Source organism: Falco punctatus (assembly GCF_963210335.1).
Source record: "Falco punctatus genome assembly, chromosome: 3".
NCBI classification, from domain to species: Eukaryota; Metazoa; Chordata; class Aves; order Falconiformes; family Falconidae; genus Falco; species Falco punctatus.
This window is the reverse complement of record NC_137582.1, coordinates 37,615,586-37,741,988: the sequence shown is the minus strand read 5'-3', so window position 1 is coordinate 37,741,988 and position 126,403 is coordinate 37,615,586. Positions and strand designations below refer to the sequence as shown.

General features: G+C 44.1%; 2 protein-coding genes and 1 long non-coding RNA gene across 4 annotated transcripts; 1 reads left to right on the top strand and 2 right to left on the bottom strand.

Annotated features, from left to right (window-relative positions):
* Positions 1-6,053: 6,053 nt before the first annotated feature.
* LOC308060352 lies at positions 6,054-7,516 on the bottom strand. Its single transcript, XR_013926685.1, has 3 exons — positions 7,442-7,516; positions 6,876-7,040; positions 6,054-6,177 (listed from the first exon to the last, which is right to left on the bottom strand). It is a non-coding gene; the product is annotated as an uncharacterized lncRNA (long non-coding RNA).
* A 3,169-nt stretch (positions 7,517-10,685) lies between these two features.
* On the bottom strand, positions 10,686-61,136 carry LOC308060351 (CUB and sushi domain-containing protein 2-like). Of its 2 annotated transcripts, XM_080378949.1 has the most exons (4): positions 59,704-61,136; positions 52,442-52,554; positions 19,430-19,637; positions 10,686-17,915 (listed from the first exon to the last, which is right to left on the bottom strand). In XM_080378949.1, exons 1-4 carry the CDS (start codon positions 59,841-59,843, stop codon positions 17,834-17,836), a joined length of 543 nt encoding a protein of 180 aa, XP_080235075.1. In that variant the 5' UTR covers positions 59,844-61,136; the 3' UTR covers positions 10,686-17,833. The 2 variants fall into 2 exon arrangements, with proteins under 2 accessions (XP_080235075.1, XP_080235076.1); XM_080378950.1 differs by lacking the exon at positions 52,442-52,554.
* A 955-nt stretch (positions 61,137-62,091) lies between these two features.
* LOC308060260 (uncharacterized protein) lies at positions 62,092-73,642 on the top strand (the record flags this gene model as incomplete). The annotated part of the gene is made up of 5 exons (XM_080378727.1): positions 62,092-62,169; positions 63,604-64,052; positions 64,152-64,337; positions 65,065-68,323; positions 69,023-73,642. 4 exons carry the CDS (start codon positions 62,092-62,094, stop codon positions 65,369-65,371), a joined length of 1,020 nt encoding a protein of 339 aa, XP_080234853.1. The 3' UTR covers positions 65,372-68,323; positions 69,023-73,642.
* Positions 73,643-126,403: the final 52,761 nt, after the last annotated feature.

The window sequence follows — 126,403 nt, the reverse complement described above, 5'->3', positions numbered from 1 at the left end:
AAAATATATATAGACTGCTTCCTGCTGTTCGCCTCCTCAGCAGGATACTTCCTTCATCCCAGGAGACAAAATCTGCTCTCAGAGGTGAGAGAGGAGTGCGTGTTCAATAAGACGCTTCATTCCTGATGAGCTCTGCTTTTGCAGAAGCATCTGTGAAAGATTAACAGGGCCATGTTTCTAAGAGGTGAGTATGAAGAGGAGATTAAATTCACATGCCAGCACACTGGATTTGTTCCTAAGTATGTTTCTCCTAACCTTGGGCTGTGCCTAACCATAGCGTTCTGCCAGATGGATTTACCTGGTGAATAGCATAGACATCCCCCATGCAATTGCTGTTAAATTGAGAAATACAGGCTTCGTGTAGTCTGCTCCCTACTAAGAGATCCTACTAGTACAATGTACTTATCAATGTCTGTCTTTGCAAGACAGTGTTTTTGAGCATAGTATATAAAGCACAGCTGAGAGACTGAAGGAATGTCACGTGGAAACTGGCTTCTGGCTCATCAACATAAATGAGCCATCTCCAACACGTAAGCCTTACTGCTTGTGGCATTCTTAAGGATACGGGTTCAGAATTTCACGTTTATTTGTTACGTGCTAGACATGCCACATGTTAAATCGCAGCACAATATCTCTTGGTAGCGTTCTTGAGTCTTGTTCCCAGAGGAAAGAAATTCAGTTCATCAGCAGTATTTGGGCATTTTCTGTGGAAGCTTTCCATCCAGATAACGCGCATCAATTGGCAGCTTGCAAAAGCTGGGATGGGTGTGCTTATGCTGAATCACAGGGAAGTCTTGGCGATTGAGAGGAAGTAGGACGGTGGGAGAATAATAAAAAATGAGGTAGTGTTGGATTCTGGTGGGCCTGGGGCTATGCAGAGGGATGCTTCTTGACCTGTTAATTAAGAGGTAGAAACAGTTGAAGAGGCTAAGCAGAAGAAGGCTGTCCCTGCTGAAAGGGTGAATAGTGAGCAGCGATGTTCTTCGTGTAAGGTTTCACACGAGTTGTCTGGCCTTGGAGGTGCTAGTAATGCATCTCCTAGTTCTTGGGATGGGCTGCATCTTGGTGCAGGGCAGGGGTTTCTGGCCAAGTTCCCCCCTCCTCTAGACACCGCTGCTGACCTGTGACCTGCTGCTGCAGTCCATAAGCAGCCTGGTACTCTGCTGCTTTAGTAGCATCTGCTAGACTTGGGTGCTGCGGTGAGCCCAGGCTGTGAGGGTGGTGGTGGAGCGCTGACAAGGTGTGCTAGCCAGAGAGCTTTCTCCCTCAAAGACGGGCCTGCCTGTATGAGACATCTGGGTTTTTGATATTCTTTCTTAGCTAATTCATGTGAGCTTTTAAGCTTAGAGACGGTTTCTTATCTTGGAATTATCCCCCCTCCTCTCCTGTAGGCTCTGAACTACGGTAATCTCACGCATTAGCAAAAGAATAAACTTTTTAGCCTAGAATAATTGTATTCTCTATCAGTGACAGAATCTATTTTGGTTTTTTCTCCTTTTAAACAGAAATTTTATATTTTATATTTAAACAGAAATTTATATTTTTAAAGGACGTCAGGTAAGCTTAGACTATTTGAAAACACTTTTGAGGAGACTGATGCTAAAGAAAGAGAAGGAGGGCAAACAGCATGCTCAGCTAGGCCCTGGGTTTCTGACTCGTATAGGCATGATCAGCCTTGAAACTATCTTTCTTAGGGCAGCATTTGCCTGTATATGTCAGTTCTTTGAAAAGCTGTATGAAGCTTGTGTTGGGACTTGGTTCAAAAGCAGTAAGGCTGGCTTAGGACACGGGAGCAGCTCCTGATAATAAGCCAGGTAGGAGTTTGGTATGGTGGTGGCAGATCCATGCTCGCCGTACTTTCAGGTCTGGTAAAGCTCTGAAGGTCTGCCTGGACCAGAGGTGCGGCTAGGCGGACTCCACCATCACCATGCTGGGCCTGGAGTTTCCATCCTCGCTGTGTTGCAACGTGAGGCTTTCAAAGGTAAAACAGCATAACAGATTATTTTTGACATTTATAACTAGTTTTCGTTGATTAATTGCCTGAGAAAGGTCCAGTTGAGTATAGGCCACAACAGGGCTTCTGCATCTATTCTGCTCTGAGATTTATTAAAGCACTGTGTAAATCTGCTGTCTACAACTTTTGTGGATATGTGGAAGAATAGGACCACTAAGAATGTGTCTTGGACTAAATCTGTAAATGGTGAAGAGTCAACGAGAATAAAATTGAACTGACCCTTTTGAAGAGGGGTTGCTCGTCTGAGCCTTGTGTTAAACACATGCAAGAAAGGCACCGTAGGTTCATAGCAATGCCGTGTTATGGATGACCTTTACTCCCAACGAGCTCTCTCTGTGGCACTGAATGTTACCTGGAGTAATCTTCCTCTAAGTGCCGTGTTACGAGACTTGAAGGATCTTGGAACAAACCCCTTGAGCCAAGGCAGTGCAGACGGTTTGTCTGGATTTTGGTTACTCAGCAAGTGAGCTGAATGCAGAAAGGGAGGCACGTTTTCTGTCAGGAGCCAATATGGCTTGTTTAGGGCAAAGGACTAACACTGATCCTTCTGCTCTCTCTTCCCAGACTTGCTGCTGAGAGCACAGACTCTGCAAGTCAGAAGAACCTTTATATTTGAGATTCCTGGTTGGCGGGGCTGGGAGCAGCGATGCTCCTCCACTAGGGTATAGTAGTGCTGCTTCAGCCTTGTGCATGGAAGCTGGGGGCAGAAAATGCAGCCCCGCTCCCATCATCATCGTCACGGACCATTTGATATGTTGGAGTGAGGTAGATATTCAGGTCCCCTGATGATACTCTGGCTGCTGAAGCATCTCATGGTCTGTCACACCCTTAGCCTCATCATCCTTTTCCTGGGAAAAGAGCTATTGCAACCACTATAATGAGGGAGAAATGGGGCTACCGTAGGCACAATCTTACTTCGGTCGTGCTACAACTGCGTCTAAGACAAGGGTCTTGAAATCGGCTTAGCATGCTGGTATCTGAAACGTTCCTAACTTCCCCTTTTCTCAGTCCTTCTCCTTGCTCATATTGACTGTTTGAGCTATAGAGGGCTCTAGAAAATAACCAGCTTTTTCGTGAAGTGGATTTGGTCTGTCCTTCAAGCTGACAGGCGATTTTTATTATGTGCTATTACTTAATGAACTCTTTTGTGGCAAATGTAATTCAATGCAGATTCTGATTCCCGGTTTGTCATTAGTCCTTTTATAAAGGAAGAAAAACGGAAAAGGACTTGATTCCTTTATCTTGTTATGCTAATTGCATTAGGAATATGGGAGAAAAACAGCCAGTGGATTTAACTGTAGGAAAATCTCAGCTTCTATTTTACTTAAGAAAAAGGGAATTTACTGGGGCAGAACATACCTGACTTTAGCCAAAGCAAATTCTGATCCAAGTTTAGGGTTTGAAAAACCTAAGTCAATAATTATATTGTTCTGTAAAATTCCTTTTGAAAGGAAGCCTGTAACAGCTATGGTAGAAGGTATGTAGTGTTGCGACAGGAACTCGGGACGAACTCAGGACTAAGTTGTGGAAGAAATAAGGGTTTGGCTGGAAAGTTGCATATGACATCAAGTAGTAGCGGTATGTCCTGGAAAGGTGTTGCAAAAAGGGTCAAGCTAGAGGGAAAGTATACGTGAATTTTGTACCCTCTAGATTCTGGTTTGTGTTCCTGAGTATCTGTTTGACTGCCTGTAGCTAGTGTCCTTAAACTGCATGGATGAAATCTTTGAGCTCTTACTTCCCAGAATTCAGCTTTTTTGTTTGTAAAATGGGGATAATTTCCTTTCCTATCTCTTACAGAGGTTTGGGAGAAGTGTGCTGTGAAAGGCCGGAACAGTGGATTTCCAAGTAGGAGCAAAAAGCTCTTGAAAACTGGAATACTTCTGCAGCTATACATGGGGCCCACACCCACATCTTGCATAATGAGGAAGAAATAAAAATATTGACAAGCATCTTCATTGAACATCTTTGACTCTGTGCTGAAAACAAGCATTTTGGGTAGAAAAACGATGCAGTCTGCCTTACTGTGCTAGCGTTACTGACAGAGGGATGCAGCTGTGGTTTACACCGCTTGTGCCTTGATGATCTTACAGCCCCCATTCCTGACGGGACTCTGGAGGTAGCTCATTTTTGCATCTTGGCTAATCTTCAGTTCCCTGATTTCTAGACTGAACTGTGGTACAGTAGTGGTATGCCTGGCTCAGATTGCTTATCTCCAACAAATCGAGTGTTGGTGGAAAGATATAGGTGGTCTCTGTACTAGTGTCCCCTTTTCTTCGGGTATGAGATGCATTGGACTGTAAGATCGTTGTTGCTGCTAGTGCTGGGAGTTCGTAAGCAATACACGGGCTTTGGCTTTGATTTCTTCTGTCTGCCTTGGTATTACTTTAACAGTCTTTCAGACTGTGTCATGTTGTCAGCCTGTCACCTTACCCACAAGGCAAGGAGAGTGAAGAACGTTGATGCTTTGTGGAAACACTAGAGGTTCCTAATTGCTTGTCTGGCTTTTCTTAGTTGAAATTTTGGCCTACAGCAGTACGTAGAGAAAACAGGGCTAGTTGGCACATCTTGCCAAAGTATGAATTTCTTATTATAAATTATCCTAGATCACCTCGGCCACCTGGGTAACCCAAAATAGATGTTGATGTAGTGTGGAAAGAGGAACACTGAGGAGCAGACTAGTTATAATGTGCAAAGTGTCACCTGAAGGATCGCTGTAAAATTGCTTATCAGCCTTATAGGGAGTAAACATACCCTGTGAATTCTTTACTAGCTACAGCTAAGTCTATACAACTAGGTTGTATTATTTACATTAAATACAATTAAAGGGAAGGAGGAGCTAATTTTTTAAAAGTGACAGGATTATTGTTATTTACCAGGAGAGAAAAATAAGCTGGTATTTATGTATCTGGGGCCAAGTCTAAAGCTCGGTGAATGGAAGTGTGCTCCATTTTTTGCTTGTATTGTGAGCTGCTATTCAAGCCTGTCCTCTTAGAAAGTGCTTTGCCCACAGAGGTTAAGCGTATTTGGTCCTTTCGGCTCCTCCAGGAATGCGTGGTGCTTTAGATTTCTTAGGACCTATAACTATTTGTGAAATACCCAGGCTTTTGTTGAGCGGTGTAAAGAGTTAGTTTCAAATCTTGACTTGTATGGGTGCAATAGCCTTCTTTAGCAAAGTGTAAATACGTCTCCTTGAACGTAAAAGCAGACTGACTCGCATACTGCTGGGTGTAGGGCTGGATGATTGCAAACTGTCAGATCTTTGTGGCTGACACCTTATTCACTAGTTTTAAGGCTGGGAGAGACTTTTGTGATAATTTGTTCTGACGTGTATCACGCAGGCTGTAGAATCCTATCTAATCACTCTTCTACTTCCAAACCAGCAGTGTGGCTGAAATGGAGCAGACAGATCGCCACAGCCATTCTCTAGAGCCTCCTTGCTGCTCTCCCTTCCCAGGAAGGGTGCAGGCTCCAGACAAAGCAGAAGCTATTTTGCAGGGGCAAAGGCTCCTTCTCAAAAGTTAGAGCCTTGAAATTCCTGAGTTAACTAACCAAGGGAATATAGTTAAGCAGGATTCTCCATACAAGCTATATGGCTTGATCTTCTTTACTATTAAGAGTCAAATTAGCATCTGGATTAGCGTTAAGAGTTTGAGGTAATAAGACAGGAACATGTCATGCATGGAGCTGCACCACTCAGCTGTTGAATGTATTTGTGTTAATCTCACTTTGAATATACAACTGAAGTTAGTATCTCTGAAATTTGTGGCCCAGACTCTTCTATCAACCATCTTTACTGCACCAACGCTCAATTCAAAGCAGCTCAGGCATTTGTCGTATATAAACATTTTTTATTATTTGTCTCAGTCTTCCAAAACAAAGAAAGCCCCTTCTTATTCTGTCATCCTAAAAAAAAAATATTTCAGTTGAATTGTCATGCAGCTGTTTCTTACCCTATAAATCATAGGGGATTATACTAGATGGGAATGTTCACATTGGGCAAAACATGAAATCTGTATAGGACCATAGAACCTATAATAAACAGACAGTAGGTCTTCCTCTGAACGCTAGGCTAGGAAAACTCTGTTCACTTAAAATTTTACATAGCACTTGCTGGAAGGTAGTTGAGGTTAGTTGTCGCAGATCCTCCAGGTACAGAACTAAACCTAGAACAGAAAATGTAAGGTAGTCAAGCTTTAGGAGATTACATCTAACTTCAAATTAATTGTTCTTCCTAATAATGGAGCTCTTGGAAGCATTTATATGCTGGGCGTTTTTTTTGTTTGTTTGTTGTTTTTTTTAATGTGTAATCTGGTTTCTGGCAAGGTGATCTAGGGGGGAAGTATGTGCTATTCCTGTCTATCCCATAAGCATTGAACAGAAGATGATATATAGAACTTGAATCTCCAGAGATCATTTTACCAGATTTTGCCATTGTTTTAGCAACCTCGGAATATGTTGATTTGAACTACAGTTTTCATAAGAAGGTATCAAAATGAATCCTTTCGTTTCATTCTGACAGCGTGAAAATATTTTGGTTTCTAGCCTGTTGAAGCTTTTCCTTTTTAAGTTAAGGGTGTTTATACTTTTGATCCATAATATTGATTGGAAGTTGTAGGTGGCATCTCGTATAGCACAGTGTTTCAGCTTCATTCACCCAAAACTAATTACCTTGGGTTTGTACCAAAATTTTAGAATTTAGACCTTACAGTAAAATCTTGTATTTTGTTCAGATTTGGAATTTGGTGAGAATGTAACTGGGAAACCCACTGCTGAGTAAGTCTTTAGCTCCACGCAGGTTCACTGTCCTTAACTCTCCTTAAAGTACTGAAAAAAACCAGAAAGCAAATCTGCATCGCCATACCCATAGGAAAGAGAAAATGGATTCTGGATCCCATTGCCTGCCACTGGTGGTAGATCCTGGATGTTGCTGGTAAGGTCATCTGCTGGTATGGATAACCAGGTGGATGTAGTTCAACATTGGAGTGTAAGGTGGCTGGAAAACGTGCTGTGGGCTGTATAGAGCTACCTGGGGAGGAAAAAGAAATAACATAGATTAAAAAAAACAAAAACAAAAAAGGTGGGATGGGAATACTGACAAGGTCGTAGCCCCATAAATGGAAACCGGAGTTGTTGAAAATATTTTTTTCAGACACACACAGTGGTCTCTGCCAATTTTGTACAAAACTGGAGTGTAAGCAATAAATGTTTTCAGTTAGAGGCTCAAGGCCATCTCCTGAGCTCTTGGGAGTGCACGGTGCTCCAGCACGCTGTATGAACTTTATACCGGTTCAGCATCTTGTCCCCAAATCTATTTTTGCAGTGGCACCAATGTCAATCTGGGCACTTGACAAACTGCTCTGACTAATCTGTTGTGCTTAGCATCTGTGTTCTGCAAATTAAAGCATATTCATAACCATTTAAACACACCTGTCTTGAATACCATCCAAGGAAAGGGTGCGGAGCTTGCTGATATGGCATCCTTGTGCTCTGGTGATGTGGACCCTGTTAAGCATACCTAAAGCATGATTTTTTTTAAAACAGTCTCAATTGGTCCATTAATTACTTTTGTATAAGCTTTTTAGGGGTATGTTATGCTCAAAGAAACCAGGCTGAGATAAGTATTTCTTAGCTTTGGGCGAACTTCTCTTTGTCTCCTTAATCTGAGACCTCTGCAATAGGAATCTGCTTTCCACTCTGTAGCTCTGTTCTGCCTGGGGAAAAATTCATGTGTTTTTGCTATGCTAAGTAAGTATCTGTTGTGCTGACTAATCATTGACATAATGGAAAAAGGGAAAATTCTTGGGCTGTAAACTTCCATGGGAGCTCAGCCCAGCAAAACACCTGTGCTCTGGGTTGTGTGTCTCCACCCTCTTTCTTTTTTTATAGCAGGCTGCTGACAACTTTTGACAGCCTGTAGGATGAACTGAGTCCTGCTATGGAACCATAGCTTTGTTTCTGGTACAATTTTGTGGATTGCTTTTTTTAGTGGACGCAAAGGAAACTAGGGGAGCATAGCCCATAGAAAACCATGGCTACATGGCTTTCCCAGTATTCATTCTTTTATTTCTTTCAACTTGAGTATTGGGCTTCTTCCTAATCTTGGTTGGCTTTTTTACTTTGCTGCGCGGTCCTGATTCACCAGACTAAGAAAGCAGTATCCCAGTCTGTAAACAGGGAGTGACATTAAGCATTTGTCGTAAGTTATTTTGTCAAAATATTTGTAAATACAAGGTAAAATATTTGTAAGTACAAGATAAAAATGGAAACTAATGAAGCCTGAGAGAGATCAGCATTCAGTATCTGTGTCAATAATACACCATCCTTTGATATCATCACAACCATCTCCGAGGACTACACTACGTGTCCTGTTAAAGCTTTGTTTGTGACCCCAAAGCCACTTAGTGTAACTTACTGTAGTAGAATAGCAATCTGGTTTCTTGCTCTACCCTACAAATCAGAAAGCAGCTGTCAAAATAGGAGCAGGTGGTGCCCTGTGTCTGTCAATATAGACCTGGGGGTGTTCTACTATCTTCTCACAAAATGAGGGTCCATTTTATGTTACCTGAAACTGTGGAAAAAAGTTTGAGTGGTTGGTAAAGATGGAAAATGGAGGGAAGCTCAGGCTCTGCTGCGCCGGCTGATGGGATGCTGAAACACAGGCTTCAGTCTGACATTAAACAGACTATGACAGCAGAAAGGCAGCAGATATTAAGAGTCCACTTTCTATTGGGGAAAAAAAAAATAATAATCCACCTTGGCTCAGCCATTAACATGGGGCCGACACTGCTCTGTACCTTCGTCAGCGATCCGGATGATGGGATGGAGCACAGGATCAGCAAGCCCACGGCCAACACAAAACTTGGGGGGCAGCTGCCACACCAGATAGGTGCCCAGCCATCCCGAGGGACCTCAGCAGGCTGGAGAAATATGGAGACAGGAATGTTAGGGTTCCCAGGGAAGTGCAGAGCACTGCCCCGAGGTGGGGGGGGGGGGGGGGGGGGGGGGGGCAGCCCCACACACCAGCAGAGGCTGCAGGTAAGCAACAACCTGGGCTGCAGCCAGCCCTTTATTTTGTGAAATCCCACTGATTTAGGAAATGAGCCACGACAGCTGAAGGACTGACCCACTAAGTGGTACAAAGACACCTTGCAGCTTGACCACCCAAAGCAGCAACGTATGTTAACGGGTTCATTAGCATGGCTGCTTGTAAGTCAAAGCTCGGTGCAGCAATTACAGCTACACAGCACTCAAACTCGCAAGGAAATTACCAGAACTATCCACAGCTTAGATGAACTTTCTACCCTTTCAATCAATACAGTGCCATTAAGAACCCATTCCAAGCCCTACATTGTTTATAGCGTTAGAGGCATGGCAGAGCCTGCAGCCTGTTAAAGATATTCTCGCTTGAACATATTAAACTTCAGTTCAATAGGACTTTGCTGGGGAAAGCCTGACAAACCACTAACTCTGCAAACTCCTGCAAGCCAAAGGGCATTTCAAAGCTCTGCTGAGGTCGGGTTCTGGTCTTAGATTTATTACGGCAACCACATACTCAGAAATAGCTTCCATTACTTTTATTGCTACCTATAAAAATGCTTAAGAAAAGAATCCCGGGGAAAACAATGTTTAGGAAAGGAACAAACATGAAGTTCACAATTCCAAATGTTTCAGACTGGTTTATGTCTCGGTTAATGAAACAACAGCACTTTGGGGTGGATGTCAGGATACAGCCTCCAGTCCACCCCAGACTTCTACACGTCCAGATGCAAGTTGTCTTAATGGAATGTTCAGAAGGAAAATTTAAAAAAATCTGATTTGAAATCTCCTGAACTTCACAGCCATAAATGCTGTGGAGTCAGCGGAGGTAAGCAAGCATCAAGTCCTTACCAAAAACTCCTTGCAGTCTTTCAGAGATTTCAAAACATGGATTCTTGATAATCCATGGCATAAAAAGCTTTGGCATAAAAAGCAAAACACTTACTTTTTTGGCAACTTATTACAATCAGAACTTGTATAAAGAAAGAGGAAAAGCACTAAAGCAAAGCAAGAGCTAACATCCACAGCAAATGCAGAACCTATTATTTCATCTCTTTGGACTCAATTAGTCCAAATTTTACAAAGAACGGCACCGTTACAGATGTTAAACATTAACAAAACTTCCACTAACTTGCTTCAAAATTAATTTTAATTGCAAGCTCTGCTTTATACACATTGCAGCGTTGCGAAATTTAACGAGCATGTTATTCTTCCCACAAAAAATCCAATATATTAATTTCATGCTAAAAATCTATAGTTCCTTAAGAGGTCTAAGATTAAAAGAAATAACAAATCAGTGACAACATGGTTTGGATGATGGGTACTTGAGGTCCCTTCTACTTTTAAAAGTTTCTTGGTGGGCAGTGGGGGCAGGGCAGATAGATATTGAGCAGCAATATACAGACCCTCCTGCTTAAACAGAAACATTTTTAAAACAGTCTATTTTTAGAGATGTGACAATACAGATGCTGACAAGCTTTCTCTTTTCTAAACTGGAGGCGAAGCCGAAATCACAGTGTGCATTACCTGTGTTTAAAAAGACCAGAAGTTTTTTTACCGTGAGCTTTCCTCCACCTGCAGTGACCGTCCTCACGTTGAGCAACGCAGACAGAACTGCCCAAAAATGCACCTGCACCGAAAATGACACGAACCATTTTCTGAACACACACAAAACCCCAAAAAAACGCCATGGGAAGGCAAAGACACCTCCTAGAAGGACCTTGAAGTCAAGTCCGTCGTCTTTCCCACCAACATCTATTTGTCCAAATCCTTGCCTCTCCTGGGGAAGCTCAGTGTCCCACTCTAACAGTGGAAGAGGAGACACGGTGTTTCAAAGAGGACCCCAGGTGTCTAACTTTTTACAACCTGTGACATCATTTGCACTTACGTACAGTCTCCTTCCCCTGCCAAATAGAAGTATTATTCACCATTTTACAATCTAAATGGTCACTTAGATTTTTGGGTTACATCCAGAAGGTACCCTTGAGATTACCAATATTTTTTTCAGCTTTCAACCCATTGTGTTATACTAATTTTCACGAGGTCTGTCTTTCAAAAAAATTCCTTAGCTTGCGGGTATTGAGTGTTCTTGCAAACAAGCCTGTCTTTTTTACTTCCAATACATGCTTGCATCCAGGACAGAAATAGCTAAATATTACTTTCTTCATTTAGTAACCCTCAAGGATTTTTCGCACACCCCACAGGTCTTCCTGCACCTCATCCCTTGAGGAGCAGGAGCCTCCACATCGGGTTCTCTCTGCCTCAGAGGTGACCGGCAACAAAGAAGAACAAATTGGGATAAAAAGGACAATTAAAACATGATCAGGGTAATTTTCAGCCTGAAAGCATCTTCTTCCTTGGCTTAAAAAGCTAGCCTGAATATTCATGAAAAGCTCTCTACTATCTAGCAAACAGAATTAATCATATTAATGCATGGGAAAAATAAGATTAGCAAGGAAGTGGTATACGAAATCTAATCATGTTTTATTGAATGAAACGTGAGTGGGAGAGGTTGTGAGACCCTTTCGGTGTAATTTGTCACCGAAGCCTCCCTCCCTGGCAGACTGCTGGCAGCAGCACAGCTCAGGCTTTCGGAAGCACCCAGCTCACGCCTCGCAGGAACAGGATGGACAGCTGGAGCAAGGGAAGGGGAGTTCTGCTGCCAAGTGACCTTGGGAAGGTCTTGCACGCGCTGTCACAGCTACATCCTGAGCTGATGAGAGCTAATGTAATCTGCACATTCTTCTTCTCAGCCGGGGTACAGTCAAGATCTTCCCTTCCCTACCAGAAACACACATACAAACCACAGAGCATCTTTTAACATCTTGCCCTGATCAGCCCTTTCTTCCAGAATTTCCCAGTTATTTCTGCGGTACAACTGGCCAAGGAGCTCTAGGACAATGTGCAATACTATATATTGTATATTATATAATAATATATTATAGAAACCACAAAGCATCACCAATCCTTTTAACTTCAAACCAGCCATCAATACACGCCCAGATCATTCGCATCCAGGAGGGAAGCAATCAGCTCTCCCTCTCAGCCACCACCAGGAACCGAGGGCTCCCAATGACTATTTCCCACCAAAGCAGTATTTTGCAGCTTAAAGCCTTTGTAGAATATTTTTCCAATTAAAAGCACTATAATGCTTAGGAAGAAAGAAAAAACCCAACCGTACCAGTCACTACAGAAGGCTATTCCCAGATCCCAACGAAGATGTAACAGAAATTTAAGTAAGTATTTCAAAACCCACTTCATACACATCTTTTATTCATTCCCAGTCCTATGGAAAATATTACCATGGAAGAAAAACATCTAAGTATTACAGATAGATTATCTGTAGTTAACTAGCTCTTACAATAAGGAAGCTTAATTAATCACACAGGAAAAGAAAAGTTTCACACTTGCATTATCTAGGCTTTAACTAGTGATGGAATAAGTTATTTCAAGACACAATAATCTTCAAGCCTTCAGCCTCACACATGCACCAGGGCAGGATAATGCTTATCAACTTGCAAATAAAAGCAATTACTGACTGGAAAGAATTCAAGAAGTGGCAAGTGTGAGCTGAAAATCGTTTTAAAGCAGTCACCAGGCAACCTGTTCTACAGAACTGCTGCAAAGAACCAGGCAGCTGCAGGGGAACAGGGGGGAGGACCCCTTCTAGGCTCCCACGCAGGTCATGGGGCATTGGAGTTTCACCCCAGCTGGCACCCACAGACCACGCAGCCAGCACTAACCTGGAGTGGGAGCAGCATCGGTGTAAGCGGCAGCAACATCAGCGGGAGACCCAGGGCTCCCGAGCTGCAATACAGCCAGAACACATGGCAGCGAGTGCCAACAATGCCAAAGCCTGACTCGGCAGCCCTCTGCAGCCAAAGCCTGCCCATTGACTTCAGCAGGCGTCGACTGAAGTCTGAGATGAAAATACAGGCTGAAAGCTCCGCAACAACTACCCAAGGATTAGAAGCTGCTTTGATATAAAGAAAATAGGTTGGTTCATTAGAAGCACATACAGGGAAGAGTTTTTCACCACCAACATTATCATTGTCTGAACCAGCCACCTTCAAGGACGCCGGTACTCTCATCTCTTAAGGGTAGAGCAGAAGATGTGCGAACAGATTAGCCTGGCCGGTGGCACAAAATAACTGGCATCAAGAGGGAAGCACAAAGCCGATCTCACATAGGAGAACTTTAACAAGTATTAGAAACCACTCAGCAGATGGCCAAGGCTAGTGAGGAGGGAAGGGTCAACTGCAGATAATGACAAGGAAAGAAATGAAGTCAGTTAAGAGGAGCTGCTGAAACAGGCGATTCTCATAACCATCCTTCCCTCTGACTCAACTCCCCGCAGAAACGCAGCAAGAGAAAACTTGGGAAATCCTTTTCCAGAAAGAGTTGATGCCCAAAAGGGGTCTCCCCTGGGCTCAGCTCCAGAAAAGAAGATATTACAGAATTAACCAGAGGAACCTTGAACTCAGAGGTCCTCAGTTCTCCTTCCAGGAGAGCTGAAGCAGAGCAAGATGCCTGCGTTGCCTTCACATCAGGCACAGTTGTGCTAGAAAAGTAATGCCAAATAGCACACACATACACGTTAAGGCATGCTCCCCCACTTCTAGGAAATCAAGAGACAAAGCTAAACCCAAATTCTACCAAAATTCAGTGCAAAAACAGCCCTAAGGAGGAGAAGGAAAACATTTGTGCAAGACAGACATGCAAAACATAGCTCCAAGGCTGAAAAGGCAAAATGAAGATGAGACACTGAAGAGGAGGAACCAGGTTCAGACAGAAATAAACTCCACCGATTTGGCAGTTACTTGCAGCCTTGCTTCTCCCACTGCATTTGCTTCGCACGGGATTATTAACAGGAAGGGGGGAAAAGTTTCACAGGGGAAAGGACTGGGGAAGGCTCAAAGAGTGGGAGGGCAGCAGAGGGGCAACTTGACAGATGATGCAACCCCCCCTGCTAAAATAAGACTTCTGTTCCAGAACATGGAATAATTAAGTCAAGAGGAGGATCATCGGGAAGAAAAATACCAACGACCCAAGACTCTGCATTAATACAGCAATTCAGTATGTGCTCATGTCCTCTTGGAACAAAATATAGAATTAAGGAAGTTGAGGAGAAAGCAGTTTCTAAAGGTCCATGAACCAGATTTAAAAATAATAATAAATAAATAAGGGAGTGAGTGGCAGCTTCATTTCTTTTGAAGATAAGCATGTGAATTTTAAAAAATGTAGCCACATTCAGTAAATAAAGAATAAAGAAACCTAATTAAGTTCAAGAGGAAATGCACCATTACTGGTTTGTCATTCAGAAGGGTGGACACAGCCTGGATTGCTCCAAGGAAATCGATAAGCAGCTGTAGCACTTTCCATTCCCAAGTTAGGGTGGGATTTTATAGGTCAGGCTAAACAGGCTCAACATTTGGACAGAAACCCAAGGATCCAGTGGCAAACGAAGGAATACAAAAGCAAACCATATTCCCAGGTCACCATACAACTTCTCAGTGCAGGACTATGAGGTGCTTTGCCAGGTAACATTCTGTTGCAGCCCGGTTCAAGCAAAAAGATTATGTGAAATGAGGTTATGGAGGGCAAGAGGTTAATTGCTACACTAGAACCTAATACAAGGCTAAAGAACAACTCAAAAAGGTTCTGAACCTTCACATACTGAAGTATTTTTTGATCTGAAAAAAACCACCATATGACTATGTAACAGCAACAGGAGCACCTTTCCCAACTAAAATCCCAGTCTCTCTGACCAATTTGGATTCTGATAATCTACCATACGCAGCTGCAAAACGCAACATAGCTATGAAGGATTTGAAAAGCTTCATTATTAAAGAAGTCATCTGCACCTCAAAGTAAACGTCCCATTGGAAAATTAGAAACATCTAATGAACTTCAAAACATACCAGACAGGCTGTCACAGACAAACGAGATACTTGTTAAGATTTATCTCGTAGAATTAATTCATCTGGCAGGAGCAGATGTTTCTAGTTTCATCAGTGGAATGAACAGCCATGGAGCCCCACACATCATCTGAGGGGAAAGGCTATCGCTAGCCACTGACCTGGCCAGCAGATGGGCTGAAGCTTACAGCATCTCCACTTTCTCCCGGTCTTCCAAATCAACAGCATAAAATAAGCTTTTTATATGGCAAATATTAGACTGTCTTCCTACGTTTCCACAACTTTGAAGATCCCTGCTCTAGAGGAACTTTGTTGCAGGCGGCTCTGCATAGCCTGTGAACAAGGCTTTGATCTTTTACCTATTCTGCCCGCTTCAGCTGTATTGGAATGGCTGCAAAAACCTTTTCTAAATATCTGCATCATACCCAGCAAAAAGCACATTTGATCTTAGTCAATCCCTGTAAACACAAACAAATAAATTGGATTATTAGTCATCTCCTCCATCACCACCTTCTCTGACAATGGCACCATAATGCTTTAATAATTGTAATCCAAGCCATTACACCTAATATTAGATACAGGTCCCAGACCAGCTAGGTGGGATCTAAACAGATGACAGAAGTGCAAGAGACAGACAACCCCATTTTCATTGTCTGCATGTAAACTGCAGCAGCCAGGCACAAACACGGGAAATCCAGACCTCTTCCACCACAGGCAAAGTAAAAAGTTACCCCCTCTGAAGTGTGCTCAGAGTGCAGCCACGCAATTGCTGCTCCGCACACTGCTCCTTCCTCTAAACCTTCGGGGGGTGGGGTGGGGGGCGGGGCAGGCATGGAGGTATGACAGGAGGGTACGGCCACCAGTCCCGAGCTGTGGTACCCAGGCTCCCACCACCCCTGCTGGAGTCCCCATCCTGTCACCCCAGGCATCCCCCAAGCAACTTTTCTAAGGACTCACGGAAGAACAGGCAGGGGATCAAAGACAGTATTTTACACCAAGTCGAGCCCTACCCAAAGCTTCAGAGCAACCCCCGAGCTGTTAAAGGGAAGCTGAGGCTGGGAGGCATCTGCCCCAGAGCAGGTTCAGTGCCAGCCAGGACCACCTTGGAGGTTTCCTTATCATCACAGTCTTGGGATGGTTTAGATGCTCAGCTTGAAACGCTTTGGTATTTTCAGCATAGCTGAGCACCCACGGGGATGCTTGCCACCAAATAAAGCTTTAAAGTGGGTACCACGACAGCCATAATCAATAGATATTCCTGAGAAGTGTTAGCCAAGGGATTTAGTCTGCTCCGAGCAGACACTGACACAAAGCACATGATCAGCAGAGCTCAGTCACCTTAAGGGCTGCAGCCCAAGCTGTTTGCAGGGGTTTTCTTTTTTTACATGTAATTATAGAGAAAAATTTAATTAGTTCTTTCAGATCCCTCAGAGCTAGTAGAAAATAAGGGGGGAAAGAACCCCAAGTCTTGAAGGCAAGAAAAAGTCTGGGGATAACGATGCAAGAGACCACATCACTGCGTATCCTGCTCCAGTTCCAGTGCATTCTTGTAAAGAAGGGATGTGATACGGATGTGATAAGGATGGCCACTCCAGCTAACCTCCAAGGAGAACAGAGCAGCTACTGCCATCCTTCCCATTTTTCTTTTTAGCCTGGAGACCCCCCCCATTGTCATTTCCAATCTGACAGGCTCTTTTTCACACTGCTACTTTTTTTCCCCTTCCTCTTCTCCGCTCAGTGGAGTTTTATTTCTCACCTGTCAAGGAAATCTAGGCCCAAGCTCTCCTGAGAGAAACCACGATAGCAGTTAGAAAAGCTGTAAATGTGTTATTTTATTAGTATGTCTCAAATAGCTACTCAGCTCTATTGCTCGGCTTGACGTATGGATGCTTAGACCTGCGATGCCCTTTCCCTTTCAAGACTTTACTGCAGGATTTGCATCCAGCAGGTCAAGGACCAAACGCAACCCGTCGGGGGATTCCCCAGGGAGCAGTTGTGCGCACCAAGATCAGCGTGCAGTGCGACTGATCCAGCCGGGGCGACCGCCCAAGGCAGGAGGGTTAAGGGAACCTGGCTCGTAAAAAAGCAAAGCAGCATCTATTTTTAAAGAGGGGAGGGTAAATGATAACACAGTAGATTTTTAGTAAGCCTGCTTGCTGCGCCGAGCTGTACTGCTGCTGTGGTCTCATAAACACCATCGTTAGATAACATTCCACAGCTTGAAAACACGTACGAATTACACTCCAGATGAAATTTAGTTTTGGTTGTTTTTTTTTTTTTTTTGGAGTACATCTCTGGACAAGATTAAAACTATTTATAGTGCTTAGGAAATGAAATATTTAGCTGCAAGATACTTCAATAGAATGGTTTATTTGGTCACTAGTCTCTCTGCCACATTACAAATAATTAAAACTAGGTTTTCATGGGGGGGGGAAGGTTTTTAGCTATATTTTCAAGCTGAATCATATCAACGTGTTTAAAGAGGAGATAGGAGCTCCAGTTTTTTCCCCCTCTGGGCAAAAATTATTAAAAAATGGGAAAAATGAGTCATCTGAATTTAATTACCAAGCTTTGAGTTGTAAAGGCTGGCTTTGAAAAATGCAATTCAAAACAAGACTCTTTGTAATTCTGCTTACGGGACTGAAACCTTCTCAAGAATACTAAATGAGATCCCTTTGAATTGACTGCAATGTTTATCTCAACCATGTGTATTTCACGGGACTATAAAAATACAGGATGAACCTCGAAATGCAGGAACAGCTTCTTCTGGCTGCAACGTGTGTTTGTGTGACCTGTTTCACTCATTAACACAGCGCAGCTCGCCTGGGCTGCTCCATTAGCTGATTCAAACGGGAGTCCACTGCTGCTACAGCTTGCAGAGTTCATCCAACTCCCAGTGAGAATCCATTTGAAAGAAAGGCATCATTAAAGATGCAGCACATGGGCACCTGGGGGGCAAGGGGGAAGGAGGAAAGCAAATACATCATTATTCCCTCTGACAAGGCCCCCAAACCCATGTCTGTAACTTCAAAACTCCATAGCTACTAAATCTCCTTTTTTAAAAAGAATCCATGTACATGTACGTGTGCTACTGAAAGTCAAAGAGCTTAATTTTCTAAGACACATTTGCCATTTTTAAAGGTCTACCATGCCGTATTTATGGGGAGTTTACTAATTTATTTTTTTTCCCCCCAGCAGTTCACTCTGACAGGCATTGTTTTCTTTTTAATATGACAAGGCACAGCACTGCTGTGGCAACAACTCCAGGCTGAATAATGTTTCTTAACTAGCGACATTCGTCTTTACCACACACCACAGATGACTGATCCTCACTGCAGTATGTAATGGCTAAAATCTAACAGTGCCCTAAAATATTAATGCATGCTAATAAACAGGGTTTTTTTCCACGGAACAGCAACATCTAATTTTCAAAGGGGTCCTGGGCACAGTAAACAACTGGTACATGGTAAATGGCAAGTTCTCTCACATCAATACATTCTAGACATTCAGATCCTATTCCCCCATTATTGCCAGGCAAGTATAAATCACTTGAATGTTATTTGTGGCTGTGACAGAATCCTCATAAATAATTGTAATTTAACTTCCTGCTGATAATCCCAGGCAACACCTAATTATTTCAAACGCTTAATTCTTCCCTTCTGGAGGGATGTTGGGTTTAAGACTACTCCCTTCCATTTGCTGCTAGTTAGGACTTTTAACCATTTGTTGAGTGCAACCACAGTGCAGAAGATCACAGTGTCTAGATTGACTAGAGGCAGAGGTGTCCTTTGCTGTAAAAGCAACATAAGCAATACATCACATTCCTTCTGGAAGCTCTCACTTCAGACTACACAGCACTGATCATTTGGGTAGCTCTTTTATATCTGGGGGAAAAAAATATCAGTGTGGCATTTATTATACATAAAAGCAATATTTCTGAAAGCAGTGCTCTAACGATGGGATGAGAGAGGTATTGAAATTCTATACGCAGTCTTCTGTCTAAAGGACAGACTGTCTCTAGAAACATTTGCCAAAAGTTCATTAACAGTAAAGTCAACCTGTCAGCAACATATTTAGCAATAATCAGAAAACAATTCAGGAAAAACAAGGTTTGAGCAGGTTTTCCTGGGTTTTGAAGTATTGAGTCTTCCGTGGTGAGGTTTTTTTTAATTCTTTATTTCTTCTAACCAACTAAACTATGAAATCTTATTGCAGAGAATATGATTTAAAGTAGATTAAAACAGCCACTGCAAAGTTTACCAAGCAAATAAAAAGCATCCCAGGGAGTTTCATTAGAAGGCAGCAACAACCTGTGCCTGGGGATAACCAGGAACTACCCTCATTCCGGCACAAACCCTCTTCACTCCCAACACCCTGTGAAGTCTGGATCTGCGCACACAAACACCAGCAGGTACGACACGACTGTACAGATAATAATGAAGTATGGCCAGCAGCAACCTACCAGGGTGAAGATCCCTCCGTTCCAGCAACTTCTAAAACATCGTATCCACCTCCCAGCTGAAAATCCATGAAAACTAGAGCAATAGTGTCTCCAGGTTCAGCAAGGATAGTCCACATGCAGTCCGCGTTACTGCTGTACTCCAAAGGAAAATGAGGGCTTGAGATAATTCCACTCTGTCCCAGCAAAGTCCCTCCACAAGCATCATCAGCTGGAAAGAGAACACAAGTTACCAGATTTTGTTGGAATGTGCAAAGCAGTACATCAAAAAAAGAATGAGCCCGAATTCAAAGCAAAGCTTTAAAACACCCATTGCTTTTGTCAGGATGTGTTTTACTACATACTATTATTAAGAGACAAATACATTGTGGGATGCAAAATCCTATTAGGTCAGCCAGTGTCCCCTGGCAAGTGCCAGCTTATTCCCCACTGTACACTTACTTGTGATTTGTTTAGTCTCACTCTAAACACCCCAAGTGACAGTTTCCACCACCTCCCTGGGGAGGCAGCTATCGGCGTAATGCCTCTCGCTATCAAGACACACTTTCCTCACATGCTCTTGGCCAAGTTTTCTGTTTCACCCCTTTATTCCTGAGCAGGATCCTCCCCAGTGTTTCCCACAAGTTTCCTCACATCCGCGCAGCCAGCCAAGCTGGAGGAAAACCAGCAGGAAGGCAGCGACTGAGAGGGTTTTGCAAACCTCACGTCACAGCGGGGAGAGGCTGGTCTCCACCTCACATAGATCTCAGCACCTTCATCAGCCACAGAAACATCCCCAACATCCCAGGACAACAGGACTTAAGAGTACAAACACTGTATTTAATAGAAAAGGAGTGGAGTTCCCACACATCTGCCTCATGGGTCTTTGTTGACTCTGCTTTCTTAAGGAAGTATGCGGTTACCAGAACCATAGTGGTAAAAATTTAACGCTTTGTTCAAAAACCTAGCAGGGACGTTTCCTGGGCATTTGCCTGGTCATACACTGGATTTCAACTTTGCTGCAGGTTCCTTCATTTTTACAACCTGACTTTTAGCAGCAGGAGCAGTTAGAGCAATTAAAGGAGGAGGATCTAAAGAAAACATGGGCAGGAAGATAAAGGAAACCAAGAATTAATGTAACCAGCATTGGGGCAGCTCACTGCTCTTGTACATGCAGCATCAGCTCAGCATTTATTTGGAAAGCTGCTAAGAAAAGCCAGTTAACTTTACAACATGTATTACTGAGCATTTCAGATGCTTTAGTCAAGGAGCTTGGGGCTTTACATCACGAACACTTATTTTCATTACAAATATTTTTTTAAAAAAAACCCTTCCAAACTGACATTTAACACAGGTGAGAGCAGGAGTTAAGTGCAATGGGTCGTTGGCACCTAAGGAAAGGGCAGGATGGTGCTGCAGGCCTGCTCGGGAGGACCCTTCAGCTTTTAGACCCGTTCAGGACTTGGGATCTTGTGCTGTCAGGTTTTCTCAGCAGAGCTGAAACCTGCAGTCTCTAACTCATGAAACTTGAAAGACAAAGTCAGACAAATACACATGCCAGCTCTTCTCTCCCCCGGCCATCTGCTGTCCCAGCACAGCCAGCCACCCGAGCAAGCACAAGGCACGGGCAGGCACAAGCTTCCCAGTGACAGATGGCAAGCGATGGTGATAGGAACACCCCAGGCTAGAACATCTTGTTTGTGTGGCATTAACACACCGCACAGGTTGCACCGGCACCTCTGAGCCTCAGCGGAGACCACGGCCCTTCGCAACCGCTGCTGTGCTTAGTTGGGGATGGCACATCGCTCGTTATGGCGGAGCTCCCAGCAAGACAGAAAAAAATAGGATAAAAATCCCCAGACCTGTAGGCACACATGCAACTGCTTCTGGACCATTCCAGCAGCCAAAACTAGGACTGAAAAAGGCCGCTGAAATCCCAGCACAATGCTCTATTCCTGTATTCTCTTACGACAAAGTTGTGTTATCTGCTGCAGTTATAATGTCAGTGAATTGCAGTTTTTCAGGCACTGAAGTACAGTTAGAATCCTCAATAAATTTAGGCTGAAAGATCTCTCATCTAGTCCAAGCACCAGAAAACCCTTCAAACTTCAAGGCATCATCCACAAGATTCACAGTGGAACCTCCAAAGGAGGTCCACGAAAAAAAGTAAAAGGGCTACTTCAACACTTCAACACCGCCCCCCCCCCCATCGAGCAGAATGCAAATGCTTTTCAGAGGATGAATGGATCCTAGCCAGAGAGGATAAGCTCAATTCACCAGTTTAGTGGTATGTTCAAATGTGACTTCTCATGAGTAAGTGCCCTTGCAGATGCTAGAGAGAAACGGATGCAAATAAGATTCTGGGGCAGCGAACTCAGACCACACGCCCAGCAGCAAGACAGAGCAAGAGCAAGGTCATCAGCTGCTTCAGCAACACACAGGGATCTGAAGAGGCAATTTATCCTTACGACAGACTTAACTCCAGAGGGGCAGCTATCTCCTGCATGACGTGTTAAAACATTGTTTGCTGCTGCTGCTGGCCCTGGGCAACCATTCCAAGCATCTTTGCAAATAAGGTCCCGCACCGCTACCACGAGACATCCTCAAGCAACCCAGCCACTGGATGCGAACCCCGCGGGGTCAAAGGGCACAGGGGCTCTTGGCCAAACACTTGCTCCTAACTACAACCATGCATTCCTGCAGCTCAGGTCTACACAGACCCCCTAAACACACACCCCCAACAGCAAACACAACAACGTTTTCAAAGAAGCAACTCCTAATGCCAAGTTCTCAGCCACGTTCACCATCAGAGCCTGATCTGGTCCATGAAAGCTGCTGTCGTACTAGAAAGAATGCAGGAGGGGACAGCGAATACGCTCAAGAATTTTGACTCGGTGCTATAATTAGATTTCTTAACGGGACTATATATAATTTTTTTTTTTTTTTACAGGACTAACCTAATTTTAAAGGAGAAATTTACACAGATGTGGGTACTACTAGGCTTGCTTTAATCACAACTCAGAGTTGGGCCACTCATGTCTGCGTAGATTTTTCCTTGAACACTAACTTAGAGTAGCTGAAGATCTAGCCAAAGGTATGGTGATTTTGGCTTTTTTTTTTTTTAATTGAAGTTTTTAATTCCTTGAAAATTTTTCATTGCAAAAGGCATTTAATGGAAAATGTATTCTTCCGATCCATCTCTAAATACACACTTCCTAAGTTTGTAGAGGTTGTTACTGTGTAAATATATCCTACAATCTTCTAAAATCTTCTTGAACAGCCCTTCAATTATTTTGGGCACAGTGCAGTCTAAGCAGCTGTGTGAGTTAGGAAGACAGACCACTTTTAATGAGATTATGCATATTTGATATGCTTAAAACATAGCTTCACAAATTTTCTCAACTTCTCAGCTGGCTTACTAAATTTTTACTCAACTGCCTACCAGAATCATAAACCTATCAGTTCTACTTAAATTCAGCAAACAACCTGGGCAAGACTTCTCTCTGCATGCATGAAAGAGCTTTACAGAACAGATTCAGATGTTTCCAGATATTGTTTTGGTGCTTCAAATGCACCATTTTGCTTTATTTGAAATTAAATGACCCAAGCAAGGGTTGTTCCTTCTGTGGCTACAGCATAACAGAAGACAGCATTCTGAGTCCACAGGGGTTTTTGCCTCCAGCGCACCAACTGCCAAGATAAAAACCCAGCTAGACTGGCAGGACTGGGCTTAAGGCCCCATTTAGATCAAGATAAAGGTCTTGGTTTGTTCTGTGAATACAGAACAATTGTGCAGAAAGCGCTTCCAAAAAACCAAGATGCAACGAGGAAACCATCCCAGATATTTCTGACACACATTATTATAGCTGGGATAAATGTCAGCTTAGCCCAGGTTTTACAGCCTGACCCAGACTCGCTGAGGACTCTCAGTCCTCCAGGTGAATTTCCAAGTTACACATGGTCCACCAGGCCCAGCCCAGCTCCTCTGCTGGGCAGCCACAGCTGCCACCCAGTTCTGCGCGCTCCTGCTTCACCGATCAGCATAGAGATGTCACTTCTGCTGCTTTGGTGCTCCCTGAATGAGATCACTGCAATTTTAATCCTTCCTGCCACGTAAGCAAGAAACATAACTCACCAGAGCAGAGTCTGTGCAGACTGAATTTATAGTCTCTTTTAGCTCAGAGTCCAAGAATCAATTTTGATATAACTGTGCTTTCAAAACCACTGGTGAGCCACAGCACTAGCTACTTTCACCGGCTCTGCAGAGACACATTTCTCCAAGCCATTCCTTCTGCATCTGGAATACCTTCCTCCTTTCCTTTCTTAGTGAGATTACACTTAACCTCAAAAAAACCCAAAACCAAACAAACAAAAAAAAAAAAAACCCAGTGCCCTGTACTTCTAAACTGAGAGTTGGGTAAAGGTAGCACAGACAAGTCCTATGAAGATAAAGCTGCTACGCCGCAGCACTCCTTTCCTTCAAAGCCTTGTGGTCCCAGCACATCCTTGCAAACACCTTTGTTTCTTGTTTTTTTCTACCATGCATTTCTTTGCATCTTCAATTATTTCTCTACACGAACACTGGAATAGAGACAAGGCTACCAATACATCGAAAAGGATATTACAAAGCAGATGACCAGCACAAATAACAGAGCATAAAGAAACCAAAAGGGAATATCGATCAGCATGGCAGAAACTCACACTGTTCTCAATACTTGTCTCACACCTCTGTCACTGTGCTGGAGAGGAGGGGAAGAAGGAAAGGGCAGAGTCCCCAAACCAAACACTGCCCTTCACAGTGACATTAGATAAGGCTATTCCCAAGATCGCTGCTCCTGAGATTTTAACGGCAGCTCAGCTAGAAGGCACTTTTCATCTTTATTTGTTTGGATCTGACACAGCAGCATGACCCACCTCCAACTCATTTTGGAAAATAACACATACAAACACATTGAATAAACTTTCAGGTGACAACTACCAGTAAGCCAATACTATTTAATTATAAGCTATGTACGCCACACAGATCTTTTATCTCTCAGGGAAACAGATATTCTTCAGGCAAGAGTTCTGAAAACACTATTTTCACTACAAATGAAGGCGTAAACCTGTTTGTCAGTATGCAGATCATTTCACCCCTTGCAAGAACTCAAGTCTGTATCACCAGTTTATCAACCAAGCACAAATTACTGATTACCAAAAGCCTCCTTATAGTAGGAGTGCAGCTGGGTTTCAAATTCCACAAGTCAATTTGCAGGCTGACTGTGCTACTTCCTAGTTTCCTGGAATAAGAGATAAATGTTACATGAGAATATTTCTGGTTCCTGTCTCCAAAAAATATTTTGGCTTTATTCAAGGTAAAGTCTTGAAGGATCAGGGCCCCAGTCCATTAAAACGGAGCAGCTCCCTCCAGGAACCTGCAGGCACACTGCTAAGCTAGTGCACCTGAATAAGCACATTATTTTGCTGCCAGAGCAATTCATACAACACTGGTGCAAGCACCACAGGATTTTTTATTCCTCCATTCTGAAGTGTATCAGATGCCACCATCATCATTGCTGGACTCAAGATTGAAACGGTAGTGTTAAAATTAAAAGTGGGTTTGACAGTTCAAGACAAAAATGCAAAAAGGGTGTTTTCTCTGCAGCAAAGATCACAAATTGCAACTTCAACATTTGTTGGGGTCAAAAGTTAATCCCTCCCTTGTTGTGGTCTAGTACACAAATGTCCGAGTAATAGCAGAGCAAGGAGATAGCAGCCTTCCTTTGGGCAAAGGCAGTATCAGAGAGGTCCTGTCAGACTGGAAGAAACACTGGTCCACTGATGCAAATAATTTCCTTCCCTTCTAAGAAGGGTATCGCATCGCATACACTCAAGGTTGAATTGCAGCGAATTGTTTTTCCTGCACACATTTCCAGTGAAATACAAAAGAAAAATTCTTAAAAAAATGACAAGAGTCCCAATCTGAAGAAAAAGCAAAGGACCATAATGAATCAAACTAAAATGGCAATGACAGCGGTCCCTTCTCCAGGGTCAGTTTGTCTGTATGACCCCCTCCTTCAGCAGTATAAAGCCCTTGGCCCCAAAACAATAGGTAAGCGTACAAAGAAATACCCCAAGCAGCACATATTACTGCTGCGTAACTGAATCAAGCAAGCATTAAAAACACACCAAGCAAACAAAATTTGCTCACTTTAAATGCAAGATTTATGCTACAGCTTAGAACTGCTGATTGATTGCACTAGCAGAGTCAATAAAAAGAATCAATATAAGATGCTCTGCTGAAGTACACAAGGAATTGAGGGGAAAAGACTTCAAAGTAACAGCAACTGTTTTGGTGTAACACCACAGACACTTGTATATTTACAGACTCTCGAGTCCCTTGTGGTCCCAGGGAATTAGCAAGAAGCTCTCTGTACTGATAAAGGAATCTCTCCCTGCCCCAAAAGGGCTTGCAGGAAAGCTGGCCAGCCTTCTCAGACAAAGGCTAGATTTTACCTCCCATCCAGCATTCCCTGTCTGAGGCTGCCAGCCCCACTGGCACAGCCCACACCAGCATCACCATGGAACATGCCATGGGGGAAGCCAGCTTGACATTGCAGAACACAGGAAATCCAGTCTCATTTTCCAGTGTTTGATCTCAAAAACAGGCATGATCTTGGGTAGATGCCCTATCTTATGGATAACACCCCTGCTTTTTTTTTTTTTTTTTTTTTTTCCCCCCCTCCTCCCTGCCACTTTAGACAAAGAAATTGAAGTTAAAGTAGCTGGGTAGCATTTGGAATACTTGGAGCACTTCATAACCTTCCTATTATTCACCCAAACCCTGGCAGTTTTAAGGAATCCAATACAAAGGAACCTCAATATTAACTACATCATGTTTAGCTTTCACCTCTTTTAAATCAAGCTTACAGCCCGTGACGTTATTCCCAACCCCAAACAGTTCATTAAATTCTGTTGCATTGTGGCTTGTTCCAGAGGAAAGAGGACACTTTACCGCTGCAGAAGGGGAGAGGAAAATCCCAGGAAGCACTGTTTTCTGAGTTGGCATGGCATGTGAGCAACGCATGGCCTTCCAAAAAGAAACCCAGATTACAGCTGTATCTCACTTTGTCCGTGATGCTGAAGGTCGTCCCTTGCTGAACCCCATTCTGCAGCCTTCCCGGATTTCCGCACGTATGACTCTGTAGAACTGCCAAAGAAAGGTGCTTCTGGTTAGGGACAGGGCATCATAACAGAGCAGTCAGGTGAAGAATCCAGAGGGAGGACTCGTCTCAAAGCAAATGCATCACTTAAAATGGAAAGAGCAAATAACCCCAGAATTTACCCCACCAGAACATACCAAGGCCAGTTAGGGTTTGCATTTAATTACTGTTTGTACCAAGTAGATACAACAAGGAAGCAAAAATCACTCCCCCCAAGCTACTGAGTCAGAAACAAGATCCTCTCTTCCCTGACCAAAGCATCCCTCTTTCCCATGCCCACCACCACCACCACCCCCCGCCATGCAGTTCCTTAACGCAATTGCAGTCGATTAGAATCCAAAGATTACACCCCTCTTTGAAATAACATTTCTCCAACAGACCTTCCTTGGGCACCTTGAAGGCCCCTGCAACATAAGCAGAGTTGCATTATACTTTAGAACCACACAGAAGATGGCAAACCCTGTAATTAGCAACTATCACCTAAACAAAATGAGCAACATTTTGACCCACCAGGATTTACACTTCATTGCGCTGTGTTTAATCTGGATTTCACACATATTCATCAAACCGAACTCTGAACAATGCAGTGGGACCCAGCTCCACCGAAGGCAACAGTCCAACAAAAGTTTACATCAAAAAGAATATGGGATACTTGAATAGAAGATGGAAAAGTTGCAGAGAGAATGCTAGCAAATTCTTAACCAGTGCCTTTGTGCAGCAGTTTCAGAGAATTTAAATAAAACTCCAAGGATTCCCATCAGCCACTCCAAAATGATCCACTCAAATGACGGGTTTAGAACCCAGTGTAAAACCCGATGTAGACAACCCAGGCCGACAAATGACTTAATCACATGTGAATCAGGCCTTTGTGCAGCATCTTGTATTATAGTAGTTTTTCATTAAGGCTGAAACATAAAGGAAGAAAACAAGGTCATTCAAAGCTGAGTGACGGTTTATCATTGGAAACAATTTTGTCAGGGGCATGAACAAAACCAGATGAATTTCTATGAGCAAAGGGAGGTTTCGTCTGCAGCTCTGCCAAGGAAAAGAGGAAGATGAAAAGGAAAATTATATGCTAGCGTACATGGCACACAGCACAATAAAATACAACCAAAATTGTGCGTAAGCATTTGAAATGAAACATAAATCCCTAACAGCGATGCACAGACACTGCCTGTCTGTCCTGCAGGTCGGGATTTGGGATGGCCTTGCTCTGCCTGCGGAGCGCAGCTCGGTACCCTAAGCGGGCTCTCTGCAGTAGATAGCAGGCAGCATCCCTCACAGCAAGGGAAATTAAAGACTAACCTGTAATGAATACAGGATAAGGCTCCCTGCATCCACACAGACCACCTTGTTGTCTAGTTAACACGCTTCGAGATTAAATGCAACCTTACCACCTTGAATTTGATTAATCTTAATAGCACATACATTTCAATTCCTGCGTTGCTTCAGTTTGGGGTGGGGGTGGGGGCGGGGGGATGTCTGCTGTGATCGCAAGCTCTGGGCACACCTCTGTGCACAGGGGAGCTGTGGTACCCAGAGCCCCAGCAGAGCAGAGCCAGCATCCCAGGGATGCAGCCCTGGGCTCCGCTCCCCCGTGCAGCCGTTGACTGCGCAGCAATGGGGGGCAGGTACAAGCTCTGACAGACAAGGTTGCTTCCCCTTGCTCCCTCCTCCAAAATACCATTTACAGCCTTCCCAGATGCCAGGAAGTTCAGCAGCAACTTCCACATAGAAATATTAATGACCATACAGGTTTTGTAAGCAGAGGGATGCTATCAAATACGTAAGATGAGTTGAAAAGCAGTGTAGAACTAATGTTTCATTTTCTGTAATGATACTCTAAGCCCCAATTTAATTAAATTACCAGTGTCACTTTTTTAAAAAATGAACCCATTCCTGCTTTTATGCTTCCATCCTTTAAAATTAATGACTAGAACTTTGCTATAAACAAAAATCTATCATTTTTAAAAGTCAATCTCTAAAACTAGCTGCTCCCTGCTTAATGAACTGTGAAGAATCAGACAACCCTGACCTGCATCTTATCTTAAAATCATACTTGAAAAACAGGATCTCATTTAAAAATTCTGCTTCATTTGGCTGCCTTAACTAGTATCTTGTTGCAGAACAGACAATGCACACATGCTTTCGGGGGGAGGCAGCATTAACTCTTTGCATTGGATTCAGTGGGGTTGCTGCAGGAAGCAATGAGGATGGAGTATGATTTTTTTTCACTTTTTAAAAATACCACCGAGCACATCTGCAGAAGACCAACACTTCTTCAGATTGCTGCTTCGTGGACAGAAGGAACTGCTTCCAGAGAGGCCAGAGCTACAGCCAGAGCTGGTGCAGTGCAAGCAGCCTACACAAGGATCTGCTGTCAGCCACGCCCTTGAGGCACTTGTACAGGAGGTGAGCTTGGTCAGACCCTACCAGGAGGTGAAGAAATACACCGTCCCCTACAGAGGGAGCAAAAGGAGTCATGGGACACAGCATGGATGCTTCCTGAGAAAGCACAGCTTCCCCAAGCCCCGCTGGCTGGCTGCAAGGTGCGCCCAGGCTGCTGGGGTGCAGGGCCTGGAGACGTCCCCGCAAAATCCCAGCTGGAAGCCTGTGCCCATTTCACTGCCAAGTGTGACTCCCTGAGCTGGTGCAGCAACCACTTTCACAGCGATGGATTTGTGATTCTACTCCAACATTCTTGAGAAGAGATAATATTATTGCTCATACTTGGCTGCCCCTAACAACCAGACTCTCTGATTGCTTGAGAGATTAATAGAACTGTATTATTTACATCAGATGTCGCACAGAATAATATTATTAAAGCTTTGTCTTACCCATTTACCAATTCCACTGTAGATTAGTAGCATGGATTTTTTTTTTTCCTCCCCATAAAAGCTTTGTTCTCGGCAATCAACATAATATTTTCCAGTGATTGTATGGAAATGAATACAGCCACAGACCAGATTTGTACAGATGAATAGAAGGTCCTGTTAGTCATTTTGTAGTTAAGTCTGTTTCTTTCCATGATGAATTTAGAGCAATTTATTTTATTTGTCTTGATTTGAACAGCTGCCAAACCGTTACCTTATTTTATGACAGAGGAAAGGAAATAGGATTATTTTATTGTAGTTGCACCTGGAGAGCTCGTCAACATACCTCAACCATCATTGTCCCAAGCGCCATTCAGATACACTGCCCCGGAGAGCTCACTCCCCAAGACGACGCAGTAGAGGAATCATAATTGTGGTGTTAATTGCCAGCACAGACACAAACAGAATCAGGCCAGAACCTCTGGGGAGGAATTAGGTGAGAACTACAACTGTCTTAAGAGGCAACGTGGGATAGGATGATCTGAGAGCAAGGCAGAAATGGCATCTTTTCAGCAAGAAACTAGGAAGTGTCAGGACATGGAAAACAGTCAGGAATAAACCCACCAAATCCTAGAACTCTCCCACTTTCTGCAGTTTGCAATCTATCCTTCAAATCCACTTATTCAGCAAAAAGAAACCCGTAGGGCACAAGACCAGCCTCTGCCCAACTTAACTCCCATCTTTCTCTGCTTTTTGTTTTTCTCTTGCTTTTCAGTTTGGGCCCCTTTTGCCCCATCTTTTGGAACCCACAAATGCTCCACCAATTCCTCTCTTTACCCTGGAAGCATCACCCAAGATCGTGTGTGCCGCACAGGTGTTGCAGAGTAACGAAGATACGTTCCCTTCACGGTGCTAGATCTATCAGTGCAAGACCCGAGGTGCCTCAGATTTCATAGTGTGCTGCTTGAAAGCGAACTGAACACAAATTTGAAATAGAAACAACAGATTTGAGAAGCTTCCACCATCCATTCCTCCTGTAAGCTGCTAAAGAGTAGCCAGAGAGCTACCAGAATTGTTGGTCTGCATCAGAAGCTTCATACCATTCACTGACTTCTTTACCCCCGTTTCTTTCTGCTCTTTTCAACAGGCTCACCAGGCTGTTCCCAACTTTGCTTGTCCCCTTGCCCATGATCACTATGTTGGAAGCTTTCAAAATCAGCAGCTTTCAAAGCCTAGCACTTGTCAAGCCATGTCTCCTTATTCCAGTTCATTCCAAATTAATTAGTAGTTTTTAAGTCATTAGGTGTGACGCAGTGCATCCTTGGACAGCATCCCACCATCAAAATGCATTCAGCCTAATGACATCAGCCTTTCCTAAAACCCCATAGGTCTTTTTGTCAGCAGAAAGAAAGAAAAAAAAAAAAAAAAAAGCACAGGAGATTTTTCCTCTTCTTGCTCATCACATTTGAGCTACCTCACCAATTCAGGTACTTTCAAAGAGAACCAGCTCAAACCCATCCCTAGCTTGCTCACCATGCTGAAGAAAAACCTTCCCTGTTTCCTATTCAAATTAATCTTCAGCTCCATTTTCTCTGTTTATATTGTTCGAATATAAAATAACCCCAACATTTAATACGTCCGGATACTGCATTCCGGTCTATTACCCTATTTACATAGCTAAAAGAAGCATTTTTATTGCTTGAATTATCTATGGTAGTTTATGAGCGATATTTCAATGCTATCATTGTTCTAACCTTGAAATCTTATCAAGGAGTGCAACTTTTACGATATGAGGCCATACATTATCTCCTCACTCCCAACTAATTTTCTTTCCTAATAAAAAAGAAAAGCAAGGAAGCCATGCCAGAGCAGGCACTTATAGCTCCTGAATACAGTTATTACAGCAGGAATAATATATAAATCCCAACAAAAGGATGCTACACAGACCAAGAAAAATAACAAAACCATTGACCTAAACTACTTGGCTCAGTCATCACCACACGCTCATTTCCAAATTAATCTCCACGATGCTTTGTTCATCTGTCTTCCCATTATCCTGCAGTTCCAGAATGCAGTGGTAGTTGATGTCTTGACTTCCAAGGGAATAAACAGAAAGGTCTCTGCTGCTAGAGTTCCAGGCTGGGCAGGGCGGTATTTCACTAAGACAATCTGCACTGTATTTGTTGCCTTCCTAGAAATTCAAGGCAAGAAACGGATTCTTTAAGAGGACACCTCCAAGACTGCCATCACAGCGTCAGAAGCAACCCCAACACCGGTGCATGACAGCACGCCTTTGGCCAGCACAAATGCCAACGCCAGCGGGACGGGGAGATCCATGCAGACCGGTGTCCTCTCCCCTCTTCATCTATAACTTTTAAGCCAAGTACACAGGGATACTCCATGACCCTCAAATATCTTTCACCAGTGTTTTAGTGCAATCTGTTTTCGTTCAGCAGTTTTAACCTTCAGAATAAGTGTCCAGTTTGTGCTACAGAAAAGGAAATAAATGGTGTCTTTTCCACTTCATTTTATCCTTTTTTATGTCATGATTCATTTCCAGCACAGCCAAAGATAAAGCTAAATGGAAATTATTTTTTCCCCTCTAATATTTCTTTGTTCACTAAAAAACAGCCAGATAGTTACTTTTGGATAAAAACAGACCAGAATGGTTCACCATCATCTTTGTGGTAGTAGTTCTCGGGCTTTTTTTGAAATTCATTTTCAGTTTTCAATTTACCTTCCTGGAAATGTGCTACAGCAACTTCAGTGAAACTTCCAAGAGTACCATGTGAGCTGAGAGAGGATTACATTAGATTTGATTTAGTAATCCCACTACAGAAATAGCAAAAGATTCAAAACATGAAAGCAGTAACATCACAGGAGATACAGCAACAAACAATCCCTCCTATCTTCAGAGATGCAGCGAGCAGGGATCCTTAACATTTGGGACTTTACACTGCTCATTATTTTTTTTTTTATACTTTCAAATAAATGTTGTTACTTGCTGAGCACAGTAGAGGAAGCCTGGCTAAAATGAAGATACAGATACTGAAGCCTGGCTACAGAAATCTTTTGCCAGGCCCTGAAGAACAACATCAGACTGGCAGATGCTCAGACACCAGTAGGTGCTCACTTTGCAGAACCAGTGGTCCTCACATCCCCTCCCAACCTGGGATGCTCTCCTGCATCAGCAGCCTGATCAGCGAGGTACTTGAGAACGTGCTTTATCTTTTATCTCTAGTCCTGCTGCTTTTCAGTGCCACAACAGCTTAATTTAAAGTATATGGTTAAGTGTTTTGCTTAGCAGGAATGGATTTAAGTGTATGTTTAAAGGCTTAATTGAACTGGCATTTAACAGCTGCAGAGTAACTTGGAAAAAAAAACCAACTTCCCCAGGGAGGAGGGTGGTTTTACATTTGTTTTCGCCATCTTCCTCCCTGAACTGAGGTTAACCATTCCAAGGGAAACAAAGACCTGCATCTTTTTGTAACATAAAAGACAAGCCAAGAAAAGCAATACTGCAGTGGTTATCAGCACCAGAAGACAACTGCAGGAACCAAATGAAAGCAGAATTAAAACTGCAGCCCCAGAGAGTTCGGGTGCTGTCCCAGATGAAGCAGCTTGCTCCACTGTGCACACCAAGACAGAAAGCCAAGGATCCGTGTGAAAAAAGGGTGTCAGACGTGCAAACCCTGATTCGAACCGATTCCATCTAGACACTGCATGCCAGCGTTGATCCACTCTGCATTTTGCTGGAGAGTGTCCCTGGCCAGGGAACGCTCTTTGTTCTTTAAAAAAAAACCCATGTCCAACTTTAGAGACCACATTGTTTATCCGCTTATTGATCTTCTCTAGCTATTGGCTGATTACCCAGAAACAGAAATCGTAGCCAACTACATCTGTTTTAATAAATATTTCTCAGCAGAAGAAAGGCATTCACCACAACACATCATGCCTAGGTTTTTTTCAGCCGCTTCTCTAGAAGCAGCAGGTAGCAAAGCACAGGGCAGCAGCCCAAGCTCGCGGGGATCCCTGCGCTGCTGGTGCTCCTCGTGTCTCACCTACAGCACTGCCTGATCTCTGTGCCCAGACACACGGACCTGCCAAGTCTTCCCACCAGCATCACAGGCAGCTTGATTTTCTTTCTCCTAGCGGCTTCCACACTTCTCCCCCACCCCTCACTCCTGGCTTTCAGAAGCCTTTGGAGGGGCTGCGGGGGATCACACCCCACGCTCCTGCTCCAAGCAGCAGCCCACCCATCTTCTCAAGCAAGACTGGCGGAGTTAGCGCCCAAAAGTACCGAGGTTAAACCATGAGTAACCCATTCTCTCAGAAGGAGGGCCAGAAACCATTAACTCACAGATTCCAGTTGCTTCAGCTTCCACTCAAACCACAGAAGTTCTGGCTCGCTCCCACAAAGATGCATGGACAAATGACTGTTTTCCTTTCTCATCTGCCTGCATAATATATTCCTTCTAATTTATTCCCTCTTACAGTTAGCTTTCTGTATCTCCTTTAGGAAGCTTGGTTACTTGATCCCACATCACGGCCAATACCGTAGGCATAACTGAGCGGGACATCACCCTTAGGGAGCAGCACATGAACTAATCCCTGATATCACACAGTTTGTGGGGAAGCGTCCTTGAGAACAGGCAAGGAGAAATGCTATATATACCATCGAATACAACGGCCAATAGTAAAAGCAACCAGGAATGCTGAGCTCGCAGCGTGGGCACCTCCTATCAATACCCAGAAAGCAAACACGTTTCAGCCACGGTACCACGGAAAGAGTCCACTGAGCTGCCGTAGCAATTAGGTAGTCTTCTGCTTCTGGCACTACAGATTCATTATTAATTTGAGGTCATAACGGATTAAAAAAAAAATAATCTAGAAGGTAATTTTATCCTCCTTGCAGAAAACAAAGCAAAAGTAATTTGATTATGTCACAAAAACATGCCTAGGGCTCAGTCCTGGTTCCTGAATTCACCGGTGCCTATCTTGCAAAATTATGCTTGTGGCAAGTTTTGCAAGCTATGCAATAACATGCACTCATCTCAGCAAACAAGTTTTTAGCCCCACATGGAATCCCCCCAATGCCTGAATATATTCTGAAGCAAAAGCTTATTCTGATTTCAGGGACCTTACTCTGATTTCAAGTCCTTGTCTGTTACTTAAAAGGTAGATGATGTAGATCTGGGTGCTCAGACCTGCCCTATCTTTTCTTTCATACATCCCAACCTGTGATGGACATTAAAAGGACATTTATGCAAGCTAAGGTTAAGGCAGGCAGGGAAGGTGAGAGGGGAAATGCCCATGAGACTAGGGTTTGGTGTGGTTTGTTTTTTTTTTTAAAAAAAGAAAATAAAAAGAAAAGCAGCTGCCAAAAATCCTAACTTAGAGAGTTCAGAGTGGGTATCCAGAAAACATCCTTCAGTAGAAGGGAAGTACAACGTGCTGATGGGCTTCCCCGAGACCCTGCAGAATCACCGTCCGTGGAGCTTTCCACGGTCCAGCCAAGCAGAAGCACAGGTGACCCCACCTAGTGCTGGTGGACACTTGGGCGTTGAGGGGGAGCCTGCAGCAGAGCCCCCCTGCAGTCCCCTTGTCACTGCCACCAGGAGAACATCTGATGCTTCCAGATCCATCGGCTCATTACAGAACCACCAGACACCCGCAGAACCAAAGCGTATCAATATAAACACCCCGCATACTTCCAGCGAGGAGTTCTTTTGCATGTGATATAAAGACTAGTCACTTGAAGTAAACAGCTCCAAGTCAGAAGGTGACTTGCCTGTCACTTCTGCGCATGTGGCCTGAAGGACGTGGGTGTAATTCTGTCCACTTTTGAGATGAGACATGGCTGGGTTGCTCTGTACGCCTCTCATGCTGCCAAGCCATGCAAGACGAGCCCTACAGGGGCACTTGCAGCCTGCCTGCCAGTTTAGATCACTAACCTCCACCTTGGAGACCTTGGCACTGACTTATGGATTTGAGAGGGAGAGAGAAATGTCCAGCCACCCACTTAGCATGTCTCCAGCTGGAGTGGCTGCTGGCCATCCTTCACTGATGAAAAACCTGCCGCAATCATCAGCATGAGTACACAGCTCCAAACAACCCCCAGCTTCTAGTTGAAGAAAACAAGATGGGGGATGCAGGGAAACCTGGAGACACCACCTATCAAGCCATGAATGTTCCTGTCCTTCCACGTGACTCATCAGCAAAATGGAAAAAAATTCACCTCGTGCACTCTTCTCTCGCCAGACAAGATGCTTGGCCCAACACCCTTCCAGGGATGAGCGGCACAGGCAAGCCAGTAGTCAGTTTTGCTCTTGCTAGGATTACAGACTGCTGTCTGGTAGAATTTGAGCCATGACAAAGTTTACTAGCACTGAAAAGCTACCCGAGGCTCAAGTGAAATTGGATATATTCCACAGTACAGAGACGTAACAGAAAGCTTAACAATATGTGGCATTTATATAATATTTTATATGTTCAAAGCACCACTCAGGCATTACCTGCAGCTCAGGGGACTGGTCAGCCAGGCTGGAAGTCTTTTTAGCATTAGTTCTCAGAGGATTTTCTGATAATGGATTCTTCACTTGTGCCAGAAATGCCATAAAAAGATCTGTTTAGGGGGTAGCACAGCCTGCATGCTTTCATTGCAACCTGCAGTCTCAGAAGAATACCAGCCACCCTTTTACAAGCTTTGAAGTTCTCATTTTAATTGATTTCTAAACAACAGATTGTGATAGTCCTCCTTTTATCCAAGACACTCATTGACTTCCAGCACTATAGCCCGAGACAAAAAGCTGGGACAAACATTCCAGGGAGAATTAACAGCCATCATTTACATACACACAAGTTGCACCAGGCTTCCTTGCACTTTGGTCCAATGCACTTTCAGCGATACAGATTTTTCTATAAAATATAAAAGTTACAGATGGTTTGCGCACCGAGAATCTGCTTATACATAATTAAATACCTGGAACAAGAAAACTAACTTCCATTAAAGTTTTTGTTTCCACTGATTTTCTTACCTACCAGCTACCGGAGGCTACCAGCTCAGGAGGACACCAACATGCACCCACCATCATTAAAAGAACAAGAGATGAAGATGTTGGAAGATAGTTTAGGACAAATGCATCAAGAAAGAGCAATGCAGACAACTTGGTCATGTACCTATAACAGAGCTATCTGCTAATGAGATTACTACATGAAATATGCTAGCACAAACTCATTTTCCTCCCACTGCATGTTTCTGCAAGGCTGGTCTAATTTTATAGGATGAGAGGCTGGTGTGGGAAGAACAGGATAAAAGAGAGATCCACGACTGTAAGAAATTTTAATAGCATAAAGGTTATCCTGCGTTAGTTTACAGAACTGAAAACAACATAACAAAATGTCTGGGAGATTAATTTCAGGAGAGTCTGGGACCTGGATCTCTGTCCAAGACTCTGAAAAATGTATGTACAACATTTCTGACACAGCATGTAGAACAAACTGCTCTCTTTTCTACAGACCTACAGGACAATTTTGGAATCACCTTTATGTCATTTCCATTAGGACTATGGAAACTCTTGTGCATCAAATACAGTCTGTTTTCTTAGTGAGCGGGGCTTATGTAATTTTTAATATCAAATAAGAGTTCACTGGATGCCAAACTACAGGATCTATTCTATTAAAATCCAGGACCATTCCAAATGCCCAGTCTCAGACATTTCTGAGCTCTAGCCAAGATGGATGAAGTGTAAGCTCTGAAGTGATTAGTCTGCAGGAGGTGAAAATTCATGGAATTTAATGACACCACTGAAAAGAAAGCTCCAGCAGCAAGTGCTCGGGCTGAGCAGAAAAAGCAAACGGTCTACAAGGGATAGAGGGGTCGGCAGAAAGCTGAACCATCAGACATTCCCACGTTCAGAAGATAAATGGACAGCCATTTGCATCTTCAACTACAGACGGTCTTCAGTTGAACATACAGTCACATAAAAACATATCACCTTTGCTTACAGAGCAGAGATCTAAGTACAAATGGAAATAAAAGAGTAAAAAAAAAATATTGTAATAAGGGCAAGGAAAATCATGAAATCAATGTGTTCTTCATCAAGCAAGTAGGAGATACCATTTTCACAGAAGCATTTCCAACAAGGCACAGAAGAAAGTTATCAATCCTAACAGAGAAGTACACTAGTTATATTTCAGATGTGACATGGTACATAAATACATATTTGAAAGACTAATCTTAAAAACCATCAGACAGAAATAACAAAGAAAAAACGCTCAGAAACTAGCCACTTCTTGCAGCAATGAGCTCTAATGGATCAGTTGGAACCCATGGTTTTGTGCTTTTCATACCCACCCTCTTTCTTTTCTTCAGCCTTTTCGTTCTAAGCTGAAAAGATGCAGCCATCCCATCCCTGCTGTTTATGGGAGCAGCAGCACAACTGCCAAATCCCCCACCCTCCATTCCCAATTGCTTATTATCAAGAATGGAGACCACAATATTGAAGAAGCAGTGTGTATTTATATCTCTTTGGCAGAAAGATCTATTTAGAATGCATCAGATCGTCTTTTTCCCAGTCTGAAATAACTAACAGCATGTGATTCGTCATCTGAATCCAGTGTTTCCTAATACAGAAATACCCGAGTAAGAAAATCTGACCCATCAGAGAAGAAACACTTGGATGTACACCAGTGCTATGAAACACTTCTCATAGCTAGAACGGTTAAGTTCCTTTATTAATTTTAAATAAAAGCTGCGTGTTGAACTGTTTTGACCTTGAAACCAGTGGAAAAGTTGGGAAGAGACAGCTACAGCCTCTGGGGGGAAAACCCAGCACCGAAAACGCAGGGAAGAGGAGTCCAGTGCATCCCACCTGACCCACTCAGATGGTACCTCTCTGCATAATTGTTGACTGTGATTTGGGGACTCACTAACTCAAAGCAGAGTCATAGAGTGAAGGACTTTTTGCCACACTGATCCCTTAACACGCATCGTGGCTAGAACTACAACTTGATTTTCCTTTAAACTCTATTCAGCTTTTGAGACTGAATTCCGAGTGCCTCTACTGAAGGGACCACTGCATCCAAGCGAAGAGCAGCCCATACCCTCCCAGCTGCACACAGATGGAACGGCCCCATGCTCCCAGGTTTGAAAATTACTGATTTCAGTTGAACACAGCCTGCACAAAGGGATGTGTTTTGAAGGAGAAGGGACTTTTTTTTTTTTTTTTTTTTTTTTTTTTTTTTTTTTACACATCTTAAATGGCTGACAGCTAATCATACTGCTTTCTTCATCAAAGTATTATTCAAGGTGAGAACGCATGGTAATCAGAGACACAGATCACCATGTAGCATGTGCGTTCACTTCTGGAAGCAGAGATAAAGTTAATTAAATACTCATTTAATTTGAATTAAGATAGATTCACTCTACTTGAGTTGATCAAAACCCTAACCCAAAAGGTACACTGTACAGAGTAGTAGCCTTTTGTTACTTAAGCTTTCCCGAAGATGCATTAATTGTATAGCCTGGTACAAACGTATATCCCCTTTTCATACCATCTGCTGTAGCTCTCGACCTCTCTGCCTTCCCAAGGGCAGCCCAAGTGGCTGCACAACAGGAGAATCCTGTCCTGTTCCTCAGCAGACAGGACAAGTGCTTGAAGAGCTCTTCAGATGCACAAGGGACACCTATATGACACCAACTATTTCGCAAGTTCCATGCACACAGTAGTGACAAAAAGACCAAAGCGAAGCAATACAGCAAAGGTGGTAAGAGGTCAGAGCAGAGAAGTACAAAGCTAAGAATCACCCCCGTTCCTGCTGAGGGTCACTGCAAGAGCGAAGCTGACAGACCTGAATACCGACCTCCTTATGCATGATCAGTCCCCCAGCCCAAACGTGATGCTTCTGCTTAACGTAGCTCAGCTCTATGAACACCCAGGGGAGAACACCTCCGTCCTCCACCATGAAATCCCTCCTGCTGCTCTGCGTTCCCATCACCTGAAGAGGGGCTGGGGGGTCCTTCCACTTTTTTTTTTTTTTTTTTCTTCCAAGAAGCCTCCAGGACTTGCCAGCAGTTCAAAGCTTAACCTACAGATAAAACAGGGCTCTTCCAATAAGGTTAGCCCCAGCAAACTGCCTGGAAGTTATTTATTTATTTATAGTCGGGTTCTACTCCAGACAGATGACATTTTAATCTCAACACTGGAAAGAAATACCACCAGGTAAAGAAAAGGGGATGGAATTACCATCCAGGCTAGGTGGATTTGAATGTATTGAGAGGAGATGTCTCACAGGAGCTTAGATCCAATCTGCGCGTGTCAGAGAATTTTGTGGGATAGGTTCTGTTACTCAGCCAAGCAGGATTCCTTTTGGTGCCTGTGCAAACTGCTGTTTCCCAGCCATCACTGCTATGAACAGTCAGTCCAGTTCACAGCAAGCCACTAAAAGCAACACCGGTCAGCCAAACTGCCTCCTCTCCTCCTGCAGTAATTGCTTTGCCTACATAACCAAAAGCAACTGGGCTCCTGCTAATGGAAACCAGAGCTTAAGGCTAATTCTTCCCATTTAAAATGCTGCATACAGATAGCTTTAGTCTGTATTTTCAGCAATCCATGCACACATCTTCCTCTAAAGTATAACTCATCTGTGTATCAGATGAAAGATTTATTTATGTGCCTAAATCAAGATGTTGACACTCACATTCCCACTAAAGAAAAAAAAAATGGACCACTGAAAGCAGTTTAAGATTAAGAAGATGCTTGCTGAAACCCCAGCTGGTGCAGACGCAAACTGATCTCTCCAGCTGAGGACCAGCCCCAGTGTTCCTTTCTTTAAACACAAACATAAGTTCTATAAACTGTTAGAGAGTGACCTCTAAAAGTGCATTAGTGAATCCTGCGGCACAAGAAACATTTCCCAGGCTGGTGGATTTCTACCGGCAGCTCCAGGACTGAACTAGTGTTCAAACCCCTGGTCACATCAGAAGCCCAAAATAATAAAACCTGTAGTTATAAATAGCTCCTTCCCCTGCCAAGGTGCACAGAGTTCTGTACAACATACTAAAAGCAAATGAAAGCATAATAAAAACCAATAAACATAACAACCTCTCGGAATGCAAGCAGATAGAGTACAGTGAGGAGCCCTGACCTCAAGAACACAGAAACTGGCTCAGATGGTGACTGTGGACCCTTGGAAATGTCATTCCACAGAGGGAACACAGGATGGGCCAACAATTAAGACTGGAGACTGGGACTCAGGTCAGATGACTTACAACACTTTCTAAAGTGGGAAATGAAAGCCCAGGATTCAGACTTTGAAAGTTACCAGAATTTCAATGGCCATTGATTTGGAAGACAAACTGACCAAAAACCTCCTTAATATGGCTATAATTAGCAGCTGGATCAGCCAATTCTAACCATGAAAAGAAACTCCACAGCTCTGGGGTATATCTGTCTTAATTCTCACAGCCTTGGTCCATTGATGAGGCAGCTGGGAAACCAACATACAGAGATAGAAAAAAAGAATAGTAGCCACACATGAGTAGCAACAAGGATTTTTTTGGAGATGTGACACTATCCTCAGCATCTCACCTTCCTTTTTATAGCTACCATGGCTGCACCTGCTTGAGCATGTCGTGCGTGTGTAAGGATCCAAATGGCAATGAAGGACAAACAAGCCTTTTAACCAAATTGGCTTGGCAGTAAGTCTGCAGTTTTCACACAGCTCATTAGCAGTGACTTTATGGAAATGTATGCTGAAACAAAACCAAACGCATCTAACAACCACATGTTCTGCAAATAGATTCCTTGATTGAAAATAAATGTTTCTCTATTATATGCGAAAGAAAAAAGGGACAAGAAGGCAGGAAAATGAAGGTTTTCAGAAAAAAAACACCACAACGAGAGTCCTTCATGATGTGCCCTCGCACTGCTGTGCTGACATCTTCAGGTACTGATTTTCAACACCTTTCACCGGTCCAGTCACATACAGCAACCCACAGGTCAGGCAAGCGCACCTCCAGCACAAACAACCCTCCATTTCCAAATGCCACAAAAGCAGAAGCAATATTATAATCTTGTAAATTCCTTCATGTTTTCTATGCTACTTCTGTATTCTCTTCACTCAAATGGGCTGATCGGAGCAGCTGTACTGCCAAGGAGTAGCAGTGGGACCTCCTTGACAGCAAAGGGTCCCCATATTGTAGCTTAGCAACTGTCACTTGATGTTTGTTTAAATGCTTAATGCTCAATCCTATTTGCAAATCATTAGCTTGCCTGCTCTCCTGCATCTGCACTGATTGATCTCATTTGCATATGCAAAACAAATGCCAGTATGAGACACTTAATATTCCCTCAACTTCATTTAGCGCTGCAGCAACAATGGTCAATATCTCACACCATCCTCTAGCATTCGAGGAGGGTTCTAGCTGAGTCAGCAAATGCTAATAAGCCTTGCTGCTTTCAAGTCTTAAAATCGATTAGTAGTATATTAAGGCAGACTTGCTGGGAGCTCATTTAAGTAATAAAAATCTTTTGTATAGCTAAAAAGAATAGGAAGGTTGACTCTTCCTTCCCCAGGGAGTTGCTTCCATCTGAAGTCATGGCGCAAAGCAACACATCTGCCACAGCATCCACTGCAACCGGGAGCAGCTCCGCCGGTTTTGCTGGCATCAGAGGGGAAGTAAGTAAGGATATCCAAAACCCACCCAGTCTTTAGCACAAGTTTTTCCCCTAACCCTCGTTTGAACAATTTTTACACAGGCAGCAAAAGGAATTCAGAGCAGCATATCCACCGCCACCAACCCCTGCTCCTGTATTCATGACATGAATCCAACGCTGCAACAGCACCTCGCCTGCATTAACATTTACAGAGCAGTGACTCCAGGCTGTCACAGCACGAGATGTCCTACCAAGGAGCACAGGCTCTCCAGTACTAACACCGCAAGCTTCTTGGAACACAAACACTACCACAAGAAGCTGCATGATCAGCGTAGGCAAACAAATGGTCCAGCAAAAGCCCAGCCTGCAGCCTCCCCACTGCTACAGGCATCATCCACCTACAGCAGATCCACCGAACCCCCAAACCCACGTGCTCCAGGTTACCTTTCCCACCCTGATGGGTGCTCAGCTCCAGAAATGCTCTGGCATTAAGGGACTGCACCAAGAAGATGCATTGAAATCAGAGCAAACACAATTTACACCAGCTGAGGGCCTGGGACAGAACCTCTCTGCCCCTTACAGCCTCACCCTGACTGACAGCAGATCAAGTACAGGCAAGACAATGGGTACAGACAAGACAACTGACTGATGCGAAGCTTTTAAGGTATTTCCCCTCACGCAGATGCAGCTTCTGCGCATGTCAGCAGGGCCCAGAGCTCACTGCTTTTGCTGCTTTTACCCAATGCTACAAACAGCACCAGCCAGCCACACCAGCACTTGACCTTGAGCACTCCCAAGGGACTCTCACTACTCAAAGTGAGCACCAGAGCTCATTTCAGCTTTATGCACTGGGAGGTATTTGCACCTGAACGCTCCCCCCGCCTGAAGAAGTGCCCATTCATAAAAAAGCATGAGCATCCCCAGCCACACCGCCCAGGGAAAGAGTGGCCAGCACAGCTATATACCTTTATTTCCTTCATCTACTAATCAAGGTTTGTTTTACAAGCACCTGACTACCTGATGTAGCACCGAGCTCATAAACACGGCAAGGGGCAAACACCTGGCTTATTTGCTTGATTTGCCTTCAGCAAATTTATTGGACATCATCTGCAGGCATTAGACTGAGCAGCACTTAACACCGGTTCCTGCCAAGGCTGCGAAAAATAATTGAATTGCCACTGTCATGCCAATTTGCCATTCATTTCCCTTTCAAGGCTGAAATGCCACTAATGACTGGAATATGCTTCTGACCATGAGAAGTTTCCTCTGTGGAACAAAAAGGAGTAAACAAATACAGATTACTGGAAATAAATAGCAATAAAGGGTTCACAAGCCAACTTTAGATTTCTCAGGTGGTTTTTTGCCCTTTAAAAGTTGTTCATAAAACAACTGCTCTTGTCTAAACCACTGTCAAATTCTGAAGTAGTCTTTTTGGTTGGTTGTTTTGGGTTTTTTTCTGAACATCACAGCTAAGACATCAAAGGTATGTGTTCACTGTCAGGCCAACAGCAGTTCTTCCAGCGCTAGCACAGGCCAGGAGCAAAGGGCAGCAAGAAGCACAGCAGGACTTCAGGCTATTCTGGGATCTAAAGACTAAAAAGCACTTAAGAGGTGATTGACTCCCACCAGCCAGATACTTCACTATTTGTCTCATCAAGTTTGGATCCACCACTTCAAACACATGACTGAACACAACAGCTGACTGCGCAAAATCACTTGCTTCCAATATGCATATGGTACATTAAATGAAAGAGTAGCTGCACATAGCAAACGGCTGATGACAAACAGGGACGCAGCTACAGAGCTGTGATATGGTAGAAAAATTCCAAAGAGCAGCCATAAAAAAATTTCTGAAACCATATGATAGGGAAATTTACTGCCAACCGAATTTTTTTTGTGTTAGGTAGAAAACACTTACTTGGAGACAGAATCAATGCAATGCTTTGCTTTAAATCTAATTATAAAACTACTTCTCTTCCAGACACTACACTGTGTAAAACAATCCTGTCAGTCAATATTATTGACAATACTGTATTGCCTTACTGCTTATTTGGTATCTTGGTTTATCATGTAGTCCAAATAGTAATACCTTGCAAAAAAGAAGTGAATTAAAAGGCGCTGTGCTGACTGAATAGCTGCATGGTTTGGCACAGCTTTGACAGCTCTACGTACACGTTCCTAAGCGTAGTGTTACGAACCCTAAAATGAGAGCAGCGAACACAGCAGTGCACAGTGTTCTCCTGCTCCTCACCTCCCCACCACACTCTGTCACAGTGACATCACGCCTGATGTTCCAGCAGAGAGGAGCAGTAAGCCGCTGCACTGCCTCCCTCTTCCAGCAAAGACCCCAGCTCTTTCCGCTTCCCTCCAAGTTTATTGCTGCTTAACAAGACAAGGGATAACGCCCCATTTCTGTTCCCATCCTTTCTTTCAGGCATGATGTTCATTGTGATCAATCATGCTTTTTTAATCACTGCGTATTAAAATGGATTGGGATGTTTCAGACATAGGAATATCAACGTTCAAATGCAATCTGTGCAGTTCTTGCTTTTAGAGTCATTTGGAAACAGCAATGTGACTCAAAACAAGTCAACTCATCCATAAACCTGTTAAGATACAAACATTATCAGTAAGATACAGTGACAATAGGTATTATTAAGAAGAGCACGAGGCCACCAGAGCCAATTTAGGATCTCAGCTGCTGATCTCTTTGGCTGGTTTGAATGCTCTAAGCAAGTTACCACAGCAAAATAAACTAATAAAACAATTTTTGGTATATAGGATTAGATGAAAACTCACAGGTCATCTGCTACTGTACTGTGCTGTTTCATTGCTTCTCCATATGTTGAGCCTACAGGCAAAATATGGTTAATTTCTCTTTACAGCACTCCACATAATCTGCAACAATCAGGACTTAAACTCTTTGGGAAGGTTTTTAGGTTCTGCAGTTCCACAATACAACAGATGGGAAGTTTTCTAAAACTTAAGATTAATTATAACTTTGAAAAAATTGCCTATAAAAAGAATACTATGTAACAAGCACAGAAGTCTTGGCATTAATATTTTGTCATCAGTTCAACACAACTAATTCCATCAGCATGTTTCCAGACTGGTAATGGCATTCTGTACCAACATCGCAGAAGATGCTGGAGTTCAGGCGGCTGCTCCCAGATAGCAGCATGAACCATAGCCAGGTTTCCCTGTTTGCAAACAGACCAGAGACAGCTGAAAAATGCTGAAAGGAACAAACCAACTATGCAACTCCATGCAGTCATCTCCTGTGAATTACTTTAAAGCAGTAATGAACATCTCAAAGTTACAATGTTAAAGCCTCTTAGAGACAAAGGGGCATTTTGAAGTGTTGGCACATTCAGAGAACCACTATTTTATGGCTTCCCAGGCTGTTCTTGTCCATAGCGTTATCTGAACTGTAGGGGCTACAAACTTCTTTTAATTAAAAACTTCAATCCTTGAGCGCAGCTCTCTAACAATGAAAAGTAACAGGGTGGATTCAGCATGGAGCTCTGGCCATCTGCGTATTTAGGAATCATTTCACCAGTTACAACCACCATTGAAGCAGAATGTCAAGCAGTACAGTCCAATACAGAGCACTTCACCCAAAACTCAGAAGAAATTTTAAAACAATAAATATTGTCTAAATGTGAAGACAACATCACTATGCTAGACTCACACTCAAATTTGGTACACAGCCTTTAATATTCACAGACACCAAGCCACTTGGATTGTGGACCTTAAGCTAAAGAAAGCACCTGCAGAAGCAAACCAGCACCGATTGTCACCACATTCCTCAGCCCAGTATGAATTTTCTTCATTCTTTTTAAAGGAAACATGCAATGCCGTTAGATTCACTACTAACTCAGTACTACGTGCCAACTCACCAAACCTACCTCCCACCAGCTCACGAGATTTCCCAGGGAGGTCTCCCATCCAAGCACCGACTCCAGCGTCACCCTAACTCAGCTTGTGAGATACAGCAGGAGGAGGAAGACAAAGCTAAATCTTCCTCAGGTCACAACTGATACTAAAATTAGGAGGCATAGTTTTTTAAAAATAAAACAAAAAAAAAATTAAAAACCACTAAGGGAAGGTACATTGAGCACAGCTGGGAAGGATGAAGTGGCAAAAATTGTAGGAGCAGCTGACTGAACGGGAGGTAAAGAACTACGTCTATTATAACAAAGATGTCCTGAAAAGTATTGCACATCCTTGAAAGCTTTATGCCACACAGTCAATGTGCCCAATATTCAGCAGACCAAAGTAAAAGTAGCTGTTAAAAAGTCCATACACTCTAGCATCCAGATCCATGCACCCAACTGCAAAGCCACTTTAATTTTGAATACATTAAATCATCTCTTGCAGAGATTGAATCATCAGATAAACAAAGCAACTTCCAGGAAAAAAAAGGAGCAGCAGAGCAAGACTCAGAGCTGTCATCCTTCCCACTGCCAGCAGAACAAGGGTTAATCCGTACTTTGCTGCAACTCAGGATTCATATTGCTTTGTTTTGGTTTGAAAAAGGAGAAAAGCATCAAGCCCGTAAATTTACCAAGAACCCCGTGTGTTCAAGTTATGATTTAGGTACTGAGAGAATTGGGATGCAGCTAGATCTTTAAATGAACCCAATATGGTGCTTGCACAGAAGGCAAATTGGCATAAAAAGCACATTTGATTACGGCTTTAAAAATTTTCGCCTATTCAGTACTAGTCTGGCAGTTCTGAAATTTATTTACACAGATGGAGAATATGCTTTGAGCAGCCGCTGGACAGGCACAGGTCCCCACGTAACCACTGACAGCCCACACACCATCTCTGGGAGGCTGCTCCCAGCTGGTTTACCACCCTTTCACTCCAGCATCTCTTGAAGCCTTAGAGACTCTCTAGTCCCCCTAACAGCTTTGACCCCCAGTGTCAGCTGCAAGCAGGCAGGACTGAAACCTAAACTGTTACTCAAGAACTTTCTTGCAGCCCAGTGAATCTCATCCAAACGATCACAGCCCAAGTCATACGCATAGCACAAGCAAATTAGAGCCAATTCTTCAGAAACTCTTCCCAGAGTTTACATTGAAGACTTTTTTTTCAGAAAGCAGCAGGTTTGTGTATCCAAATTCCTCCACTCTTTCAGTTGAAAAATGGGATCATTTTTTCCCAGTTTGTCAGAGGACTTCCAAAAAAAGGCCCATTGCCCAAGGCCTGGGGGAATCCCCGTTTTTTTGTAGGGGATTTTCGCCCTCAAGAATAGTGTTGGTCTTCTCAATCAGAAGCTGATCTGGACAGTTACCTGCTTTTACAAAAATTTTGAACACTCTATTTCCAAAGACAGAGAGTGCTCAAACTGATCTGTCTGTCTTCCATTAATGGGGCAACTGTTACTGTAAAGTCAAATGACAGATGGGAAAACTGAGAAACGAAGCAGTTTCACAGCTGGTGCACAGTGGCAGCACATCCACAGAGCAGCACCGGGTCAGGAAACCTCATTTGGGTTTAACAAAAGGAACGGTCAAGGAGGGCCAGGAACCAGTTTTTAATTGTATTTTCTAAACATGTATGCACAACTTCACAAAGAACCCTCTAAAGAATGAGATATTTGTGCTTGAGAAAGAGGACAGTATTTATTACGAAGGAAAACAGCACCATTTACTTGGGGCTGTTTCCCTCTGTATTTAAATGCTTCTAATTTCTTAAAATAAGCAGTGTTCTTCTAGGCATAATTGTTTCTTTTCAATCAGAAATTCAGTGGTTGCAGCCATCAAGTTTGTTGCAGCTGTAATCAAACTCGATGTCTTGGGAAGGAATCTTCACCTAATATTCAGTTTTGCTGCATCACACAGCACTGCTTCTGCAGCAGAGTCCAGAGTCCAAAACACCATCACTCTCTGTGGAGGTTTCTAATTGAGCTTTGCTTTTGGAGGGAAAAATTAAAAAAATAATAATAACATTAAAACTCTGGAAGTTACATAGACGAGGATTCCTAAAAAAGGTATTCAACATCATCACATCGCTCTTCTTTTATATAGCACCTCCCTTGTTAGAACACAAACACCACAAATGAAAATACAATCCTATTTGAGAGAGAAACCGAGGCACAGGGCAAAACTGTGACTTGAGAACATCAATACAGCAGGACTAAGTTAACACGACAATCCAATTCCTTCCCGTTCCTGCTAGAAATCCCCCGGACAACACTGCCCTAGCCGCAGCAGGACAAGTCTCAAGCGAGAGCACTGTGCCTCTGATGGATTTCTGCAGGTGAAGGAAACACCTGGCTAGCAGGCTAAGGAAATATCAGCTATCCTCCCTGAGATGGAGAATAAAACTGTTTTCAGCCTGCTGTGTTCCTGAAACTCAGCCAGCCACTGGTCCTTCCTCTGCTTCAGCATCTCATCTTGGTGCTACCTGTCCTCCTTGTCTGCTGCTTCTTTTGTCTGCATCCCGAGCACAAGATCCAGCCGTGGGTCCAAGGCCAGCATAAGGGGCCCACTGCACTGTTCTCCTCCTCAGCACCATCCTGTGCAGCCAGGATTAACCCCCTGCACAAGCACCCGGTCCCCGCCAGCTGCCACAGCACCCCCAGTCCTGGCAGCAGCTGTAACACACACCACCGGAGCAGAAAGACATTTTATGCTAGACACCCAGGCCCTGGCTGCTTGCTTAGTGTTCAACGAATGCTCAAGAGCCTCAGAAAGAAGGACCAGTGCAGCCTCGAGCATCATTAAGCTCACCAGCCTCAGCAGTTTCTAGAACTGTCCTGTACTCATGTATGATAAAGAGGAGGTTCTGCAGTGGAAACAAAATGCAAGACTCTACAATGGCTCGTTAGGATTTTTGAGAAGAATCATTTAGTCTTAAAAAAGGAAAAAAATCCCACAGTCTAAGGGTGAACAAGGCTAATTGTGAAATCATGTTGAATTCAAGGGACAGTGGAACAGGGAAACACAAACAAACTTAAGGATGCTAAAAGCATGAAAGCACTTAATTTAAATAATTTCTAAATTATACGTTCTGAAACTGAGCTTCATAAAAACTGCTTGTATTTAGGAAAAGAAATTCTTAAGTAAAAAAAATTACCTTCAGATCAAAATACTATACTTAAATGGAAATGAAATTTTCTGTTCTTCCAATTCAGCATGAAAAAGCTGACAATTTTTCACTCCCAGCCATCCTGCAATGGTTTCCCCCATTTCTTTTTCCAGATCATTCACTTAACAACAGTTACTTGTAATAATCTAATCACGTCCCCTCTCAAACTGTGCTATTGCTGCAGGTTTTCCCACAGCCACAGGGCCATACAGTAGCTCCTGAATGCTCTGTGTGCGTTCATGAATGCAAATTCCTAACGGCACGTAGGACAAGGAGCCGTTCTGACCTGGTTTTGCAGCTGGGAAGCTGGGAACCCAGGAACCCAGACTACAGAGCCAACGTGAGACCACGCAGAACCATCTGCACCACAACCAGGAAGAGAAATCAGATCTCTGAGGTTGTGATCTGGTGTCTTAAACCCAGAGATGCTGCAGCCTCAGCAGCATCATCCTCAGTCGCAGCCGTGCCCGCTGCTCAAGAGATGGCTGGGCTGGGGAAGGACAATAGCAGCTTCTCTGCTCGGTCTCAAACAGCCTTCCACAGCAGAATCACGGAAGAATTATCCCTGCTGTTTCCTGAGCTTTGAAACAATTTTTAGCATCTAGAGAAAAATCACAACAAACAGTAAGAGATGAGAGAACATGAAGAATCAGACAACGAGAGCAGACAGAAGCAAGCTGGCAACACACACCAAACCAAATGAAGAAAGATGAGCAAGTCTGACAACGAGGAAAAGAGGATTAAGGAAGATCTAGCAGCCAGGCACAATAACTTATAATGAATTCAGAAGACTGTGAGGTCAAGAAGGAAACATCACAGCACAGTAGCCCTGGAGCTGGCTATTCCTCTATTTCCACGGCCACTGCTGGCACCTGGCTTACCTGGGGCTTGAAAAAAATCTCTGCAGACTTTCAGAAACTCACTCTGCCTGTCTGTTATTAAAGAATCTCTAACTTCTCGTAGCAGAAATGTTATTTAATAGATTCCACCGCCACTTGTGCAAGCTTTCCCTTTTTAAGCCAGTGAAATGTACAGCTGAACTGTACGTCCTGAAACAACCAGAAATAAAGAAACATACAAACAGGTATGAGCAGATGTCTGTTGTTTTCAAGAAATTGCTTGTAAGAGATCTTATCGTGCAGGCGTCATACTAACTAGATAAGCTAGGAAGATGTTAACTTAGATAAAGCCAACCTCAACTTATGTATTTCCCAGAGGATCAGGGGAGAGCAGGCATCAGTGTAAGCACAACGTTTTTGTGTCACTTTGATGCCTCCAACTACATACTTTCTTCCTGTCCTCCTTTTTAAAAAGAGTTCCTGAGATCTTTTGTTCCAATTTTAAAATTCTGTTTCTTTCGGTGCTTTTCCCAACGATTGCTTGAAGAGAGAAGAATAATGAGCATGCTTTGATAGCAGATCATAAAGGAATCATTTACTGCAAGGACTCCAATGCATTGTTCTGTCTTTAAACATGAATTATCAAATCACAAGCTATTCACCGAGTTGTAGATTACCAATTAACTGAAACAGCATTACAGCAGCCGTGTGTCCCTTTGATCAAAAAACACACTTATCTACTTCTTCAGTCTTAGTTAACAACAATCCAAACAGCAAGCAAGCAGCTTGTTTCAAGGAAGGCTCAGAGAAGCACTTCCAGCAAGTTTGCCCCTCTCTTCATCAAAATGAAGCTTTCATTTACACCAGCGCCCTGGGTCGCCCTCTTACACCAGCGCCCTGGGTCACTCAGTGGCTCAGATTAAGTTTTAAGTACATTTTGTTTTTCCCCCCTAGAGATGCACTCAAGTTACCTGCTTGAAAGCCTCCTAAACACCAGTCAAACTTCAGGTAATCTAAAATACATGTGACTAAAGGGTAGCCCTGGAACAAGCCTTTGTTCAAGATTACCAGCTGCATCGAAGTAACAATAAAAAATTTAAAAGTGTGCAAGTAATTGTGTGTAAATGCCAAAAAATGAACTCTAAATGTCAAGAACTACAAAACCAGCTACATGTCCTCTATCACACAATTTCGGAGCAACGTACCGTCATCTCCACGAGACACAGCAACTGACATATGTTCTAGCAGAGGTTTTGCCAACGGGCACTAGGATCTGCCTTTCCTCACCACACTGCTGTGCTCAACTGTCCTGCCAGCCAGCACACACCACCAGCAGGCACTTACCCAGCAAACAACAGAGCATGGTCTCCGACTGCGATGAACTTTAACACCATCGCCTAGCCGTATGGAACACCTGCTCACACACAGATCACTTCCAGACTAATAAAAAAAAAGCCTTAATGCCACTGGCACCTCCAGGCAGAGCAAAGGTTTTAATCAGAAATTAGAGGGTATTTAAACAGAGCTCCCCTGAACAATTGTCAAGTGCAGAAAATGTTGAGAGACTTCAACATCATCTAAATGAAGGTTTAATGCACTGGGTAATTGGCCAGTAGTACTTACTAGCAAAAAATATCATTAAGGCCGAGGAACTTCCACAGACTTCAAAGAAGAACTTTTATGCAGATACAAACAGCTTCCTAGGTGCAATAATCAACATAAACGTAACTTGAATTTTAACATGGTTAACTGCCATTTGCCCAGCCGTACCAGGTCATATCACAGCCATGACCTGCCTACTACTACGAACAGCTCTTTCACGTATCTGAGTCTTCCACTGTCCAAGATTTTCTGAAGCCACCAAGCCTTCACATGGAATCCTTTACTTCTACAATCACCAACCACTGGCCATTATTTATGACCAGAAACACAGCAGGCGAATTTATGTACTTGGGAAGGAAGGTGCAGGGCAAAGAAAAACAATGCATAAGCAAAGAGACTATAAAAGAAAAATGCAGTAATCTGAGCATCCTATGCACTGCTCCACAGTCCCCAGTGTCTCAGCTGTAAATCCCAGTAACTATGCAGGGTGCTGCGCTTGCTGCAACCCTGCACACTCCACAAATCCCACATTACCCCTCCTTCTCAGTCATTCCAGCTTTGCTGTTAGAATAAGCCTTCAAAGAGGTTTTAAGCACAGATGCCGAGAGGAAAAATTAACATTTCACTTGAAAGGAAACAGCAATTTGAATTCTGTATTCTGAAGAAATGAATCAAATTATACAAGAACCAGACACTCCTGTCTTGGATTAAGTGTCTGCATATGTATATATCCTGGTGGAAAACTCTGCACCTTCATTTTGCATCCTGTCACATGCCAAATGCAGATACAATTCAAGACAATTACTGAACTGAGCAGACTTACCTTCATAGTTAGCCTGGAAGCCTTGAGCACTGACTGTGTAATCACTCACAAGCCACAAGGACAGCCCAACCCCTGTACTCACAACAGGAGCAGGCAGCTGGAAACCCGTTAACCTGGAAGAAATCAAGAGGAAGGTTACACTCACCACTTCTGCCTTTGACCTGACAGCAAATCCAAGAGATGCCACTCTGGCCAGTACACACCACAGCCTGAAGCAGGGAGCATCAGAGCTGAAGGAAACAAACCGGTACAGCTTCAACAAATCCTGGTCTTTTAACACCTTCTGGCTTACCAGAGTAACTACTAATGTAGTTCTTTGTAAGCTGGTTTCAAATAGGGTCAATCTGCTTCACACCTCGTTCAGTAACAACACTGGCTCTGCAGTGCTCTGCTAACCCCAGCCCTGTGATCTCAGAGCAGTCACTGAGCCCTTCAGAGAAACTTTCCCTGTCCGTGAAATGGAAGCAATATTTATGGTTGTTGTGTGAGCCCAAGACATTTTTCAAAAATGCCTGTAACGTGTTTTGAAAACCTTGGAGTAAGAATATCAGGTAAGGGTCTGAAATATTACACAAGCTATGTTAAATTGAACACAACCTAAAATAGCATAAGAGAACAGGCAAAAAACCTGATGTCCCAATTAAAGCCCATCAAGGTGGCTGTCTTCAGAGTATTTGTTCTGTATTTTACAATGGATAAGGTTTGAAGTTTCTAGGAATCCTCCCCAACCCCCACCCAACTGTCCCTGCGAGAGCAATCCCAAGGATGGCACTTTTCATCCTACTACCTAATATGCGCCACAGTGAAGATCGCGATGGTTAACACCTCTTCACTCACTGAGGAAATCAAAGCACAGGGACACGAAATCATTTGCACAAGATGATCTAATAGATGTACTGCAGGAACTGCCTAGAACACAGACACGTGCCCACCGGTCAGGGTAGAAAGAACTATAGAGAAATGGGACAAGTCTAGCGAACAGACCAAACCCAGCACTGCAGAAGCCCCTCACCCAGGTGTCCTGCCATCCCACCCACTCTCCTTGAGCTCCTAGAGCTAAATGACAGCTGTTAATTTTATTACAAAAGTCTGTTCAGTAAGGATTTTAAACCTGCATTATGAGATTCTAAACACTAAGTCCCAATACTGCGTTGACATAGCCCAAGAACAGCTAATGTACATTTCTCACAAACAATTACCGTTTTATAACTTAGAAGGCTTCGCCTTACACTCGGCTACAGTGATTTACATAATTGCTTTAAAACAAATGTTTCTTATGTAAATCTCTCATATTAGATTCTTGCCTGCCATTATCAAGGACAAATTCAGATGCAATCCCCCTTGCCTGCTAACTGTCCTAAACCCAGACTTTTACAAAACCACAGAAGCAGCAGCAACTGAAGGTGCTCACTGCCACGAGCTCTCATTTGAGATCAAGAGTGTTCAAGCCGGGAACCAGATGATCTTCAAGGTCCCTTCCAACCAAAACCATTCTACGAGTCTATGATGAAGTAGCACGAGATAAACTGGCTACAGTAAGGCAGTTTGAAGCTTCTTACATCCTCAGAGGTTTATCCCACATCTTTTTATACAGCAGCTAGCCTTTCTTACAGAAAGAGCAAAAGATTACTTGTGACACAAAGCACTCTGACCTCTTAAGAAATACCTGTAAGCCTGTGTTTGATTCAGAGTATCTCCTCTCCTCGTATATTACATGGAATGAAAAAAGCACCCATAGAACAAAAATCAGATCTTTAATTCTGGGGGGCCACCACCCTCTCCCTGACCATGGGCTCAGGTACTAGCACACTGCAGTTCCCAGCCCAAGCAATTTCTCCTTCAAGTAGCCACCAGCCCCTGGCAACTTCCAGAGACAGCGATTGTACTTCCCTGCAGTTCTTCCTCTCGCCTTAATTTAGTAAGCCTAAAAATTATTTAAAATAGATTTAACTCTGACAAATGAAAGCTGACATGCGCTGCCTAAGAACCTTATTAAAGCAAAATTTCCAAACTGGCAAAGTTCACACAGTTCCTAGTCAATGATGGAAGTCAAATTTTATGTCAGCAAAGTAGTACGTTACTGGCTGTCAGCATAAAATCCACTGTCTGTACAAGCTGGAAGGACAATTGTTCCTGTTTATTAAAAAATAAAAAGTTCCAGGATGTTTTAAGGATCCGAGATAATTTTACCATGCACAGAACTGAGGAAGAGCGCCATAGTTTTTATTAATTTATTTTGCAGTTTAATTAAACCTCTCTACTGAAACCTTCATGCACTCAAAAAATCCAGGCAAGGCATGGACCAGATTAATAAAAACACACAATGGACAGCAGAACCTGTCAGTTGTTTTTCCTCTAATCACCATGCACTGCTTTATCATTATCTAGGAATTAGTTAACGATAGGCTGTGCTTTTTATATCCAAAATAGATCTGTTCCCTCTGCACTAAGCTTCCTGCATCACGGATTCTGTTCACAGTCTATGTACCAAGAGGACCTCACTTCACAGGTGTTTCTTTTAATTCCAGGCAACATTTATACATCTGTTTACCTGTAAGCAACTGCACATTTCCCATAGGAGTCAGTGGGAATTAACTGCTACCTGGAACAACACTGCCCTCAAGCATGTATTCATATTTTCTAGTTACAGGGCCTTAAAAGAAAAGGATGGCCTGTGCATAAGGGCATGAAATTGTAAGTGAGGGTTTGTTCTCAGTCCTTCTACAGATTCCACATTGACTGAAGACACAATTTTCATGGGAACCTCTGGGCTTCCTGAACCTCTAAAAATTAATAAACCCATCCATCTCTCCAGGCCCTTAACTTCAGAGGTTCATTTGTGTCTATCGAGTGTCCCTGGAGCAAGCAGAAGAAAATGGGCTGCCTGCCTGCACAGATGGTGACCAAACACTGTCTTCCCCTTCAGATCAAACAGCCTTTCTGCCCACAGATGATGAAAAGTGCCCCATTAGCGCTAAAACCATACTTGTTCAGAAGGAAGCAGGAAATACTGCTTCGAAAAAAAAAAAAGAAAAAAATTCTATGTAGCAACTCCTACCCTCTAGGCCACTAATTTCTGTATCTTCGTGTGCAGTGAAAACCTGCACTGGAAATGGGACTGAATTCCTCCCGTTCCTCACTGGAAGCAGCTTCAGTCAAAATAAAAGGTATTCCTCCTCTTAGGCCTTCAAAAACGCACACAATTAAAAATTTTCTGATGTCCTCTTCTCCAAGCAGGAGCACAGGCAGCGTCCTCTTTAAGAAACACTAATTTAACCAGGCTCATGCTCAAATCACTCCATAAAACCTCAGTGCTCCTGTTCCAAAGACCCAGAACAGCCAAAAGCTTAGCAAGGCACCCTGCCTTGTTTTGACCTGGGTGGTAAACTGTCCTCCTGCCTTCCTCCCTAAACCTGCATCCCAGGCAAATTTAAAGCACAGGAATCAACCTGATGGCAGACAGAATGTGAAACCATTCCCCTACAGCCTCATGCAGGAAGCAGCAATTCTGACATCGCTGTTATTTAGTGTAGCAATAAAAAAAATATATATGCTAATGAGAAAGAAAAGCAACAAACCCTGTTTCTTGTTTTTATTAAGGGCCATAACAAGAAGGTGAGGGCAGTAATAACAGCACACACACACAAAAAAAAGAAATCATCTTCCATTTCTTCTGTACCTCTGGCCAAATGGATTATTGAGTCATTACTCCCTTAAGTTGCTCGGAGCCAACACTGTGTGAGATTTTCAATGTGGTTTTCATTGGCTTAATTCTGCTCCTACTGCAAGGCACCAAACTAAACCAGTGCCAGAAACACCACTTCATGAGCTTGCCCTTGCTTCACAGTACAGCAAAAATCAATATACCAAAACAAATCAGCACATCCTCTCTTCTCTTTGCATCCTTCTTCATTCTTCACCTCTGGTTTGCCACCAACATGGCAATATTTCTGGTGCATGGCTCCACGTTTGCAGAAAAGCTTTGCTAAGACCAGTGTCAGTAAAAAATAGCTGCTGTTGTAACCACCATCCCTTCACAGGTTCTCCGTAGTGCCACCAGCACCAGTGCCTCTCAGCACACCAGCAGGTGCTGAGGCTCAAGGATCATGCACTGGGTTCTAGGTGTGCTGCTCTCCACTCCTCACCGAGCCCAGCTGGCTTGCCTCTGTGACCTACCACCACCATCCCTAATGCCACAAAGTCCTTCCCCAGTGGCAAATTATCCCACTGAGCACCAGAGACCCACTGACTGCTGGGCTCAGCAGGCTCAACCCACAACTGAACACTTCTCTTGCCCTAGGAAAGGAACAGTCAGCCAGGACAGCCCACCTCTTAGTCCTGTTGCAAATGCTCTCACCTCCTTCTGTTGCATATTATACTGTTCCACTGCCTCAAGTACAACTGTATCATAAAATGTGACGCTGGCTCCCGTTTTGGAGTGCAGGTGCCATAATTAAAACACAGCACATTATTTTTCTGGTAGGATGCCCACCATCAGCTCAGGCTGCAATCAAAATAGTTATTGCAGCTGGCAATCCAACAGCCTTTAAAACATAAATGCTAGAGAAGTGTCTCAGAACATCTAATGAAAATGCACTGGATTGCATCGTTTAACCCAGCATTAAATTACACTACACCATACTTTAGTGATTTTTTTCCTGCATGTAATTTAAAGGCACCTATTAAAGAAAATTTCCTGTCAAATGAACCACACTCTTTACTATATACAGTTTAAATGACATCGTTCTGTTAAGTACTAGTCTGACACCACTGCACTGTCCCAGGACAACAGTCGAGCCAAGTCAGGTGTAAGGGACTTGTTGAGAAAACAGCAGCTCTGAGTGGGAGCGGAGGGGTCTTCCGAAGGAGCCAGTGAGCCCCTTGCACACTGCGCACCCAGCTAACAAGGCAGCAAGTCAACCTGAAGTCATGTGAAAGGTGCATTCATGAAGTATTCAGCTAATCCACTTTCAATCCGGGGCCAACAGAAAGAGCCCAGTAACTCCCAATTGCCTTTCAATCAAGTTTTATATGCCTTATTCAGCTAGATGACTGGCTTGTGCACGCAGAAATGAGGAAACTCACTGGCTTCAGTGAAAAGCCAGCTGTATGCTCAGCTATTTTTCAGAGGAAAGACTATGAGTGAGAATTACTACTTGCAACTTCCTCAATGTTGATGAAAAGGATGTGTAAGCATCATACTCCAGTTGCTGCAGGCAGAACACCATCAGAAATACGTATGTATGTATGTTTAAAAATTAAATGTCTTAGGGGAAACTAGAAACAGCCACATGCAAAGTCAGTGGTCGCTCACAAGTGTCCTCAAGGCTGCCTCATGGAACGTAGATCAAGACTAAGAGAACAAATGTAAGAGATGAGGGAATTTGCCACAGCAATCCATCTCATCTCAGACCTCATTACAGGTAGCAGAATTTTTCTTTAAAGACGCAGTTGCTGGTGGGTGTGGGGTAAAGTAGTCTAACAGGGAATAAAACATCTTGTCATTCCTATTAATATCTTAGTTTTAGAAATCAGTTTTAGAAATCATCTTTCATCCTGAAGAAGTTTAACGTCTCCTCCAAATCACGGGCCAAATCCCGAAAGAACCACTATGCATTTCAAATACTACTTTACAAAGCTGGAAAAAAGTGACCTGCAGATGCCCTAGGCACACGGACTTGAATATTTGCAGTAAAACTGAAGCTGACAGGTCTTTGTTCATCACATATCATTGTCTGCAAGATTCAGTGGTAGCCCTGACTCCAGGAGGGCTTTCTCTGCCACCTCGCTGCTGTCCCGGCCTGCTCCTGTGTCATTACAGCTTCTACAGCTGCCGCCTCCTCCTCCTCCTCCTCCCAGTGCCCCAGTACGCCTCCGCCTCGCTCATCCCCTGTGGCTGTATCACAGGCTGCTGCTGCCGCGGCCCCTTCCACACATCTCATCCCTTCTATTTTCAGCAGGGAGAACTGTGCAGATCTTTTCCCCCATTTTCAATAAGCATGGATGAAAGGCACACGCGAGGAGGCAGCTAACTCTCTGCTAGCATTTCCACAGGCTTGTTTGGTTCAGAATTTTTTTTCCTCAGTGGTTCTGTTAGTTTTTCTCTCTTTCTGTCTGTATTTATTAACAAAACAAGGAGTTACAATAAGATATGAGCTTTTAAAAAAAACCAAAACACAAAACTATATTGGCAAATAACTGGTACTATGAATGTTCTCATTAATCATCAATAAACCAAGCAGAGCATATTCTGAGAATACTTCCAGCTCATTCATGCTGCAGACACTTAAAAGCCAGTTTTGTCTGCAAGGTAGAACTCACTGGTGTTACTAAGACAGTTGTCCTTTGATTTCAATCCCTGTAAGGCTGAAATGATGCTCTGGACCAAAAAAAAAGACTCAGCCAGCTTAAAAGGGTACTGTAATGATGTAAGAAAAACTGTATCAGTTCACATTTGGATTTACTCAACTTGTTGGAATGATATATGCTCAAAATCACGCTGTTTTTATTTTCAAGTCAAGCTACACACGTAAGGACAGTCCCTAAATATTTGCTGTTTACACCAGAAATAAACTTCAGTCCATAGATATGATTTTGCTACAAGGGCAGTTGTGGAAACTAGGGAGGAGACACAGGCAAACTCCCCCCAAATTCTAGTTATCTTTTGCTATCTTTCAAGTCAATAAGCACGTATTTCACAAAAAAACATGATGCTGAGGCCGAAGAGCTCATATGAAGAGATAATCAACTTGAAAGGTAGGAGAAATAAGAGAAAAGTGCTTCCATCTTCACGCAAGGCACCCTACATCTATTTCATCAGCTATGGGCAGATACTGGGGTACTGAAATATTGAGTTAAGATGCAAGGCAAAGACAGAAGGGGAAACCGAGATGGCATTTTTCAGAGTCATCTTGCATATTATACAGCAACTGTGCCCAAATGATTTGACCCACGAGAGAAGGTGAATGAGATCAAATAAAGCCACCTTTTATCACCCCATTGCTTAATATTGTTACTCCCAGAGGATACAGAGGAAAACTATCTTGTACGAAGCTACAAAAGTCTGAAGAAAATATACTCCTTATTGAACACTACAGGGAAGCATGTGCTGACATACAAGTGCATGCAAACACACAGAGTGTCATATCCCCCCACACACACACACACCACACCACCCCAAGGAGATTAACACTGGGTCCTTTGATCTAAGGAGTAGGACAAAAAATCCTCGTAAAGTTGCCAGCTTTCTCCATTACACTTACCAGTCACCGAGACAGCCAGCAGCCCCACGGAGAGCAGCAGCACCCGGCTCCAGGAGCTCACTTCCACCTTCATGAGAGCAAAGATCCCCCATTTTCCCCAGTTCCTTCCAAAGCCGCAGCTGCATCCCAACTTGTCCCATCTCAAGGAAGGTTGCATGTCAAAGGGCAGCAGGAATGGGCGTGCTGAGGGTTGGTTGTTGTTGGTGGGTTTTGCCCCCTTTTTCCCCTTAGCAATTGGGATAGTCCTTGGCTTGGTTGGATGAAGAGGAGAAAGGAAAGGAGGGAAAAAAGCAGGTCAGGCTTGTGATTATTTCTATTTTATTTTATTTTTTCAGCCCAGAAAAAAATCCCACTGCATGGAAGGCTCTGAGCTTCTGCAGCTGGAATGAACCAAGTGTGGCAGCAGCTCGGGGAGAGGAGAGGCAAGGAAAGGAGAGGAGGGCTGGCTCATCCCTCCCGGTGGCTGTCTCAGAGCCAGCTCCTCGGCATTAGCAGCACGCAGTCCTCGGGGATTTATACTTTTTTATTAGCCAGTTGATTAATTGCCCCCATATCTTTGTCCTCCTCTTCACTAAATGCTGCGGAGGGGAGAGGGTACAGGCAGCGTGGTAAGGGGCTGCTGTGCAGCCACCGAATAGATCTGCCTCAGTTTTGCTTCCCCAAACCGAGCACAATCCTCCCACCAGCACCCGCCCCACCAGAACCTACAAACCACAAATTGTGCTTTAGCATTGTATTTCTTTTTAATGCACACTACACGTTTCTTGTACAGGAATAAGTCCCACAGCCCCCTGTTGTGTGTGGACCACAGCACAGTATGCATACGTACACACACCGGTAGCATCTCTGCTATTAAGACATCTGCCAGAGCAATGCAGCCTCCCGGAGTGCCCCCCCCCCCCCCCCCCCCCCGTAAACAACTTGATGATATTGACAGAATTTTTGTGATGAAGGAAGTGGTTACAAATCCAAGAAAGATCACAAAAGAGCCACCCTCCCCTTCCCCAGCCTGTGACTTGTCGGATCCCCAGCAAGAGTGATACCCCGAGACTGGTGGGGCAGGTTCGGCTGAAGGTGGGGACGGCTGTGCCCCCTCCAAGCCACCAGGCACGCTTGGCTGTAGTGTTGCTACCCCTACCCCTTCGCAGGGCTGGCAAGCGCAGTATTTCTCCACGCCCCCCACCCCCACCGCCCCCTTTTTTTGGGGGGGAAAAAAAAAAAAAAAAAAAAGAAAGAATATCTATTAGTACATTTGTCCCTGTAGCTGCGTGCAAGATGGGGGAAAAAATGCAGTCCGCTAAAGCCACATTCAGGAACTTAATTCTCTTGGTAATGATGCTCATATCCTATGGACAACAAAATTAACTCCAACATGACAGCAAAGCTTTTTTTTAAAAAAGAAAAAAAAACAACACAAAAACCCTCGAATATCCCCCCCCCGCCCTTCTCGGCCAGAACCTGCTTCGCCGTTTCCCTTTTGACAGCCAAAAAGCAGCCCCTCGCCCCAACCCGCCCGTCCTGCCTGCGGAGCTGGGGGTGCTCAGCAGCCCGAGCCCCCCTCTCCAGCCCTGCCACCCCCTCCCCCTTCGCTCCCCGGGCGGGCGGGGCAGCCCGGGGGGGGGCGGGGCCGCTCCAGCAGCCCGGCTCGCCCAGCCGTGCACTAGCCAAGGCGGCGGCTCCACTCGCCGCCCATCCCCCTGCCCCAGTGTTTTGCATTTGCTGCAAAACCCCCTTCTTCAGTCTTGTTCCGGTTGCCTTGAATGAGCTTATTTGACAGCTCAAAACCAAATTATATCGAGGGCTTGCAAATCTGCCCCTCCACCCCCAAATCAATCTCCTTTCTCACTCACTTTCCCTGTGTCCCCTCTGCATTTCAATCCTTCCAGTGCCTACATTGTGAACCGATGCCAAGAGCCAAGGCGACCAGGGCTGTTACATGACAGAGTTGCTTCATGTCTGTTTAAACTGCAGTATCCTATTCAAAGAGACCTTCTTGTTCAAAGGCACAGATCCAAATATAAAAGGATCGGAGAACAGGGTACCACACTTCACGGCTCCATCCATTGACTTTCCCTCATACAGCTATTCACCTCCAAGCATCCCCCCCATCCCCCTGAATTTGCATTCAGCTGAAGATGTGACTTGGTTGCTGCACACCCGCACAATATCGGCTGAGCCAAAGTCAGCTAGCCCTGCATCAAGAACAATCCACAGGCATCATAAAGTCATTGAGGAGATACAAACCCACTTTATTCCTGGTTAATAAAATCATATCTATTTCAAATCAAGGGTTTCCTCCCAAGTAAGTTTCCCTCTCAAAACCACTAAGTTTTAGGGTCTAACTCCCTCCAAAAAATACTGCATTTGTTTGTTAAATGGACAAGACCGATGACTACAGCAGAAACCATCACTGCAATCGCCCGCTGCTTTGATTACAATCCATCTCCAATGGGGAAGCATGCGCAGGTTCTGGTTAACAGGCCATTTCTAACCCCTTCCACTCACTTTGCTTCTCACCTTGCCAAACTACCTCTCTACTAAAAGAGAAATTTTGTCTTCAGCGCAAGCACCCACCAGGAGACAAATTCTGCTCTGCAATGCCACCCGCAGTCAGAGCCCGTGCTGAAAGGAGTCCGCTGCCTTCAGACTTCACGGCCTTCCACCTCTATGCAGACACTTAGCCAACATTTTGATACTCCATTTATTACACAGCACCTCACCCTCCATGCCAGAAGAGTCTGATCTGTTTTGTGATTCCTCCAAAACAAAACAACAGCGATGGCAGCATCCCCAAATTTCAGTTTAATCCATGGAGCCCAGAGCAATTCACAGGTCTGAACCAAGTCCTCACAGTACCTTCCTGGAGGAAGGGAAACAGACTCAGACAAAAATCAACGACTTCCTAAACAGAGTGCCAAAACCTGGTTTTCCCTCGAGTTTTGACACAAAGCCACATCCACAGGGCTCTTTCTCTCTCCCTCCTCTCTCCTACACGCATCACGCTCCAAAGAATGCAGACAGTACCCTGGCTGCTCACAAATACAACCACTCTGGTGATAGGAGGAACCATAGAAGGTATTCACACTGGGAAGCATCATCGCATTCCCTAAAATTCTAAGTACCACAATTAGTACTTTGGTATGGGGGGGAAAAAAAAAACCAAAACGTCCTACTAAATGCCCCATAATTTATTTGGTTTATTCTCTTAATCATGTATTATCACTATTGGGGGGGGAAAGAGCATTTACCCAGGCATAACCATGAGTCGAGAGAGAGGTAGCTATGAATACTACCTCTATCAGCAAGAAACTGCAGTCACTATTTCACTTACATGACAGGAGAGTCCAGCTCTGGATTATCTGAAAGGAGATCAGTACAGAGCCAAGATCTTAGTGTACAGAGTAATGATTTTGGTAGCAAAGAATTCAATACACAGCTGTTATATCTGAAGGTTTGCACCTCCCTTATATTTAATATGTCTTGTATTTTCATACCTGAATCGAGTTTTATAGCCCAGCACCCAAAATGCCTCAGAGGATGCTGAAAAGAAACAGTACACAGAGCAAAATTCTATAGCCCTGATGCTGAAAAAATATGCAAGCTCCAAAACTGAAAACGAGCTCTTTTTCCATGGCAGTGGAAGGGCTTACAAGGTGGCAAGACTTATTTTTGCCCTCCATGACAGCAGGGCAGAAGTGCCACCGTGCTTCTGGAAGATGGAAATGCTCATGACTAGAAACACTGCAGCAGCAGCAGCGCTGCGGGCCCAGCTAAGCAGGCTTTGTGCCGCTCGCCACGAGCGATGGGGGATCTGGAGTGGGCCATGAAGAGTTTCAGAGACACAAATCACTCAAGCAGACATGGAACGTGTCGCTAGATGGGCCTCGGACAGGGATGTAGCTCCTCCTTTTGGGGCTGTGGAAAAGTAAGAGTAAATGGGCAGGGCCACCCCTCCTGCCTGTACTACCTCCCGCACACAAAGCCCCTGCCCCTCATCTGGTGTCACTGAAAGACGAGGGACCGAGGGCAGGAGGAGGCAGAAGGCCCAGAGGGACAGTGCTGGGTGCACTCCACGGGGCTCGGCCGCCGGCAGACACCCGGGAAGTGGCACAGAGCCCAGCCACGGGGAGGCAGGGACAGCTGCCTGAAGACGACCCGAGTTCTTTAGAGATTGACGCAGGGGAAGGCTCCCAACCGTGTGGAAGGCCGCACCGCTGCCATTTCCATGCCTACTGCTGGGAGCCCAGTGGCCGTTGCCAGCTGTCACCCTGCCCTGCTGCCAGGCCCCGCGGTTGCCATGGCTCTTCGTTACCAACACAAACCGCCTCCTCCAGGGAGACAGACCATGGGTGAGCACCCAGAGCCTGCAAGATGCTCCCCGGTACGAACATGGCTCCAACTCCAGTCATCATATCTGAGGGTCAGCTCCCCCTGGGACCTGTCCCTAGGCACGCCTGGATCCATGAGGACACTCCCCCGGACAGCCTGGACGAGGCCTGCCATGAGATCTGGAAACGGGTTCAACTGCTCGCTGACAGGCTGCACGCGCCGGTGCTGGTGCCGCCGCTGCAGCACATCCTCTGCTCCGAGCTGTCTGTGACCTTTCAAAAACACCGCATTGACTCCCTGAGCAGGTAAGGGACCTTCAAGCATCGCCCAAGCTCTAGCAAAGGTGGCTGCTGCTTCCCTTTTCACACCTTCCCAAACTACACTCCTGTAACCCGTCGAATTGAAAGCCTGGGGCGCAGGGTACACCAACTGCTGTCTGACAGCCTCCCGATGAGGCAAATTATTCCCACTTTTTCCTCGATATTCTTTTTTTTTTTTCCCCAAAGAAAATTTCCTGTCCCATGAAGTCTGACTACTTCAAATTCTGAAGCACCGTAAGTGGCTGCTGCATTTGCTTCCCCACAACATTTTAAAGAAAAAACAACCGTACACACATCAAAATATTTACAGGGAAGTGAAAGCAGCATTCAAAAAGAGCAAAATCAAAAATTAAAATGTTATAAGGAAGCTACTGTAAACAGCTGATCTTTACAAAGAAAGGCTGGATTTCGCACAGAAAAATTTATGCCAAGTCATGTTTCACACGACAAATAACAGTCAGAGAAGGAAGCAGGCTCTTCAGATTAGTCGGATAAATTAAGATATTTCCCCTCCCGCCTTTATGTGGTTCTTGGAAAAGAACAGTATCAAAGATGAAATTAGGAAATTTTATTCTGGTTAAGAAGGAATACTTGAGTTTTACATGGAACACTAATGAGATAGAAATGCGGGGTTTAGGAGGAGTCAAGAGCAGCAGAGCTCAATCTTAAATCAAACCTCTTTTAACAGCAGCCATCTTCTATTTTCTTACAGCAACTACTTGCTAGATGAACCAGAGGGACTCAAGAGTATATGCAAAGCAATGACTGGAAACAGAGAAAGGGAGATGAAATTAAGAGCTCTCTGTAATGCTCAGCTTTCTGCTAAACCCATGATCCCCAGCCTTCTGTGTTCAGTAAATTCCCAGAAGAATTCCAAGGGGCTGGAGGGTGGCAGCGTGACAGGCGCTCACAGCATGGAGGGCAGCAAGCTGGAGTTGCCATTTCTACTGAAACACACAGACTCTGCCAAAGGTGCAGACAATCAGGTAACAGCTGAGGAAACGAAGCGAAGGAGTTGACACAGAACAGCACGTCCAGCTCTGCCAGCAGTAGTACAACTGTGTCATTAATAACAACAGCACAAAGTCAAGCTCCAGGACAGAAGCAACAGCTCCTATCATCTGCTGAGATTTGCTCCAAAACAGATTCTGATGCAGTCACAAAGAATCCAGGTATAGAGCTGGGCATGGTCCTTGAACATCAGCTGGGAGCCATGGGAAAACCCAAGCGTAAACTCAAAGCTGTTGAAAAGCACGTGGCAGGAGCTGGTCTGGCATCACTGCATCGTTTGCTTGATGGTGATGTCCTTTCCAAGCCCTGTGTAAGAGACCAAACTAATCCTCTCCATTCAAGAATTCTCATGTTACACTAGGATGTTGGTGTCTCCCCTCTAACTAGCACCTACCCAATGTCCCTCTCACATGCGGGAATACAAGTACATATAGGAAGGTCATGACCATTTCTGTTTGGTCAGTATTTTCTAGGACCTGGGTTTTTGGGTTTGGAGTGTGGGGGGGTGTTGTGTTGTTGGGGTTTCGGGGCTTCTTTAGGTTTTGAGTAGTTGGGGGTTTTGGCAGGGTGGTGTGTTTTTTTGTAGCATCATGATTTTTTGGGTTCTGTTTGTGAGACATTTAAAAAGAACCTGATTTTCACAGAGTATTCATAACTACGTTCCTTGAAGAATATCTTAGAATAGACAAAACCAATGGTATATTCAGATCTCCTGTTTAAATTTATAGATTAGATTTATCTGTCTGGAGACTTAAGATAAGGATGCTACAACAGAGAATAAGTTGATTGTTATCTCAGAGTTTTGAACTTGGGGCAAAGGTTCTTGTTCTGGTCTTACAGTTTCATTCATTCTTATGGCTCAGGTAATTAGCTTTATTCCAGGTCCTGTGGGTCAGAGTTTAACGGCCCTACAAGTGAATTTGAACTGCTAATCGTTGAGTTTGGGTTGCTGTGGTACAGAACTACAGCCTGCAAAAGTAACCGGTATCTTAAACAGATTTTGCTTTACAGGCAAATCACATCCTCTTAATTGCAAATGTTCTACAGAATGCGTGTTTCTTAATATCTTTAACCTTGTTTTGTTTTGCAGTAACTACTACAGCACTGGATAAAAAAAAAATGTTGAATGCAATGCAAGTACTTCAGGCTTTTCTACTACTTCACTGACCACAGCATCCCATCAGCCAGCGCAGCAGAGCCTGAGCTTCCCTCCATTTTCCATCTTTACCAACCACTCAAACTTTTTTCCACAGTTTCAGGTAACATAAAATGGACCCTCATTTTGTGAGAAGATAGTAGAACACCCCCAGGTCTATATTGACAGACACAGGGCACCACCTGCTCCTATTTTGACAGCTGCTTTCTGATTTGTAGGGTAGAGCAAGAAACCAGATTGCTATTCTACTACAGTAAGTTACACTAAGTGGCTTTGGGGTCACAAACAAAGCTTTAACAGGACACGTAGTGTAGTCCTCGGAGATGGTTGTGATGATATCAAAGGATGGTGTATTATTGACACAGATACTGAATGCTGATCTCTCTCAGGCTTCATTAGTTTCCATTTTTATCTTGTACTTACAAATATTTTACCTTGTATTTACAAATATTTTGACAAAATAACTTACGACAAATGCTTAATGTCACTCCCTGTTTACAGACTGGGATACTGCTTTCTTAGTCTGGTGAATCAGGACCGCGCAGCAAAGTAAAAAAGCCAACCAAGATTAGGAAGAAGCCCAATACTCAAGTTGAAAGAAATAAAAGAATGAATACTGGGAAAGCCATGTAGCCATGGTTTTCTATGGGCTATGCTCCCCTAGTTTCCTTTGCGTCCACTAAAAAAAGCAATCCACAAAATTGTACCAGAAACAAAGCTATGGTTCCATAGCAGGACTCAGTTCATCCTACAGGCTGTCAAAAGTTGTCAGCAGCCTGCTATAAAAAAAGAAAGAGGGTGGAGACACACAACCCAGAGCACAGGTGTTTTGCTGGGCTGAGCTCCCATGGAAGTTTACAGCCCAAGAATTTTCCCTTTTTCCATTATGTCAATGATTAGTCAGCACAACAGATACTTACTTAGCATAGCAAAAACACATGAATTTTTCCCCAGGCAGAACAGAGCTACAGAGTGGAAAGCAGATTCCTATTGCAGAGGTCTCAGATTAAGGAGACAAAGAGAAGTTCGCCCAAAGCTAAGAAATACTTATCTCAGCCTGGTTTCTTTGAGCATAACATACCCCTAAAAAGCTTATACAAAAGTAATTAATGGACCAATTGAGACTGTTTTAAAAAAAATCATGCTTTAGGTATGCTTAACAGGGTCCACATCACCAGAGCACAAGGATGCCATATCAGCAAGCTCCGCACCCTTTCCTTGGATGGTATTCAAGACAGGTGTGTTTAAATGGTTATGAATATGCTTTAATTTGCAGAACACAGATGCTAAGCACAACAGATTAGTCAGAGCAGTTTGTCAAGTGCCCAGATTGACATTGGTGCCACTGCAAAAATAGATTTGGGGACAAGATGCTGAACCGGTATAAAGTTCATACAGCGTGCTGGAGCACCGTGCACTCCCAAGAGCTCAGGAGATGGCCTTGAGCCTCTAACTGAAAACATTTATTGCTTACACTCCAGTTTTGTACAAAATTGGCAGAGACCACTGTGTGTGTCTGAAAAAAATATTTTCAACAACTCCGGTTTCCATTTATGGGGCTACGACCTTGTCAGTATTCCCATCCCACCTTTTTTGTTTTTGTTTTTTTTAATCTATGTTATTTCTTTTTCCTCCCCAGGTAGCTCTATACAGCCCACAGCACGTTTTCCAGCCACCTTACACTCCAATGTTGAACTACATCCACCTGGTTATCCATACCAGCAGATGACCTTACCAGCAACATCCAGGATCTACCACCAGTGGCAGGCAATGGGATCCAGAATCCATTTTCTCTTTCCTATGGGTATGGCGATGCAGATTTGCTTTCTGTTTTTTTTCAGTACTTTAAGGAGAGTTAAGGACAGTGAACCTGCGTGGAGCTAAAGACTTACTCAGCAGTGGGTTTCCCAGTTACATTCTCACCAAATTCCAAATCTGAACAAAATACAAGATTTTACTGTAAGGTCTAAATTCTAAAATTTTGGTACAAACCCAAGGTAATTAGTTTTGGGTGAATGAAGCTGAAACACTGTGCTATACGAGATGCCACCTACAACTTCCAATCAATATTATGGATCAAAAGTATAAACACCCTTAACTTAAAAAGGAAAAGCTTCAACAGGCTAGAAACCAAAATATTTTCACGCTGTCAGAATGAAACGAAAGGATTCATTTTGATACCTTCTTATGAAAACTGTAGTTCAAATCAACATATTCCGAGGTTGCTAAAACAATGGCAAAATCTGGTAAAATGATCTCTGGAGATTCAAGTTCTATATATCATCTTCTGTTCAATGCTTATGGGATAGACAGGAATAGCACATACTTCCCCCCTAGATCACCTTGCCAGAAACCAGATTACACATTAAAAAAAAAAAACAAACAAACAAAAAAAACGCCCAGCATATAAATGCTTCCAAGAGCTCCATTATTAGGAAGAACAATTAATTTGAAGTTAGATGTAATCTCCTAAAGCTTGACTACCTTACATTTTCTGTTCTAGGTTTAGTTCTGTACCTGGAGGATCTGCGACAACTAACCTCAACTACCTTCCAGCAAGTGCTATGTAAAATTTTAAGTGAACAGAGTTTTCCTAGCCTAGCGTTCAGAGGAAGACCTACTGTCTGTTTATTATAGGTTCTATGGTCCTATACAGATTTCATGTTTTGCCCAATGTGAACATTCCCATCTAGTATAATCCCCTATGATTTATAGGGTAAGAAACAGCTGCATGACAATTCAACTGAAATATTTTTTTTTTAGGATGACAGAATAAGAAGGGGCTTTCTTTGTTTTGGAAGACTGAGACAAATAATAAAAAATGTTTATATACGACAAATGCCTGAGCTGCTTTGAATTGAGCGTTGGTGCAGTAAAGATGGTTGATAGAAGAGTCTGGGCCACAAATTTCAGAGATACTAACTTCAGTTGTATATTCAAAGTGAGATTAACACAAATACATTCAACAGCTGAGTGGTGCAGCTCCATGCATGACATGTTCCTGTCTTATTACCTCAAACTCTTAACGCTAATCCAGATGCTAATTTGACTCTTAATAGTAAAGAAGATCAAGCCATATAGCTTGTATGGAGAATCCTGCTTAACTATATTCCCTTGGTTAGTTAACTCAGGAATTTCAAGGCTCTAACTTTTGAGAAGGAGCCTTTGCCCCTGCAAAATAGCTTCTGCTTTGTCTGGAGCCTGCACCCTTCCTGGGAAGGGAGAGCAGCAAGGAGGCTCTAGAGAATGGCTGTGGCGATCTGTCTGCTCCATTTCAGCCACACTTTGCTGGTTTGGAAGTAGAAGAGTGATTAGATAGGATTCTACAGCCTGCGTGATACACGTCAGAACAAATTATCACAAAAGTCTCTCCCAGCCTTAAAACTAGTGAATAAGGTGTCAGCCACAAAGATCTGACAGTTTGCAATCATCCAGCCCTACACCCAGCAGTATGCGAGTCAGTCTGCTTTTACGTTCAAGGAGACGTATTTACACTTTGCTAAAGAAGGCTATTGCACCCATACAAGTCAAGATTTGAAACTAACTCTTTACACCGCTCAACAAAAGCCTGGGTATTTCACAAATAGTTATAGGTCCTAAGAAATCTAAAGCACCACGCATTCCTGGAGGAGCCGAAAGGACCAAATACGCTTAACCTCTGTGGGCAAAGCACTTTCTAAGAGGACAGGCTTGAATAGCAGCTCACAATACAAGCAAAAAATGGAGCACACTTCCATTCACCGAGCTTTAGACTTGGCCCCAGATACATAAATACCAGCTTATTTTTCTCTCCTGGTAAATAACAATAATCCTGTCACTTTTAAAAAATTAGCTCCTCCTTCCCTTTAATTGTATTTAATGTAAATAATACAACCTAGTTGTATAGACTTAGCTGTAGCTAGTAAAGAATTCACAGGGTATGTTTACTCCCTATAAGGCTGATAAGCAATTTTACAGCGATCCTTCAGGTGACACTTTGCACATTATAACTAGTCTGCTCCTCAGTGTTCCTCTTTCCACACTACATCAACATCTATTTTGGGTTACCCAGGTGGCCGAGGTGATCTAGGATAATTTATAATAAGAAATTCATACTTTGGCAAGATGTGCCAACTAGCCCTGTTTTCTCTACGTACTGCTGTAGGCCAAAATTTCAACTAAGAAAAGCCAGACAAGCAATTAGGAACCTCTAGTGTTTCCACAAAGCATCAACGTTCTTCACTCTCCTTGCCTTGTGGGTAAGGTGACAGGCTGACAACATGACACAGTCTGAAAGACTGTTAAAGTAATACCAAGGCAGACAGAAGAAATCAAAGCCAAAGCCCGTGTATTGCTTACGAACTCCCAGCACTAGCAGCAACAACGATCTTACAGTCCAATGCATCTCATACCCGAAGAAAAGGGGACACTAGTACAGAGACCACCTATATCTTTCCACCAACACTCGATTTGTTGGAGATAAGCAATCTGAGCCAGGCATACCACTACTGTACCACAGTTCAGTCTAGAAATCAGGGAACTGAAGATTAGCCAAGATGCAAAAATGAGCTACCTCCAGAGTCCCGTCAGGAATGGGGGCTGTAAGATCATCAAGGCACAAGCGGTGTAAACCACAGCTGCATCCCTCTGTCAGTAACGCTAGCACAGTAAGGCAGACTGCATCGTTTTTCTACCCAAAATGCTTGTTTTCAGCACAGAGTCAAAGATGTTCAATGAAGATGCTTGTCAATATTTTTATTTCTTCCTCATTATGCAAGATGTGGGTGTGGGCCCCATGTATAGCTGCAGAAGTATTCCAGTTTTCAAGAGCTTTTTGCTCCTACTTGGAAATCCACTGTTCCGGCCTTTCACAGCACACTTCTCCCAAACCTCTGTAAGAGATAGGAAAGGAAATTATCCCCATTTTACAAACAAAAAAGCTGAATTCTGGGAAGTAAGAGCTCAAAGATTTCATCCATGCAGTTTAAGGACACTAGCTACAGGCAGTCAAACAGATACTCAGGAACACAAACCAGAATCTAGAGGGTACAAAATTCACGTATACTTTCCCTCTAGCTTGACCCTTTTTGCAACACCTTTCCAGGACATACCGCTACTACTTGATGTCATATGCAACTTTCCAGCCAAACCCTTATTTCTTCCACAACTTAGTCCTGAGTTCGTCCCGAGTTCCTGTCGCAACACTACATACCTTCTACCATAGCTGTTACAGGCTTCCTTTCAAAAGGAATTTTACAGAACAATATAATTATTGACTTAGGTTTTTCAAACCCTAAACTTGGATCAGAATTTGCTTTGGCTAAAGTCAGGTATGTTCTGCCCCAGTAAATTCCCTTTTTCTTAAGTAAAATAGAAGCTGAGATTTTCCTACAGTTAAATCCACTGGCTGTTTTTCTCCCATATTCCTAATGCAATTAGCATAACAAGATAAAGGAATCAAGTCCTTTTCCGTTTTTCTTCCTTTATAAAAGGACTAATGACAAACCGGGAATCAGAATCTGCATTGAATTACATTTGCCACAAAAGAGTTCATTAAGTAATAGCACATAATAAAAATCGCCTGTCAGCTTGAAGGACAGACCAAATCCACTTCACGAAAAAGCTGGTTATTTTCTAGAGCCCTCTATAGCTCAAACAGTCAATATGAGCAAGGAGAAGGACTGAGAAAAGGGGAAGTTAGGAACGTTTCAGATACCAGCATGCTAAGCCGATTTCAAGACCCTTGTCTTAGACGCAGTTGTAGCACGACCGAAGTAAGATTGTGCCTACGGTAGCCCCATTTCTCCCTCATTATAGTGGTTGCAATAGCTCTTTTCCCAGGAAAAGGATGATGAGGCTAAGGGTGTGACAGACCATGAGATGCTTCAGCAGCCAGAGTATCATCAGGGGACCTGAATATCTACCTCACTCCAACATATCAAATGGTCCGTGACGATGATGATGGGAGCGGGGCTGCATTTTCTGCCCCCAGCTTCCATGCACAAGGCTGAAGCAGCACTACTATACCCTAGTGGAGGAGCATCGCTGCTCCCAGCCCCGCCAACCAGGAATCTCAAATATAAAGGTTCTTCTGACTTGCAGAGTCTGTGCTCTCAGCAGCAAGTCTGGGAAGAGAGAGCAGAAGGATCAGTGTTAGTCCTTTGCCCTAAACAAGCCATATTGGCTCCTGACAGAAAACGTGCCTCCCTTTCTGCATTCAGCTCACTTGCTGAGTAACCAAAATCCAGACAAACCGTCTGCACTGCCTTGGCTCAAGGGGTTTGTTCCAAGATCCTTCAAGTCTCGTAACACGGCACTTAGAGGAAGATTACTCCAGGTAACATTCAGTGCCACAGAGAGAGCTCGTTGGGAGTAAAGGTCATCCATAACACGGCATTGCTATGAACCTACGGTGCCTTTCTTGCATGTGTTTAACACAAGGCTCAGACGAGCAACCCCTCTTCAAAAGGGTCAGTTCAATTTTATTCTCGTTGACTCTTCACCATTTACAGATTTAGTCCAAGACACATTCTTAGTGGTCCTATTCTTCCACATATCCACAAAAGTTGTAGACAGCAGATTTACACAGTGCTTTAATAAATCTCAGAGCAGAATAGATGCAGAAGCCCTGTTGTGGCCTATACTCAACTGGACCTTTCTCAGGCAATTAATCAACGAAAACTAGTTATAAATGTCAAAAATAATCTGTTATGCTGTTTTACCTTTGAAAGCCTCACGTTGCAACACAGCGAGGATGGAAACTCCAGGCCCAGCATGGTGATGGTGGAGTCCGCCTAGCCGCACCTCTGGTCCAGGCAGACCTTCAGAGCTTTACCAGACCTGAAAGTACGGCGAGCATGGATCTGCCACCACCATACCAAACTCCTACCTGGCTTATTATCAGGAGCTGCTCCCGTGTCCTAAGCCAGCCTTACTGCTTTTGAACCAAGTCCCAACACAAGCTTCATACAGCTTTTCAAAGAACTGACATATACAGGCAAATGCTGCCCTAAGAAAGATAGTTTCAAGGCTGATCATGCCTATACGAGTCAGAAACCCAGGGCCTAGCTGAGCATGCTGTTTGCCCTCCTTCTCTTTCTTTAGCATCAGTCTCCTCAAAAGTGTTTTCAAATAGTCTAAGCTTACCTGACGTCCTTTAAAAATATAAATTTCTGTTTAAATATAAAATATAAAATTTCTGTTTAAAAGGAGAAAAAACCAAAATAGATTCTGTCACTGATAGAGAATACAATTATTCTAGGCTAAAAAGTTTATTCTTTTGCTAATGCGTGAGATTACCGTAGTTCAGAGCCTACAGGAGAGGAGGGGGGATAATTCCAAGATAAGAAACCGTCTCTAAGCTTAAAAGCTCACATGAATTAGCTAAGAAAGAATATCAAAAACCCAGATGTCTCATACAGGCAGGCCCGTCTTTGAGGGAGAAAGCTCTCTGGCTAGCACACCTTGTCAGCAGCGCTCCACCACCACCCTCACAGCCTGGGCTCACCGCAGCACCCAAGTCTAGCAGATGCTACTAAAGCAGCAGAGTACCAGGCTGCTTATGGACTGCAGCAGCAGGTCACAGGTCAGCAGTGGTGTCTAGAGGAGGGGGGAACTTGGCCAGAAACCCCTGCCCTGCACCAAGATGCAGCCCATCCCAAGAACTAGGAGATGCATTACTAGCACCTCCAAGGCCAGACAACTTGTGTGAAACCTTACACGAAGAACATCGCTGCTCACTATTCACCCTTTCAGCAGGGACAGCCTTCTTCTGCTTAGCCTCTTCAACTGTTTCTACCTCTTAATTAACAGGTCAAGAAGCATCCCTCTGCATAGCCCCAGGCCCACCAGAATCCAACACTACCTCATTTTTTATTATTCTCCCACCGTCCTACTTCCTCTCAATCGCCAAGACTTCCCTGTGATTCAGCATAAGCACACCCATCCCAGCTTTTGCAAGCTGCCAATTGATGCGCGTTATCTGGATGGAAAGCTTCCACAGAAAATGCCCAAATACTGCTGATGAACTGAATTTCTTTCCTCTGGGAACAAGACTCAAGAACGCTACCAAGAGATATTGTGCTGCGATTTAACATGTGGCATGTCTAGCACGTAACAAATAAACGTGAAATTCTGAACCCGTATCCTTAAGAATGCCACAAGCAGTAAGGCTTACGTGTTGGAGATGGCTCATTTATGTTGATGAGCCAGAAGCCAGTTTCCACGTGACATTCCTTCAGTCTCTCAGCTGTGCTTTATATACTATGCTCAAAAACACTGTCTTGCAAAGACAGACATTGATAAGTACATTGTACTAGTAGGATCTCTTAGTAGGGAGCAGACTACACGAAGCCTGTATTTCTCAATTTAACAGCAATTGCATGGGGGATGTCTATGCTATTCACCAGGTAAATCCATCTGGCAGAACGCTATGGTTAGGCACAGCCCAAGGTTAGGAGAAACATACTTAGGAACAAATCCAGTGTGCTGGCATGTGAATTTAATCTCCTCTTCATACTCACCTCTTAGAAACATGGCCCTGTTAATCTTTCACAGATGCTTCTGCAAAAGCAGAGCTCATCAGGAATGAAGCGTCTTATTGAACACGCACTCCTCTCTCACCTCTGAGAGCAGATTTTGTCTCCTGGGATGAAGGAAGTATCCTGCTGAGGAGGCGAACAGCAGGAAGCAGTCTATATATATTTTAACACTTCACACTGTGCTTTCCTGCCACGGAGCTCTCTGCTTCAGCATTCGGACAGACACAGAACGTAAGGCTAGAAGAAAACTACAAAGGTCCCTTAGTCCATCTCCTACCCTAAGGCAGGATCAATGTTACATGAAACTTCTGCCTAGATGATGTATACGTGGTTGACACAGGTAGAGCTGACCCTGCCTTGGGCGAAGAGATTGACTAGATAGTTTATTGCACATAGAAGCTATTCATGTTTATATGGCATGTCTTCTTAACAAAAGGGAGACAGACTAACAAAAAGGAGACCAACTGTTCACCGAAGCATCCCTTTCCAAACATTCACTGCCATTGCTTTTAGGCTTTACTGCCCATGTGACTGTTCAGACCAACTTCTACCCTCTCTGTGCAATTTCCCCCCACAGGTCTTGTAATCTGCCTGTTTACGGAACAGTTAACTAAACTAGGCACACATCCTCCCACAAGCATTTTACCAAAGGCTGCAATTAATTGGGGAACACTGGCTTGGTTTGGGGGCTTTTTAAAATTAAAACAAGACTAGGTATTTTTCTTAAAGGGAACTCAGTTAGGGATTAATAGTTCAGTGGTTTGTCCACCTATTTCCTATAGCATCTTCTGTAATAGGAATAGTAGGTTTCTAATTCAAGCCCTACTTTTCATGCAGAGTTCAGTGCTCTCAATACAACCCTAATGCTCTTGTTTTCGCTAGTTCATTTGTTCAAATGGAAGCAGATGAATTTCAGTTGAAAGCTTACTACCAGCTTCACTTCAAACTCCTGGCCCATAAAGAAAGATTTTGATGCCAGCTTCTTGCATTGATGAGAAACTGTTAGAACTTTCTTGCCACTGGTTATGAAGAATCTGGCATGGATTCCAAAGAATGAAGAGGGGAAGGAGGGGGTTTTAATCATGGGCACTTAAGCATTCCAGTTCTCTGCACATCTTCACAGATACTGGCACGGCTCAGGGATAGGGAGATGTACAGCAGTACTCCCGGATTTGTTCTGGCAGAAACTGCTACGTTACTCTTCCCAAGCCAGGAAATTGCCTTTGTCACAAAGTCTTTCCCAAGACTTCAGCTAGCACACAACACTAAGGCAAACACACAACTCCAAAGTGACATAAACCTATACAGGCTGCAGACACTCTTCCAAGCCCTCTCTGCTCTTTAGGTTTCTCTCCAGAGCTCTTTAACTCCATGATCTCTTTCCTTGCTAAAATTGCTCATACACAGGTTTACTCCAGCAGCTCACTGTAACACCCCTGCGTTCTAACACATTGTAAACAGATTGCAACAGACTGCATCACACCTTTAGTAGCAGTAGGAGGCTGAAGGGCTGACTGTCTCAGCTTCTCTCCCCCAGCTCACGCCTCCGTTGTGCTCAGCACAGGATCCACGCCTGTTCCAAGACTTCCCTTCCAGGGCCTGGAATTGAAAAATTGAAAAGTTTGGCTACACGTGAAAAAGAGCTAGCTCAGACTGCTAGTAATTCTTAACGTACACATCAGTAAGATATTAGTTTTACAGTAAAGCACATCTGGATAGGCACAAGCCTCGAGGAGCAAAAAAGCTTCACGAGACAGTGTGACATCACTGTAGGCAATGGAACGGTAAGCTCAGAAAAAAACAGGTCAGCTGGTCTTACCACTTTACCTCTGTGGGCTTTTTTTTAACCATTCTATACAATCTGTTACCCGCCCATCCTCTTCCAGTGGATGCGTTCTGCCACTCACTTGTGTGTGCTTAAAACTGAGATTCACGAGGCGGGTGCGTTCCGTTACTACCCTACCTCAGTAAGATATCTCACATATTACACAAGTAACTGATAAATGCTCACTTGCTGCTCTGGCTGTGCTTCACCATTGGTACGCTACTGAATTAATCCTGTTAGGAAGTATAATATTCAGAGCATTTATTCCTTACTTCCTTTCATTTGTATAAATACGTTGCTCTGCCATGTTGTCTAATTGCTTAACATCTGTTAGAAGGAAGCAAAAAATAAACACATTATGGCAAGAACAAACTGTAGTACCCTTTTACAAAGTGAAAGCGTAGAAATGTTTTATAGAGCGGGCTGAGAAAACCAAGAATACCAAAGCCAAAAACGCAAGAGTCATCCACCCCATCAAGTGAGGAAAAGCCTTTGTGATCAAGATGCCCCACACTAAGACAATTAGAGTCACTCAGTTCAATTTTACATTTGATTAAAGTGTTAATTTACTAAAAGTGGTGTTTGGCCAAAACCTAGTACATGTGAACACAGGAAAGTCTGAAAGAAACATCTTCCTAGCAGCATCCTGAGCACTTATTTAGCATGTGGGAACTCCTCAGGTCCCTGTGCCAGCACCCACTTACCAAGCTGAACATTGAGGGGTACGCTGCCAGTGTACCGAGAAGGGTACACCAGTACAGGGCCAAGTGGTGACACTGGCTTCATTTACAACCACCAAAGCCCCCTTCGATTCACACTGACTTTGAATAGCATTTACATCATCCCACAAAAGCTAGGAACAAACAAGAGCTACAAAGCCCTACGGGTATCCTACAGCACAATTGCCATAAAGCGTCAGGACGCTTCTGAATTTCAGGTTTGGGCTAGCTTTGGTCTTCGGTTTACAAGGCTTGCTGAAACAACCTCTTAGTGAACCCCGCCTAACAGAGATACAGCTTATACTAGTAAAAACGAATCATGATAAGTGGCTAGATCCTTCTGCCAGAAGGAACAGAATAGTTAGAGTCTTAATTAACTTGATTTTGTCAGGATAAGAAATACGGCTACAATCTTTCCTTTGCTCCAGCCTGTATTTACCTTCTGTTTAGAAGAGGAAAAAACAAAGCCTAATTTTACCTAATATACTGTTAACTCCCAAGGTGTAACCTGAACCTGCTGTATATCACTTGCACATTTCAATGTCATTCTGACAGAGCTGACAATGCAGTTAGATTTTATTGTGTGATTTCATGAATGACTATTTATTAACCACAGGCACAGAGTCCCGTAAATAGCATTTCGGTTTTGTGAGCTTTTCTTTTTTAAATGACTTCTCTGCTACATCCATTCTTTGCCTCACTCTCAGAAGCATGCCAGTTATCAACTTGGGACTAAATTGTGTGCAAATGAAGAATTTCTTGACTTTAGTACTTTCCCTTCCATATTTTGTAAGCTGAAGTCGAGCCATTCGCTGAGATAGAAGCATCTTGTAAAAATGGGAGGGGGGGGGGGGCGGGGGGGAGTGGGGAAATCGCTTCCAAAAGATATTTCACTGAAATCACCACTCGTGGAGCCTGATACTCTTAGAAAAAGCTAGGAGGGGAACAGGAAAAATAGAGGTGTGGTGTAAGTCAGCTCACACAGTGGCAATTTTAGACTCTACACCTCCTACACATTCTCAAGACACACACGAAACTCTTGCAGTCCCAACACAGGATTCATTCAGCTAGGACAGTCACCTCCAGCTTCAGGACAGCTCACATGCTCCTTCCCTCCCCTTGATCACAGCAGCAGGGATGGGCAGAGGCATTTACCAGAGGGATGCCTCTCTGGGAATATCCCTCCACTAAAGCTGCCACTCGGGGACTCCTGTGCTCTGCACAGCAAATTTTGTACTTTCTCCCCCATCCATCACTGGATGCTGGCTATTGGCAGAGGCAGGCATCTTTTCAGTACATTTACCCAGTACTTAATATAAAAAGGGCTTTTTCCCAGGACTGTGAGCTCCTGATAATTATTCAATACAAATTTCAATACAAAACTTCCAGCGTCTGTTTCCTATTCAGGAGTACGTTAGTAGTTCCAGTGTATCCAAACACTACAGTCACCACAAGCAATTCACACCACAGCAGAAAACAACCCTATCCACAAGCTTTGAGGAGATCTTGGAGAGCTAGTAGGCAAAAGAATTCAGTTGTTAATGACCACATCTGTTTATGTTTGACTTCACTCAAAGAAGGCAGCACCCTGATCAAGAGCACAGCCTCACGGGTTTTTTTCATGTGTATATAGTGAAGAACACACAGCTATAGGCACTTCTGCTCTCTCTGCATGACTTACAGTGCAGCAAAAACCAAGGAATTTTCTCCCACGGTGAACTGCCTTGTTTGGCGCAAGCCTTACAGAAGGACGATTGCAGGAGCAGGTAAGACCGGACCCTTCAGCTACCAGCCTTAGCACCATTTAGCTGATATATTGTACATTAATAAGTCCACAATAAGCCTATAGATACACATCTGGAGTCAGTCGTTTTGCTCTGGTGTAAATTACAAATAACTCCGCTAACTCCCAGAGTTACATCAAAGCAAGAGGTAAATAAGGCCCTCATCATGTTCCCTCTAAGGACAGCCTGCCCATCACGGTTTGGTTAATGCACTTTGCTGCTAGTTCTGGGCTGTTCGCCATCAGTAGCAATTGGATTGCAAGAAAGGCAGATATCTGGTTCCAAATGACATTTTATCAATATCTGTCTGTTTACAGGTGTCTGTCATAACCTTCAAATACACTTAAATAACTCATTCATCCAAGCATTGAACATATGCTGAGAAGATTCATCAAGCAAATGCAAAACTACTGCTCAAGTTTTTGCCTTCTAAAAAAGTGTTACCTTTTCTTGCCTGAACCTGAGTGATAGCATGGCCAAGTCTTCACAGAGTCAGAGGGGCTGGCGAAGCAGATATTCACCCCAAAAATAGGTTTGCTGCTGGTTTTGGGGTGGTTTGGGTGGGTGTTGGTTGTTTTGGTGTTTTTTTTTTTCATTATTATCAGCAGGAATTGTTATTAAAGGTTTCAAAAAGAAAAAAAAATCCACTTTCCTGGAGAGTTCATTTTTTCTTTACAAGACAGGATGATGTTTAGATTCACACCAGCTACTGCAGTACCCTGTGAACACTGTAGCTCAGTTCCACTACATGCCCACTGCAACATAAGGTGAAATAACAACATCTATTCCATATAACACCTCAGTATTTCATCTTCTCTGGATTGTGATACAGCAGGACAAACCTATGAAAATTCAGAGCCAAACATTTTAGCCTCCCCTGAACCAGAGTTAGACCTACTGGTCCCCAGCCTGTTCAAAGACCTAGCGAACCTCTCAACACACCTGCAACTGAACTTCTACTCCAAACTTCAAGTTTTAAAATAGCTCTCAAGCCAGGGCAACCTACACAGCAAGGCCTTATTTTGTAAATTAAGCTGGAAGTGATTTGCAGTTCCTTAGTCCTTCTAACTGTTCTGACTGCAGGAATGCTGCATGCTCCTGTAAAATACACAGCAATTCTTCCACCCTTTAGTTATTCTCAGTCTAATATACAAGCCAGGGAGAATGGCATGAATCAAAACTAGTAGTACCAAGTCGTTCATAGCATTAGCACCTTTACAGCCAACAATCAGAGCGGTTTTACACAAGAGTTAAATGTTAAGTAGGTAAAACAAGGTACAAGCCTTCATCTGCACATCTAAGCCTTCCTTTGAATCATGTAAATCCTGTGGTGCTCAAACCGTTAATCACCTCAAGCCTTTAACCCTCTGAGACAGAAAAAGCACCATCACCTCCACTCTAAAATTAACACCACTCCACTAAAAAATAAACACCAAACCGCACAGAACAGGCCATTTGTTCAAGACTTCAGGGAGTCCTGGCAGGGTCCTCATTCCTTTACTCCCCCAAGCTTCCCCCCTGCATTTGAAGGGCGGGCAGCAGTACCTGGAATTAACATGACAGTAGTCCTGTCTCTACAGTTCTTTGAGAGACAGTCAAGAAGGCTCAGAGTTAGCACATAGCAAAATGCTCTCCTGAAGGATCACCCAGTATTCTGATAAAGCATTTGGCATGACGGCTGCTTTGAAGGGAGCAGCTCACTCCCACGCCACTGACAAAAACAGAGCAATTCCGACCTCACAGGTTGTGCAGTCCTTTTTTTCTGATAAGCCTCAGTGCCATTTGAAAGGTCTTTTTGAGGAGTCGGTGGCAGAGTGATTATATAAGACTTGTGCAGGAGAAAGACAACTATCTCTACAGCTGACTGTGCTCCTTCTGCTTTATTGGAAGCCTCAGTTCCTCTAATCAAACGATTACTGCTTTCATTGAGCAGGACAGACTAAATCCTCACAACTGCAGGGAAGAGATGCAAAGAGTTAAAAGGCTCAAAAAAACCACAAGTCAAATTCAGATACACATTAAGAAACTCTCAGATGTTGGAAGGATAACAGGGAATCCCAGCTCTTGGATTGGCATTGCAAACTCCCAGAGCACAAACGAGTACAACTGCCACATTTGGCACTGCTGCGCGCGATGCTGTTAAAATGCCAGTTTTAGACATCATCATGCTGCCAAGCCCACTCAGCGGAGCACGCGCTCACTTAAAGAATAGCCCCATCCTCAAAATGCTGATTCCTCAAACACTCTAGCCTCCATAAACTCATTTCTATTTGTTTTGCCTTGCTAATAAGCTCACAAATTAGAAGGAGGCTTGTGTGTCAGATTAAAGCTCTATGATAATGTCTGTAATGTTTTACTTTAATATTAAATTTAATTAGGACAGCAAGGAGGTGGTGAGAGAGGGAGGACTGAAACCTGGAAAGTGTCACCAGCAGCTTCTTTTCAACATCTGAATTGGAATGGCTTTTAGACAGATGAGCTATTACTCCAACAACAGAGACAACCCATGCATGCCAGGCCCATGTGCTCCTGCCTAGCCCCAGCGAGGAGCTCTGGGAAGTTCTGCCACTTCCCACTGTTCTCCAAGCAGCTCCAAGAGGCACCCCATGCTCACAGCACTAACCCTGCAGAGGACAGGGATCTCGGGAAGACAGCCACCCCCAAATCTTTCTGTCCCTCCAGCTTTCAAAGTAGCTGCCAAGCGTCACTTGCAGGAGGCAGCAGGGATATAAAGCTTCAGGTTTGTGTGATCTCTCTCTGCTCTAGCTCAGTGGGGAAGATGTACTCAGAGTTAAGCAAACGATGCTCAGAGCCAGCTTCCTTCAAATCCAGGCAGCAGGGCAGCCTGGGACAAATAGGCCACCATGCTGGGGTGAAGCGACATGACTTAATACCCCCCAGCCAGGGAACAGAGAGGATAAAAAGCAGCCTTTATGATGTGCAGCACGAGAGCTCCTTGAGCAGCACAGATGTTAACATCAATGGCACTACAGAAGAGCTCCTCTCCAGAGAGGTCCTAAGCCCCTGCGTTGTTTATGCCAGCACCAACAGACATCTCTTGGTGACCCAAACCCCTGCGCCTCAGCGCAGAGAGGTAGCTGCCCAAGGAGGAAGGCAGCTCCCCAGCCAGATCCGCAGCAGCTCACGTCCTTCACACTTGCTCAGCACAAGGTTATGAAGCTTCAGGTCTCCACAACATCCTTGCTGATGTCACAGCAGGACACAGGAGGCCTCCTGTAACTCAAACCTGTCATTGCCATCAGGCCACCAGATGACAAAGCTGTACGTGGACAGTCACAGATGAGGTACTGCTTGATCAGCTGAAGTTTAACCGTGCATATGCTGCTAGCATGTTGCACTAGTGCAGTAAAGCCACCCTCTCACAGATTAAGCTCATACTATTTAGTAACGAACGCACATCAACCAACTGCCAGTTAGCTGAGGGGCTGAAAATAACAGACACAGCCTGACAGCTATAGTAGTTTGATCACTCTCAAGCAGCAGGGAAAGAGGCTCAAAAGCCCAAGTCTCACATACGCCGGAGGCGGCAGAGGTCTTTGAGTCTTCTGGCTTGACCGTGACCACATCGTAAGCCAGGCTCCCAGTGCCTCCCTTTTAAAAAAGCATCACCATAGCGATTCTCTTTTAAGAAGGACCTCATGTCCCCAGTCCATACAAAACTAGAACAGCTTTCATTAGGAGTAGTCGTTGCACATTACATCTACACAGAGCCCTTTGTCCAAGGATTACAGACATCCTACAACTTATTAATTAAGCTGTAACCCCCTGCCCTCCATAAGGTGCATTAAATTCTCTGTCAGCATTTTTAGACTAAAGCACTATTTTTATAGCAGTTATTAATTAGCTGTAGGTTTCAAGTTCCTCACCCAGGGAAAGAGGCAACTCCTGCCTTTCAAGCACAAAGCTTGAAGTCAGGCTTCTCGGAGGTTCTGGTTTTAGGTTCTGCCATTGATTTGCTTTCCTGACATCAGGCGTACAACCACTGCTCATCCACCCAGCTGCTCCCTCGGGCTGGCTGAGACATACAGCAGACACCCAAGGAATTAAAAAAGGTACCCAAGAACAACTGGCAGCAGACCTGCTATAGCCTCTCATGTCTGAATCGTTCAGGACTAACTTTTTGTTTGCGTGGTCTGACATACCGCAACTGCTTTGTTTCTCATTGTGCTGGCAACCTTCATCTTGCCCTTCTTGTCTTGATTTGTCTACAAGGTGATCACACAACTGGAAGGTTATTTGTCCTTATGTTCCGAGCTACAAGACACAGATACTATCAAGCCTCTTGGCCCAGTCCCGTCCCCTGATGCCATCTGATGAGTCCCCAGGAGTCAGGCTTCACCTACTGTACAAGACTTAGCACAGCGAGGGCCAAGGAAGATCAGGCTCCCTGATGCATCGCAACTACACTGACTCTATCTCCGACTCCCACCTGTACCTTTTATGCTTCTCTTGCTCCTCCCCACATCAAGCACCTTCTTGTTCATTCCCATCTACAAATCGGAGCAGAAAGCCAAGACGGTCCAAACAAACAGAACAGATAAACCTCCTTGTTTCACAGTGCTCTGACCTCCCATCACAGGAGAGGACAGAAAAATCCAGATCTTTAGACCTGTGGCCATTTCACAGCTACACACAAAATCCTTTATATTGTGCACAGCTCAGCCTGTGGCCTTACATCTCCAGCTGAAGTCAATAGGATTTACCCATGCACAGCTGAGAGAGCTCATACACCTATATTTCCCCACCCCCAACGATTATGCCAGCTAACCTTTCAAAATACTGCCAGATCCTAAGATCTGAATAGGGTTGTGTCTATGTGACTTGTGTCACAGCAGAAAGTTTTCAGCACACAAGTTTCCACCACCGGAGTAAGACAAACTGCACTGCTGGCTTTATTTCCCATTTAAAGTGGAAGAACTTCCTTTCTCTTCCAGTTGTCCAGCCAAAACTGGAATTAAGGCAAGCAAAATCTCAATACAGAAAATTACAAGACTAAATCAGCATTAGGTGTTTTTTTCACATCCAACTCCAGCTTAAAGTTTATTACCAAATAATACCTGCATGGCCACTTCTGTCCTGTTTCCCTTGCGCTGCCAGGAAGCACTTCACACAGCTGAGAGAAGATTTGCTCTGTGTGCTGTGTTTGCTCAGCATTGACTTAGAGCCCACATCAATACTTGCACCTCTCACTAATTTTAATGGTGAACGATTGTGCTCCTCATTCAGGGCACAGAACAGATGTCCTCAGAAAAACTGCAGTGACCCCATTATGCATCCAGGGGATTATTAGAGGGCCTGTCTTTGTGCTCCCCCTCCAAGACATGCCACAAGTCTGTTGTTCTTCCTCGTTAACTCTTTATTAACTTTTGCCCCCAACAGACAGGCATTTGCCCTGCAGACTGAGACAAGACTCACACTATAAGCAAAAAGATACAGCATTTATCAAGTTAAAACTATGAACGATGAGTGAACAGCACCGGAATATTGGCTGTAAGCAAATAACAGCATCACCGGTTCATCAATTAGACTGGAGGGGGTCAGGGGGAGAAAGAAAGAGGAAGAGCCACAGTCTGCACATTGTTTTGACGGCAAACATTAACTCGGAAAGGATTTGGTTATTAAGAGTTTCAGCAGCTCGACGTGGAGGCTTGTGCTGGTTACTTTGCTTATTAACACTTGGGGTGCATGTTTGGAGAGGGTGCCACGGTGCATGCATACTAACAACCCTGTAATCTACTCTAGTGAGCGAGGCATCCCTGGACACCGTTCAAGAGCAGCAGAGAAAAGAAGCGCCTTCCAGCAGAGCAGGGAGGCTGGCCAGGGCCGGGGCTGGGCAAGCAGGTACTTGCTCAGCAAGGCCTGGAGCAGACCAGGCTCCTCAGGAGTCCCCCCACTGCTCTGAATTCACTCCTGCATAATGAACACACCTGAGGCCAGAAGATGTGACTACACAGCTTGAGGTGACACAGATGATTTTCATTATTAAGTTACTGGTTTTCTAAAGAAAACGCACCGCATACATAAATGACTACAGACCTCCCCACGAGGTGTAACAACCTCAAGCAAGAGGTGAGGAACCTGCTAACAGGATCGGCACTGTAGGCAGGACAACACGGATGCTACAAGCAGCTACCACAGGGACCAGCACCAGAGAAAAAAACCACAAAGAAACAAAAAACAAAACCATCCAACTATGCCAAAGTAAAAATAGTGCATAAAACATACCTTTAAGCTTCAGAAGAACTGCTGGGACCATCCCCTGCTAAGCTTACAGTGTTGCTTCATACCAGCTCAGCACTCCAACTCTTCTGGAGTCACCCCACCTACCAGCCGTGGTGTGGCTAGCAGCTCCCCAGCACCCACCACCACAGAGCTCCTTCCCCTCTCTCCTTTAGGTGGGAGGGCCCACCCCAGTCACTCAGGCTTGGCCCGGCCCACCGCAGTCACTCAGGCCCAGCCGCGGCCCACCCGAGGTGGCGGCCCGGCCCGGCCCGGCCCAGCCCAGCCCACCCAAGTCACTCAGGCCCAGCCGCGGCCCACCCGAGGTGGCGGCCCGGCCCGGCACAGTCACTCAGGGCCCGGCCCAGCCCGCCCAGGGCCCAGCCACCCCCCGCAGGTGGGCCGGGGCAGCCGCGGAGGCGGGGGGGTCTCACTGAGGCAGCTCCTGACGCCGGCTCCTCTGAGCTTTACTTCTTTCCTTAAACAGGAAAACTGTTTAAAAATTATTTATTACCACATCTGTTCTGATAATTTCCTCCTTAGCTGCCCTTTACTCAAACCTGTCTCTAATTACAAAAGCCTTGTGCTTTAACCCCGCCCCCACGGCCTGCCGGCACCTGGTGGCACCGAGGCCGCGATCCAGCCGGGGGGCGGGAAGGGAGGCCGGGGGGAGGGGCAGGGGGCTTTTAGAGCTGGCAGTCCTGCAGCTCCACAGGGTCTCTGTGTTCTCCCTCATCCTGTAGGTCCTGGGGTTCTGGTTCTGTCCTTCTGGGGCAGCTGAACCTCCCTCAGGGAGAAGCCCCTTCAGCTATGTGCCGAGGTGGGGCCTGTGTGCTGCCATTATGGCTGTGCTGGGGGCTGGGGGGGTCCCGGCCTGGACATGCTCCCAGAGCGGGCCCTGCTCTTCTTTTGGATTGCAAAAATTCATTCATCAGTAGCAGCTTTTCAGCCCACAGATGGGAAACTGTGAACTATTAATTCCCAGTATAGAGCTGAATGGTGAGCACACTCAAGGTTTGTTTTTTTTGGTTGTTGGTGCTTTGTGTTTTTTTTTTTTTTTAAATGCTTGTAGTGTTCAGGTATTTCAAACTGCTTGTTAAATCCTAATCAATTCCTTGTTGAATCCAGTATGTTGGCTTGGAAGCTAACAGCAATTGTAGCACGGGATTTAGCAAGGAACCAGCCAGAAAGCAGCAGTGAAGTGTGTGGCGAGTACAAGTGGACCGAGGCTGTGGGCTCAATAGACCCATGTTCTGGGTTACAAAGATGGGGGAAGGCAGGGGATGGAGGCTGGGTGCAGGCTGGTGGAAGCATGATCCAAGGGTGCTTTAATGCTGCATTGCTGACTACCTCTGGACCCGTTCATCACAGGTGCTGCCTTTCCAGCTGTCCCTTCTGCCCTCTGCCATTCTTTGGACCTTTCTTTGAGGTCTTTTCCTGTGATGAAAATGTGTCAGGTCCAGCAGGCAACCTGTCTAAAAGCCTAAGTGTCAACGGAGTTGGAAGTCTGAGATGTCTTTGGGGAAAAGGTAATAATGAAAGTGATGATGCTCAATTGCCTTTAATCCATTTGCCTTTTAATTTCATGATAAGGGGCACCAATTAGCTTATGGAAACACTCATCTTTGAAATATTCATTGGGATGCTATAAAATTAGCTTCAACTTGTCTCATCTTTTGGCAGGGAGAGGAATCTAAGGAAAGGGTTGTGTGTTTTTGTTAGGTTTTTTTTTAATTTAAAAGAAAAGGAGAGGTGGATATTATAGTGTCATGTTTCCATTGTTCCAAATATATTTCTCCCCAAATCAATGTCATCTTTTGTAGATATAGCTTCCCATCCTGAATAGCTCAATCCCAAGGCAAAACATTGCAGCTTTATTGGCACTGTGGGTATGGAGTTTGAACTCTGTTGTTTTATTTAGCTGATTTGATGCAGGACTCCATAATCCGGAGCTGGGGAGGAAAAGCAATTATTTCCAAGTCTGAGAGGCTGGTTTCTTGGACTCTTAAATGAGCTGCCTTTAGAAAGTGATGTCCAGTAATTGCATTGGCCAGGCAACAGAGAGCTTCTAGTTACTTCCTTTTTTTTTTTTTTTTTTTTTTTTTTTTTCTCCCCTTTCCAAAATCAAAAATCTACCTGGAAAATGTCCTTGCCAAAGAGTTTCTACTGATGGCTTCATTTGACCTGTCACCCTGCTGTTGCAGACAAGTTGTACATTCTTTGGGTTGGAAAGCGGTTGCTTGAGTTCAGTTCTCAGCTCTTCTATACAGTTTCAGACAAACCTGTGAGGGTTCATTGGAGTTGGTGGTGGTAGAGCTCCAGGATTTGTTCCCTCCCCCTCAGCAAAAGTCGTGGCTGGCCATGGTGTCAAGAGAAGATGTCAATTTCAGAGGGTCTTTCTCTGGTGAGGATAGATTGCCTCGTTCCTTGATAACAGAGAGCATGCCCAGAGGACCAGCCAGCCAAGTTCCTCTGAACCTCACTTGAATGAATGTGTGATGCATTTCATTTGTATTTTTCTTGCAGTTTCCTAATTTGGCTCCCTCTAGCTTTAGGCTGGTCTCCCTATTACAGTATTTAATTGCAATAGAACATGTGCAACACGAGTTACGTTTGGACTCTGAGCTCACCTGGGGTCTCTGCCACAACATAAATAATAGCATCCAACTATATGTTTTAATAATTTGCTTTACATATCTGTAACACTATGTAATTGATCAGGGCTGTATATAGGTGGTTTCTCTGGTACAAAAAATGGCAATTGTGCAGGTTAATTCAGTTTTTAATAAGATGGTGGAAAACTGCATGAAGGAAATGTCAGTACGTTATCCCATGTGTTCAGGCTTTTGTACGTCTTGAGCAAATTGGCTCAGATTTGCTACTATGGCTCAGAATCAGGTTTTGACCTGGGAGATCTGCAGGGAATATCAAGACTCCTGTGCTGTGACTTCTTGTTAGCATCTGACTGCAACGTAGTAGATGCAGCTACAGGCTGGATACCCTTACTTAGACATGTTTCGTGCTTCAGGCTCTGAGGATCAACATGTAGTAGTGCATCTCAGCCCTCAAGAGCTACCACTCCTAAACAGAGGTGCCCCCTTGCACAACTGTCTTCCCTGCTGCCCCTGCCTTTCAAAATGAAGCTCTGGCTGTCAAAAGAGAAGGCTGTGAACTAGAGAGGAGGAACATGTACCTCATTCCAGTCCTCCCCAGACAACAGCCATGCTTGGGCAAGCAGAGTCATCATCCACTGTCCTAACTGAATATTTTGTTTTCCCTTCACAGCAGCTTCCTTTCAGGTACCAGTGCAAACAAGAGATGGCAGCACGTGCATATTTACACCTTGTTCTCATTTCAGCTACCCTCTTGGTGGCTTTTGTGCCTGAAGTAAATGCAGGAAGGGAAGGTGATAATAGAGCTACTGATTAATGAGCCCTGTGTGGCTGGCTGAGGTGCAAGCTGGGTGGAACAACAATGCTGCTAAGAAGCTTCCCTGCCCCCCCCCCCCCCTCCACATCATATGTTTTTCAAGTTCACATCAATTACTTCCGTTTCCAACTGCATAAACTTGAATGAGAAGGTTTTCTGTAATTTGCTGACAAGACTGTGAAGCCCTTTTTGTTAGCTCCTCCTGATGCTGTCTAAATTGGGTGTCTGCAGGAAAGAAATCTAGTGTGGAGCTAGAAAAGATTAAAAAAAAAAGAGAGAAAGAAAAGGAAGGAAAGGTATTAAGTTAGACCCTGTGTTAAGATTCTAGTTCTGATCTCTTGTGCCAGGAACACGTGCCTGTTGGAGGTTACAATCGAATTAGGTGTAAATACATTTGTGAAACAAAAGGTGCCTGTGTGCTTGTATGGCTACATCTGTTGAAATTCCTCTGAAGAGGGGAAGTACCGAAGAGAATCCTCTTGCTAACAGGACCTTGGAAACAGGTGTGGTAGAAGAGAGCAGGCATCTGTATCCCCTGATATGGAGCTCCCCCTCTTGGGGGGATCCCTCGTGGGAGAAAGACCTCGCGGGCACGCCTGCCACGGGCAAAAGCAGTAGTCAGCCATGAGATGTAGGTACAGATCTTACTGGTTCTCCTGTTTACAAGAATGTCTTGCTTTTCCTAAGAGCTTGCGTCCAGCAGCTGGGAGGTTTATGTCAAAGGTTACAGGCTGTTACAGTGAGCAGGGAATGCATTTCCCCTCTGGGAGGGGGATGTATATACAGGTGCGATGCAAAATCGGTATGTCCGTAACAAGCTGTGTGGGAGGCACTAGCACTTTCTTGATGTAGAAGCTCTGGTTAAAGTGGTAGTTACCAGCTCTACTGTAAGCTTCCTCAGGCCTTGAGCACCCAAGAGAAATCTCTGGGAGACCCATTCAAGTCCTCTGTTGTTCTCTTGATGGCTTTAAGCAGTACTAAACAGCTGCACTATCTGAATACATTGCATAGTTCCACAGCAAATAAAATTTCCTACCTTAAGGAGCGTAGCGTTAAGACGGATGGTAGTTTAATGAGGTTTTTGTAACTAGGCAGCTCTGTTTCTAACGTCCCTGTGCTTTACACAGTGGACTGCTCCTGTTGCCACTCCAGCAGTATCAGACTTTATGGGAGGTGTTTTGCATATAAACATTTCTGTTTTCTTGGTGTTTGGTATTAAACACTCTGTGTCTGCTTTTGTGCTGGGGAATTTTGAGTTGCAGACTAGTGTAGAATAAAGTAGCAGATAAATATTGACTGGCTCACGGTTACAGTAGATTGATTTACAACAGAGCAACCATTTCACTGTATTAAGTGTCTGTGTTACATTATTATTACAACACACAAGAAAACAAAGATTGGTCTTTTGCCATACATACGGTCTTACATGTGGTTGCTTTAAAATACATAGTGATGAGTGTATTGGAAGGCCAGACATATTGCTGCTTAAGCACCAAGCTGGGCAGAACAGAACCAAGATTCAATTCCCAGATCTGCTGCTTCTTTCCTGGGAAACATTATTCTGTATTGTATAATGTCTGTGCCCAGTTTTCTTCTCTCTAAAACAGGACTGAGACTTTGTACCTTTCACATGTATTGAATATAGCAAATGACAGTCCATGTAGTTTCTTGGGAAATAGTTCTTGTCAAAATGACCTGGTTTTGTTGTTTGACATTACAAATTTGGTTGACAATGGTAACAGCAGAGCTATAAAAAGCTTCAGCTGCTTTCAGGTGTTTAGCTGCAAGCTGTATGATATTCTAATTAAAAGTTGGTTGAACACACAGTAAATGGCTGGACTGTGGAATGAGGAATTATTTTTTTCCTGATGCAATTCCACAGAAAAGTGATAGCAAGGCTTAAGCTTTAGGAAGGACTATAGGATAATTTTATGCTAGTTCAGCCATCGCTGGGCTTCTTAGCCTCTCTGCCAAGGTGTGTAAGCAGGGCTTTGTCATGCCGTGGGCAGGGCAAGGAGCTGGAACATAAGAAGCCAGATTGGAAATGCATACTGTGTTCAGAAAAACACTAGTGTTAGGTTGCAGTGAATCTCATGCTTCCTGAGCTTCTAGGTTTAGCACGATTACACTTCCTAAACAGTTTGCAGTATTGGGAAACTTAGCATTGGCTTCTTTCTTGGCCTAAAACCTTCCATAGTCCATACTTGTGTGAATTACTAGCAAAGCAGGATAGTATTACTGTGTTATCAACAAGGTCTGTAGCACAAAAATCCTCTTTGACCTCTGGCTTAGATTATTTCTCTGTCTTTACTGTCACTCTGTTTGTAATTATCCCAAGGTGCTTCTGCTGAAATAAGAGGCTGTGAGAAGTAGGGCCAGGTGACAGGGTGAAGGTCACCTGTTCCTTGTGAAAGTAATGAAGCAGCTTATCTGGGATTGAGAACTATGGAGTCATTTCACTAGGAAAGAGGATAGAGAGAGACTCCATACAAAATCTGCAGCTCTCTGTAAGTGAAGACAGTTGTAGAAGTCTAGGAAACAGGTATGTTGAAGGATAAGGCAATGATTTCTGTTTTGCCTTTGTGGATTGATGCTGAACTGTATAAGGAAAGCTGGGGGAAAAGAGACTTAAATGCTGGAGTTCTGACAGATGCTCTGCTATCTTCAGGCTTTTATTGAGGTAAAGAAGCTGAGATGCCAGGTATAGGACAGTGGGTTACAAGGTGCCTTGTATGTGCACTTTTGGGATTTTTGGTTTAATGCTGGATGCTTTTAACTTAGCAATGTAGTAATGTGTTTCTAGAGGCAATAAAACTAATGCCTTTCACTGAGTACAAGTCAGGAAATACTGCAGAGGAGCTACCTCTCAGATGCAAAAATAATATGAGGGCAAGACAGAACTGGCACTGAAGTGCCTGAAGTTACTGGAGAAGCCCAGATTTGAATCTAAATTTAGATCTTGCTTGAGCTTATTCAGAATAGGTCATTATTTTAATGTTACTGCTTGAGAAGGACCTTGGTTTATATGAATAGTTTTCTTATTCTGTGATAAGTAGAAAAACTTTGGAGAAAGGATTGTTGGAGCACATGTTCAGCAAGTAATGCATCTCCTTTGTCTTCTACTGGTTCCACTATCGTGAGATGAGAGGGTGTGTGCTGTGACAAGGTCACTTGTGCTGTTAGAACTGCAGTGTTGTCAGTAGCACTTCGGAATTTTAAGAATTGCTCTGGTTCCTGCAGTTCACACAGCAGCCTTGGCTTAAAGTGTTACTCTGGGCTATTAAACTCTCTGTTGAAGCCTTGAAAAGGTTTTGAGCCTTGAAAAGGTTTGAGCGCTTCAGATTTTTCAGTGCTTGGTGCAATGTTGCTATAGTAATACTCCAAGCTCAGTGGATGGGGACAAAGCAGGTGCACCAAAGGTAAGATGTTTCTAATGTCTTTTTTGCATGGCAAGGTGAATAAAGTGCACAGGAAGGTGTGTGGCTTTGCCCTTTTAGCATGAGTAACTGGTGCTAACGAGGCTTCACAGGAACTCATCATCATCTGGATATGTTATGTTCCTGGGGTGTTTGCATGGATTATTTGATTCATAATCTCTTTGTACCAGTTGCTCATAAGTGGATGCCCACTGCCCACTATGGTGCTGTCTTTGGGTACCAGAGGCTGAACAATTGTCATAAATGCGGTGCAGTCAAAATACATGTGGATTTAGGCAAGTGTCCATGAACTGTCTTCTGAAACTAAATTCATAACATGTAAGAAGAAGAAAGCTTGATCAAAACTATTGAAGATTGCGTCCTAACTTTATGCCAAGGATAGATATGTCATGTGCAGTCTGTGCCACAGACTATGGAGTTTGTTTGGCAGTAGGTTTGTTTGTAACATGTTTTCGGTTCGTTTTAAAATAAGATACAAAACTGTCTGCAATGTATGCACAAAGCTGGAGGGAAGCAGGCTAGGTGCTTGGTGAGAACAGCAGAAGGAGGTTGGTGTGTTATTGGAGCTCGGTAGATAACCTTGGTGGAGGCCGCTTGCCTCTGACATCTTGCTAAGCAGCTCCATTATGGGAGACGACAGGTCTAGGGGTAGGAGAATATAAAACTTCTGAAGATAAAAGCTTGACAAACTTGCTACAACAAGTTACCTTTGCACAAGAGATTTGCCTTATCAATAAACTTTAACAAGTGGGATTTGGGGACTGGTGTGTTTCTAGTAAATCCTCTGAGTGGCAGTGTTTACTGCCAGGGCTTTGGGGAGTGTGAGTGATAGCAGGTCTCTTGGTCTCATATAGCAACTGGAGAGACCACGCTACTGAGGAGCAAACAACCCAGAATTCAGGCTGTCTGGAGCAGATGGAGAGTGCATACGGTCACTGCCACCACCTCACCCCTAAGTCCTCCAGGTAATGCTGTGTAAAGTTAGCACATGGGACAGGACTGCATAATGCTTGCCATCTACATTCCTTTATGTGGCTCTTCATGAGGTTCCACACTGCATTTTCTTTATAGTGTCTCTTGTGTTCAGAGCTTTTAATATGAGAGCACGTGCCCTCACCCTGACCCTGTTCTGGGTACTGGGAGCAGGCAAAAATGGTTCTGTGTGCTCTTTGGGGGTTTAGGGAATGCTACTGTGTGACTGGCAAGTTGGAAAAAGCCTGTTGAGTGACCCAGGCTGTGCAACCAAAAAATTTGTGTTGGGAAACAAGGTTGTGATAGGTGTTTAACCAAGCTCTAGCGTTCCCATGTAGAACTGAGAAGCTTCTCAGTGGAACTAATTATGCTTGTTAGGCCTGGCAAAGTCACTTTCACAATGCTGAACATATGCCACTGAGATTTTAATTTCCTCCCACAATTATTTGTGTATAATACTAGAAAACTTAATCCAGGTTTGTTTATATCCAGGGAGCTCAAGTATGGCAAGAATATAAACAGTAATTGGAAAAACAGCAGCAGTTATAGCTGAGAAAGTTCCACTCTGATATACTTCAGACTTTGCAGGGGCTAGCTGCAAACGCCTGGTATGCACAATATTCTATGCACAATATTTTCCCATTCAGATTTCCTCAGGGTTGTTCCCAGAGTTTTCATTTGCTGCAAACTCTTAGTTGCAGTTGGAAACCCAAAGTGATTACTTTAATGGATTGAAACTGACTCTGAAACAAGTATTAGTGAAGACTTTAGAACAATTTTTCTCTTTATTTGAAACTACCCAAGGCCTGAAAGCCTATCTGTTGCCTGAAAGGAGGAGTGTTTTCTGTCATATCAGTCTCAACAACCTCCCATTGAGCTGCTTTTTTGTGATTTGCAAGCTGTAGTGAATGGAGAAACTTTGCAGCGGTTGCATGCAAATCCATCCTCCGCTCTTCTCCTGGGGCTTATCGAAATAGCAGAGGAATTGTCACACATTCCAGAGTGGCAGAAATGGTCATCACTGCTGATGTTCAGAGGGAGAAATGTGAAGTGGGAATTCAGGAAGCCCTTTAAAAAGTTTGGATGTCTGTTGGGTTTGCTTTTCTTTTGGCCTCCCCACACAATACTACCCACCGTTCTGCCTATTTAATTTGAAAATCAGCAATCTATAGAAGGAGCAGTTGCCTCTCCAGAAAGAAGTTGACAGGTGACTGTCAAAAGAACTGATTCTACAGCTGGCATCAGCTGAAATCGGTGCTGTGCTAACCTAAGCTACAACATGCGATGTCTTAAGGGTCAGGGAGGAAGATAAACTCGGGGACTCAAAAAGAGTATCCATTCAGGGAAGGGAAAAGTAGTGAAAAGTTGCAGACACCACTGTCTTTCCTGGGGGTCTGTGTTGCATAAGGCAGTTGTGCTGCTTCTGAGTGCAGAGGGAGATTCTGCTGGTATTCACAGACCAGCTCGCTCATTGCACTGGCTTCATTTTCTTCCTCCTATGCTTGTTGTGCAGTACGGTAGGATGCCCTGAGGAGGAAAACATATGAAAAATTCAAGGAATTTTTTAATAATAATAATATAAAAATCCCCATATGTTTACATTGTTATTAGAACTGAATAGTTGCGTCAGCTTGGGTGTGAAGAAAAGGTGGAAATGTAGTGTTTGTGTGTTAGATATTAAATTGAAGTCCCTCTGTAAAGCAGTGCCTGCGCAGTGCAAGGGGAGAGAAGGGAGTGGTGCAATGTCTTAGAGGCTTGGGACTCTATACGTTGGGTGTGAGCCTCTCCCTATGTGTAAAGTACAGCACCTGGCACAGTGGCTCTGTCTTCTGTGAGCTCCTGTAATAAACCTGCTCTGAAGTGAATTAACCCTTGAGGAAGTGAGATGTAAAGCAGGCTGAGTATCCTTAGTAGCAGCCCTTTCCTCTTGACATTGAGCCTGATTCATGTCTTGCTGTTCAGATCTTTCTGCATTATAAAGGTTTCTAACAGTTTCTTGTTACTGCTGGACCCGTTTGGACTCCTGTGTAAGCAAGTCATAGCCTGCTGCAGGCAGACAACGTCATGTGCATTTGCAGAAGCTGTGAAAAGTCGGAGTGCTTCAAGCCTAACAGGCATCCGGGATCCTAGAGCTGTTAGTGCCATTGGACCGTTGCTTTCCTTGTTAGCTACAAAAAGTGTTGAGGTTTTTTGTAGACTGGGCCTTTGAGTCACATTCTCACGTCCTCTCCCACTTACATTTTTCCTCTTTGTAAAAAAAACAAACAAACAAACAAACAAAAAAAAAAAAACCCTAAAAAAAAAAGCAAGCCTGAGGCAAAGACAAGGAAACTCCCCGTTCGAAATGTCATTCTTGCCTCTGCTAAGCATCTCTGCCAAAGACAAATCCATGGCTAGGGGCCACTTGAAATAGTTTCCTGTCTAACATAAAGCAGAGTGATGTGTAACGCGGACTCCTGATGTGAAGGACTGAGGAGATTACAAGGTGAGCAGGACACAGCAAAGATGCTTATGAGTCTTATCCTCGCAATATATGGATGCTTTCTGTCCAACCATACAAAACAAACATTTGCCACCCCTGAATGTGAGATGCCTTGTCTATGGTGACGGGAATTTCTGTGCTAAATTGTGTGAGATGTCTGGATGCTCTGACTTTCCATATATGCCCTGTAATGGAGAGGTGGGTGAAGCTTGCCACAAAATCCACAGGAGTTCCTTCACTTTGGTGTGGCAATCAATGTTCTGCAAGGAGCCAGATCCCCTGCTTGTAAATCAGTTCAGCCTGTAATATCTGTCAAGTGTTTGGGGACACCTGGGTATCTGATGCTGTATAAATGTCAGTTGTTATTAAAGTTTCTTGCTCGGGTTATTGATTTCTCCCCTGCTTTTCTCACTGAGATGGAGTGATTTGAGGTTTTGGGTAGATCAGCTCTTCCTCCTCCAGCTTGTCCTGCATACACCGTACTTTGAAGCCCCTTCCTCTGAACTGCAGCGTAGTAGTTGCCATGTCTCAGAACCAGGTACAGCTCTCCCTGCTCTAGCTTTTTGTATCCCTTATCCTGGTAGGTTAAACAGTGCCCAGCTCCTGAGTACATACTCTGGGGTGCAGAATATCTTCTGTGATCCTTGTAGTGATGTTTTGTGGATTTTGTATTCTGCTTCTCCTCCAATGCACACATCCACAGCCACTTACCCTTTATCCTATAAATTATTCTCTTCTTTGAATGAAAATATGTTCAGCTCTATTTTTTAGTCTGAAGGACAAAGTTATCATTCTATCTCTTAGTAAATGTGCTGTCCTAACCTTTGAAAGATCAGCCATGAAATACGAACCTTTGACAGGATCTGATCCTCCTGGAGTCCCTGCAGTGTTTTAGCTTAGCAGTCAAAGCTGCTTCAGTTAAAAGGGGAAAAAAATATTCTCTTCTTCCCCTCCCAACTCCAGAAAATCTTCCCTGTCCCCCTTTTCTCTATTACCATTGTATCGAGAAACTTTCTTCACTAATTCAGAAAATTTGAGCTTTTAAGAGCAAAAGGGCCTAGCTTTGATTGTTTAGGCAGAATTTATGGAAAGCACTGATGTACAAGTCTTTCTGTTTTCCTAAATCAGCTGTGCCAAAGGCAGAAAAACATTGGACTTAACTGGGTGGAGATGAATGTGCCGAAGTTAGCAGGGCAGATGTCATGTTCTCTGAACCTCTTTGGTGCTTTTAAAATCTTTCTTGACTTTCTGAAGTTACACAGGTGCTTTCCAAGCGCCACTAATGTGGCACGAGTGTCACTAGCACAAAAAGTGCTCAGTCTGTTCTCCACTAGCCATGCTTACAAAACTTGTTTTAGCTAGTGCAAGGAGTGCATATGGGGTTTTTTTGTTACCTGTGAGCAGGTCTGTCTGGTGTTAGAAGTGTCACTAGTAAGGAATAGATACTCAGCTGGTGTAAGTTGACTGTATGGTAGTAGCAGGGGATGTTGATTTATAGAGCTGAATGTTTGGCTTGCTCACCTTTTTAATTAGTATCAGATATTTGCCTGAAAATCCTTTTTGGATCAACATGTTGTTATGCCAGGTGCTTTGGAAATGCAGTGTAAGGGAGACTTCAGGTCCTGCAAAATTTGCAGTCTGCAGTGCAATTAGGTGACTGCTGCTTGAATCTCACCTGCTAACAGTTGTTCTGCTAATGTGGAGTACAGCTCGGATAATTGCCCTGAATATCACCCAGGTAAATCTTAGAACTGATGCTTCCAAACACTAATGTGCTAGCTGTGCTCAAGCTAGCTAATTTAAAGCCTCTGTGGTATGTCAGCTCCAGCTGCAGTTGTGTCGTGTAGTGCCATGTAGATCTGACCAGTTGTGCTCAGAATCATAAATTCAGGGATGTGACTTGACCAGGACAGAGAGCAGGTTGGTGTCAGAGACAGGAGCAGAAGTAATGCTTCACAGCTCTTAGGCTAGCATCCTGCCTGCTGCATCCGTACTTCAGCTATGCTTCCTGGCAGAGCATCACAAAAGCTAAACGGTTCTAACAGAGCAGAAAGGGCATGTGGTTCCTCTGTGCTTGGCAGGGAACTTGATACAAACGCAGGGAGAACATGAAAGAGGAGCAGTGTTCACCTAAATGTGAATGAGACACGCTTTTATGGGTTTCTTTCCCTTTTTTGTGTGCACTGGGAGTAAGGGGCAATAAATCGAAGGATTTTTATATCTTGCGCAAAAGCTGACACTGCTAAAATATCACATTATCATAAGCTGCCATAAATGAGCTCCTCAAAGAGACACAGCTGAACTCTGTGAATATGGAAGCAAAGTGATTACCAGAAGCCATCAGCTGGTACTGGAAGAACTGTAGGAAAGTCAATAACTTATTAGCACTAGTTTCTGGATTATCTGGTTTCCTAAAGAGATTCCCTCCACCACTGCTCAAGTAAGTGATGTTTTTGTTATGCAAAGCCACAGATTGTCATCCACTTTTATGCTCCCTGCTCAAAGTACTGATGTTTGAACAGAGTTAGAATGAGCCTAAGAAATGCTAAAGGCAATGTAGTGGCAACTGAGGGTTTGTTTAAAAATTGCTGCTGTTCACCCTCTGCTGCTTCAAAAATTTTATCTTGTTCCAAAGCTATCCATGAAGGCTGCTTAAAGGAGCTGCTGACAGGGCCATTCTTTTTGGTGCCTCTGAATTTCTCTGATGATGACCCTTGCCATGGTGAATGGGACACTTGAAACGCAGCAGTACCCCCTCTTTGTGCCATTCCACTGCTGAACAAAGCCAGGTATCACTGTACCCAATGGCAAAGGGCTTTTGATATTGGATCCAGCGGATTCTTATACTGATGCTGTGCCTCAGAATTTAGGAACGGGTGTTGCTGAGTACAGGAATACTGTGGCATGCCCACATGGGTAATCTGAGAGGGTCCTAGGAGGTGATGTCTGAGGCAAGGGAGAATGCAGACCCACCCCACCCCCTTAGTCTTCCTGCCATCTAGGATTTAGATTGCAGTCTACAGATGTTCTTTCTGGTTTGGGACTGTTAAAGCACCACTAGTGACAGAGCTGTTTGATAAGAGTTCATGGCATCCAAATGTTCTTTGAAAGTGATAGTGAGAAATAGCTGAAGGAAGTGAACCATGTTCAAAATAAAGATCCAAGGCAGATGGAGATAATCCCTGTGTGTTTAGAGCATGAGAACAAAGCCTGTGTTCTGATGGTGAAGTAGCAGGGAGGAATGCAACATTTGTTGGTTTGTGTTTTGGTTTTTTAGGCAGATGAAAATGAAGTCCCTGCACTTAATTATGTTGGGGTGGGTAGCAGGTATGCAAGGAAAGAAAAAAACACCTATTTGACTGTTCCACCCTGAGGGAGAAGAGATGCGGTCCCATCCTTTCCAGAGCCTTCTACACACTTTGTGTAGATGTTTTGGCCACTCTAGAAAACTCTAGGAAGCTGTACGATGGCAGTAGATAAGAGGGGCTTGGTGCTTGGATACTGAGTTTCACAAGGGGAATTCTCCTTTGCTTCTCTCTTCCTTCACATACACTAATTTTATTACTTGATGGACCATAATATCCCTGTCACCAGGAAAGCAGAATGTATACAGCTTTTTATATATTTATTTCTTGCACCATTAAACTAGTCTCCCTATGACAGGACCTATGAATAAGTTCCAAGAGGTAACCTGGAATGTTTTAGGGTATAGCTTTCTGTAATAAATAGGTAAGTATATCTGCACTTGGCAATTCCTTAGTATGCAACCCAGTAAATAAATGTAGACTTATAAATTAGTGGTAATAAAGGGGTGCCTATACCTAACACTCTTGCTTTGCCAGAGCCTGCCTTCGCGGTAGGATGGGAGCACATGTTGCTTAGAACCCCTTGGCCCTGGGTTATGGGTCAGTATGACTCGTGGAAATTAATGAGGCTTATGGGCTCATTATCGCTGTGTAACAGGAGGTTTGTCCAAAGGCAGAATGTGTTTGTAGGAGCAGCTCTGCTGTGTTCCCAATTGCTTTGAAACCTGTGAATGATTGTGGCAGGAAAATTTGACAAAGGGGCTCTGGTCTCCAAGCCCTTGTGTTTTTTACAGGTGCTTTGCAAATGAGCAATTCTCAGCTGGGTGTTCCACCTCAAAGCCCTGCGCTTCCCACTTTCTGTGCCCAGGCTGTCTCCCTTCACAAGCCGCTGTCTCCGCTGCTGCTGGGGTGTGCTTCCAACAATGTTAACAGAATTTATTTAAACATTGAACACCTCTGCTGCTGTTCCTTTGTACTGAGTACATGTGATGGGGTAATTTATGTCCTGAAATTACAGTCCGTGTGAATTAGCTTGGCACAAATACATAATTTCCTAATAATATAGACAAGATGCTTCAAGGAGTGATGATGAGAACAGTCCTTTCCTATATGTTCTGTTTTACTTGCTGAGTAATTATCTCATTTTCTTGTAATGATATAAAAGGATTTCTATTTCCCCTTCCCCCCCGCCTTCCCCTGCCCCAACGCAACAAGTAAGTGCTGCCTGGAGGCTGTGGTGTAAAACAGGGCCCAGAAATAACAGTAGTAGACTGACTTCAGTGCTTACATAAATGTACACCCCAGGGAAAGTACCCTCCCTGAGGTTAGGTTTTAAGGGCTTGCCCATGTGGCGAAATCAGTGGTGTCAGCTGGTGTGATGTGTGGTTTGAGGTAACTTCCTTCTCTTTCATTTCAGGAATGAGTAAACTAACATTTATTTTAAGATGAGGTCTTAAGTGTGAGTGGTTACTGTGGCACAGCTCACATTCCACGTGCTCACACATCTTGCTTTGGTTATGGTAGTTTGTGCGACTTACCTGTACCTTAAATAGATGGCTTTGAACTTTCTTGCACTGTGGTTTATTTGCAATTAAATTTATTTATCAAAGCTGTCTTCCTCCCCGTGGTTTTTACAGCACCAAGCCCAGGAGTTCACTGAAAGATTTTTTTGGCTTCTAGGTGGTTCTGCAGTATTGATTGTTGAGTTGCTAATTACCGGGGAAAAGCCTGGGCTAGATTTTCTTTCTGCTCCGCTTCCCTGACTTCCTGACTTACCTGTTCAGCTCTGAGGGGCTCAGTGACAGGAGGTGTCTCTCACTCACCCATGTGTAGGACTTTGCATAATCCTGTTTGACTGCCTGATGTTACCATAGTAATAAGTAATGATTAAGAAACCTTCTTTGAATTCTGTTCAGAGCTAATGATCAGAGGTGTGTGGGTAAGCACACCAATGCTTGGATCATTTTCTTTGCCCGCAGCATGTAAGGTGCCAAAATCCAACCAGAAACCTCGGAGGAGATGCTGTTATGACATGTCTGTGCTGCTCCAGGCCAGCCATACCTACTTCTTGCTTAGCCAGAGGTGTGCTGTTTGTCAGCATTTTTAAAGTGCTTCAGAGATGGTTGGTGGGAGGAGGCAACAGCTCTTCCATCTGCAAATAAAGTGGAGCCCCTGGTCCCAGGGATGTGATTCACTCCGATGCCTTTGGAAGCAGTGGTTGTGTACAGTGAAGGCGGTACTTAAATGCTTTCCAGTATCGGAGCCTCCTTGTGCTGTAATGCTAGTTAGAGATAAATTGCAGTATGATTTCACCTGAAGCCTGGTTTCTTAGCTTAGTGGCTGTTACACATAAATTTTCAGAAGCTTTCTTACTCCATTTCTCCCTTCTTCACATCTGTCATATGATAGTGAGCTGTGGTCATGCTGATGCATCTTGTATTATGCTGCCAATTTACTACCTCCCCAAGACGTAATATACATTATCCAAATGCTCTCCAGCTTGTGAAGGATACAGAATTCACAAATGCATGAGGGTCTGCAAGGGGAAAGGGGAAAACAGCTCACAGAGGCTTTTCATCAATTGTTTAACCTTGTGGCCTTATAGCAATAGTGGAGTGAGAAATTACTACTTTTTCTCCTGCACTCCATGGTGCAGTGACCTTGCTGGGTAATTACCCTCAGGCTGTTGTTGCAGCCACCTTGAGTACAGTAAGGGAGAGGAGAAAACCTTGTGCATGTCAGATGCTGCTTAGGTGGTGAGTGTCAGTGTACTGGGAGACAAAGCATAAGCACTGAAATCATGTCTGAATAACCTGGTGACACCATTAATAAAACCTCATAAATAAGTAGAACAAGATCTCTGTCCTTACCCAGGCAGAGCTCCTCTTTACTTTTAGTATTTGTAGTGTCTGTTGTTAAGACCTTAGTGCTGTCCTTGGATATGAGGGTCCTGTTTTCATGGCCGCGTTTGCACTGGCAGTCACAGCCTTACATTCTGAGAAGCCTCACAGGCAAAGGGAAAACTGTGGGTTGGAGGCACAACAGGATTTTTCCAAAGGTACAGAGAAGGTGCAGAGCAGAACTGGGAACTTTAGGATAAGAACTCAGGATATGTGATGGTGATGGCGTGGTTTCAAGCGGTGTGAGTTTGCTCAGGCAGTAATTAATTCCCCTGTTTAGCCCACTCATTGCTGCTCTTGCTCAGGACTGGCTTGATTAATTCAGTGTTATCGTAGCAGTTTTGCAGGGCTCGTTCCATCCAAAGTGATGGTGAAGAACAGCTTGTTGGAGAGGTGTTGATGGACCAACCTTTATTATTTAATTTTGTTTGATTTTTATAGAAGAAAAAGGGCTTGCCATAAGGCCCTGGGCAACTTTGTATGTTTGAAGTATAAAACCCGTAACAATAAAAAGCAGTCAACCTATCAAGTAATGTGCATAAACTTAACCGACTGCTATGGAACCTTTCAATGACATAAAATTAATAAGAAGAAAATATATTGTCATGGGATGAGTTGCCCTTCATTGTGGCTCTTAAGTACTTAAACACATTTACAACCTCTGAATGAATTGTGTATCTCTTGGCTGTGTGAGATCCTAATTGAGACTTAAACTCCTAGATACTATCAGCATGCAAATCAGAAATAGTGGGAATAATAATAAAAATTATCTTAACCTACCGAACTACAGTAACAATACTGTAGCCAGAAAGGGATGATCATGCAAGTAAAGTGGCAGTTTCGTTTCTGGAGATGAAGATTGGTAGAGAACGGAGAAATACACTTGGCTTGCCTTGGTGTGCTGTGGGTGTTTTACAAGCTATGTGAATGCTTCTTGTTGCTCTACCCCACTGATACTCTGTGCAAATGCCTCAGCATTGGGACAACTGGGGGGGGGGGGGGGGGGGGGGGAGAGAAAGAAAATTCCGAAACTGATTAAACTTAACTGTGCTGCTGGAAAGGTTTAATTTTAATGATACTGCTGATTAAGTTGGGGGTCTGTGTGCCCTTTTTGATTTCTGTGATGTTATTTACACTTGTAATAAGAAAAGATAACCTTTCTAGCTAATAATTTGCTTCATGGTGTATCAAAGCCTCTAGTACAGCAGGGATGAATTATACTCCTCTAATAGTCATGAATTATGGGTGAAATCATTTCAGTCTAACTTACTGAACTGAATGTCATGGTCAGGCCTTCTGTTTTCTCTGCTGATGTGCTGAGTGGAGAACCATGTCTCTCCCAAACCTTCCTTTAAGTGCCAGATTCTTCCACATGTCACTGCTACTTATCCCCGTGAGGGACTGAGGGGAGTAATGTAAAAGATGCTCCATATTGTATGTTCAAGGGCTGACAACTATTAAGAGCTTATTGTGCTTATCTGTTGTTTTCAAATGGGGCTGCCAGACTGAGCTGGCTCCAGCCATGATCTTCCCATCATCCTTACACCATTGTCTTGGATTTCTAATGACACGTCCATTCCTTCGCTCCTGATGGTCCACTTTAGCCAGGGAAGAGGATTATCATTCTTATTTTATTACTGATGACAGCATGACACTTTTCAACCACCTGAAAACACTGTTTGGCTGATCACTTTGTAAGTTATTGGGTTATTGTGAATTATGGAGTTCTTTCCTTCTACTCCCAGCAGATAAAAATGCATTTCCTTGAAGCTAATATTGATGTAGAAATCAAATCCTGTCTCCATCTGTGATGCGTGATGTGATCTAAACACGCACTGATATAGTAGAGGCTTAATGAGAACAACATCCGTGAATGCCAGGTTTTGGGTCTGATTCTTCTCTCTCACGGGGCCTGAATGGAACAGTCAAAACTTGCCAGTAATTTGATGGGCCCAGTTATAGAGGAGTTGAATTCCTGGAGCCATTCGTGGGATACTTGTTTGGCAACATCAACACCAGTTATTCTAACGGTGTGACAGCCTGATAGCTTCTACACAATGCAAGTCCTTGTCCATAATCCTTTTTTTGTAGTGCTGAGGTACAATTGCACATAATTATTTGCCAGGGTATAAAACCCACCTGCAGTGCATGTGGTGCTTAATGCCAATGTACTGTGAATTTCTCAAACACCTGTACAATCATCTCTGGCTTTTTCCTATCAATATTTAATATTAGTACTGGCAAATAAAAAAACTGCGCTCTCCTCTTCCCCTTATTTGTCATCCCACTTGGGATTAAAGTGGGTTTTTTAAAATAAATAAAAATTTAAATTGCATTTTATTTTCTTACCAGCTACTAACTCTGAGACAGATTGGGAGATCAATTATCACAGCGGTGAATGAATCTAATTTTTCAATATAATTTATTCAATTCCATATTCTCTGCCCAAGAAGAAAATTGTGCTGGCTTTTTTCCAAAAGTGAGCTTAGAAAGAACAACAAAAGAAGCCTCAAAACAAGCAACACCACTGTAGTACCACAGCAAGGACCCCTGGTCTGCCACTCCTCCGAATGCTGTGCCAAAGGTAGGGAGTGTAAGGCCTGTGTGTTTGGAGGGAACTTCTATGGCAAATTCTGGAATCGACTTTGAGGAGGGTGGTAATGACATAACGGAATTCTGAATGTTTCTGTCTGGTTTTTATAGAGGATTATGGCTTTTGGGATTATGTTGTCTGGGGCTCTCTCTAGCTCCTCAGTGCAACAGGAACTCTTTGTTGGGCTTCATGGAGCTCTGCACCATAGTCCAAATGTCAGATTCATCCCTGTGTCTGTCACCACTTTTGTGTCTCTTAATGTTCCGCAATATGGGGTACGTTCCGCATCCACTACCCCTGGGTCAGGCTGCTGCATGGGATGCTAGTCTTTAGCATTCTCTGGGATATGGGAATTACATGAGGGAGGTTGGCCTCTAAGTATTAGCAGTGGTCAAGAGGCAGGATGGCGAATGTGGCTGATGATCAGGATCCAGGATGCCAAATCTTCCCTGGGTACCATTTCAGTGACCAGCTCCCACTGATGTCATACCCAAATCGACAGAGCCCAGTGCAGCATGTGGATCTCCCGTATTTGTGGCTGTAGATCAAGTCTCCATCTGCATGTTTCTGGGCAGGACCCACCCACCCTCACCCACCCCAAGCTGCCTACCACACAGACCTGGTGTGGCTGTACCACGTGCTGCCGACGGGCATTGTTGCAGGCTCTGTGGCACGCACTCGGATCCGAGGGTACCTCTCAAGTGTCACGGAGTCATCACGAGTGGTTTATTGACTAATGCTTAGCACGGGGGATTGAGGCAACTCTGTTTTGTGTAAATGGCACTCTCACCAACTCCCTGCCCCTTCTGGCACTGGGGACAGCTCCTGGAAATTCACGGGAAAAACTTAATATGCTTGCTGAAATTATATTTTACTAGTAGGGCTTCTTGGACTGCAGTCAGGACAGCACCATTTGGCACTGGAGGTCAGCACTGTAAGCAGTTTCTGAGCACTTATGTCGTTTATTGAGAAGTATGTTGTTTAGCGTGGGCTTCAAATGAGTTTAAATAATTAATGGCATGCATGAGTTGGAGGGGAACGGGGAACAAAAAGAGGCTGCAACACTTGTTCTCTTCATTTAAAAATGCAGTAACTAAATCTCATTTCAGATCTACAAGGAAAACAAATAGTGCAATTAATTGGCAGTAATTTAGAAGTCTACCATTTCAAAAGCCCCAGGACATACAGATTGGAAACAATGAATCTCTTAATGCCAACAATGGCTCTGCACATGGACTAAGATGCAAACAAGTGTGAAAAGGATTTTGCATATTTTCCCATGTTATTTATGGCTCGTCTTCACACAGTGACAGCACATTATTGTATGTTGCGTTAAAAATTACTTCCCAAAGCTGATCAGATTGATTTCTCCCTTTTTAATTAATGCACAAAAGAAGAAATTATTGTATTTTTTCTGTGCAAAGTGGACCATGAATCTAGTAACTATTTAAGCCTTAGCGCAAACACTTGAAGCTCTCAGAGAACACAATAGCCTGTTAGAGGTTGCTTGTCAGGTCGCAGATTTTTCTTTTTGGATTGTTCGCTGAATAACTGCAATTTCTCTGTATTTTTTTATTTATGTTTGTACAACCACCATTGTCCTTTACAGTGTCTGATTTTCCATATTTGAATTGAGACCACCATTCCCCAAATGCCAAGTTCAAATAAAATTAATGCCACACCCTGCAATTTTGGGGGTGTGCTGTTTCAGTTCTGTGACAGATGGAAGGAACTGTGCCTTCTTGACTCCACAGTACCTTCTCCAGCAGTACAAAGTGCTTTTGAGCGTGCATGGATTGCACAGTGCGATGCTTAACAGGAGATACAGAATGATATTTCAGTAGCCAAAACTTAAGCAATAGATGTGGTAGTTGGTGTGTTACCAAATCTGCTTAAATGTGAATGTGTGTGAAATACTGTGATTGAGACACAAACCAGGTACAAGGCCCTGTGTGACTTTGGGTGAGTCACTTGCCTTGTTAGCAAAATGAAGCAAAGGCAGCCTCTTTGGTTACGTAGTTTGCAAGCTGGTTGGGACTGAGACTTGCCTGGTTACGTGCATGCAGTGCACAGTGGCATCCTGGAGTTGTTCATATTCTCTTGGAGTTGCTGTGTCACAAGTAACAGTGGTAGCTGAATTGGCCAAAGGGCTTGTAAGAGACTATTCCTTTTGTGTTTAGAGTAGGAGCTTGGTCTATGCAAGATACTTTCCTATGAGAAGCCTATGAAGCAGGTAAGGAGCCTGTGCAAGTCAGCACAGTTAATGTTCTTTCTTTGCGTTAGCAAAAGCAGGATCTGCCCACGCTGTTGGGTAGTGTTCAGAGATCTGCATAGACTCTACTGCATTCTGTGACATTTGCAAAAGACTTGATTGTTTGCACCTCTGAGTATTTAGGCCTATAAGTATTTATTAACCTTCTTTCAGACATGTATCACAGCTAAGGCAGAAATGATCTTCCCTATGGCTATGACTGGGGAAGAGGGGAAACCCCTTCCATGAAAGAGCTGAAAAGGCAGGGGTTCACAGCCCCTGACACTTTAGCAACATGCAGTGGAGCAGAAGAGAGCTAGAGGAAACAGCAAGAGTCAGAAAATGAGAGATGAGGGGCTGCTGAGAGCAGGAGTAGTTCTGAGCTCAGGTGGCAGCACACCCAGGCTTAAACTCACTTGCAGAGTTCTGCCACTTCAGGGCTGTGTGGGCTTTGAATTGCTTTCCAGTGCCTCTTCATTAAGGTGGATTGTCTTTGCAGCCTTTAGAGAGCGGGAGAAACTCTATGCACTTCACCTTTATAAGAATTGTATTAGTCAGCTGCTGGTACTAATAGAGTTGTTTGTTTAGTTTCAGCTACATAGTTTTAATACTAAAAGACCTTTTTTTTTTAAACCTCCTGGATGGCTGCACAGCATTATTTCCTTTGTCTGAAGTAAGCAGTTATTGACATTAAAATGTAAGTTGGGCAGATGAGGGGCACATGGATTATCAAGACTGGGTGGTCCAGGTGCCATGCAAAGCATGTGCATGAGAAACTATGTCCTGGCCACTGGCACTGAGGTGTGTAGGAGGTGGTGAGAGAGTCTAGCTGCACAAAGGAACTGTTTAAACATGACATGAGAGGATCTGAATGAGTCAGTGAATTGACCAGGGGAAGTGGTGGACAGAGCAGAAGAAATGTTCTTTATTTGTAAAGAAAAGAGAAATTAATCCAGGTGTCTGAAGGGAAATGTTTATTAACTTCTCAGCATAGCAGTCAGCATCCTTCCATCTGGCATGCCCGGAGTTAAAACATCAGGGTCTGGGGGGCCACATGTGCCAAATTAAACTAAAAGAAGTGTCCTCCTTTGCTTTAGAGTAGCAAAGATCATGCAGAATGAGATAGAGAGGAAACGGGAAGCTGCCTCACAAGGTAACTATTGATTATTTAATGAGCTGATAAATAACAGGCTACAGCATAATTGCACATTTGAGCTTCTTTGGCTTGAGCTGGCCACTCTTTCTCAAAGCAGGCACAGGACTGCAGCCACGGGCTGAGCAAACAGGTTGTGTGCAACCCCCAGTCACCCAGCCCGAGGCCGTTCCCAGGAGAGCCCCTTCATATCTGTCACGCTGTGTAGAAGAATGGCTGCAGAAACCTGGCCATGGAATCCCTAAAGATCTGCACAATCCAGGCCTGGTATTAGAATAGGCCTGTAATTAGAATTGTGCTGAAGTTAACAAGAAAGTAGCCTTGAGCTATTCTTGAATCCTGAGACCAAGTAACTCTGTTGTGCTAACAGGCCGTGACTGTAACAAGCTGCAGCTGTTAGGAAGGCAGGTGCAAGGCCAAGAGAGATAGGGAGCGGAACGGGCATAAAGGGAGTAGCAAACCACAAGGCTGAAACATAGCAACGCAAATAGCTGCATGGATAGAATGCTTATTTCAGTCATGATAATTAGGTGGGTGAGAACAGCGCGCGCTTAGAGGCTGATAACCAATTACATTTTGGCTTTGGGAATATGCATGTGTATCGAGTCTATATAAGTAGTGTTAAAAACTAATAAAGTTGAGCAAGATGCATAACTCAATATGAGTAATTTCTTGACTCCGGCGAACCCTTCTCCCAACAACGCTGCATCAGAAGGTCACTTGTCCCAGGGCATGAAAACCAAACCCCCGTTGAGCTGTTGTCTTTAACAGGTTTCAGTAGAAATAGCCGTTTCTCAGCCCTACATTGAACTCTGGGTCTGTTTCTGTTGACAGTATTTCTAGGGCTTTATAGTGACATATTTATTCGCCTCTCCCTGTTCTGGCTATTACCTGAACCGTACTTTGTGCTCCAGGATTTCTGCGTACCAGTTTCAATGGTGCTAAATCATGGGGCCCCAGTTCTATCTTCAGAACACCTCCCACATCGCCCACTAATGTGGTACATAAGCAGGAACTTGGGAGTAATACTGCTTTAGAAATCCTAAAGACATGAAGAGAATAGACCGTAGAGCTGAGGTTGTTGAAATGTCCTCGTTATTGCTATGACTAGGGTTGCTTTACCAGGGGTACAGTCATATGTCTGTGTGATGTTCATGTTCTGTCCCTTTAACCAGAGCACTGCAGTTATAAACGCTCATCATCGGTGGTTTGTCCTTACGTGAATTGTGTCTGCAAAGGCTAAAGTCAGACCTGAGACAGCGAGAGGAGGTTTATATCGAAACTGGACCTGATGAAAGTGCATCTGTCTTTGGTGACACTGAGGCAGTGGCCAGTAACTCTCATGTAGCATCCCGTATGGTTCTGTGCTGCTTGGAGTACCCCCTTGAACAGTTTTCCTGCTGTTGATTATTTGAACATTGGTCTTTAGTTGAAGGGTAGGAAATAGAATAGAATTTGGGGGGGGGGGGGGGGGCGGGGAGGGGGAAGTAGGAATCTAAGTAGATATAGACAACACATAGCTAATGGAGATTGCAGAAACATTTTGATGTTCATATGCTAATTGCATCCCACTTCCTTACAAACTGCAATCACTTCATTGTTTTTGTGCTGTGTGTTTTTTGAAAAGATTTCGTTGACGCTTACTTAATGAGGCAGATACAGAGAATGAAAGAGGTATGTTATGGATGGAAATTTCTTCTGTATGCTTCATGTTAATTCTTCTTTGATTTCATCTTAGCAATTCTGTTCACTTTACAGGCAGAAACCAAAATTGGTTTAATTGAGAGACTAGTTTCAAACTGACATCCTAGAGACAGGCTGTGCTCCTTCTGCTGTGTGCCTGAACTGGTCAGGCAGTCTGTGTGGGTATCGTGATGTTCTTGAGTTGTTGTTCTCCCTCCTGGGATGCAGTGGGGTTTCTCTTTCCCTGAGAAGAGCTTAAGGGAAATGCCCTGGCAAACCCAAGACCTCTGGGAGATGATGCACGCCCTGTCGAAGTATTCTCCAGGTGTTGCTGCTGGAGATGTTGCATCACAGCAGTGTAGAGCCCAAACCAGGCTTATGATTTATTGGTATAATCCATGTGTGGTTTGGTTTTATGAAGGCTGCTGGAGCCCTGAGAGCTGCTGCAAGAACTGGTGTGACTACATGTATACTGGAAGGAGTCCTTAGCACCATTAATTACGATGTCTGTAGGCTCTTTCTCAATTATTTGCATATGCAGAGAGCCTGTGGGCAGCAGAGGAACTCGGCAGCAACATAAAAAAAAGCCTTTTCTTTTCCCTTCTAAGTGTGGTGCTGCAATAAAGAAAAGTTTTTAATAAATGAGAGGAGAAAGAAATGAGTTTTTTTCCAGGGAAGGATGCTTGTCTTTTGAGGTGGTTTCTATTTTGTCATTCTTGGGTTTATTTATTTATTTGGCTGTTAGGGGGAGACAATTCAAATGAACTGTGGAATGCATAAAGTATAGCTTGGTAAAGGTGGTTCAGCTGGAATATGAGTAGACCTATACCTCTAGTAGGGGCATGACAAGAACCCCAGTACTTCCAAAATTGCAGCAAGGTTTGAACTGCCTCCCTGCTACAGCTCTCACCGTTCTCTACCATTTGTAGCATCAGCTGATGAAACTGAAAGGACAAGTCTGTATTTCTTGCCCATACAGTAACAAATGTGTAAGATCTTTGGAATCTCGTAAAATTTCCAGACCAAAATGTTTTCATAGTAAGTAGCTACGGTTTCTGAAATTAGCCTGCCTTGAGGGTGTATTCATATCAAAACACCTTTTTTTCTGAATTTTAGCCCATGCATCTTGGGAAATGATGCCACAGAGTCTGTGGGAGTCTGAGAATTTTAGGGCCAGAATGAACTACAAGATCGTCTCATCTGACAGCTAGCATAATGCAGCATTCAGCAATTACTGCATCAGGATGGTGTCTGCTGCCCCATCCAGTAAATCTCTCGCTGATGCAGGCAGTGATTGAGAGACTTCATGTGAGGGCAAGTCAGCCACGTTCCTAGCTGAGTTGTTTCCAGTAGTTAACCACTCCTCGCTCTTTTCCAAAGGCTTTGGGACGCAGTTATCTGTTGGGAACAAATTGTAGTAGTTTTTGCTGTGTAATGGACAGGTAGAAAAGTGACAAGATATCCAGAGGAAACTTATTATTTGCAATAATAGCCGTATGATGAGTTTAGTTGCAACTCCTGGTTCAGGATGATAGTCTGTGGTGAATCTCATCTTTTCATCACCCTTGAAAGATTCTGTTGTTCCCATATGGAAACAATGCTTTTGAGTATGACAAATCACATCCCACTCAATGAAGTCAAAGCCTTCATGTTCATTAGCTTCCTGCTTGTTTCACTTCTTTTGATGCACCTGGCTTCCACCTCCACTCCTGCTAACACACTCTGCATTTTTCCCTTGTCAAACCACATTTTTTTGGAGTCATCAAAGACAGGCATAGCCGTGTTTAAAGAACATAAACTTTTGATAGCATTATGATCAGCTGAAGACAGGTTCCTTTTGTTCGTGTTTCTTTGCTTAGACTCTTGCCAAGACAAATTGAAATGTAAAAATAGCCGTTCTTGTTTAAGCAATTATATTTAATAAGGCTTGGAGGGAAGTGTGTTCTAGGAAATACAAGAGGATGAGAACTGAAGGACTCCTGTGACTTTTGTCCTGGCTTTGTTGCTGATTTGTTGCTTGGCTCTGGCTCAATGGCAGAAGCAAGGAATTTGTCACTGGTCTGTACTTGTGTGTGAGCCCTTCCAGCCCAGTGAAGACCCTGAAGATCAGTTGGTATTTCCAGTGACTCTCCCAGCCTCTGAGCATGTAGCAAAGAGAGCTGAACCATTAGTTTAGAAGTAGTGTTTTATTAAGTTCTATGTAAGTTGCAGAGACAACAGCTTTTAATTTTAACAGGTTGTGCTTGGATGGAACAAGCGGCAGGTCTGAATGCTTTGGTCTTCTAGCTGCTGTAGCTGGGTAACTGAAGGTCTCTTCATCCTGCTCTCATCTGTATCACTAAGACTATAATGTCCAGAGGACCGGGATTGTCACTGGAAGCCTGTATGAAGTGTAGCAGGACCTCATTTCTGTTGCAGTTTCTAGTCATTACTGTAATACACGTAATGGGAGGGGGTCTGGCACCATCTGAGAGAGAACACTAGTACACAGCCGTAGGGGAGAGTCAGATCTTGGCAGGGGCTTTCAGGGCCTTGTGGGTAAAGAACATCCTACAAAATAAATAAAAGCACTCATGGTCTCATTCCTTATGGTCCTGAGATTTCTCAGCAGTGTTTCAGATCAAACCCCCAGTTACTTCAAAAGCTTCTCCAGCACTTAACGTTCTACAAAATTGTATGCATGTTCCTTTAGATGATGTGAAGAAAGTGACTGCTCTCTGTGACTTGTGCAGGCGAAAACCAAGGCATTTCCATTTCCACAGTTAAACAGCTCAACTAAAGCAACAGCAGTGACTATATCAACAACAGGCACACACAAACAGCACGGCCACTTCGACTGTGGAAACTGATCAATTCAAATTGATTCTCCCAGAACTATGGCAAACAAACCCCCATATCTTCTAGGCTCTCTGTACAAAGCTTGTTGTAGTGTCATGTGAAATATTTATACCAAATTCATTTGGAAGCTGTAACTTGCATTATCCATAAATTAGTTCAGTGAACCCTTTTCAAAAAGCATTTTACTTTTGAGCAGGGAAGTGCTTTGCTATGTTCGGTGTTCTGGGGTTTGAGTACGCACACACACACAAACACACACACCCCCCTTATTCTGTCTGTCCAGGACCAATTTGCATTTCAGGGAATGGTGTTTAAATTTTTTATTTCTTGCCTGTTTGGGAAGTCTGTGTCATTTTGGCTTTAGTTTTCTATGTGTTTTTTCAGTCTGGTAAATGTATTTTTTTCCTCTTTTTTAATAAAAGAGAGGAAAACTAATATTCCATTTAAAGTCTTGAACTGGGCAGTCAGCTTTGAATTTCTAGCTCCTTTGCCGTGGAATCCCTGGGCTTCCTTGGGCACATCTAGCTGCTTACTGAAACTCAGTTGAATATCATTATCAGCAGATGTGAACATCCTCTAGAGTTCAATTAAATTATACTCTCTCTACCTTCTGTAGATGAAAACTATTGTTATCCTTATTTTATAGTTAGAGGAACCAAGAGGTTTAAGGCCCACCTACACAAGGCTATGGAAGTACCCATACCACAAAGGTGAAGGTTCCTGTGTCGGCTTCAGTCTTGCTGACACAGGTGATAAGGCTCTGCCGGGTGTTGTTTGGTCTAAATTTATTGGATAAGAGGTTAGACTTGCTACTGATTCTTAAATTATCATAGGTTGCCTTTTTTTGTGGTCGCTACATCGCATTCTCTGCTGCTGAGCTACTGTGGGGTGACAGACCAGCAGTGTCCAGATCTGCAAGGCTGCTGCAGTCTAACCAGGGCACTGGCTTTTGCTTGATTAGGTGTCGTTGTGATTGCTGTAGTGGGAAGATCAGGGGGAATGAGACAGACCTGTAAGAAACCAGGTTGTGTTTTTCCTCTGCCTATGGGAACAGCTTGCTCTGAGTGGAAGTCTCCTGCCAGCCCCAGATGTGCAGCTGAGTAATTTGGTGAGTGCTAGCTGTCCCCTGTGATACTTAATCCTCACACAGACTGTTTTCAGGGACACAAGCCTTTCCTTAAGGCTGCTGCTGTTTTCTGGAAAAGTCTATGGGGTTTTTTTGTTGTTGTTGTTGCTAGCATGAGTCCTTTACTGCCCTGGCTCACCCTTTAGGAAACCTTTTTAAATTGCACGACATAATGAGCTGATTCACTGGTGGAATTTCTTTCCTTTCAGTGAAAGGGCTTGCCTCCTTCAAGGAGGAAAGTTAGGTTGCACCTAAAATGGCCTTTTGCTACATACCCCAAAACATCCTTGTGGTGAGAGGATGTTGCTGCAGTGATAAATGCACTACTTTCATGACTTTAATAATTAAAAATGCACTTTAAAAAAATCCTTCTGCATACGCTATAGAAGAGTCTGTTGCATTTATTTTAGCCTTTCATGGATCCGTAATGTTTTATGGGCACTTTAAACCAGAAATAAAGATCAGTTTTATATTCAAAAAACAGATGTCTTTCAAACTGCCATCCTATTCCACACAACTGTAGCTATTTTCTCTTTAAGATGTTGCATCTGGACCGCAGTCTTTTGCCTTTTGTTTTCTAGAGATGCGCAGGTTTAGGGCAGAAGAAGTATCCCTAAAGATCCAAGTGGCTCCTCAGCTGGCCCTGTGTGCTCGTTGCCACTGCCACACGCTGTGGCCCAGGCTGTGGGAGTCTGCACTGTGGAAAGACAGCCTGAGCCTAAAAGTGGTCGCGCAGACAGCATTTCCACCTGCCCCCAACGTTCGAAACTGGACGGCTCCATCTTTGAGAGTCTCAAGGTGTTTACTGCCTTCCCAGGTACGCAAAAGCATTCATGGGCCTCTTTCTTGTAAAGATGGACTCATAGCTTGAAGCAGAATGCTTCAGAGAGCTACACCCTCATCTTCCTCCCCATGTTCAGCTAAAATGTATTTAGCTGACATGTGCTTGTCTAGCTCAGAAGCAGGTTAAATTCTAATCTACTTGTCACATGCATATTTTAAGTTCATAAGTATCCCTTTGCTTCTGTTTTCCATCTGTAAAATGAGGATAATGCTGTTCTGTTCCCAAATGGCAGCTCCTAATGAAGCTCGCAGGTCCTGCAAAGTATCCAGATCAGTAGGGTTTTGTTTCTGAAATTATCTTGGTGCTGCAGTGAAAGGAGGTAACCAAGAGTATCGAAGTAGCAGACACTATGTAGCTTTGTCTTTAACTGCTTGATCAGACGCAGAATATCAAAGTGTAAGAAAAGCCAATGAATTAAAAGGGAAGTTCTGCTCTACAGAGTCATTATAGCAGAACAATGTATATATGGTTATTTGTTTTTGAGATTCACCCAAGAAATCTCCCAGAGAAATAGAATGGATGCATCTGGTCTGGAGTATATGTTTGCGTTCATTATTACTTTTTGGCAGAAAATGTCTTCCAAAAGAAATAAAGGAAGATATTAGATGAGAAGAATTGGTGATTTTTAGGATCTGCTTTCCTTCCACCTTGCTTGTTGTATTTGTGTACTATCTTGTTTTTCGAGCTCTGCTTCGTTCATAATGAAGTTTCTTCAAGTCTGGCAGCTGAGGGGCAGTCTGTAACCCATCAGCCGCAGTATAAAGGCGCTGTGATGAATGGTTTAGGAAAACACGAGAGAAGCAAAGCACTGATTTGACAAATGGGGTAGGTTTGACAAAGAAGTAATTTTGGTTTTGCTACTTTCCCTTTACCATGAGCAGGTTTGGTGCGAGGGGTTTCCAGTCGTGCAGTCAGCCAGTGTGGTACCCTGGCTCTGCCATTGCCATTGCGCAGCTGTGAGCCACAATGCTCTTCCAACCTTCTGCTTCTTCATCCAGCCCTTCCCGTCCGGTTCTCTTTCCATGCGCTTTGAACTGATTTTCAAGCACAGGGCATGTATTTATGGGGCACCCCCATGAAACTGATTCTGCCATTTGACTTCCAAAGTAGAATGGAAGAATCCCTACAGCCCAGTACAGCAGGACTGGGAGTGCAGACAGGACAGTAGACTGACTTTCCAGAGGAATCCAATATAAATCAAAGCAAGTAGTGAAAATGGAGGAGCAATGAAAAGAGACTTCTTTATTACCAGAAACCCTAAGTTCGTTTTCAGCAACTGAATTGGGAATAAGGAACACAATGTGCTATACTGTAATCTCTGAAGAAAAGAACGTGGATGAAGTCCCTCCTGAGTGAAATAATGAGGTTAATAAGGATAGCTGTGCCTCCCCAATTAGGGAACATGGGAGGCCAGCATATTGCTGTCTTGGCAGAAGACACTAGGATGTCCACCTGGGTCTGATGGTTTTAGAATTTATAATAAGCAAGCAGATCGAAATGTGTCTGTGTAGTAAATAAAATACATGCCAGTGCATGGAGGGGTGGTTGCAGGCAAACTGTTCTGTGCAAAGTTACATGCTGAAGGAACCCATTCCTTAAAAGAGGAGAACACTGCGTTCTACAGCTGTGAGGTTTGAGCTTCTCCAGTAACTTTGGATGATCATCTCAACACCTCTGGGTGGTAAGGAGTATTTACCAAGGCAGTTTGATAAATGGTATAATTTGATGAAACGTTATTGTTTTGTTCTCAAAAAAAGCACCATGAGATTTGGGCTACAGCTGCAGTGTGAGGCAGCGGTGAGTGAGAAGCTTGGATTCAAGGTCTTTAAATTACACCAACTGTACATACATTTGACCTGCAGTGCAGTCAAGCCTGGACAAAAGATGTTTTCTTCCCACATCTGCCAGATTGTGCAGTTGTGTAGCACCGCTGGCTTCTTCCCCTGCTCGCAACTGTGTCAGGTCCTGAACCTCAGGAAGAGCTGAAATGGGAGAACAGTAAACAGAGAGAGAAGAGACAGAGGATTTGGCCAGTGAAATTTCTGGGTGAGCATGGACTCGAACAAGGCTTTGAAGTTAGTCTTTTCAATGCCCCTCTGAGGGGCAAGAACAGACCTTCTGCCCTGCTGGGTATTTGTTGGGACCGTAGCCTCGGAGCAGAGGCTCGCTTTGTATTTGTGAAAGCAAAGGTGTTTGCCTACCACACTCAGGATGCCTGAAGTTAAAAAGCACTTGTGCTTGAGGGAAGAATGAACCGTGCAGATATCTTGAGTGACTACAGAAAAGGGACAAGTCAAGCAGAAACAGTAGACGCGTAAGAAGGAGGGAGAAAGCATCTTTACTGTTCTTTGTGACAAGGGGAATGGTGTGTTCTGTCCTTGCTCAAATTAGGTGTATTTTTTGTTTTAATATTCACTAACATATTTGAAGCTAATGTTGCTTTGCAAAAATTGAGTGTTATGTGCCACTGCTGCCTTCAGTCAGAATGGAGTAGGGAGAAGGTTTATTTTTATAACATCCAGCAGGATTTGATAGTGAGAGCTTTGTATTTATTTCACCTGAAGAGGAACGGAAGAACGAGAAGGCATGACTTAGTGAAGAGCTGAGCTGACTTTGCTTTCCCTGAAGTTCAAAATGGAGGTTCTGTTACCACTGTACTGTCTACAGGGTAGAAAGGCTCCTGCTGTGCTAATTACCTGCTTTTTCCAGTAAGAAATTACTTCACCACTGAAAAGTCATGTCTGGTTTGAATATTTTTGAGAAACACGAAAAAGCTTCAAGTGAAAGCAATTTATTATTCCCATCATCCTGCTGGAAGGGGACCCTTTGAGGGGGGGTGCTGGTTGGGTCCTTCTGGGGCTGCACTCCGGAGGGGGTGACAGTGGCACAGCCCCATCTCCTGTAGCCTTGGTGGTCCCCACAGCGGAGCCACCATGTGCCATCCTAACACTGACCATCATCTCTGTCCCTTACCAAGCTTTAGAAGCACTCCAGCCTCCATTCGTGATGCGCTTTAATGGTGATGGACATATTAAAAATATTACTGTAGCCTCTTCAAAATGTATGTATGATGGATGTGTATATCCTTCAAATGTAAGTAGCTTTGTACTTCAGTTCTCTGCCACAATCTCTATGCTAGGTGCGTGGAAGAAAAAAGCAATATAGCCAAAAGCTACAATCATTTACTGCAGATCTTTCCTCTTCTTTCTTGCACTTCTGATATATCAGATTACCTTATCTGAGCCACTGGTTGAATTATAATATCGTTTATTACAGCCTATCAATCAGATTCCATCATGTGCAATCCCTATTACTGATAATGTGCTTTTACTTCAGCAAACACTATAAAAGAGGAGAAAAAATAAAGGAGGGAGAATCGCTTTTGGCAGGGGGGAGGGTGTAATCAAGAGGTTTGTGGAAAACTTGACAAACACAAAGTATTTTGCAGTCTGCAGGAACTGTCTAGATATTTGAGGGGGGGGACCCACCAAAAAAATCTGCTCTTCAAAAGACAGATGATAAAATTATTTCATCTCCTTGGGTTGCTTTCATAAATATTGATGCCTCTACAATTCAGCAGCTGTTTGAAATAAATGTAAAAATAGGATGTTTTATATTATTATCATACAATTGGAGAGCAATACGTTATACTCTCTGTGCATTCTGTAAAGTTCAGGAAGTATCATAGCATTACACATCAAAGAACAGGTTGAAATTGTCCAGTTGTGTATTACCAGTCCAGTAACGCAATCAGCGCAGTTTGAATAGCGCTGTTCAAGCTGGGTGATAAAGTGGCTGGTTAAGGGGAAGCAAATCTATGGCGGTGTTAGCGATACTGCAGGCTGATGATGGTTAATATACAGCCGGCATCTGCAGCCTGAGTTGAGTTTATTGAACAGGTTGTGCGTTTTGTGAGTGCGAGGAAAGCAGAAGCCTTGTGCCTGAGAAGGAATGGCTGGATGTGCTGCTCTCCTGGGACCAAGGTGCAGGAAATCTCTCAAGTGAGGAGAGCAGCTTCTCCTCGTTTGTTTTTGCTCTAATTTAATTGTCCTGCAACTCTGGAGAAGGTAAAAGATGCTTTGATTGCATAACCCTTTTTGTTCTTTATTAGTATAATTGCAGTAGTAGAGAGAAGGGTGGTTAGGTCAAGCATGAAAATGGCTGAAATAGTGTTTATTACCTTAAAGTCATACCACATTGCTTCCTACACCAGCTGATCACAGGAGGCAGAGGTAGGGGCCAGCAAAGTTTTATGTCAAAACTTACAATGGAGTGCTTAGATTTTGGGAGATTTCTCTTTTGACACTTTCATTTTCACAAAAGCACAAGCAGAGATTGAAAATTTTCGCTTCAGCTTTATGGTAAAAACTAGAATTTTGCTGCTGGAATGTTTTTAGTGGTCAGTGTTGCAGGGAATAGCACAGTCTGATCTCTAGATTTTTGGCAGGCATCTTTATTACCTCTGAAAAATCTGGGTAGGATGTGATCTTTGTTAAGCTGGTATGAATTCAGGAGATGCGGATAGAGGTTTTCCTTTGCAATGAGACACTTCCTTGCAGTGCAAGAAATGCAAATGTAATCATCCAGCTTTACCCCTCCCCTCCCAAACAAACAATAATCAAACTGACTCTTAGAGGCTGGCATACAACAAAACCCAAGAAAATAAACGGACCTGAGCAAGGTATTAACTAATCCAAATCACATGCAAAATAACCATGAGCCCTCAAACTCAACCCCCACTCCCCGCCCCCAACCCAAACGAAACAAAAATCAACCAAAGCTGCCTCCCTGCTGCTGCTGCCAACCAAAAGTTACATAATAAGAGCATTTTGGTTTGATTTAGGCTTTGATTTCTCACATCTTGGTGCGACTGTCATCAAGGTTGTGTTTAAAAATGGTCTCTTTTTGTGCTAATTGTGACATGATGTAGAGAACCTTCAAAGCAGTTGTAAGGAAATAGGAGTAATTATTTTTGATAAATTATGTACCGTGGTCAGGGTAAGGAGTAGCTCAATCTGTCCTTCCTCTCTTAGGACTTGAACACACAAGAAAATCAAGATTTCAAGCTTTTGAACATTGAATCAGTGGCAGAGACAGTACACATACAATTTTAAATGACATTAAGGTCACTGAACATTCATTCTTAGAGAAGGGGTCATACTGACATACTGACATGGCAATTACTGATTATTTTTAAAAAATATATTTTTTTCCCTAACCCGGAGGCTCTCTTTCCCGTGTGTTGGTACTTGTCTTATTCTAGCTTTCCCTTCTCCTTGTACTTAAAAAAAAAAAAAAAAAAAAAAAAAAAAAAAAAGTGGGTATTTATTGTTATTAGTCTCTTGTTAAATGGGTAAATGGTCAATGCCCTTCCTCATTTCCTTACCACGCAGGTTAAGTGGTGTGAAGAAATAATTTTTCTTCCTGAAGTCACGTTTTTACGCCTCCTGCCTTTCCCCCCTCCCAGCCCCACTCGCATGTAGAGATCAGCACCACATCTTATCTCCCCAGCACGAGTGCTGCCCAGATGTCTTTCATGTTTCGCTGTCTTCCCTGGAGGGTGCTGGGTCTCTCACACCGTTCCCAATCTAAACACTTAAAAAAAGTGCCAGGGAACTAACTTTGCTAATGTGGAATCATTAAGGACATCTCAGCATCATGGCTGCTCTTCTCTCTGCTTTCAGGAACAATATTGATTGCTATTTTAATTTAAATCTTGGACAAAATCCTTCATTTTTCTTCCAAGTTCTCCAGCACAGCTTGCTGTGTCCTGGGCATGTGGAGCAGCTTGCGGGAGGGATGCAGAGCATCCTTGGGCAGTGTCCAGGCACAGCCGGGATCTCTGGGCAGAGTGGGCAATTGCCCCCCAGCTCTGACCGGGGAGGGGGGAGCCGGGGGGTGCCAAGGACCTGCCTCAGGAGTGCTGGAAAATGGGTAATTGTGGGGAAACGGCTGCAAAATTCAGCCAAGAGGAGGCATGGGTGGCATTTTCAGTAGGGAAGTCTAGTGCTCCGGTGTCTCTCTGCTCTCATTATATACTTCCCAATTGCTCTTATATATGCTTCAAAGGTTAATGTATGTTTGTGATGAGCGCACTTTGTAGAAATGTTAATTAGCCTGGGTGCAATTTGAGGGATTCTTCCCTCAATAATAAATGCTTTTTCTGTATTTTTAGCCACCATTTTTATTGGCGCTCACTCTGCTCTTTATCCAGGCGGCGACTCGAGAAAAGGCTGGGGTGGGCTGCAGTTCCCCGCCCCCCCCCCCCCCCCCCCCCCCCGCCATAGGCAGCATGGGCTTTGGGGAAGGTGTCTGGCTGGCCCAGGGGCTGCTGCACCTCCAAGAGAGCCCCCCTGGGACTGGGGCCAGCCCGGGCAGTGGCTGGTGCCGGGGTGGCACTTTAACGTCACCAGGTGATGTAGGGACCTGGCATGGGATATGGGGCAGGGGCAGGGGCTGCTCTGTGTGAGCAGCCCATTGCCTCCGAGCAGGCTCCCCCTGGCCTCAGCCACTGTATCTTTGCAACACAAAGGTCAATTGAATTCATTACCTGTATTGTATGAATGTATGTATTGAATGTATGTAATGAATGAATACGTTACATGTAAAAATGAAGTTCTCTGATTGATTGAAGGTTCCTCTTTAACACTTCAAATAAATGTGTTGGTTTTACTTGATGGAATACTTTAAAGGTCCATTATAAAATACCCTTTTATATGAGAAGTAATTTTTTTACATCATTTTTCTTTTCCTTAATTTTTGTGGAATGTAATTATCCTTTTCCCCCTTCGCCACCTTCTTTTTAATCGAATTTTTTTCCCTTCTTTTCCCTCCCCAGTGGAAAGCAAGCAGTGTTATTTAAAGAGACACAGAGATAAAATACAGTGGTATGATGGATACAGTGGATGGAAGATGAAATGGATCCATCCTTCTCGGACTTTCAGTGGCTCCCATTACTCACTTGATTTCAGTCTCCTGTTTTCAGGGTGAGCAAAGCTGGAGGAAAGGGGGAGGCTCAGGTTCCAACACGGCATGGAACACCTTCCCCATGCTCATGCTGGGAATGAGGGGTGCCATGTGTGTGCTTGGGCTGCCAGCCCCCGTTTCCGCACTCCAGCCAGGGTGGTTGTGCCCTGCTAAATGGCAATGGAATAATTCCTCGTGGCACGGCTGCGGTACCCACTTGAACATTGAGCAATAATTGTCACAATTCTTCTGCCCTGATCTGCCTTGCAGAAAATCCTGAGTGCATCGAAAAGCTGTTTGCTGCCCGTTTGTATGGTGCTGCTGAGAAGGGAAAATGGGGACGAAAGGGAGAATGATCCCATTTGAGGCTAGGTGACTAACAGCTCCCCGCTCCGGGGGAGGCTGCAACACTCATTATAATTCATGATAATGAATGACTACATCCAGCTAAATCGAGACTAAATAGCAGTGAATTACTGACACTTGAGGCATGGGCTGATGCAGCCCCAGAAGTAAACAGGAGCTCAGCGCTGGAAGGTTTGCTCTCACCTTTCAGAGCAGCTTATATTGACATTGAGCGCATTGAAGAGCATCGTGCTGCCGATTCCTGGGTACCCACTGAGCTCTGGTGCTGTGTCTCCTCGCAGGGAGAGGCAACCCCCTCGCCCAGGGAGCTGGCAGCTCCTTCAGCTGGGTTTGGCTTGGGCATACCCAAGCGGTGCCGCATTTCCAGGGTGAGTTTAACACCAAAACCCTGGCTTGCTCTTCTTGCGTTGCAGTTTCCTCTTGCTGGTGTTTGGGTTGCAGTGACCTTTCAAGCAGTAGTTTAGAGAGACTGTTGCTGCACAGGGCTGAAATACACCTGAGACCTGTAAGCAATTGACTGCTTCAGTAAATGGCTTCAAGTAACAGCTAAATGGGGGGGAAAGCAGATGGACCACAAATATTGTCCATGCAGGAAAAACAGGTTAACGGGTGCAGGAGGCTCATGGGAAGAGATGGTCTTTAAAGCTAGGCTTAAGAGATAAGGCAAGCTCTATTAGTTCATTGCTTGATTATAAGCTTAATCAACGAGAGTTGCACAGCCCCGGTCCGAAGCAGCCGAGCGGCGGGTGTGAGATGTGCCCCTGCCAGTGGGAACACGCCGTGGCTGGGCAGGTGATGCAGCAGGAACAGCATCCCTACCCCTTGGCTCGTACGTAGGGATGAGGTATCACTGGTTTGGGCAGAGGGGTGCAGCTGCTGCGTGGGGGGAGCCTTGTTGATGTGGCCATAGAAAATAGGGGGAGAGGGGATCCTGGAATTCATTGCCTTTGCCCCAGAATGGAATCGGGCTGCAGGCACAGGCTTTGCCTCCTCCCTGGGTGCCCTAGTCCAGTATGGTGTTACATTTGATGTTAGTAAACTTTTTCTGCTCTTTGTAGAGGTTGCTGGTCTCTCCTTGCTGGGGCTTTACCCTCTGCTGGGGAATAAAAGTGGGTATTTTTTACCCTCCGGTAAAAGAGCTGGGTGCTTCCCTGCAGCACAGCTCCTGCTCTGGGGCAGGAGGAGGTGGCTGCTCGTGGCGCACAGCCTGACGTGCCGAGCAGGGACGATGCTGGGCTCACCGCTCAGCAGGGCCAAGGGAACTGAACAAGACAACGTGCTTAATTCCCGTATTAAGGAAAAAAAAAAAATAAATCCCAGTGTCTGTTGGTGCCCCAGGGGATGGTCACCACAGACCTCTGTGTCTGATGAGGTGCCAGTTCTTGTGCAGCGTGAGTAATGCTCCTTGTCAGCTCTGATAAAACCTGAAATCACTGGCCCTTTCCTCCAAAGGTTTTGTTACCGAGGAAAGTAATTACAATTTGTCCTTAATTCCAGAAGTGTGCCTAGAAAATGGGCTGGGAGGAGGCTGGGGAGGAGGGGGCTGGTCCATGGCAGAGCCACAGCCGACTGCCACCTCCCGAGGTCCTGAGGAGCCACCTTCGTGGCCGTTGTAGCTGGAAATAGTGTAGGGAAGGTGGCGGAAAGATGGGGAGGTGGCTGCAGTCACTGGTCGTTCCACAGCTCCCGGCCATGCCGGAGGGGTGAGTTTCCCCCGGTGAGCATCACCAGATGCCCCTGCCCTGGCCGGACAGCAGGTTCTCTCGGCTAATGGATTACTCAGGATTTGGTTTTCAACCCCAGTTGTTCAGCGGAAGCAGAAAAGCCCTCCCTCCACCTCTGGATCTGATGCAATGAGACATCTGATGCAGAAGATGAATTGAGGGCTGCATCCGAAGTGCCAGATACATAATCCATCCTAAATAGGCTTCATTAGTGGTAACAATTAAAGCTACTATTGTGGATTGGATATATTTTTTATTAACTTTGCCCTTGTCTGCAACTCAGACTCACCTCATAATAATGAGCTGTGTCACTTCTGATCTATTTCTCATAATAGCTCCATTCTCCTCTAAATCTGGGCAAAATATGATTTATAGGCAGGGCCACTGTCTTGGTGTCAGCCACCTGGCTTCCACCAGCAGGAAGGGGAGTAAATGCCGATCGAGGTTTGCAGCCTTTGCTGGCCCCTGATGGGTGGCAAAAGCCATCCTGGGGCTGGGATCGAGGGTGATGCCCTGCCAAGGGGGGATGCTTAACCCTTCCTTCCCTTTATGCACAAAGAGCAGGAGCTGCCACGTGGGGTTTGGTGCAAACTTTTCTTGCTGGTGGGCTTGGCCCTTCACCTGGGAGAAGACATTACTGAACACCCTGTGTTTGAGGCAGCCCTGAGTCCCAAACCACCTGGCCATGACCCACCTGCCTCTAGCTGGATGTGCCTGTGGTCCTTGTCCCCTCGGGGGGGCATGGGCCCAGCAGGCAGGAGACACCTCAGCAGGTGAGCAAAGTTTTTCCCAGGGCAGGATTTTTTCAGACTTCTTTGCATCTCTGCCTTGCCTTTCTTGCTTCAACTCTGAGGATACGAGTCTGGCTGTCTTACGGACAGGTCGCACGTGTGCCCTGCTGCTGAGGCTGGCACCCAGCCCCTGGTGATGCTCCCAGGTCCTGGAGCTTGATGTAGCTTGAGGGATGGAGGCTGCAGGAGTCATCCTTGCACTGGCTGGAGCTGCGGGCCAGAGGGTGGTTGGAAACCTGCCCCTGTGAGCCTGCTGCCGTCCCCTCCATGTCCGAATCGCCTCCACCTTGGCCAAGCGGAAGGCAAGCCACCGCGGTGGCAAAAGCCCTCCTGACAAATCTGTGTGTGTGTCCCCACTCCTTGCGAATCTGACTGTCATCTCATCATTATCAGTAGTGATTAAGAGACGAAACTGGCAGTTAATCCCCTGCAAGGTATTTTGATGATTAAAATGAGAGCTGTACCATATTAAATTTGGCTCTGGGCAGATATAAAGGGAGGCAGCAATGATGTGACCCTCCTCTCCAGGGCACCACATTTCAGAGGCGCACACTCAACCCAGGCATCTCTGAGTTTAAATACTACTTTTTTTTTTGTTATTTTATTTTGACTATGAATCCCATGTTTCATGCAGGCACAGGCAAAAGCAGGAGAGGTTCCCATTTAGTGTTTTCATCATGTTCCCCAGCCTGGAGCCTGCCTGAGTCCTGGCTCAGCAGCTGGACACAGCAGGCAGAGCCGCAGGTTAGTTGTGCAGGGTCACCTCGCCCTGTCCGTGCCCCCCAGCCCTGCATGGGTTTGTCTCTCCAGCTGGTTTGCTCTGAGAAAAAACATGTAGGAAAAATTAAAAAAAAGAAAGAAAAAAAAAGGTGAGTAATGACAAATATGTTTCTGTCAGCCCAAGTTAAACAGACTGCGATGCTTCAGGATCTTTCCTGATAATTAAAAGCAAGGTGATGGCTCTTTGCACCCACCCCTTGTTGGGGGACGTCCCTCTGCCCGGGCTCTGTGTGGGGTGGGCATGCGGTGAGGTTTCAGCCATGCCCTCGGACGGACTGCTCTCCTGCTGCAAGCTCAGCACGTCCTGTGCTGCACGGGTACCTCGGTGACAGCCCAAGGTCACCAGGATGTCACAGCAGACCTTGGAATTGAGATTTCATCTTCTTGAGCTGTTTAGTGCTTTGCTGTCAAAGCCATCCTTCCTAAGGGAAGGGGCTGCCTCGCCCAGAGGCACGCAGAGCTTTTCATATACATGGTATCAATCTGCGTAGGGGAAGCCCTTTTATATTGAAGATCTGATGGAGGAATAAATTCCCATAGAAGTAGAAAGCAGAAACTAATAGGCTTTTTCACAATGAAAGAATAGATCTGCTGACAAAGACATTTCCAGGGCATCAAAATAAACTGTATTTTCTGTGAAGATCAGGGCTGTTCCAGAGCTCCTTCACCTCTGCAGGCAGCCCAGCTGAGAGCAGCCACCCAGATGTGCCATCCCTGGGACACTTGCGCCTGGCTCCTGAGCCCAGTTCCCCATCTGTCACCCACACAGAGCACCGCCGTGATGGTGTGTCTTGAGTCAGTTCTGTCCCCGCTTGCTCCTGGGTCCTGGTCCCTCTGCTCATCCACCGCTTGCCTGGACACCACTCTGCACCTGCCAGCCAGAACAAGAGCATCTGCCCTGCCTTGCCGGAGTCCACCTGCTCTTGGTCCTCTTCATTATGGGATTCCTGAGCCATGGTCTGGTTTTACTTTCTTTTTTTATCCCACTGCGTTCCTCTGATTCCCTTTGCTGGCTCAGACGTTGCTTTTTGGGTGAGCGCATCCCTGCCCCAACATGCAGCTCCAGTGGGGCACCTACCTCTGCTGCGGGTCCCAGCCTGCCTCTTCTCGGGGGGGGCTTTGCCACGGAGACCCCCTTGCTGGGCTGTCTCAGGGTT

Excerpts from the sequence above, each read along its gene's own strand:
- LOC308060351 (XM_080378949.1), bottom strand. The coding sequence starts at position 59,843 with ATGGGACAAGTTGGGATGCAGCTGCGGCTTTGGAAGGAACTGGGGAAA. Across the intron at positions 19,638-52,441 it reads CTTCCAGGCTAACTATGAAG|CTGATGATGCTTGTGGAGGG; the intron begins GTAAGTCTGCTC and ends TTCTCTTTCCAG. Across the intron at positions 17,916-19,429 it reads ACGGAGGGATCTTCACCCTG|GTGCCCATGTGCTGCATCTT; the intron begins GTAGGTTGCTGC and ends CTTGCCCCCCAG.